Raw genomic sequence first — 138,353 nt, 5'->3', positions numbered from 1 at the left:
CAGTTTAAGAACTCTTTGGGCATAATTCCAGATTGCTCTCTAAAATGGTTGGATCAGTTCACAATTCCAACAACAGTGAATTAGTGTCTCAGTTTTTTTACCTCCCTTTCAGCATTTGTCACTTTCTCCTTCAGTCATTTTAGTCAGTCTGATAGGTATAAAATGACATTTCAAGGTTGTTTTAATTTGTGTTTCTCCAAGCACATTTTTCCCTATGATGACAAATTATTTTGATTTCTTCATTGGAAAACTGCCTGCTCATGTCCTTTGACCATTTATCAGTTGAGAAATGACTTGTCTTCTTAGAGATTTGACAAAGCTCTTTATGTATTTGAGACATGAGATCTTTATCTGAGAAACTGTCTGCTAGGTCCCTTTCCTTTACATTTTCTTTCATGAATTCCTTTGATAGTCTTGACCTTTTGCTGCTCCAGATGAATGTTGATATATTTTTTTCCCTAGCTCTCTAAAGTACCTCTTTGATAGTTTAATTGGTATGGCACTCAATAAGCAAATTAACTGAGGTAGTACTGTCATTTTTCTTGAATTGGCTTGTCCTTCCATGAGCACTTTTCTCATCTTGGCTACATTTTTTTATTTGTAGAAAACGCTTTAAATTTAACATAATTGAAATCATCTTTTTTTACACCTCACACTGTTCTCTCTCTAATTTATTCATAAATTGTTCATTTTTCCATAAGTCTAATAGCTAATATATTCCATGTTCTTCAAATTTTCTTGTATCATCTCTCTTTATATCTAAATCATGTATCCATTTTGACCTTACCTTGGCAAATGCTGTAAAATACTGGTTTATGCTGCTGTGAGTTTTCCCAGCAATTTTTACCAAATAATGAATTCTCATCCCCCAAAATTAAGTCTTTACACTTGTCAAACACAAGATTACCATAATCATTTGCTGCTGCAAATTGTATGGCTACCCTGTTCCACTAAACTACTTTTCTGTTCCTTAGCCAGTACCACATAGTTTTAATAACTACTGTCTTGTGATATAGTCTAAGGTCTGGTACTGCTAAACCTCCTTCTTTTACATTTTTTCCATTAATTTCTTTGGTATTCTTGACATTTTGTTCTTCCAAATGAATTTTTGTATTTTTTTCTAACTCAGCAAAATAATTTTTTGGTAATTTAATTGAGATATCATTGAATATATAAATTAGGTAAAACTGTTATTTTAAAATTATATTGACCCTGCCTACCCATGAATAATGAATAATTAATATGTATCCAAATGTTTAAATCTGATTTTATTTGTATAAAAAGGTTTTTTTTATAATTTTATTGATATTGGCAGGATGGGGTGGGGTAGGAGAGAGGGCAGATTTTTGCTGCTTGAAAAAAATAGGATTTAATTTTAAAACACAGACAGGAAGCATTCCTGAATAGGAGGAAGCAGTGGATCTCAGAGGAAGCATTCATGTTTCCTGCAAAGAAGGATTTAGTAATACCGTAGATGCTATTGCAAGAGAAGTCATACAGTAAAGGTCAAAGGAGGAAGTGAGGAGGTATTCTGCCAAAGGAACCTAAAAAGTGTGGTCGACGATGACAAAGTCCTGGGCATGAAGCTGAAGACTTGAGGAGCACAACTTGAGTTTTACATACTGTTGTCCACTGAAGGCAAATGATGAAGAAGAGAAAAATGGATTTGAGAAGTGAACTTTTGCCTAAGAAGTTGGTGTTTGAGAGCAGGTTTACCCCACATGTAGCAAACCACTCCTTCAAGAGGTCTGGTCCTGCCCAAGCATAACTCCCATTTGCCTTAAGAGAGCTCAGTTGATATCTCACAGAATGAATAGATAGATATGAATTCCTTAGTGATTACTCTTTGATCCTGGCCAACAAGTAAATTCTGAATCTGTATCTGTCTGTCTATCTGTATCTCTATCTGTCTCTATCTCTCTATCTAATTTTCTCCTCTTTAGGGTTTTCCTGTATGTGTAAACTTTTAGTTGCCAAGAGGTACAGCTGCCTTGCTCTGGGTTTCCATATGGGATTAGAGTCAGCTCTTCTTCCCTCCCTATACTCCAACTACATAGAAGTGAGGATGTGGCTTTCACCTCTCTAAAGAGATCAAAACCTCTTCCAGAAATCCAATGCCAGCATTAATCACATCAATACAAATTCACAGCCAACCAAGTCTCATTTTATCCAGAAGGATAAAGGAACAGTTATGGAAGCCCTGTGAGCATAGAGAGGACAGTTGGGGTGCCAAGAAGATGGGGGCTGGTCCTGCCAGCTACAAAGGCAAGATCAGCTTCCTCTTACTGGAAGGAGGAGACACAGACCTTGGATGAGTTGGACAGGTAATAAGAGGCTTCAGTAGAGATGGATTTGGGTGTTGTATTTTCTCAAAAATTTTTCTGTATCTATTGGAGCCTATCCAATTGTATTATCATCTAGTCCATGTCAAGGCAGCAAGGTGGCACAGTGGATAGAGCACAGGGCCTGGAGTCAGGGAGACTCATCTTCCTGAGTTCACATCTGGCCTCAGACACTCAGCAGCTGTGTGAGCTTGGGCAAGTCCCTTAACCCTGTTTGTCTCAGTTTCCTCATCTGTAAAATGAGCTGGAGAAGGAATGGCAAGCCACTCCAGCACCTTCACCAAGAAAATCCCAAATGGGGTCAGGAAAAGTCTGACAAGACTGAAATGATTGAACAACAACTAGTTCATATTTCCCGGTCACTCCACAAACCCAATTGTTCCTTCTTACCCCAAACAGCTCACAAGAGTCCCAGCACTCAGGGTGCCACAGGGGAGGAAGGAAAAATACCCCATGCCCATCTAACATCCTTTTCCAAAATTGTTTGCTTTTGGTTACTTCTTCCCCCTATCTGCCCTCTCTTCTATCACACCCCCTTTTTTATCCCCTTCCCCTTACTTTCCTGGGGAGTAAGATACCCAATTGAGTGTGTATGTTATTCCCTCCTCAAGTCAAATCAAATGAGAGCAAGATTCACTCATTCCCCCTCACCTGTCCCCTCTTCCCTTCCAAAAAATTGTTTTTTCTTGCCACTTTTAGGTGAGATAATTTACCCCATTCTATCTCTCCCTTTCTTCCTCTTTCAATGTATTCCTCTCTCATCCCTTAATTTAATTTTATTTTTTTAGATACCATCCCTTCATATTCAACTCACCCTGTGCCCTCTGTCTATATGTGTGTATATTCCTTTCAAGTACCCTAATACTGAGAAAGGTATTATGAATTACACACATCATCTTTCTATGTAGGAATGTAAACAAAAGAGTTCAACTTTAGTAAGTCCCTTATGAATTTTCTTTCTCATTTACCTTTTTGTGCTTCTCTTGATTCTTGTATTTGAAAGTCAAATTTTCTATTCAGCTCTAGTCTTTTCATTTGAGAAACTTTTATTGAAAATCCATATTTTTCCTTGGAGCATTATACCCAGTTTTGCTGGGTAGGTGATTCTTGGTTTTAATCCTAGCTCCTTTGACCTCCAGAATATCATATTCCAAGCCTTTTGATTCCTTAATGTAGAAGCTGCTAGATCTTGTATTATGCTGATTGTGTTTCCACAATATTCAAATTGTTTCTTTCTTACTGTTTGCAGTATTTTCTCCTTGGCCTGGAAACTCTGGAATTTGGTGACAATATTCCTAGGAGTTTTCTTTTGGGGATCTTTATCAAGAGGCAATGGGTGGATTCTTTCAATTTTTATTTTACCCTCTGGTTCTAGAATATCAGGGCAGTTTTCCTCGATAATTTCTTGAAAGATGATGTCTAGGCTCTTTTTTTGATCATGGCTTTCAGGTAGTCCAATAATTTTTAAATTATCTCTCCTGCATCTGTTCTCCAGGTCAGTGGTTTTTCCAATGAGATATTTCACATTGTCTTCCATTTTTTCATTCCTCTGGTTCTGTTTTATAAGATCTTGATTTCTCATAAATTCACTAGCTTCCACTTGCTCCAATCTAATTTTTAAGGTGGCATTTTCTTCAGTGATCTTTTGGACCTTCTTTTCCATTTGGATAATTCTGCCTTTCAAGGCATTCTTCTCCTCATTGGCTTTTTGGAGCTCTTTTGACATTTGGGTTACTCTATTCTTTAAGGTGTAATTTTCTTCAGTATTTTTGGGGTCTCCTTTAGCAAGTCATTGACTTGTTTTTCATGGTTTTCTTGCATCACTCTCATTACTCATCCCAATTTTTCCTCTACTTCTCTTACTTGCTTTTCCAAATCCTTTTTGAGCTCTTCCATGGCCTGAGCCCAATTCATATTTTTCTTGAATGCTTTTGATGTAAGCTCTTTGACTTTGTTGACTTCTTCTGGCTGTATGTTTTGATCTTCTTTGTCACCAAAAAAGGAATCTAGAGTTTGAGTTTGAGTCTGAGTATGAGTCTGAGTTCATTTTTACTGCCTGTTAATGTTCCCAGCCAGCTACTTGACCCTTGACCTTTTTGTTAGGGTATGACTGCTTGTAGAGTAGAGAGTACTTTGTCCCAACCTTTAGGGTCCAAGCACTGCTGTTTTCAGAGCTACTTCTACTCCATTGTCATCACAGGCTCTGTCACGGCAGCACTCCTTCTCACCCAAGAACTGCCAGTAAGGACCGCAATCCAGATCCAAGCGGGGCACAGCAAGAGAAAGTGTTCCTTGCACTCCGGCTCTGATCTGCTGCTAGATTCCTCCCACCATGTGAGCCAGGGCCTTGGGAAGCAGCTGACATTGGAGCTCTGGAAGCAGCCTCAGGAGCTGCCTGCTGCTGCCACTGCCACCACTGCACCATCTCCGCCACCTGGAGGGATGGGGCCAGATGGCTCTCACCTCCACCCCACAGTTTCTCACTAACCTGATCTTTGGCTTTTGTGGGTTGAGGAGTCTGGTAACTTCCACAGCTCAATGATTCATGGCCCTAAGGCCTGCTCGGGCCGGCTGACTCCTGGTCTGGTCTGTCTTGGCGTGGCCCACCACTGGGCTGCACTCAACTCCCAGCACTGTGGGAAAGACCCTTCCCAGCAACCGTCCAGGCTCTCCTGGGCTGGAGACCTGTTTCCCTCTGCTATTTCATGCATTCTGCAGCTCTAGAATTTGTTTAGAATCATTTTTTACAGGTGTTAGGAAGGATTTGGGGGAGTGCTTAAGTAAGTCCCTGCTTTCCAGCAGTCATCTAACATCATAACCCAGCCCTGTACTTTGGCATAGTGCAAACAAAACAATCCAACTCTCCTAGTTTTGCTTTCTCAGAAGTCTCCAAAAACAGGTCTAGAAAGTCAATTTCAAAGAAGACACCAAATTGGTGAGTTCAGGAATATCCTCTGCTTCAACCTCCCATCTCCCTAACATCACTCGTGATGTAGATGCTTGTAACAACAACATTACTTGCAGCTACTGTGGCTGTGTAAGGCTAATAACACCAGCACACGGGGGGCTGCTAGCACAGGTTCTTTGATCTGCTTTTCTAAGTAAAGCAACTTCAAGGGGTTTACAATCTCACTTTAATTAAACATACATATATCATTCACTTAGTTCAGGGGAGAAGTCAGCACCCTTAACTTCAGAGCAAATGCAAACAGATATTACAAACAGAAAAAATAACACAAATCAACAGACAGGCTTCTGTGTGATCATAGCAATACATACATAGTCACCAGAGAGAGAAGCACCAACATCTGGGTTTTGAAAGGGGTGGGAGGCTCCTTAACAGCTACTCAGAGTCTTATCTGGCTATATCCACATGAATGCTCTTCCAATGAGTGAGCTCCCAGCAAAATGCTAACCTCTAAGTATATATACACTTCTTCAGGGTCAGAGGGCATCACAACCATGTGACCCAAACTCCTGTGATTTTGGCTTTCTTTCAACTGAAGCAGGTCATCAAAGACTCTTGATTCAATCAAAGACTCAATCTAAGGCATTTGATTACCTTAGTGCTGAGAAGAACTAGAACTCTAAAAGAAAAACGAGCAAAACAAGAAGTCCCACTTTGCTTGCCATTATAGTGCTGCACTGAGAAAATAAAGAAGGGATTATTAAATACTTAGTTGGCAAATGTCTGGAAAGGCACGCAATGATTAGCAAGAGCCAGCTGGGCTTCCTCAAGAGCAAGTATGTTGGCTAGCCTGATTTCAGTATTTAACATGGTTATTGAACTGGTGGGTGAGAAGTATGCTGTACATACAATTTACCTGGATTTTAGCAAAGCTTTTTATGAAGTATCTCATATTATTCTTGTAGAAAAGATGGAAAAATAGACTATATCAAAATACAATTGGATGGACTCCAGTAATGCAGAAAAAGCTTTTGACAAAACACACACACACACATACATTCTTGTTAAAAAAAAAAAAACAACATGCACACTAGAAGGCATAGGAATAAATAAATTTTTTTCTTAAAATGAAAAGTAGTATATATCTAAAACCAAGAGTAAGCATTAAATATAATGTGGATAAACTAGAAGCTTTTCCATAAGATCAGAAGTAAAGAAAGGATACCCATTATCACCATTCATTACTGCACCAGAATTGCTGGCTATAGCAATAAGACAAGAAGAAGAAATTGAAGAAATGAGCATAAAGAAGAAGGAAAAAACTATCACTTTTTTTGTAGATGATATGATAGTTTACTTAAAGGACCCTCAAGAGGAAAATAAAAACCCAGTCTAAATAATTAACAGTTTCAGCAAAGTTACAGGATATAAAATAAACTGACACAGATCATCAGCATTTGTATATAATATCAAGAAAACCCAGCAGGAAAAGATAGAAAGAAAAATTCTATGGAAAATAATTGCCAACAACATAAAATGTTTGGGAGTCTGCCTGTCAAGACACATAAAGGAACTATATGAACAAAATTACAAAACACTCTTCACATAAATGCAGAACTCAATTACTGGAGTACTATTCATTGCTCATGGGTAGGACAAGCCAATTCAAGAAAAATGACAATACTACCTCAGTTAATTTGCTTGTTGAGTGCCACACCAATTAAACTATCAAAGAGCTACTTTAGAGAGCTAGGAAAAAAATATATCAACGTTCATCTGGAGCAACAAAAGGTCAAGAATATCAAAGGAATTAATGAAAGAAAATGTAAAGGAAAGGGACCTAGCAGCACCAGATTGCAAACTATACAACAGTAATATCATCAAAACGATTTGGTGCTAATTGAGAAAGGAATACCTAGTCAATGGAACAGATTGGGTACACGATATACAGAAACCAATGAACACAAGTAACCTAGTGTACTGGAATAAGAACTCACTATTTAACAAAAACTGCTGGAAAAATTGGGAATTAGTGTGGTAGAGGGTAAGCCTAGAGCAACAACTCGCAGCATATTTGAAGATGAACTCAAAAATGGGTACATGATTTATACATAAAGAGTGATATCATAAGCAAATTTGAGGACTGTGGAAGAAACTACCTGTCAGATCAATGGATGGGGAAAGAGTTCTTAAAAAAAAAAATGAGGTAGAGGGATTCAGGGATGTAAAATGAACAATTTTGATTACATAAAACTAAATAGATTTTGCAAAAACAAAATTAATGCAGTCAAAATTAGAAGAAAAGCAGGCAACTGGGGGAAAAGTCTTTGCAGCACCTTTCTCTGATAAAGGTCTCATTGCCCAATTATATAGAGAACTGGGCCAAATTTGTAAAAAATGAGAATCGTTCCCTAATTGATAAATGGCCATAGGATATGAACAAGCAATTTTCAGAGAATGAAATCCAAACCATCAATGGTCATGTGAAAAAAAATTCTCTAAATGACTAATAGTTCTAGAAAAGGAAATTAAAAGAACTCTGAGGCACCACCCCACGCTCATCAGATTGCTTTAGATGACAGAAAAAATTACAAATGCTGGAGAGGCTGTGGGAAAATCAGTATGCAAATGCACTATTGGAGGTGTGAACAAGTCCAGCCATTCTGGAGAGCAATTTGGAACTATGCCCCCAAATCTATAAAGCTATATCTTTTGACAAAGAAATACTGCTCCTAGGTCAAAGAAATCAAAGATAAAGGACAAGAACTTATACGTATGAAAATATTTATAGCAACTCTTTTTGTGATGGCAAAGGATTGAAAAACTGAGGGATATCTCTCCATTTTTGCTGTTCAGTTGTGTCCAAGTCTTCATGACCCCATTTGGGCTTTTCTTGGCAAAGATACTGGAGAGGTTTGCCAGATTTCAACTCAGGAAGATGTCTTCCTGACTCCAGGTCCAAGGCTCTATGGGCTATGGTGCTACCTAGTGGTCCCAATTGGGATTCCCCAATCCCTCAATGGGGGAATCACTAAACAAGTAGTGGTATATGAATGTCATGGGTACTATTGTGCTGTAAGAAAGGATGATGGGGATGGTTTCCGAATGACCGGGGAAGACTTTTATGAACTGATGCAAAGTGAAGTGAGCAGAACCAGAGAAATCCACACAGAGACAGCAATGTTATAAAGAAAATCGTCCGTGCAAGACTTAGCTACTCTGATCAGTACAGTGATCTACCACAATTCCAAAGGACTCATGATGAACCGTGCTCTCCACCTCCAGACAGAGAACTGATGGACCCAGAGAACAGATGGAAACATAATTTTCTTTCTTTTTCTTGGTTTTTTTTGGAACATGGCTAATGCAGAAATATATATAAAATATATACATATGATGTATGTGTGTGTGTATATATAATGTATGTATGTATAGATATTATATGTACATATTTGATGGGTGTTGTATTCCTTGCCTTCTTTATAGGTGGCAGAGGAGGCAGAGGGAGGGATATAATTTGGAAGTAAAATGAAATTAAATAGAATTTTTAAAAGTTTATAAAAATGTCAGTTTTCAATGGAAGGGCCATCATGAGGAAGAAGGATTAGTCTTCCTCAATGACCCCAGAGGGCAGAATCAGGAGTCATGGGGGAATGTCAGATAGAGGTAAATGGAGGCTCCACATAAGACAAAACTTCCTAATGTTGTGAACTGTCCCCAAATGGGATGGGCCACCTGGAGAGGTGGCAGGTGCTTCTCCTTGAGAGAACTCAGGCAAAGGCCCCATGACCACTTGTCAGGTACATTTGAGTATGGATTCCATTCTTTATATGAATTGGACTAGGGCCCCTCCCCCCCCATCCTTTTCAGTTCAAAAAATTCTGTGACTTTGGTGAAACTGGTGAAAGGGGCTCCATGGTGCTTCAAATGTATTGTGGTATCTTTTACTGACTCTTAGGGGTCTCAGGGACCTGTGCAGTCATGAAGTCTAATCTCTGCCCAAAGTATAAATTCACTCTAAAACAGAGGTGTCAAACATGTGGGCCACAACCCCCATTCTTCAGTGCCCTCAACCAGACTAAAGTGTAACTGGGAAGTATTTAACAGAATACATGAAAATGCAACAGAACATAGTTAATGTTAATATGTGGTTTTCTGAGTTAATATGCAGAAACAGGGATGCTTATGCCAGGTTATGGGCCCACTGTTTCTTTCAGAGTTTGACACCACTGCTCCAAAAGACCCCTGAGAAGAGATCCCCCACTCTCCCAGCCATGGAAGATTCCTCACCCCCATCACCTGACAGTGTTCCCTATTAGGACTGTGTCTTCTTATAACTTCCACCCTTTGGCCTTAGTTCAGGCCTCTCGGGCCAAGCAGAACACGTCCGGCCTCTTCCACCATAGGACAAACCTTCAAATATTTTAGGACAACAATTATTTGTTCCCAAGCCCCAAAGTCTCACGTCCTCCTAAGTTAGATGGTGCCAGGTCTCTCTGCCAGTCTGGTGAGGGTTAAGACTTTCGCCATCCTCACTCACCTTCCTCTGGACCAGATGCCAGCTCAGCAGCAGCCCTCCTAAAGCCAACATCATTCCCAGCCAGACAGGACGCTCCAGTTCTTTTGTGACCAGGGCTGAGGGATTCCAGCAATGTGTCTTCTATCCACACAGCCTGGCATTGTGGCCTTGTCGACACTGAGCTCACTGCCCACCACCATCCCCATCTTTCCCCTCCACATTCTCTTAACATCTCACATTCCTTCAATTGGCTCCTAAGCCCCTATTATGTCTAAAGCACAGTCCTACCCACCCCACCCCCTGATTGATGAAGATGAAGCCTAAGTGATGCCTTCAAAGCCTAAGGCAGCTGGAGCTCCTCATCTGCAGGAGGCCTTTCCTGGTCCTTGGAGCTGCAGGTGACTGCCCTTCATCCCCCTCCATGGATCTTCTACATACCTACAGTGTCTGTCGCTTCCCTCCTCCCCCATAAGAATGGGCAGAGATTGTTTGTTTTGGTTTCCTTTTGCTTCCGTATCCCCTCAGCACAGTGAGTGCCTGGTACATGGTCTTGTTTGTTGTTGAGTCATTCTTCAATCATGTTCGACTCTTCATGACCCCATTTGGGATTTTCTTGGCAAAGGATGGCATTTCCTTCTCCAAAAGAAGGCACAGAGTGAGAATTTGAGAAATGCTTATTGTTTGTTTGGTTGATCCATTTCAATGCCTGAAAGGTCTCTGCTTTTCAGTTCCCGTGCCTTGCCCAAATCTCAGACTTTGTAAGAGCACAATCTAGCTCATCTCTACCCCGGACAAAGATTGCCAAGTTTCCCTGAAAATTCCATGTCCCTGGCCATCACGAAATTGCCCTTCATCACAATCCCATGCTTCCTTCCTCTTTCCCCAATGGTAGATTCCTCCTTTCCACTCTAAATTATCAAAATCTTCCCCTTACTCAGTGGCTTCTCTGCCATCTCATATCAATCTGAAATCATCCCCTGCTTCATTCTCTGCTGTCTCTCTACCCACCTACTCCTAGGCCCCACATGAAAGACTAAAATTCTATTCAGCACTACTAAATTTCTTTGTAATTTCAATTTATCAAGATCTTTTCTTCTCACATTATCTTAATTTTCAAATATGCCCTTCTCCCTTTCCCTACCGAGCAAAGTAACTCTGGTAAAAACACAGAAGGAAAGAAAGAAAGAAAGAAAGAAAGAAAGAAAGAAAGAAAGAAAGAAAGAAAGAAAGAAAGAAAGAAAGAAAGAAAGAAAGAAAGAAAAAGGGAGGGAGGGAGCAAGAGAAGCAGGGAGGGAGGAAGGAAGGAAGGAAAGAAGGAAAGAAAGGAAGGAAGAAAAAAAAGAAAATGCTCTGACAGGACTAAACTAATGTAACCAAATCTGGCAACGTATACAAAGTGCTACACCCATAGTCCCACACCTACACAAACACACACACACACACACACACACACACACACACACACACACACACACAGAGTATAGTTTTCGGGAGCTGAAATTCATGATAGGATTTACCAATGAGGAGTAAAGCCCTGAGTGACCAGTCATGCCCAGGGCAGCCCAGAAGTAGCAGGGCTGCAGAGTCCTCTATCCATCAGCCATGCGGCATTTGGAAATTAATTTGGTGGAACTAATATTCAATCCAAACTTATTCTACTCAAAGACCAAGGTGGCATAGGAGAGAATGTGCCCCTCAGGAACTGGGAGGAATGTTTGTACTTTTGTTCTTGCTCTATTTTAAGGTAAATTTCCCTATGTAAAAACAAACCAAAAACTCCTACAACAAAAACCAAGGGACCAGAGCTAAGGGAGCTGAGTGAAAACAGGACTCCAAGTGGGCGGGGCTGGGGGAATAAATTCCCAACCACATGGCCCCTGAAGAGGGCAATTTGGGACACTGCTACTCAAGAATTGTAGACCCAGCTTCCTAGAGAGAACACTGAGTGGTAGAACCAAGCCTCCTGGAGAGAAAAGGAGCAAGTGCCTAACTCCAAAGCTGTCAGAACAGGGAGAGTTCCTGAACCCACTTGCTACAGAGAAGTACACCCATACAGATGTGGGAAAGAACAAAAAATAGAATTATGGTGGATGAGCAAGTTGAATTGTGCAGGTCCATGGACATTAGCCTTATTACAAACTCTAAGCACAAGAGGCTTTTTGGGAGGAGCAGGGAAGGTCCAGAAAAGGGTGAGACTGACAGTGTCCAAGGCTGCAGAGAGGCTGAGAAGAATGAGGATTGGGAAGTCATTGATCTGACCATCAAGAGCTCCCTGGTCACTTTCAGCCAAGTGATGACGTCAGTCACCTCGTCAGGTTTCTCCTCCTGACCCCACTAACCCCCCTGGCCTCATCGTGTCCCCCGGAAAGGTGGCCTCCTGGACTCCATCTAATCTCAGTGATGGGCACTCTCACTGGTCTTGCTGTCCAGGCTCATTCTAGCTGTTGCTGAAGCATGAGCCGCCACTAGAGGTCAGGCCAAGACAGAGTCTGCTCCTTCTTGCCTGGTCCACCCAAACTCACCTGCCTGAGGCTATAGAAACTGAAAGCTGGTTTCTTCTACTCCCAGGACATTTACTCTTCCAGAAAAGCATGGGCTTTGGAGTCAATGGATTCAGATTCAAATCCTAAATACCAATTACCGTATTTTTGATCTCTTCCTCTATCAGTCTCAGTTCTCAGTTGGACTAGACTTTCCAGTCGTCTTTAATGGATGAAGAAACTGAGGTCCAGACCACCTTGTCTGACTAATGGAGCACCAGGAATAGCAGAGCCATGTCCACAGAGGCCCCAGACTTTCTGCTTGCCATTCCCAGGGGTCTTTTCTTCTTCGTCAGGGCAGGGTAATAGATTCTGCAGAGGCAGGGATCCCATTAGCTCTGTGACCTGACTCCATCCCCAGTACTGGACAAGGGAGAGAGTGGCAGCCCCAAACACTAAGCCTCACTTCTTTCCTGAACTGGGCCAAGATAATAGGATGCAGCCCAGCCACAGGGCAGGGAAATTCTCCTAAGTAATCAGTTGGGATCCTTCTGTGTGTACTCATAAAGAGAGAACAGCCTCCTCCCAACCCATTTGGCGATAATATCAGACAGAAGGGGCAAGTGACAGAGACAAAGAGATGCTTGGGTGGGTGTTACCCCTTCCAGGCTTACCGTGGTTATGTTTGCTTTGGAAAGGACACCTGGCACCTTACGGTCTGCAAGCAGGTCCTGGAGGGGTTGAGTCCCTCCAGGTTTCAGACCCTTGACAAAGCTGCGGAGGTGATCCCCCAAGTCTGGAGCACCCCTCCCTTTCGCCAAATATCCGCTTCATCATCTGTTCCCTACCCACTTATACGCTACACAATTTCATCAGGTGGGTTCAGGTTTGGGGGAGAGTCAATGGATCAGGGGCCCTCCAATCAATATGCGCACTTGAAGACAAAACTAAGCAAGAAAGCCTGAAGACAGCTGGAGCTTGAATGAGGGGGCTGTGTGAAGGACTGAAACAGCTTCCCCAAATGCCCCTTGCTGGTTCTTTGTAGAGGGGGAACAACGGGCGCAGGAAAGTGCAGTCATCAGAACTTTTGGGTCCTCACATTCAATTCAACAGCCATGAAGGGACTACTAAGCACCAGGATACAGTGACACCAAAGAGGAGAAAGTCCCAAGGAAATCCAGTGAAGAGTAAGTGGGACGTGATGAGGAGGGAGTGCATTCCAGGCATAGGGGTGGAAGCCCACGGGGCAGGAGGGAGAATGTTGTATCCAGGCAATGCCAGAGAATTTGTCTAAAATGGAAATGGCCAGGCTGTGAAACCTCAGGACAAAGGTTGCTGCCAGATTGAGGAGGCCCTTAAAGACCACACTGAGGAATGATAGAAGGGATTCCACGAAGATTGTCTAAAACGTTCATCTTTAAATTCTGCAAAACTAGAACTTGGTGCAAACTCCAGAAGTGGCATTTCCCCTCACACAGCAGAACACCAAATGAAGATTGCATATGAAAGATCCCATCTCCACTTGTACAGAAAGAATATAATTAATTATTCACATCCCTTTCAAAACTATCCTGCTTGTCTGTGCTTCCTTCTTGGTTCACTTCTCCCCTCTATTGGGTATTTTTCCATATTTCAACACTGGCCTTCTTTTTTCATGCTTCATTATTGCTACTCTGACTCCCCCACAACCACCTCCTCACTTCAATGAGAAAAAAAAAATGGGAAAAAATATTGTAAGAAAAAAAATACAAACCAGGAGTGTGCTGAAGGCTCTTCGGTTGTCTCATTATCTGGGTGAGCAATGACACCTCAGAAAGTAGTAAATGCTTCAGATTAGGACCTGATTTATCGTTTCGTCGATTGTCTAGACTTAAGGAAGTGTTAATGTTGTGTTCTAAACTTCTAAAAAAAGTTTACATATATTTATTTATTTAAATAAATTCTTCCCCCTTTCCCTCTTTTTTACACTAATATATTTTTCCTTTTTCCTTCTTTTTTCTGCTTAAAACTCCCAGAACAGAACCCAAGCTCACCCAGGACCTGTTTTTTCCAGCAGTACACCTTGAAGAAATTAGGGTTCTGATGGGATAACTGCTTCTTCTCTCTCAACTAGAACATCAGCATTATGTCATCCTATAGCTGCTCTCAAGTATGCAAATACATTTCCCTTTCTAGGTTTCTCTGGACTCTTTTTCCTCCTTAATGCCTAATGTCCGCTTTTCCATTAAGGAGCCTTTTTTATTCTTTGCAATCCTGACCATAGCTCCTTGGGCACAGCCTCCCCATAGGTGGTTGCAATGTTAGGTTTGATTGGTTTTTTCTCTTTTGTCCAGGCTGCTCTGAATTCTGGCTGTGATACTTCTGGGACGTTTTGGAGTTTCTTTCAGGAGGTAATCTGTGGATTCTGCATTTATTTGGGCCTCTGGTTCTAACTTAGCTGGGTAGTACTCATTTAAAGTTTCTAGAGATAGTGTTCAGGCCTTTTTTAAAATCTCATTCTTCAAGGAGTCCAACGATTCTTGACTTCTCTGTCCTTGGCCTGTTTTCCAGGTCAGTTGTTTTTGCTATGAGATATCTCACATTTCCGCCATGTTTTTTGAAATCTTTTGATTTTGTTCTACTTTTTCTTGCTTTTGAAAGGGGTCCTTAGTTTCTGTTCAGTCTCCTCTGGTTTCTTGTTTCTGTCCTCTTCTAAGCGACATCCCCCCAGGTCTTTCTTCAAGAGCTTGGTTTAATTCCAAAGGACTCATGATGAAAAATACTACCCACCTCCAGAGAGAGAACAGATGAGCCTGATGAGTGAAAACTGAAATATCATTTCGGCTGATGTGGAAATAGGTTTTGCGTCATCTCACAAGGATTATTCATATCGTATTGCTGGCCTTCTCTATGAGGAGGGCAGGGGATGGAGAGAGAGAAGTTGGAACTCAAATTTTTTTTAAATGTCAAAAATAACTTTTTAAAGACCTTGTTTTTCACCTCCTCCTTCATTTTGTCCAGGTCTTTGTGGAAAGGACATTTTTGTCCCATAAGTCTCTACTTGTAGTTCTGGAGCTGCATTTACAATCACTCTTGATACTCTGTGGTGTTTTCTTCTGTCGAGATTCTATTAGGAGACGCTCTGTTTTCCAGAGCTAAGGTCCAGCAAGCAAGCTGTGCTCTGAGCTTGGCTTAACAACAATCCTTTGCGCTCACCCTCTGGATGATCTCAGCCACAGCAGAATCCCAGAATTGCTTTGCCCAGCACCAGGTGTTCTCTGAGCTCAGACAAGCACCTGCTGTATCCACGTTCTGGTCATGAAGCTCTGCTATGAATCAGACTTGTCACATAGTTGCTGGTGCCCCTTACTGTCGGGGTTACAGCTCACTCTGTAGCCATTTGTACAGGTATTGAGATCTCTCCATCCCCCACCTTGGGACCCTGGCACCCGCGTCATTGCTTTCCAAGCCGTTTCCCTCACTTTGAAATTAACCTTCTGTTTGATTCCCGACTCGTCTCTATCTAACCCATCTCTAGCCCGCCTCTCACCTACTCTAGCCGGAGCTGGTCTCTCCCCCGCCTCTAGTCCCCTCTAGCCAGTCTCCAGCCTGCCTCTAACCCATCTCTAGTCCGTCTGTAACCCGCCTTCAGCCCGTCTCTATCCCCGCTACATCTCCCCTCTATCCCCCCTCTAGCACGCCTCTAGCCCTCCTCTAACTCGCCCCTAGCCCACCTCCAATCCATCTATAGCCCACCTCTAGCCCTCCTTTAACTCTCCTCTCACCCGCCTCTTGCCCGTCTCTCGCCTGCTTTTCCTGCTCCAGCCACTCATGGCTTAGCGAGCGGTTCCATCACTTAGACTCTTCAATATGTTCAGCTTTACTTCTTGACTTGAGGTCTTGTGGAAAGGCCAGGCTGGGCTCCTGCTGCATATCTGAGGGGGCTGGGGTGCTCAGCCTCTCTTGGGCTCACCCTGGGCTCACTTGGGCTCACCTGGGGTCTTGCACTGACCCCCACTCTCACCTCCCAGGCTTGGGCCCTTCCTGTATCTTTGAGGATCAGAGCCCCACATATTAAGGGAATTGTGTGGCATTTCAAGGCAGTGTTAGGGACCTCCCTGAGACTCCGCAGAAGAGCCCCCTGCTCTGGCTGCATCCGGACACCAAACCTTAATAGGTTATGGCAGACCCATCTCAGGTCCTAGTGCCTTTGCCTTCCCCACTACCTGAGGGCTTCTAGCTGCCTTTTTCTGCAATTCTGAGGGCATCCCCAGTTTTTTCCCTCACTGGTTTAACCTTCACGGTTTGGCTGAGTCAGGAGGTGGGATGTGGGCAATTTGCCTCTGCTCAGGCAGGAAATCTCAGAAAGATTTTTGAGGGGGCCCTTGGCAAAGTCAGAGCTCAGCCTGAGGAACTCTAACAGGGCAACTGTTTGGAGACAGATTCGGGGCTGTTAGGCAGCTCCTGTGGCAGCCCAAGGGGCAGAGAGTGCTAAGCAGGGTTAGAGCTGCGTGAGCAGAGAGGAGGGTGAGAGTATGTCCAGGAAGTAAAGAAGGGGAGGGCATCTTGGCAGGGGGTAAGGGAGAGAGGAGTCCAGCATGATGATGATGCTGGGATTATAAATCTGCCTGAACTGGGAGGATGGGGAAAGGAAGTCGGAGTCAGGAAGTTGGGGCAAGGGTGGGAAAGAAGGTTTCTTATGGGACATCCAGGAGACGCCAGGGGAGGGGAGAGATGGCCCATCTTTCTCCTCCCATCACTTTCAGGACAATTCTGCTCTGCCTCCCCCTCTCTTAGCCATACCTTTCCCCTCCCACCCTGGGGAATGCTGCCTGCAGAGGATTGAAGGCATGAGGAGGATAAGGGAAAATCCCTGCCCCTGTTCCTACATGTTGGCATTAGAAGCAAAGCCCCACTTACCCCACCCTGGTTACAGCTCTGACCAAGAGGCAACAAACTCAGAAAGGCCAAGGGTATATCTAACAGGAGGCACTGGAGGGACATGTTGTAGCCCCGGCTCACCCCATTCCCCCATTTTTCCATGGGTAGCAGATGGTTGGGGGTTCACTCTCAGGACAGACAGGCCCTGCAGTTCCTGCCCCTTCCCATGCCCCTCCCAATTAATCAAGGATACCAGCAGGTGTTTCTTTGAAAACCTTTATTTCAAGACAAGGATCAGGCCTGAGCCCTCACTGTTTACCATTGCAGTTGATGGGGAGATTCTTGTGTCTGGCTGAGGCCAAAAAGTCCCTGATCTTGGGCCAGGAGGAAAGTACAGTTACATAGGCAGACAGTAAGGGGAAGTTGTCCATGCACTGCGGAACCAATGTCTGGTGAACCAACAGCAGGTCCAGCAGGTTGTAATTCACGAAAGAGATCTGCAGGGCACAGGGGACCAGAGACCAGGTCAACCAAGGGGAGTTGGGAGGGAGGGCAGCCCTGGGCTGGGAGCAGGGGCCTGAGACCCAGGCTCTCCTAGGTCTGACAGTCTGTTCCCTAAAGTCCTTCCCGGAGCCCCACCTAGTCCCCCAGAGCCCCACCTGGTCCCCCCAGAGCCCCACCTGGCCCCAGAGCCCCATCTGGTTCCCAGAGCTTCACCTTGGCCCCCACGATAAAGGCCTTGTTTTGCTGGTTCTAATTCAGCAGGGTCTCAAAATGCTGCAGCTGGGTGGGCAGATTTTTCACATACTTGTCCTTGCCCTCTTCCTGCAAAGCCATCACCTATCCCCCAACACAGCTCAGTTTGGAAACAAGGGAGAAGGGGAAGAAGTGAGAGCCCCAGGACATACCCTGATTTTTGTCTCCCCAGATTCCTTTGATGCCTCCCTCCCCTGGGAGGCCCTTCCTCACACCTGGGTGGCTAGGGCCTTCCCTGCCCCTGCAGACCAGCACCTCTTAAACAGGCCATTGGAAGGAGTGATGGAGAACACCTGAGTCTAACTGCTGCCTCACAACCTCTCCCAGCCTCAGTTTCCCCTCTGTAGAATGGGACCACATGGGCACCTACCTCCCAGGGTGTTTGTGAGGATCAACTCCTGTAGGGGGCAGTAAATGCCAGAAAGGACAACCCAATGGAAAGGGCAGGAGAAGGCTCTCCCCACCCACTGAGGGGTTGCAGTGGCCTGAGTCTCCAACAAGGGTCACATGTCCAGCATGGACTTGAACCCAGGTATTGGAGCCTGGGGTCAGCTCTCTGCCCAACCAGCTCCCAGCCCTCCTGTCACTCACAAACTCGTGGTAGATGAAGTCAAGGTACTTGCCTGAGGTCCTCCACCCCATCATTGGCCATATCCAAGAGAGCCTGTTCTCGATCATCCTTCCCATAGAGGTCTGAGAAGGGGGGGAGGTGAAAGAGAGGGGAGGGAAAGGGGCCAGTCACCTTCCCTCCCAGGGCCCCTCCCAAGGCTCTTGTCAGCTCCCCTCCCCCAGGTCTAGCTCCAAAGTCACCAACTCACGGAAGCCTTCCCTGAACAACCTGGCCCAGCAGAGCTGCCTTCTGCACTGGGAACTCTTCCTTATGGGGACACGGGAATGTGCTTCCTAGTCCTCGCTATTAAACATTTCTGCTGCCAGAGTGTAGCCAATCATCGGCTTTTTGTAGCCAGGGAGCCGTGCCTAGGACCCAGGAATAGGGCAAAGGGGGCAGACACCTCAGCTCAGGAGCCACTGCGGGGCTCTGGAAGGCCCAAGGGCATGAGCTAGGGAATTGACTCTGAAGAGGTTGGGAGTCTTTAATGCTTATGATCAGTTTAGTTCTGTTTCTTCTGTTCTCTCTCCTTTGCTTCCTAGATCCCATCACCCGAACCAGAGGAGGGACTAAGCCATTAATGATCTTGAAAAGAGGATGCCAACAAATTACCAATCGACATTTATTAAATACCCTCTATGTGCCGCACGGGCCTCTAGGGAGCGCCACAGGGCAGAGAGCGCCGGGCCTGGAGTCAGGAAGACTGATCTTGGGTTGAAATTTGACCTCAGACACTTCCTAGCTGTGTGACCCTAGGCGAGTCCCTTAACCCTGTTTGCCTCAGTTTCCCTGTTTGTCAAATGAGCTGGAGGAGGAGATGGCAAAGCACTGCCAAGTGTCTCTGCCAAGAAAACTCCCTATGGGGTCACAAAGGGTCAGACACGACTAAAATAACTCAACAAAACCAAAAATGTGCCAGGCACTGTGGGACCTCCTTTGCAGTGGCCTGAGAGGGGAAAAGAACTGAACAGGATTCACTAGGAACAGAGGAGAGGAGAAGCAGGACCGAAAGAGAGATAGAGAGAGAGACAGAGAGAGAGAGAGAGACAGAGAGACAGAGAAAGAGAGACAGAGACAGAGAGAGAGACAGAGAAAGAGAGACAGAGCGAACAGGACAGAGAGACAGACAGAGACAGACACAGAGAGAGAGACAGAGACATAGAGACAGACAGAAAAAGACAGAGGCAACGAGGCAAAGCAAAAGAGAGACAGAGACGGAGAGGGAGAGAGAGAGAGAGAGAGAGCACTGACTTTCTGGCCCGAGGCAGGGGAACAGAGAGAAGCAGGATGTGGCCTCCCTGTAAAGGAAAGGTGGGAACTGCCATTCTTCTTGCTCCAGGAAAGAAAACCTCAGAGAAAGAGAGAGACAGAAACAGAGGGAGAGAGAGAGAAGAGAGGGAGAGGGAGAGAAAAGGGAGACAGAGAAAGACAGAGAGACAGACAGACAGACAGACAGGCAGGCAGACAGGCAGGCAGGCAGAGACAGAGAGCATGGCCATCCAGGCCATCCTCAGTCTTCCAGGCTGGCATGAACTCTATACCTCAGTCTCCTGAATAGCCAGAGGAAAAAGAGGGAAAGGTCAGAGCAAGCCGTCCCTGAAGGACTGGTTCTTGAAGCCCCACCTGCCATCCACAGTCAGATAATGGGCCACGATCCAGGCCTTGCTGCTTCCCTGGGAGTGACTCTGAGAGGGAGGGCTTTGGAGTCAGAAGACATTGGTTCACATCCTGGCTCAGCCACTTACTGGCTGTGTGGCCTTAGGTGAGTCACTATTCTTCTACGGGCCTCACTTTCCTCATCACTAAAACAAGCCATTTGCCCTGAATGACCTGAAGATCCCCTCCAGCTTTAAATCTACGCACCTGTGAGCTTCTGGCTCCAAAGACCAGTGGAAATGGTGTCCCTTGTCCCAGGAAACATTCAGTTCTGAACCGAGGGGTCCTTCCTGCCCTATTGATAAAGAGAGAGCTACCTTCTCAGCCAAGTCCCCATGACTCTTTGGGGACGATAGGTTTGATCCAAGGGGGTCCTTCCCTATTAAGAAACAGAGAATCACTCCTTCAAGCCAAGATCCATTGGGGGCCAAAGCTTTTGGAGACCTGTTCCATGAGACGGCAAGCTGGCATCCATTGTGAATTGTGATTTGGCCAAAGGTGGCTAAGGTGAGGAGGCCTCTTGGCCCTCTCCCCGAAGTCATCATGCCCACCACATCAGGACCAAGGGGGCAAGTTCCTAACTGGACCACGGGCAGACTGTCCATTGTTGCCAGGGTCATCATCCTCATGGTCATGTCCATGGTCATGGTTGTCATCATCATCACCGGCCCCAAAGCACCTTTCCAGGCTCTCCCTCCTGCCTCTGTGATTGAGTCATGTGGCCATCTCTCTTTTCCTCATCTCCCCTCTCTGGGCCTTGGCATGGGCCATCCCAGCAGCCTTGGATGCTCCGTTCCACTCATGGAATCCCTTTATTCCTTTAAGCTTCAGCTCAAGCATCACCTTCCACTGATGACTCCCACTGCTGGTGCTGTCCACCTCCCAACCTGCCTCACATTCAATTTTCTTGTGTTTATTTGCATTGGCCTTTTCTCTTTACATTTGTGTTATTCTGTGCATTTTTATATGTTTTTGCTGCCTGTCCCATTGGAATCTGAGCCCACTGAGAGTCGGGATTGTTTCTTTCTTCAGGCTCATATCTCCAGTGCCCTGCACAGTGATAGGCACGTAGCAAGTGCCTACTAAATGCTTGTCGATGGATGGATGGATTGAAAATGAAAAGATTTTCACACCCTTGACATCCTGCGAGGGAGAAGGAGGTTTTCTCAAAGTGAAGTCTGAACACTCATTACCCAAGTTCTGTGCTTCTCATCCTCTGGGAACTGAGCATCCTTCACGTGATGCCCCAATTATACACTGCAATGCAATGGTACCTATACTGTCCTCCATGCCTACAATGCCCTCCCTCCTCATCTCCACCTCCCAGCTTCTTTCATGTCCTAACTAAAATCCTACCTTCTACAGGGAGCCTCCTCCAACCCATCTTCATACTGGTGCCCTCCCTCTGTGGGCTACTTCCTATTTTTCTGGCCTATAGCTGTCTTCTTCATTAGATTGTGGGCTCCTTGAGGGCAGGCACTGCCTTTCGCTCTTCTGTGTATCTCCAGTGGTTGTATCTGGAACACAGTAGGTGCTTAATAAATACTTATTGACCTACTGATACCAAACCTGTAATGTTGCTCCAATTAATCAACCCAACATTCTTTGACATTGCAGTGTCTCCAGTGATGTAGATTGCAACCAATCCACACCCTCTCTTCCCTTGTGACTATGGTCCATGACCTCTCACCAATGCTCCAGGGGTTTGAACTTCGAAGTTTCTATACAGCTCTGAACTTGTCATCAGAAAATACCTGTTGACTGACTGACTGTGAATGTTACATCCCAAAGAATTGAACATAAGCTCTTCGAAGTCAGGGATTGTCTAATACATGTCTTCAGCCCATTACAGTGACTGAACAAAGCAGAAACTCGGTGGTTGAACTTGGATTTTAAAACCACAGGCATTGATACTGAGGTCCCAGAGGCAAAGGTGCCACCCTTGGTGCATCAGTTAATACCCACGACAAACACCAGTTGGGCGGTACCTGCTGGCCACCCCAGCCAGCAATGCCAACTCAGCACATTCCCAGATCATAGAGCCAATCCAATTAGGTTTATATCAATGTGTCAGCAGGTCAAGGACTTGAGATTTCTTCCATTTGTCTCAGCAGCCACTTATAAGTCCTCTATCAAGCAGTACCAGACACACGCTTCATAAATGCCTCATTGTCTATTGAAATCTTTGGGTCTCACTTCGGTTTATTTATTATTTACCAAATCTTTTAAGAATGCCACTGCTGTGTAATACTAGGGGTCACTGCGGAATCTAAGAGTCTGGGCTCTCTTCCTCAGGAAGAACCAGGAGCAAAATTTACCCTCAAGGACCTCCATTTATAACTTTAGGGACACTATGCTCCCTTAGGTGCTCACTCTTCCAAGGGAAAACCTAAGTGAGCCCCAAGTATGAGTTTTGGATTTCTTCCTCTGAAAATGGCTTGTTTATATCCTTTTACCATTTATCAACTGGGGAGTGGCTCTTAGTCTTACACATTTGATTCAATTCCTGACATATCTTGGATATGAGACCTTTATCAGAAAAACTTGATGTAAAGATTTTTTTTCCAATTACCTATTTCCCTTCAAATTTTATTATTAGATTCTTTATGGAAATATTTTCAAATTTCATGTAATCAGAATTGTCCATTTTATCTCATGTGATCCTCCCTTATGTATTCAGGAATTCTTCCCCTGTCCGTAAATCAAAAAGTGCCTTCCTTGCCCCTCTAATTTAATATTATTCATGTATAATTGCTGGCCTTTTCTATGGGTGGTGAGGGGCAGGACGGAGGGAGAGAATTTGGAACTCAAAATTAAAAAAAATCAAAACCAATGAATGAATGTACAAGTAAAGATAACGTAGTATGACTTTTAATGTTCAGGCCATATGTCTATTTGGAGCCTATTTTAGCATGTGATGTAAGCTTCTGGTTTTAACCTAATTGCTGCCACACTACTATTTAGATTTCCCAGCAGTTTTGCTCAAATGATGAATTCTTGGGATCTTCAGGTTTATTGATCACCACTCTTTGTTTCCATATGTGGTGTGAACTCATTCTGTTCTGCTGATGGACCTCTCTCTCTCTCTCTCTCTCTCTCTCTCTCTCTCTCTTTCTTTCTCTTTCTCTCTCTCTTTTAACCAGTACCAAGTGATTTTTAATGATTACTGCTTTGTAATATAGTTTGAGATCTGGGGATGATAGATTCTCTTTCTTCCCACTTTTTTCATCATTAATCTGGAGAGCTTTGACTTCCTGTTACTCCATATCATTTTTGTCATTATTTTTCCAGGTCTACAAAGTGTTCCTTTAGTACTTTGATTAGTACAGCCCTAAATAACCAAATTAATTCATCTAGACTTATTGTTTGTGTTATATTGGCTTAATCCACCCATTAGCAACTAATGTTTCTTCAATTACTTATGCTTGTCTTTACTTCTGCCAAGAGTGTTTGGTAGTTAGACACATAGGGTTCCTGGGTACGCCTTGATAGATACATTCCCAAATATTTTATAGCTTCTGTGGTTATCTTGAATGGGATTTTCCTTGCTAGCTCTACAGGCTGAATTTTGCGACTTTATATGCAGTAATCCTGATGATTTGCATGGATTTATTTTATATCCTGCAACTTTGCTGAAGTTACTACTTCAATTAATTTTTAGTTAACTCTGTATGGTTCTCTAAGCATGCTGTCATATCATCTGCAAAAAGTCATAATTTTATTTCCTCTTTGCCTATGATAATTCCCTTAATTTCTAGTTCTTGTCTTATTGGCAGGAAGGTGGAACAGTGGGTAGAGTTCTGGACTTGGACTCAGGGAAACATGAGCTCAAATCTTGTCTCAGACACTTCTTAGCTGCATCAACCTAAGCAAATCACTAAATCTCTCTCAGCCTCAGTTTCCTCATCTGTAAAAGGGAGAAGGGAGCAAACATTTTGTAAGTGTCTACTATATTCCAGGCCCTATGGAAAATGCAATCACAAATATTATTTCATTTGTTTCTTATAACAACTCTGTGAGGTAGGCACTGTTATTGTCCCCATTTTGTGTTTGAAAAAAATGAGGCAAACATAGGTTAAGTGACCTATGGATGACATTGCTAATGAGTGTCTGAGGCTGGATTTGAACCCAGTTCTTCCTGACGCCAGGCCCAATGCTCTACCTGCTGGGCCACCTAGTTGCTTTATAGGAAAGTAACAATACCTACCCCTCACATTGTTGCCAATATCAGATGAAACTAACATGTATAAAGTGCTTTGCAAACCTTTAAGCACTGTGTAAATTGTAACTATTACTATTGTTACTATAGTTCGTATTTCTGCACTATATTAAATAGTAGGTGATAATGGACATCCTTGTTTTACCCCTGATCCTACTGGAAAGGTCTCTAACTTTACTTCATTACATACAATATTTACTCTGGGTTTTAGATAGAGGTTATTGACTGTATTAATGAAATTTATTCCTGTGATTTCTACAGTTTGAATTTATTGGCATAAATATATAGTTTTATTACTTATTAATATGATTTGTTATATTTACAGTCTTCCTTATGTTGAACCAACCCTACATTCCTGGTATAAGTCCAACAGGGTCAGAGTGTATAATGTTCATCACTGATTCCAGCTTCCTGTTTCTTGGCAATGCAATTGCCTTTGGATGGGTTGGGATTCAAGGCCAACCTGAAGGGCTACACTAGGCCTCTGTGGGGAACTCAGTTGTTATAGTTCTCTGGGAAGCTGTGGCCACACCTAGTCAGTCTTTTCAATCTGTGTGCACTCCTTGTTCACACAGATTTGCTGGACACACATAGTGAACTGGGGCCACGGTGATCTGTCACTGAGCAAAGTCAATGCTAAGCCAGTGCCCTGGTGGGGGAGGACTCTTGCTTACGGGGAATTTCCTGAGCTGGGCCAAATGGAATGCTTCAATGCTATGAGCAGGGCAGTGAAGCATATATGTGACAAACTCTAGCTAAATTGCAAACTCGTGGTTTTACCGACATAAGATCCACAGAGGCCTCAGCAGGAACACAGAGATGGCTGTGATAGGTAAAAAGAAAGAAAGGAAGAGGCAGGAGATCAGAGAGAGGACAGGAATGGCCTCAGATGGGGGACAAACCTCCAACTTCAGGGTTTTCCTGAAGCTGGTCCTGACAACAATATTGAGGGATTCAGGGCCACCTGTGAGAGTGACCTTGAGAAGGCTCAAAGACAGCTCTGCCATCAAGAGCCGCAGCCTGAGAGGGAACAGATATCCTAGCAGACTCCAAATAAGCAGGGACTAGATCTGGCCATAGACACAGAACATAGAATGTGGAATGTCAGAGTTGGGAGAGACCTTACAACATGGAACATAGACTTTCACAAGTGGGAGAGGCTTTAGGGCTTAGAACATCAGAGCTTGGAGAGAAGTTAGAGAATACCTTTTGTAGGCTGCCATTGTACAAAGGAGGAAATTCAACCCATTGAGCATTTATTAACCACCTACTGTGTGCTGGACACTAGGGATATAAAGGCAGCCATGAGAGAAGAATCCCTGCCCTTCAGATGATGAGCTTCTCCTGGAGCTTCAGTACCTTAGGGCAAGCAAAGGAGAGGCTCTATATAGAAAGGTGTGTGGAGGGGAGAGGCAGGCATAGTGGGGAGCCCTGCCTCAGGCAGGGCCAGGGACGAGTTTGGTGGGGAGCTCCTGCATGTCCACAGCCTTAAGGCCTTGTCTTTATGCCCAGGGCCTGGCATGGAGTCCAGCCATTTGAGTAAGTGCCTAGAGGCCTCAGGAGAGACCCAGGAAGTACAGCCACAGACTATACCCTTGTGAGAGTCCCTTCCCTCACCCTCCCAGACCTCCCAGCTTTCCTTACTCCACTTTGATGATACCTGACCCTGCTCTACAATCGTCAGAGACTCCCCATCTCTGAGGCCCCAGGTTGCCAGTCTGGCATTCAAAGCTGTCATCCATCAGCCATCTTTTTGCCCCCATTCCCTGTCCATCAATCACGTTTCTGCCTCATGAGCCCATTCCTGCCCACTTTGTCCTCTGCTGCCTTCTCTCCACACACCGACTGAAATGACTCTTAATAACATGCTGCACTGCTTTGTCAGTGAAGTCAAACAGCATTTATTAATCCCCTACTATGTGTCAGCCTTGTGCTGAGTCCCTGGGGATGACAAAGAAAAGACAAAGACAGGAAGGGGAGAGCCCAACTCTGCACAGCCAAGGATGGCCGGGGCGCTTTGGAAATAGTCTCAGAAGGAAGCTGTGGCATCAAGGGGGGCTGGGAAAGGCCTCCTCAGAAAGTGGGGCATTAGCTGGGACAGAAGCTAGGAAAACTGGGAGGAGATGAGGGGGAGAGAATTCTAGGCAGGGGAAGCCAGTGTCCACATCACAGGAAGGATGAGGGGCGGGGCTCTCAAAGGAAACTGGAAGGCCAGAGGAGGAGCAGGGAGGAGGGAGTTGGGGGGAGGGTGGGAAAGAAAACAATCAGTACAATTTTGTCCAGTAAGTAGCTGGGGGAGATGGGGGGTTGGAGAGGCTGGAGCGAAGAGATTTGAGAGGCATTTATGGAGATGATAGAGAGAAAAGAACATTGGCAACTAACCGAAAATGGGCAGGGAAGATAAGGCATTTTTAGTTTAGAGCTGGGGAAGATGTTACAGGGAAATGTTGGGGGCAAGGGGGACCAGAGACAGGGGTAGAGCCAAAACAAGAAGTGGAAGGACCTGTGACCAACTCAGCTGGAGGAGGGGAAGGAGCCAACCTGGGTCTATGCCAGGAGAGGGGACGGATGGCCCATCTTTGTCCTCCCATCACTTTCAGAAGAATTCTGACCAGGAGGGAACAAGGTGAGGAAGGCCAAGGGTATATTTCAGAGGAGGCACTGGTGGGGGGGGGAGGTGACCATAGTCCCCCTTACCACATTCCCCCCCATTTTCCCCTCGGTGGTGGATGGTTTGGGGTTCAATCTCAGGACACACAGACCTGTCCAGAGCCCTGCCCCTCCCAGTTTAATGAGGAGACCAGGCGGTGTTTGTTCAAAAGCTTTTATTGCCAGAGAAGGGTCAGGCCTGAGCCTTCAATGTTTACCATTGGCATTGATGGGGAGACCAGTGTGCTGGAGTGAATCCAGGAAGACTTTGAGCTTAGGCCGGGAGGAGAGCCGAGAAACATAGGCAGACAGTACAGGGAAGGCATCCAGGCACTGGGGAGCCAATGTCTGGTAAAGCAACAGCAGGTCCAGCAGATTGTAATCCACAAAAGAGATCTGCAGGGCACAGGGCACCAGAGACCAGGTCACCCAAGGGTAATTGGGAGGGAGGACAGCCCTGGGCTGGAAGCAGGGGCCCAGGTTCCAGGGTCTCCCAGGTCTGACATCTGGTCCCCCAGAGCCCCACCTGCTCCCCCAGAGCTCCCCCTGGCCTCCAGAGCCTCAACTTGTCCACCACGATAAAGGCCTTGCCTCCCTGGTTCTGCTTCAGCAGGGTCTCAAAAGGCTTCAGCTGGGTGGGCAGGTCCTTCACATACTTGGTCTTGCTCTCCTCCTGCAAAGCCAAGGGCCCCCCAGCCCCAGCTTAGTTAGGAGACAATGGAGAAGGAGAAATGGGAGCCCTAGGACATACCCTCACAGGGTGGTTGTAAGGATCAACTCTTGTAGGGGGCAATAAATACCAGGAAGGATAACCAAATGGAATGGGCAGGAGAAGGCTCTCCCCACCCACTGAGGGGCTTGCAGTGGCCTGAGGCTCCAGCAAAGGTCACATGGCTAGCATAAACTTGAACCCAGGTATTAGAGCCTGGGGTCAGCTCTCAGCCCTCCTGTCACTCACATAATTGTAGTAGATGAGGTCAAGGTACTTGAGCCTGAGGTCCTCCACCCCATCATTGGCCATATCCAAGAGAGCCTGTTCTCAATCATCCTTCCCATACAACCCTGAGAAGGAGGGGAGGTGAGAGAGAGGGGAGCGAAAAGGGCCAGTCACCTTCCCTCCCTGGGCCCCTCCCAAGGCTCTTCTCAGCTCCCTTCCCCCAGGTGTAGCTCCAAAGTCACCAATTCAGGGAAGCCTTCCCTGGGCAACCTGGCCCAGCAGGGCTGCCTTCTGTACTGGGAACTCTTCCTTCAGCCAAATTGCCCCCCCCCTTATTTCCCCTCCCCCAGTCCATCTCCCACCTCCTGCCTTTGCTCAGGCTGTGACTCTTCCATTGGGCTGCTCAGGTTCTGGAACACAGGTGGGTGTTCCAAGGGGCAGAACTAAGGAGGCTTGGTCAGGGCCCTGCTGCAGAAGGCCTGCCTTGGAGCTCCCCACTGATTACAAAATGACAGTGGATTTATTTGGTATTTTATTCTATCCCACCCTCTTCCCTCCCCACATGAGCTCCCTCAGGGCAGGGACAGATTCATTTTTTTTTTTAACTCTGCTGTCTCCTATACAGTGCTTGACACACAGTAGGCACTCAATAAATGCTGGCTTAATTGAAAGTGATTTTGCTCTGGGAAGGGACCCTGTCTCCTCACTCTATTCCAGCCTTGTCTGAACCAGTGCTGGGCCCACAGAAGGTGCCCAGCAACTGCTGGATGGATGGGTGGAAGGAGGGATGGAGGAAAGGAGGAATGTGGATAGACAGATGGATGGAGAGAAGGAGGGAGGGAAGGATGAACCAGGCCTGGGCCCACAGAAGGTGCCCAGTAACTGCTGGACAGAGGGAGGGAGGGAGGAAGCATATGGATAGGTGGCTCCCACGTGACCCCTCTACCCCACCCCCACCACCGGAGTCAGTGGCCATACCATACTTCCGCCCCAGGTATCTCAGGATGGCATTGCTCTGGTACAGGGTCAAGTCTCCGTCTGTGAATTTGGGGAGCTGGCCGTACAGCTATGGGGCAGAGGGCAGGGGAAGGGGCTGAACATGACGTCCCTCCCAGATATCCATCTCCCCCCCCCCACCTCCAGCTGACCGTTCCCTCTCCCTCCCCGGGCCCTCCTCCTCTCTGGCTACTCACACAGCTGGCCTTGAGTTCCCCCTTCCTCCATATGTCGTTGGTCACTACATCCTCCTTCCAGTCCTGGCCCTGGTCAGCCAGGAGCATCCGCATGGCCTCGCCTCGCCCTGGAGGGAGGGCAGGGGACAAAGGAGCTCAGCCCGGGCGGGGCAGCCCAAGGACAGCACCCCCAGGACAGCCGGACCCCTTCCGGAGTCCCCCCTGGACAAACCCCTCCCCCCTCGGGGCCCCAGTTTCCTCCTCCGTAGGATCCGGGGGCCGAGGGCTAGGATCTGTGGAGGGGGCTTCCACGGTCCTCTCCCACGTCCTGCGGGGAGGTGGGCTCCTCTCGAGGGTCCCCCGGCCTTGCCGCCCCCCCGTGCTGGGACCACGAGTTACCTCTGACAGGGAAGTAGGTGATGGTGTAAGGAGGCACTAGGAGAGATGGACAGAGAGGTCAGGGGGGCCAGCGCTCCCTGCAGCCCCTTCGGCCCCAGACCCTCCCGATGGCCCTCCCGGGGGAGGCCCAGGCCTTACTTTCTAGAGATAGCGGCACCCAGGAAGGAACTGAGCAGGAAGCTGGATCCCAGGGGCAGCCCTGAGCTTAATAAGCCCGGACCCCGCCCGGCCGCGCCCCCTGCCCCCCCGCCCGGACCCCAGAATGTGCTGAGTCACTGCGACGGGACACCGGGGTGCAGGGGCAGGGGTGGGGGGTGCAGCGGGGAGGAGCTGCAGAGGGGCTCGGGGAGAATGGGTTGGGGGGCTGGGAGAGGGGCTGCAGCAGCGGGGGAGGGGAGAGGAAGGTTGAGAACCGCATAGGAACCCGGCACGGACTGATGTATTTGCACTAATTAACCCTGGCATTAAGGGGGAGGGGGAAAAGCTTCCTGTAGAAGGTGGGACTTGGGGACGGAGGGGATTCCGGGCTTGGGGCACAGCCAGGGCAAATGTCCAGAGAGGGGAGGTGGGGGTCTCGTATGGCCCGTGTCCCAGGACCACGGAGGGGAAGAAGGTGTAGGAAGACTGGAAGATAGGAGGAGGCAGATCATGAAGGATCCCGGGGAGGGAGCCAAGGATTTACGAGTCAGAGGACCCGCCTTGGAATGCCAGGTCTGCGGTGTATTTCACCCTGGGTGATCTTGTTCCAGGCCTCAGTTTCCACACCTGTAAAAGGAGGGACTTAGATGACGTCTGAGGTCCCTTGCACCTCTGGTTTTATGAGCCGATGAAGTGGCATTCCCAGCAAATGCTCCTCCGACTTCTATTTGGAGACCACCAGCGATGGGGAGCTCATTACCCCAGCCATCTGGAGCATCAGCGGAGGCTTCTGCCCTGGCCCCAAGGGGACAATACTTTCAAACCGCAAAAAGAAAGCAATTTGCAACCTCATTTGTTTACTAATGGAGACCATTGCTTCTACAGAAGCAAGGGAAATGACAGGATCCCACCTGGCTGCACAAAACTAGGGTGGAACAGCTGGGCTTCTGCTCAGGAGCACCAAGATGTAAGGGGTACTGGCAGCATTTGATATGCAGAGACTATTGAGCTGAGCACCTAGCTAGCAGAGCTGCACCCCGAGGTGATCTCTTCTGTGGCCCACCCCACCTTGCTATCCCCCCAGCTTCAGCACCCCCAACAGCGACCTCCCACCCCGAATCAAAGTGTCCTGGCTGAAAAATGGATAGCTACATCTCTGCCACATAGGCATGCGCGTGTGTTACTGGTCAGGCTGTGGAGAAGTATGTGGTGTATGAAAACCGTATTGGTGGAAAGTCACTTGGTCCAACCCGCTTGGGAAAACTACTTAGAATTAGGAGGGGGAAAATCGGTCAGTCCTCGACAGCCTTTAACCCATTCATCCAAATGCCGGACATGCATCCCAAGGCTGTGGGCAGTGGAACAGGACGTGTCAGTTCTCCACCAGGGATTCCTGCAGGTTGCTTTTAACAGAGCGTTATAGCTGGAGGGAAACTTAGAACCTAGATCCCTATCTCCTCTCTATCTCCCACCTTCAGAAAACTGAAACGTGGTGTGTGTGTGTGTGTGTGTGACCTCCAGTTTCTCTACTTCTCCCCATTCTTTCCTTCTTTAGTCTCTGAAGAAGAGATGACCTTTTTCCACACAGAGATCTATGCCCTGGGTCTCAGCACTCCCACCCCCATTTTCCCATTTCCTTCTCTTCTTGGCTACATTTGTTTTATTTGTAGAGAACGTTTTAAGTTTTATGTAATTAAAAGCATCCTTTTTACGTCTTACACTGTTCTTTCTCATTTATTCATAAATTGTTCACCTATCCATAAGTCTAATAGCTAATATATTCCATGTTCTTCAAATTTTCTTGTATCATCTCTCTTTATATCTACATCATGTATCCATTTTGACCTTACCTTGGTAAATGCTGCAAGATACTGGTTTGTGCTGTTAAACCTGAAAATTTGGTTGAAGGAAACAACAGAGCTAGGTGATAGAAAAATCCATGTTGTTTATTATTTTCCCTTAAAGCATAGCGGAGCTAGCTTACTTGTACGTACAAGGAGTCAGAGCTTAAACTCCGGCTGCCTGAACAAAGCAATGAGAAAACTTATATACGTTATTTTAGCGGAGCTAGCAAGCCTGTATTACCTCATTTTTTATGACCCTCATGTATGTTTAACCATGATACAAGAAGAGGATTTTCCTTAATGGAATAGAGTTGTAAAGGATGTTGACAAAAGTCAGTTGAAACTACAGCCCAGCGTCTCTGCTTCTCATTACATTCCATAACATAGTATATACCTGTAGAATATTAAGCAAGGTAATCTCTCTTGGGGTTAGGGTAACGTCCTTAATGATCTGGCTTTGTTGACAGAGGTAAGGGTATTGCCTGAGCAAACTTTTAGAGAGAATGAAGAAGCCTAGGTCCTGGATCTTCATCCAGTTACTCATTAATTCAGGCTCTGGGTCTGGTTGAAATTAGAAATGATATAAAATAGTATAATATTTTCCACAGTGCCCAATCTCTGTCAGGCTGCTTTCCAGTTTTCTCAACAATTTTTACGAAATAATGAATTCTCATCCCCCAAAATTAAGTCTTTACACTTGTCAAACACAAGATTACCATAATCATTTGCTGCTGCAAATTGTATGTCTACCCTGTTCTACTAATCCACTTTTCTGTTTCTTAGCCAGTACCAGGTAGTTTTGATAATTACTGTCTTGTGATATAGTCTAAGGTCTGGTACTGCTAAACCTCCTTCTTTTACATTTTTTCCATTAATTGCTTTGATATTCTTGACATTTTGTTCTTCCAAATGAATTTTGTTATTATTTTTTCAAACTCAGCAAAATAATTTTTTGGTAATTTAATTGAGATATCATTGAATATGTAAATTAGGTAAAACTGTTATTTCAAAATTATATTGACCCTGCCTACCCATGAATAATGAATAATTAATATGTATCCAATTGTTTAAATCTGATTTTATTTGTATAAAAAAGTTTTTTTATAATTTTATTGATATTGGCAGGATGGGGTGGGGTAGGAGAGAGGGCAGATTTTTGCTGCTTGAAAAAAATAGAATTTAATTTTAAAACACAGACAGGAAGCATTCCTGAATAGGAGGAAGCAGTGGATCTCAGAGGAAGCATTCATGTCTCCTGCAAAGAAGGATTTAGTAATACCGTAGATGCTATTGTAAGAGAAGTCATACAGCAAAGGTCAAAGGAGGAAGTGAGGAGGTATTCTGCCAAAGGAACCTAAGAAGTGTGGTCGACGATGACAAAGTCCTGGGCATGAAGCTGAAGACTTGAGGAGCACAACTTGAGTTTTACATACTGTTGTCCACTGAAGGCAAATGATGAAGAAGAGAAAAATGGATTTGAGAAGTGAACTTTTGCCTAAGGAGGTGGTATCTGAGAGCAGGCTTTGGACTTCTGGACCACACCTCTAAATGTCAGGGTGACAGGTTCCTGACCAGAGATGGAGTCCACCTAACAAAGGCTGGCAAGAATAGATTTGCTGGGTGGTGCCCAAATCTAGTCACCTCCCCCTCCCCCAATCTAATCCTCCATTAGAATGCCTTCCTTTGTGTCCCCAGCATATAGCACAATGCCTGGCACAGAATAAGCACTTCATCAAAATGGTTGTTTTTGTTGAAAAAGACTTTCAACTCAAAAGGAAAGGGGAGGGAAAAGACTGTCTAGGTCTGTCCACCAAGGTAGATACCATACAGAGTAGCTCTACTGAAGGAAACAATAGCAAATTAAGATATCACAAAAGACAAAACCCCCAAAAGAAGCCAAGACTAAAACCTCTGGCCTCAAATGTCTTTACATAAATGCCCACAATTTAGGCAACAAACAAGAGAAACTGGAGGTTTTAATTCAAGGAGGCAAATTAACCTCATATGTATCACTGATTTATGAGAAAATTCAAGATTGGAATATGGCTCTGGATGCCTATGCCTCATTGAAAGGAAAGAGGGTGTGTGAAAAAGGGGGAGTGAGGGGAAGAACTGTGTGTGGGTTGGATAATTGTGAAGACTTCACAGGGTATGTCTAATGGAGAGGTTTTGGGATTTGGCCTTGTAATTTTGGGAAGGCATGCCCTTCCCCCTTTCTCTCTCAGATATTAGAAGATAATGAACTTCCTGTGAGCTATTTGTTCTCTGCTCCAGGAAGGGTCTCTCCTTCCCCCATCCCATTTCTCCTCCTAGACTTTCAGACTCCACCTTGGCAGTTGAGTTCTGATAGGGAAAAACCTAAACGAACCAGATCAATCTTGGTCCTCTGTGTAGTTTTCGTGCCTAGACTGTAAACCCACCCACCCCAGCCAATGGTGAGAAGGGATAGAGGTGGGTGGGAATCTTCTTCATTAAGACTATAAATTAAGGAAGGTTCTCTTTTACCTTGCCTCCTCCCTTATGGAGGTGTGCCCAACTCTTGCAAAGTTTGTATAATAAATTTACTTTGTTTCTCTTAAAGATGTCTCTCCTATTATTTAAAAATTCTGTCCCATACAACTGTATATTCCTCATTGGAGAAAATGCAGGAAGCAGAGGAAGGTAAGCAGGGCATAAAGCATTTGGGTAAAGGTCAATGAAGGAAGAAACAGAAGGGATTTTTTCTTTGGAGTATACTGCAGACCACTTGGTCAGAAAGAAGAAATACATGATGTGTCGAGGAAACAGATTACAAGCCTGATACAGAGGCATAATATAGTATTTGCCTCAATGGTGATTTCATCATTCAAAAGGTGAAGGAAGAAAACAGAGTCTGCAAACATAGGCTAATGAACTTGACCTTGATTCCTGGGGTAGCATTTTCCCAGGGATAGCAGACAGCACCTTTGCAAGTCTTCACAGGTAAGAGATTGTGCTGGTCTTAGGGGTTCCTCATCCTCAGGGTTTTCCTTTTCTTTCTCCAAATTTTAGGGGGGTGTACCCTACATGTAGAAAACCACTCCTTCAAGAAGTCTGGTCCTACCCAAGCATAACTCCCATTAGCCTTAAGAAAACTCAGCTGATATCTCAGGAAATGGATGGATAGACATGAATTCCTTAGTGATTAATCTTTGAGCCTGGTCAACAAGTGAATTCAGAATCTATACCTGTCTGTCTGTCTATCTATACCTCTATCTGTGTCTATCTCTCTATCTATCTAATTCTCTCCTCTTTGGGGTTTTGTGTATTTGTAAACTTTTAGTTGCCAAGGGTTACAGCTGCCTTGCTCTGGGGTTTTCCATATGGGACTAGAGTCAGCTCTTCTTCCCTCCTTATGCCCCAACTACAAGGAAGGGGGGATGTGGCTTTCACCTCCCTGTGGAGATGGAAACCTCTTGCAGAATCTCTACCCAATGGCAGCATTAACCACATCAATACAAATTCACAGTCATCTGGAGCAACAAAAGGTCAAGCATATCAAAGGAATTAATGGGAAAAATGCAAAGGAATGGGACCTGACAGTACCAGATCTCAAACTATACACCAGAAATGTAATCATCAAAATGATTGGGTGGCAGTTAAGAAATAGAATGGCTGGTCGATGGCACGTATTGGGTACACAATATGGAGAAGTCAGTGAGCACAGTAACCCAGTGTTTGGTAAACCCAAAGATCCCAGCTATCAGGATAAAAAATCACTATCTAACAAAACCTGCCAGAAAAATTGGGAAGTAGTCTCATAGAAAGGAAGCCTACATCAACAACTCACACTATACATGAAATGGGTACATGATTTATACATAGAGTGATATCATAAGCAAATTGAGGATCATGGAAGAAATTACCTGTCAGATCTACACATGGGGGAAGAGTTCAAGAAAAAATGTGAGATAACGAGGTTTAGAGAAGTAATATGGATCGTTGAGATTAAATTAAAATTATAAAAGATTTTGAAAAAACAAAATCAATGCAGTCAAAATTAGAAGAAAAGCAGGAAACTGGGAGGAGAAATCTTCACAGCACGTTTCTCTGATAAAGGTCTCATTTCTCAGATATATGGAGAACTGGGCCAAATTTAGGAAAATAAGAGCCATTCCCTAATTGACAAACGGTCAAGGGATATGAACAAGCAATTTTCAGAGAAAGAAATCCAAGCCATCAATGGTCATATGAAAAAATTTCCCTAAATCACTAATAATTCTAGATATGCAAATTAAAACAACTCTGAGGTACCAACTGACACTCAGCAAATTGCTTTAGATGGCAGAAAAAATTACAAATCCTGGAGAGGGTGTGTACACACACTCAGTACACAAATGCACCATTGGAGATGTGAACAAGTCCAGCCATTCTGGAGAGCAATTTGGAACTATGCCCAGGAAGCTATACAGCCATATCCTTTGACCCAGAAACACTGCTCCTAGGTCAAAGAAATCAAAGATAAAAGACAAGAAAAATATTTATAGCAGCTCTTTTTGCGATGGCAAAGAGTAGGAAAATGAAGGGATAGCTCTGAATTTTTGCTGTTCAGTTGTGTCCAAGTCTTCATGACCCCATTTGGGCTTTTCTTGGCAAAGATACTGGAGAGGTTTGCCAGATTTCAACTCAGGAAGATGTCTTCCTGACTCCAGGTCCAAGGCTCTATGGACTATGGCGCCACCTAGCGGTCCCAATTGGGATTTCCCCAATCCCTCAATTGGGGAATCACTAATGTGATGGATACTATTGTGCTGTAAGAAAGGATGATGGGAATGGTTTCTGAATGACTGGGGAAGACTTGTATGAACTGATGCGAAGTGAAGTGAGCAGAACCAGAGAAATCCACACAGAGACAGCAATGTTATAAAGAAAATCGTCCGTGCAAGACTTAGCTACTCTGATCAGTACAGTGATCTACCACAATTCCAAAGGACTCATGATGAACCGTGCTCTCCACCTCCAGACAGAGAACTGATGGACCCAGAGAACAGATGGAAACATAATTTTCTTTCTTTTTCTTGGTTTTTTTTGGAACATGGCTAATGCAGAAATATATATAAAATATATATATATGATGTATGTGTGTGTGTATATATAATGTATGTATGTATAGATATTATATGTACATATTTGATGGGTGTTGTATTCCTTGCCTTCTTTATAGGTGGCAGAGGAGGCAGAGGGAGGGATATAATTTGGAAGTAAAATGAAATTAAATAGAATTTTTAAAAGTTTATAAAAATGTCAGTTTTCAATGGAAGGGCCATCATGAGGAAGAAGGATTAGTCTTCCTCAATGACCCCAGAGGGCAGAATCAGGAGTCATGGGGGAATGTCAGATAGAGGTAAATGGAGGCTCCACATAAGACAAAGCTTCCTAATGTTGTGAGCTGTCCCCAAATGGGATGGGCCACCTGGAGAGGTGGCAGGTGCTTCTCCTTGAGAGGACTCAGGCAGAGGCCCCATGACCACTTGTCAGGTACATTTGAGTATGGATTCTTTTCTTTATATGAATTGGACTAGGGCCCCTCCCTCATCCTTTTGAACTCAAAAAATTCTGTGTCTTTGGCGAAACCGGTGGAAGAGGGTACATGGTGCTTCAAATGTATTATAGTGTCTTTTACTGACTCTTAGGGGTCTAAAGGACCTTTGAGGTCATGAAGTCTAATCTCTGCACAAAGCATAAATTCACTCTAAAACAAAGGTGTCAAACATGTGGCCCACAAGCCCAGTTCCTCATTGTCCCCAACCAGATTAAAATGTAATTGGGAAATATTTAACAGAATAAATAAAAATGCAACAGAACATAGTTACTGTTAATACGTGGTTTTTTGAGTCAATGTGCAGCAGTTTGACACCACTGCTCCAAAAGACCCCTGAGAAGAGATCCCCCACTCTCCCAGCCACGGAAGATTCCTCACCCCCATCACCGGACAGTGTTCACTATTAGGACTGTGTCTTCTTATAACTTCCACCCTTTGGCCTTAGTTCAGGCCTCTCGGGCCAAGCAGAACACGTCCGGCCTCTTCCACCATAGGACAAACCTTCAAATATTTTAGGACAACAATTATTTGTTCCCAAGCCCCAAAGTCGCACGTCCTCCTAAGTTAGATGGTGCCAGGTCTCTCTGCCAGTCTGGTGAGGGTTAAGACTTTCGCCATCCTCACTCACCTTCCTCTGGACCAGATGCCAGCTCAGCAGCAGCCCTCCTAAAGCCAACATCATTCCCGGCCAGACAGGACGCTCCAGTTCTTTTGTGACCAGGGCTGAGGGATTCCAGCAATGTGTCTTCTATCCACACAGCCTGGCATTGTGGCCTTGTCGACACTGAGCTCACTGCCCACCACCATGCCCATCCACATTCTCTTAACATCTCACATTCCTTCAATTGGCTCCTAAGCCCCTATTATGTCTAAAGCACAGTCCTACCCACCCCACCCCCTGATTGATGAAGATGAAGCCTAAGTGATGCCTTCAAAGCCTAAGGCAGCTGGAGCTCCTCATCTGCAGGAGGCCTTTCCTGGTCCTTGGAGCTGCAGGTGACTGCCCTTCATCCCCCTCCATGGATCTTCTACATACCTACAGTGTCTGTCACTTCTGTCCTCCCCCATAAGACTGGGCAGAGATTGTTTTGGTTTCCCTTTGCTTCCGTATCCCCTCAGCACAGTGAGTGCCTGGTACATGGTCTTGTTTGTTGTTGAGTCATTCTTCAATCATGTTCGACTCTTCATGACCCCATTTGGGATTTTTGTGGCAAAGATACTGCAGTGATTTGCATTTCCTTCTCCAAGATAAGGCACAGAGTGAGAATTTGAGAAATGCTTATTGCTTCATTGGTTGATCCATTTCAATGCCTGAAAGGTCTCTGCTTCTCAGTTCCCATGCCTTGACCCAAATCTCAGACTTTGTAAGAGCACAGTCTAGCTCATCTCTACCCCGGACAAAGATTGCCAAGTTTTCCTGAAAATTCCATGTCCCTGGCCATCACAAAATTGCCCTTCATCACAATCCCATGCTTCCTTCCTCTTTCCCCAATGGTAGATTCCTCCTTTCCACACTAAATTATCAAAATCTTCCCCTTACTCAGTGGCTTCTCTGCAGTCTCATATCAATCTGAAGTTATTACCTGCTTCATTCTCTGTCTCTCTACCCACCTATTCCTATGTCCTATATGAGCAACAAAAATTTTACTGAACACCATTAATTCTTTTAAAATTCATTTTATCAAGATCTTTTCTTCTGATATTATCTTAATTTCTAAATATGTTCTTTTCCTTTTCCTTACCCAGCAAGGTATCTCTAGCAACAATAGAAAGAAGGAAAGAGAGAGAGAGAGAGAGAGGAGGGAGAAAGGAAGGAAGGAAGGAAGGAAGGAAGGAAGGAAGGAAGGAAGGAAGGAAGGAAGGAAAGAAGGAAGAAAGGAAGGAAGGAAGGAAGGAAGGAAGGAAGGAAGGAAGGAAGGAAGGAAGGAAGGAAGGAAGGAAAGAAGGAAGGAAAGAAGGAAGGAAGGAGGGAAGAAAGAAAAAAAAAGAAAAATGGGCAAGACTAAACTAATATAGCCAAATCTGGCAATGTATATAAAGTCCCACTCCACATAGTTTTGGGGAGCTGAAATTCATGCTGGGGTTTACCAATGAGGAGTAAAGTCTAGAGTGACCAGCCCAGTCCAGAAGTAGCAGGGATGCAGAGTCCCTCTATCCATCATCCATGCTGCATTTGGAAGTGAACTTGGTGGAGCTAATGTTATGTACAAACCATTCAATCTGAACCCATTGTACTCAAAGACCGAGAAGAGAGTGTGCCCCTCAAGTATTGTGAGGAAATGTTTGTACTTCTGTTCTTGCTGTATCTTCAAAATAAATTCCCCTATGTAGAAACAAACAAAAAACTCCTACAACAAAGCCAAAGGACCCAGAGCTAAGGGAGCTGAGAGCAAATAGGGTCCCCAAGTGGTGGAGGGAATAATGTCCCAACCACAAAGTCCTTGAAGGGAACAGTTTGGGATACTGCTACTCAAGAATTGTAGACATAACTTCCTAGAGAGAGCACTGAGTTCTAGAACTAAGACTCTTGGAAAGAAAGGAGCAAAGTTGGGACCCCAAAATTGGTGGGACTGGGAGGGTTACTGGACCAGATTGCTAGAGAGAAGAGGTACACCCATATGGACAGGAGAAGGAACAAAAAATACAACTATGACAGATGAACTAGTTGAATTGTGCAAGTCCAGGGAAGAGTGGTTTTCATAAAAACTCTAAGCGCGAGAGGACCTTTGGGAGGAGCTTCACACATTTGGAGAGTTAAGGGTTCCCTATGTTGCTATGGTCTTTATGATATGATGTTTTTTAAATTTTGCATTAACATGCATTAGTGAGATGGGTCTTTAGATTTCTTTCTCTGCTTTATCTCTCTCTGTTTTAAATATTAGGACCACATGTGTCTCATAGAAGGAGTATGGTATAGTGCTTTCTTTCTCAATTGTTGAGAATTATTTTGTAGCATAGGTATTGATGATTTGATAAAATTCACCTGCAGGTCTGTATGGACCAGGGATGTCTTTCTTAGGTATCTGGAAATTGCCTTTTTCTTTGGTAGTTGGAAATTGCCAGCTGCAAGTGTAAGGTTACCTTTTGGTGGAGCCCCAAACCCTCAGAGGACTGTATAGGTCCTAGGTAAGGTGAGTGAATTATTAGAGGACAAGGGAATTTATTCCTTAGCAAGCCCAACTTTGTTTCTCTTTCAGAAAGAGCCCAGACCACAGGACAGTGCTCTAACTCTGAAGGACTACAAGTGCTGTAAGCCTGAAGATCCCTGTGGGGCTGTTGAGACTCACTGGAGGGAGGAGGGGTAACTTTCATTTTTCAGAGCTCCTCTGAGTCTTTGCAGGGTTTGTACATTCTTTCCATCGGATGGAATGAAGATTGCCTCATACCTGACATTGTTAGCCTGTGACTGCTTAAGAACTGGGATCCTTTCATCCATATCATTAAAGACCAAAAGGGAGGGAGAAATGAGTCAAATTCGAAGGCTCCTGGAGGAGGCTCTGAGTGAGAACTCAAGGCAAAGGGAGTGATTTTTTCTTTTGGAAAGCTGATAAGATAGAACCTAGTCCATGTATAGCCTGAGCCTCTGGGACACTGGTTACATGGGTTTGGGCTACGAGGCCAATCTGTTTCTTGAATGGTCATGAATCTTCTCCGGGAGATATTGTAATGTCCTGGGGCTCAATGCAATGGACTTTTCACTAGGCTCTGTTATTCTGGTAACAGAACCCCAGTTAAGGGGGCAGCTAGGTGGCACAGTGAGTACAGCACCGGCCCTGGAGTCAGGAGGACCTGAGTTCAAATCTGACCTCAGACACTTGACACATCTACTAGCTGTGTGACCTTGGGCAAGTTACTTTAACCCCAATTGCCTGCCTTCCCCTCTCCAAAAAAAAATTATTGGATATTCAGAACCTCAGTTAAAAGGGCTTTGTACAAGCTTCTTGGACCAATTGCAGGGGTGGGGAGCTGGTCCTGAGCTTTGACTTTGTCAAAGTATGGAAATTCCCTTCCCTGGTAAAGATTGGCAATCCATCTGCAACTTAGCACTTGCTGTATTCTAAAGTAGCCTGATGCCCTCAGAGGATAAGTGACTTTCCCATAGTTATGTAGGAGCAAAAAACTGGAAACAAGGCAGACGGTCATCTGCTAGGAGGACATCTGGGTAAACTGAGGCATATGCATGGAATGGGCTAGCTCAGTAAGACAAGAATTCAGAGAAACATGGGAAGATTGTCACAAAGGAAGGAAACAAGTATTTATTAAGCACCTACTGTGTGCCAGGCATGGTGTTAAATGCTTTGTAAAGATTTTCTCATTTGATTCTCACAAGAACTCTGGAAAATAGGTGTTATTATCATTTCTGTCTTAAATTTGAGGACATTAGGCAAATAAAAGTTAACTGACTTCCCTGAGGTCACATGGCTAGGATCTACAGTCACATTCAAACCCAGGTCTCTCAGCTTCTAGTCCTGGCACTTTGCCCACTGTGCCCCCAGCTGCCCAGCTGATACAGGACGATAAAATGAAGGCAAAAGCAGCAAAATGATACATACAACAGCTACAATGCAAAAAAAAAAAAAAAAAAAAAACAACTGAAAGGACCCCAGCTTCTGAGTAATTGAGAAACTGGTCATGGCCTGGGAGAATACGGGGAGCCGTGCCACCCTCTGCCAAGTAGAGAGGTGGGGGGCCGTGAGGGCAGAATGGTGTATGTAATCACTCTATTGGGGGGATTTTTGTTAACTTCTTCTTTTGTATAAGGGAAGGACGATATTTCCAGAAGTGACCATGGGACAAAGACCAAAGGTATTAATAAGACCTTAAAAAGTTCTCTTTGGACTGCACAGCAACAAAATTAAGGAAGCGAAAGAGTGACTGGGGATGTAAGCCTCATGGAAGGAGGCAGGAACCCTCCCTCCTCCCCCAGGTTATATATGCTATATGTCTTTGGAGATTTTGCCTCTCTTGATTTTCCTTGTTCTTAGGGATTTGTGAAAGATATTTTCTCATGTGGTTACCACCATCTGCAAGCTTAAGAGAAACAGATGTCCTGGCTGACCTAGACTGGGTAAACTGAAATAGTCTGGGATGGGTTGGACTGAGAGAGGCTGAACTGAACCGGGGAGTGCTAGGCTGGCCTGGGCTGGGCTAAGCTGGGCTGGGCTGGGCTGGGCTGAAATGGGCTGGGCTGGAATGGGCTGGGCTGGGCTGAAATGGGCTGGGCTGGAATGGGCTGGGCTGGGCTGGGCTGAGCTGGGCTGAAATGGGCTGGTCTGGGCTGAAATGGGCTGGGCTGAGCTGGGCTGGGCTGGGCTGAAATGGGCTGGGCTGGGCTGAAATGGGCTGGACTGAGCTGGGCTGGGCTGGGCTGAAATGGGCTGGGCTGAGCTGGGCTGGGCTCGTCTGAAATGGGCTGGGCTGGAATGGGCTGGGCTGGATTGGTCTGGGCTGGGCTGAATTGACCTGAACTAGGCAAGGCTGGACCAAACTGGACTGAATTGGGCTGGCCTAGGCTGGACTAAACTGGGCTGGGCAGGATTGGACTGGGCTGAACTAGGTTGGCCTGGGCTGGGCTGGACTGGGCTGAGCTGGACTGGTCTGGGCTGGGCTGAACTGGGCTGGGCTGGGCTGAACTGGGCTGGGCTGGGCTGAACTGGCCTGAACTGGGTAAGGCTGGGCTGGGCTGGGCTAGGCTGGACTGGCCAGGGCTGATTTGGGTTTCACTGACTAGGCCATGGGAGCACAAGGGATCTAGGAGGGAGGCTGGTAAGAAGGGGGGTGGTCTGAGAATAATGGTTTCATGACCAAACTCGGGCCCAGGGGAGTTGGCTATGTCCAGGTCAGGACTATTTCCAGAAGGTACTCCTGGAAATACCTGTGGTTAAATGAGATAATATTTGTAACGCTCTTAGCGCAGGATGGGCACATAGTAGCTGCTTAATAAATGCACAGTTCCTTCCCTCTGCACTCACTGTCAAATCCTATGGAAGAAGGTAAAACAGTGCCCTGGAGAACTAGAGGAGACACAGTCACCTCCTCTGGGGTTGGGAGGAACTCCAGCACCCTCCAGCCCAATCCACACCTGAAGAAGAGCTCCCAAGAAGGACCCATCCAGCTTTCCCTTGAAGACCTAAGTGATGGGGAGCTTACTCCTCGCTGAGGCAGCCCATGCCACTGGTGCCCAGCTCTCTTCATTAGGGAATTGTTTCTGACATGACACTGTGTCAGCCTCTGGCATCTAGCACCCACTGATCCTTGGTTTGCTCCCAAGTCATGAAAAATTAAGTCTAGACCTTCCTCCATGGGACAGACCTTCAAAAACTTGAATATAGTGACCTTATCTTCCTTTCCCCCCACCTCCTCCAGCCTCCTCTGCCATTCAATAATCCATAAACATTTATTAAGCACCATTGTGTGCCAGGCACTGTGCTAACAGCTAGGGATACAAGAGCCAAGAGAATGTCCCTGCTCTCAAGAAGCTCCCAATCCAATCTAGCCTCTCACTAAAGCCCTGTTCAGCCCCGTGCCAAGCATTGCAAGTGCCTCCGAAAGGCCTTCTGCCACCCCAGGAGGCCTTCCCCCTCTGGACACTCTCCAGCTCCTTAACATCCTCCCTAAACTGGGGTGCCGAGAGCAGCCTTCAAACGCCATGCCAGCCTGCGTCCAGAAGGGATCGGATGCATTCTGTGCCGCTCCAGAGGGAAGGAGGGCAGGAAGGCCAGAGAGATGAACTCTGGCTCTGTGCACCAGTCACTGAGGCAGCCAGGTGGAGCCATGGGCCTGGAGTCAAGAAGACCTGGGTTGAAATCCTGCCTCAGACGCCAGTGTGTGACCCCAGGCAAGTCTGTCTCAGTCTGGCCATCTCTAAAGTGGGGATCATAAGAGTGCCTGCCTCCCAGATTGTGAGAAATGAGATAATTTTGTAAAGCGCTATATAAATGCAAGCATCATTATCATAATGAATCAATCAATGGGCACGTACCAATTCCCATGGGCCTATACGTATTCATTTATTAATTCCTATATTTATTGTTCCTATGTGCCAACCCTTGTGCCAGGCTCCAGTGACACCAAGAAGGGCAAAAACAGTCTCTGCCCTCAAGAGGCTGAGGCTCAAATGGAAGACTTGTCTGTTGAGGTCGGGGTCAGATACTGTGTGGGAGACTTGGGGGGGGGGGCCGTCCTGACCTCCAGCTCATGAGCTGTGGGACTTCGGCTGGCTGCAGCCTCGGAGGACTGCTCCTTATTCTACACATGGGGAAACTGAGGCCTGCTCAAAGTCACACAGCTGACAAGTATCAGAGGCAGTTTTCAAACCCAGGTCCCCAGTCCCTTCCTCTAGGCCTCTTTACTCCCTGTAAACTGGGTGGGTTGGGCTAGGACCACAGGACTCTAGTGACCCAACTCTTTGTTGTACAGATGAGAAACTGAGTCACAGACAGTTGAAGAGACTTGCATCATGGTCACAGAGGCAGGTGGATTTGAAGTGGCCTGGGAACTGCCTATTCTGAGACCTGGGGAGGGGAGGAGGCTGCCTTGCTGGTGCCACCGGCTGCCCTCTCCACATCCCCTGACGACCGGCTCGTCGGACGTGGGCACAGCCGGGCTCACAACGTCTGCATGCACGCAGACTCCAGCTTTGCCCGTCTCCCTCCTTCCTGGGGGCAGCTGAGGGAGACAGACGGGAGGGAGGAGGAATCTTGTCTTGGGGAAGCTGAGAACGAGCAGACAGTCCCTGAGGCCAAGATCAGCCACAAACACAGCTCAACAAAGCCTTCCTGAGCCTCAGTCTCCTTCCTCGGTAAAACAGGGGCTCAGACCAGGGACCCTCAACCTGTGGCCTGAAGACCCCAGGGCTCCATGGGGCAATTTATCCAAAGTCCTGCAGCTTGAAGCATCTGAGGCCTCGAGGAGCCCGCAGCTTCCTGACTGAGCCCTTACCTCCTCCGCCAACATGTCCACTGGGGGCCTGCTAAAGAGTACCCTTTCCTCTGTCTGTGCCTCTTCTCCGACGTCTTCAGATGCTGGAGAATTCATACAATCCAAATTCCTTCCAAAGTGCTGCTGAATCCACTGTGGCTTTCCAACTGGCTGCAGTTTCTCAATCAATGGACACCAATGATACAACCGTCAGTGGCGGGATCCAAGAAATACCTTGATTTCATTCTATCATGCATTTCTTCAGGAAGCATGTCTGCTCCGAGCCTGGCTGGCACTGGGCAAGGCCCCAAGAGACAGAAGGGAAACACTGCCTATCCTCAGGGTGATTCCATTCTGCTGAGGGAGATAACACACAGAGATGGGGGCAGACACGCATGCCTGTACACGTACAGAATGCAAGCTGGGTTTGGGGGGCAGGAGAGGGCATCAGAAAGGCTTCGTGGAAGAAAGGAAATTGGATATGATAGGATGGGGTCAGGTGTCCGGGCTTGGCCACTTTCTCCCCGTATGACCTTCTGAAAGTCACCCACTCTCTCGTCCTCAGTCCCTCCATCTGTAGAATGTCATCCCTGCAGGGCTCAGAGGGAGCACTCAGATCCCCTCTGGGGCTAGAAGGTGCTTTGAAGATGCCCATTCCTCCCCAGCAAGTTTTATTAAAGGGTAAGACAGAGGCCTGGGGGTGGAGTGGGGGTGGGGGAGCCAATGATGGCTCTGAAAGGTTGCAGGTCTCCTTCCCTCCTCCATCCCAAAGGTCTTGGTACAGGCCTGGATGTCTGGGGCTTGGTTCCAAGCACCTGGCCCGGTTAAGTGTGCCAAGGCTCAGCCTGTGATCCCTGACATGGGGCCAGGCATGTTCATGGAATTCTATCCCGATCCCTGGGTCCTGTGACATGGCCCTGATGGTGGTGGGGATTTGCTGACCTGGTTACCATGAATTCTGCTTGAGAAGAGAAATCCTGCAGGCCAGATGTGTGTGGGCTCATCTGGCCCTGCTGCTTAGGGGCTGATAGCTACAGAGGGAAGCAGGGGGTGAAGACGAAGGAGAAGGGAAAAGGGCCCCAGGGGGAGGGGGGGGTCCCTGGCCAGGCCCAGTCTGGAGGGGGCAGCTTCCCATTCCCTGGACCCTGCTCTTTCCTCTCCAGGCTACCATCCATTTTCTATTTGCTTCTCTGAGTGCAAGTTGCTTCTGCCAATAGCAGGGACAGCTTCACTTTTGTGGAGGTATTCTCAGCACCCAGCACGAGGCGTGGCACACAGTAGGCACATGCACACACTGTTAAACTCCCTCATGTGGAGGGTGTGTTCACTGGTTTTCCTGAACCACTTTTTTCTGTTTTTAATTTTTTGTTATAAAGAGTGATTGGGGGTGGGGCAGGGGAGGGAAGAAGAGAGGGGAGAGGAGGTTGGGGAAGGGAGAGGAGAGGGGAGAGGGGAGTGGGGAGGGGAGGGAACAACAAGTTCACCGGCTAACAGGGAGACCACAGGTAGAGCACACAAGCCACCTCCAGATGGGATGAATGGGACATATGGGACAGAGGGAGGGTCTTGGAATGAAGGGGGGATGGAGAAGCCTTCCCGGATGGGGGCAGGGGGTTGTTGGCACTTAAAGGAAGCCAGGGAGGTCAGGAGGTGGGATTGAGGGGGACAGAGCCAAGAGACAGACACTGGAGAGGCTGGAAGAGGGCCCGTCATTAGGAAGGATTTTGAAGGCCAAACAGACGGCTCTGTATTTGATCCTGGAGGCCACGGGGAGCCCTGGGGGTTAGTGAGTAGGGGGTGACATGGCTGAATGGAGGATAGGCGGGAGAAGAGAGACCTGAGGCAGGCAGAGTCCTGGCCACCCCTGCCGTAGTCCAGGGTGAGGGGATGAGGGTCTGCCCCAGGGTGGGGGCGGGGGCACAGGAGAGGAGGGCCAGTGCTAAGAGGGAGGGGACTTTGAAGATGGTCTAGTCCAGCCCTTTCAGGGTCAGGGAGCTGGCTTTGTTACTGGCCTGGGCCTGGAGCCCAAACCTCCTGCCTGTCTGCCTGCCCACGGCCCGGCCCATTCTTCTGTCCAGATCCAACTAGCTCACTCTTCACACTTTCCCCAGGACTGACTGCCCAACCCCATGAGATGGCTGGAGCAAGAATGATCATTCCCATTTTACAGATAGAGAAACCAAGGCTCAGAGAAACCTACACTGATGCCCCTGCAAAGGTAAGAGCTCCAAAATTAAATTATACCTAGAGCCCCCATTGTATGCCTCACAACAACCCCGGGAGGTGGGTGCGGTTATCATCCCCATTTTACAGATGCAGAAACTGAGGCAAAGAGATTAAATGGCTTGCCCAAGGTCACACAGCTAGTAAGTATTGTGGAAAATATTATACTATTTTATATCATTTCTAAATCTCAACCAGACCCAGAGCCTGAATTAATGAGTAACTGGATGAAGATCCAGGACCTGGGCTTCTTCGTTCTCTCTAAAAGTTTGCTCAGGAAATACCCTTACCTCTGTCAACAGGCCGGATCATTAAGGACGTTACCCTAACCCCAAGAGAGATTACCTTGCTTAATATTCTACAGGTATATACTATGTATATAGTATAGTATAGAAGGTAATGAGACGCAGAGACGCTGGGCTGTAGTTTCATCAGACTTTTGTCAACATCCTTTACAACTCTATTCCATTAAGGAAAATCCTCTTCTTGTATCATGGTTAAACATACATGGGGGTCATAGAAAATGAGGTAATACAGGCTTGCTAGCTCTGCTAAAATAACGTATATAAGTTTTCTCATTGCTTTGTTCAGGCAGCCAGAGTTTATACTCTGACTCCTTGTACATACAAGTAAGCTAGCTTCACTATGCTCTAAGGGAAAATAATAAACAACATGGATTTTTCTATCACCTTGCTCTGTTGTTTCCTTCAACCAAATTTTCAGGTTTAACAGTATCTATGGCTGGATTTGAACACAAGTCTTCCTGGCTCCAGGCTCAGGGCTCCATCCACTGCACCATCTCGCTGCCAAGAAAGGGCTGATGAGTCCCAAGGGGAAGGGGAGGTAGAGGCCACTGAGGGTCCCAGACAATCTCAGAGGGGGAAAGGTGCCTGCTTAAGGTAGGAAGTAATTCTTTCTCCAAGGCTGCCTGGCAGTGGGAACTTCATCCAGCTTCAGCTTGAGATGTCACGTGACCCCAGGAATGGGAAACCAGTCAGATTCCCCCACCTCCACCCCAAGCAGGAGCCCTTCCCTCCTTTTTTGTTTCTTTGAGGGTTTGGTTTTTTTTTGTTTGTTTGTTTGTTTTTGCTGCTGGGAAGGCAGCACAATTGGGGTTAAATGACTTGCCCAAGGTCAAACAGCTAGTAAATGTGTCAAGTGTCTGAGGCCAAATTTCAACTCAGGTACTCCTGACTCCAGGGCCAGTGCTCTACTCACTTCGCCACCTGGCTGCGCCCCCTTCCCTCCTTTTAAAACATTAGAGGCAAAATAAATAATTCATTTATTTAAAAAAAAAAACATCAGAGCTGCTGGTTGCTCTCCCTGGAGCCCTCCCGGGCTATGGTCTCTGGATTCCCAGACCATGGGGATTGTTCTTATCACAGGTTCATAAATTTAGGGCTGGAGACCAGATATCAGAGATCTTGGATTCAACTCGATTTTACAATGAGCAAACTATGGGCCTGAGAGAAGAGACTGGCCCATTAGTAAGTGCCTGAGCAGGATTCAAATTTGGGGCTTCCTAACTGAGGGTCTGCTTCCCTCTCCACTGTACAACTGCCTCTTTCTGCATGGCCTGAAGGCCACCGTGCTTGGCTCTCCCAGCGACATCCCCGCCTGTATCCTTTCCCTGTCTCTTCTGCCATCATCTCGGTTGGTGTGGAGGTGTCTGTCTTAACACTGTGTGATGGTAGAGGGAGCAGTGGGGACAACAGTCTGCCCCCTTGCCTCGGATGGGGCTTTACCCTAAACTCAAAGGGCCTATGGGCCTCTGCAAGAACTAGGTCAGGCTAACACTTTGGTTTGTTATTTAACTTTTGTTTCAATTAATAAGTTTCAGTGATTTTTCTCTCTCTCCCATCCTCCCATTGGGAAAAAAAACAGAAAAGGAAAACCAAATCCTTGTAACAAAAGGCTTAATTAAGTAAAACAAATTCCAGTGTTGACCATACCCACCCATGTGCTCTCCTCCTGCTCCCTGAGCCTGTGAACTGTTAAACCTGAAAATCTGGTTGAAGGAAACAACAGAGCTAGGTGATAGAAAAATCCATGTTGTTTATTATTTTCCCTTAAAGCATAGCGGAGCTAGCTTACTTGTACGTACAAGGAGTCAGGGTATAAACTCCGGCTGCCTGAACAAAGCAATGAGAAAACTTATATACGTTATTTTAGCAGAGCTAGCAAGCCTGTATGACCTCATTTTTATGACCCCCATGTATGTTTAACCATGATACAAGAAGAGGATTTTCCTTAATGGAATAGATTGTAAATACAACAAATTAGATAGTTGACAAAGTGTCAATTGGAATTACAACCCCAGGATCTCTGTGTTTAATTGGCCATTAACATTCCACAACATAGTATATGCCCATAAAATATTAAGATAAAGAAAAGTCACATAATTCAAGATAGTGTCTGGGGTCAAGGTTTTCACCCTTAATGGCCACGGACAGAGCAAGGAATGCTCCATCTGGATTTTGTTGATATAAGATAGAGATATCTCTGAGCTTACTCAGAGAAGAAAGAGACTGTTAGGATCAGGCTTTTCTTCTGGTTAAGTAGTTCAGGCCCTGAGTCTTATTGAAATTACAAAAATGATATAAAATAGTATAATATTTTCCACAGTGCTGTGTCAGGAAGTAGGCAGCACATTTCAGCAGCAGCAGCCCCTAGAAGCAGAGCTAGCCACCTCACCTCAGCCGCTGTCCCCTCAACAGACTTCACTTGGAGTTCCAGTCCTGCCAAGGCAGCCCAACCCTCCTCTGGCCAGCTGGGATCCATGAGAAGATTGTCTTTGCTTGCAACTCAAAGGAAAAACACAGACAACATAAATACAATGGGATCTGAGGAGCAGGCTCTTTGTTCTGGGCCAAGTCAAACAAGTCTGCTCCCCTTCCCCATGACAGACCTTCTGGTACTTGAAGAAAGCAGCCTCTTCCCACTTGGAGGCTTCTGTTCTCCAGACCAGAGATCCCCAGTTCCTTTCATTGATCTTCCTAAGGCAAGGCCTCCCTCCAGTCCTTCCACCATCCTGGTCACCTTCCTCTGGGCACAACTGAATTAGTCAATGTCTCTCCTGGACTTTGGTAGGCCCAGAACTGAGCATGGTGGTCCTGAGGGATCCCAGGTCTCTGTTACATTCCAGCAATGCTGTGTGAACGAGTAAGTGAATAAATGAAGGAGTGAATAAATGAATGAACGGAATATCTTGGCTGTGTGGAAAAGCTTTCATTAATCACATACCTTGGAGGGGAACATAGCTATTGAGATTGAGTGAGGGGAGTTTCAGATGCAGTCTTTGGGCCATTTTCTCATCCCAACATTGGGCAAGAGAGGCCTCCTTCCACTACCCCAACAACGTGGCTGAAGAAACTGTCTTGGTGGAAGGGTGTGCCTGTCTGCAGGCCCCAGACCTGAGGTGGGGAGGAGGCCCAGGAGGGGCAGGAAGGACCTAGCTCAGGTGGCAGAGAGACAGCAGGGGGATCTGGTTCCCAATGACAAAGGGCCAGTGAGGTGGGGTGGGTGAATAAAACATGAGCCGGCCTGGTGCTGGGCTGGGCCTGAGGCAAATTGACCTCATTCTGCCCAGCAGTGAGGAGCCAGAGCCTAGGCTGGTGAGAGGGGCTGGGCTTGGAGGGCTGAGGACCTTGGCCTTAGGAGGGGCAAGCAAGGGGAACATTGGGAAGGATTCCAGGAGATTGGGAAGGGAAGGGCCTGGATATGCATTGTGCAAACCAAAGAGAGTCTGTGAGCATGGCGTTAGGGGTGCTGCCTGAAGGAGGAGGCAGAAGGCAGCGAGCAGGGGCAGTCAGAGGTAGTCAGGCCTCAGTTAAGGTGAGAGGCTGGTTGGGATTATGGCGTGTACCCAACGCAGGATTGAGCTCTGACCATTCGGTCCTTCCAGGCTGTAGGGAGGCCCACCCACATGTGTCCAGGGCTAGGAATCTGCAACCTAGCCAGTGAAGCAGGCTGAGGTCAAAGAATTAGCCAGATTTCAAGTCCAGTTAAATCTTCCTGAGGGACCCCCAGGAAGGGGGCTCTGGAGAGTTTCTGAGGGGGCTTGGAGCAGGTGGGATAGATAATTAGAAATTAGAGGGGTTTCCCATGCCAAGCTCCAGCAGGCACATCCTAGAATCCAAGGCAGCAAGAAAGAGAGCCAAGAATGAGGTGGGGGGTGGGGGGTGGCAGGGAGTGGAAGGAGAGGGTCAGGGAGACAGTAGACCTGTCTGAGGCCCTAGGGGTGGGGCAGGCTTAGGCTCAGGCCAGGCAGCTGAGGGGGAGCTGAGGAGGAAGGGCTGGGGGCTACTGAAAGAATGGGAGTCCATTGAGTTCCATGCACCTTCCTTTTCATGGGGGCTCCCCAGGGCACCAAAGGCCAAGGGAAGCATCGACCTTCAAAGCCAGGCCCAGCCCAGAGAGCTCATGGCCCAGCCTCAGGACCACCACTCAAGGGCTCCTGAGGAAGACCCTGGACCCAGCTGGACACTGGCTAGCCTGGGACACCAGGAACCAGGGGCGAAGGGAAAACTGAGTGCTAGCCCCTCCCCTGCCCCTGCAGATCACGGGCTCCAGGAATCAGAAGATCTTGCTGCCCAGATCGAGGCTGCATATGGGCCGGTAAGGGCCTCAGGACCACAGAGAAGGCTTCGGGCTCACATCTGTAGAACCCCACTGTGAGCGGCCCTCCCAAATGGAGGCTAGACATGGCTGAGGGCTGTTGGAGGGCCCTCCCAGGGATGGAGATTGCCTAGGTTTCAGGAAGCTGTACTGGCGAGGAGGGCATGAGACAGTGTTGGAGTGGGGGAAGGGAGAGTTAGAGACTCTGCCAGCTCCACGGCAAGGACTATTGCCAAGGAAGAGATGAGAGGAACAGCGGTCCCCTGTATTTCATTGTTGGTGGTTCCCAGCCCCCAGATAGTCCCTCTCACTGCCCAGCCCCCGGGGACTGCTACCCAGGAGGCAGCCCCCAGCTCTGGGGAAGACTTAAATCTGGATAGATTGTGGAGAGATTAAGGATGGAGCAGAGTGGATAAGGGGGGAGGGGATTCTGGAGGAAGAAAGCCCCAGTGGGGTGGGGGCACCTAGCAAGCAGAGGCTTCCAGGGGAACAGGGACCCCAGCCTACTCCCCCAGGGCAGGTCTGTCCCCCTCCACTTGAAGACAGAGATAATCCCAGGATTAGGGCCCCAGCCCTGTGCCCAGGGCCTGGTGCCACCCACCTGCCCCCAATCTTCCCAAACAAAACCCTGGGAAATCTCCTAAAGCCCTCACAACCAGGGAGCTGGGGACACCAGAGGGACACGCTGAGTTCACTGGATCCAGCTAGTGGGGGGGCCAAACTGGCTTGGCCTCCTCTCAGGACCCCCGGGTCTGGCATGGTTCAGGAAGTCATGGGAAATTGTGCCAAACGGCCCAGGCGCAGGGCACTCAAGGTATGGGAGGGAAGACTGGGGAGAGGGGATGTGGAGGGAGGACCAGGCCAAGGGGATGAGGATGAGACAGGCATCAGGCAGGGGAGGGTCAGAAGAGGCTAAGGGAGGGGCACAGGGCAGGAGGGAGCTATTGGGGCTGAGGCAGGGGTGGGAGAAGAGGAAAGCTTTGGGAATAGAGTGGGGAATAGATTGGGATGGTGGGGCGGTGTGCCCTCATGATAGAAGCCCATTGGTCACAATCAGAGTCCCTGCCTAGATTTCCTCCCCAGTAAATAAAGGTCTTTCTGGGTGTGATGTACTTAGGTCCTTTCTGGTGGTGGAATTCTGTTCTGTGTTCTAGAGCCTCCCAACTCTGATACTCTGTTCTCAGATCTCTGATATGTTCTGTGTTCTAAGGGCCCTCCCAGCTCAGACATTCTATGTTCTAAGATCCCTGACACGTTCCATGTTCTAAGGTCCCTCCTAGCTCCAATATTCTATGTTCTATGGAGTTGCCTGAATTCCCAAGCAACTGAGACTGGGTACAGCTGTAAATAAATTTCCCCACTCTAGCTCTGAGCACTGTGGTGATACCCTCCACTGAAGCTCCATTCCAGCCTCAGTCCCTGCTTTTCCTCGGTCTGGAGGGAATGCCCCTTGCCTTTGATCTCCAGGTCCCCCCACCCTGGTCCCCAATGCCAACATGTCTGTTGGATGTCCAGTATTCTTGTGGCCTCACCCTGGTTGGCAAATGATTGACATAGGAAAGAGTTGGCCTTTCTTCCCCTGCCAGGTGACATAGGTAACATTTTAACATACGTTAGAGCTGGGCAAGAGTGATTAATGCCCAGGCCCAGGGCCAGGCCAGGAAGGGCTCCATTTCTGGACACAGAGGGCTGGCCCAGTGGTCTTCAGATTAGCCCTTGTAGGAGCTACCTATTCCAGATAAGTGGGGGGGGGGGCAAATCAGCCTTGATGGTGCACCCCTCCAGACCCTCTCATTCCCTGCTTTGCCATAGGACCACTGGCCACAGCTGGGGTCCCCTGGGGGTTCCTGGTGCAGCAGAGTCTCAGAGGAGCAGGGAGTGGCTTCTGAGTCACAGTCCCAAGCCTACTCAGTACTTAACCGCCTGGTGGGCCCAGCCTGTATCTTCCTCCGGCCCAGCATCGCAGCCACCCAGATCGTATGTACTTACTGCTGCTCCTGGCCCACCACATGCCCACCTATTTTGTCCTGCGGTCTGTCCCCTGCTCTCCCTACACATCTGGATCTCCCCAGGGCACTGCCTCCTGCCTGACCTTTATTCTCTCTGACCATTGTCACCAGCTGAGGACTCTGTCCTAGGCTCAGGCCTCTGATAGAACAAGGGGAGGACTGGGGTACCCAGATGGAAAAGGGGAGCTCCCAGGAGGGAATATGATCCAGAGGAATATACCCAGGAGGGACAGAAGTGGAGGCAGGGTGAGTGATGAGATGCCCAGGGGGCCAGAGAGCTAGAAGTTTGGGCTCAGCACCCCAAGGGGCAGCATGAAGCTCAAAGAAGACCAAAGAGAATCCCAGGAGGGATCAGGGAGAAGGAAAGACCATGAGGCACGAAGGGTTTGAAACAAAGAGAGAACAAAGGATAGGAAGGGTCCACTTTAGGGGAATAGGGAAGAGGAAGGGGGAAGGGCAGTTGCCCAGGGGAAGCACTCATCCATCACCTGGCTCTCTCTCTCTCTGCCTCTTAGGACAGGGAGCTTCGCCCAGAAGAGATAGAAGGTAACACGGACCCAGCCTCTTTCCACAGTCCTCTTCACGATCTCCATCCCTCCCACCTCAGGCTTCCTATTCCTTTAACCCCTCCCTGCCCCCATTTCAGCTCCAGTTCTTACATCCAGGATTCTTGTAAGTTGGGGCTCAGAGCTAAAGGAGAGGGGGAAGTAGTGGGGTGGGTACCAGAGGGAGCAGAGACCTGAAGGGCATCAGGGCTGAGCAGGAAGAGGAATTGGAGAAAGTCTGAAGGCGGGTGAAGAAGGCCCGATACAGGGAGCGAGCAGAGGCAGGCGGGGTGGGGGGGGCATCAGATGGAGATTGGAGGAGATCTGGAGAGGGATGGGGGTGGAGGACACTCACACGGTCCCTCTCCTAGAGCTACAGACCGCTTTCCAGGAGTTTGACCGAGACCGGGATGGCTATATCGGCTACCGTGAGCTGGGGGCCTGCATGCGCACTCTGGGCTACATGCCCACGGAGATGGAACTCATTGAGATCTCCCAGCAGATCAGTACGTCCCTGACCCCGACTCGAGGGACCCTGAGGCCACCCCTTCTCCGTTTCCCCCTCCAGGAACTCCCAAGGCTCTCCCTGAAGGCTGGAGCCCATCTGATGCCCAGCCCTGGGAGTCAGAGCTGGGCAAGCCCTTTGGACCAAGGCTGCATGCCTCCTCTTTTTAAGGCTCTTGGCATCTTTCAATTCTCCTTCAAACCCTCCATGGTGGGGAGGGTACCAATGCAAGGAGGAACATGGTTAAGGGAGCATCCAGAGAGCCTGCGTATGTCAAAGACAGCCACTAGGTAGCGTCATGGCCAGAGCACTGGATGTGTGGTCAGGGAGACCTGAATGAATACCGGACCTTAGGCCCTTCCTAGCGCTTGACCCCTGGGCAAGACACTTAACTGCTGTCTGTAAAATAAGGAGGCACAATCACCTGCCTCTCGGGACTGCTGTGAGGGTGAAATGAGATGTTTGTGAAGCACTTTGCAAACTTGGTCATCATCATTTTTATCATTAAATGCCCAAGCCAGCCCTCTGTGCATTACAGCATACACACAGATTAGAAACCACAGATGTTTTTATAGTCATCCAATAAGCATTCATTGAGTGCTTACTATATACGTGCCAGGTGGCATGAGTAATGAACAGCTGGCTGGGGGGTCAGGTACAAGTCCTGACACACTTTGGCTGTGTGGCCCTGGGCCCTTCACAGAACCTCTCACTGTCTCAGACAACTCTGAGTAGCAAAGAAAGATTCCCGTCTGCATTGGTACAGGGAGTTAGTTATGGGCCAGCCTCCTGTGCCAGGTGCTAGGGTGGGAAGAAAATATAGACAAAGTAAATTTAAAGTAATGGGGGGGGCACTAGCAGCTAGGAAGGATTCCCCCCTGCCCCAGTGCTGAGCCTCAAAAGGACGTGGAGGGGAGGAGGAAGAATGTGCCAGGCCTGGGGGGCAGCCCTTACAAATGATTTCCTCTAGAGGATTTTTTTGGAGGGGAGGAGGTGGGCACAGGACAAATGGATCCCTGGGTAGTTCAGAGCTGGGATAAAGGAGTTATATCTAAGTTATAGCTGGGAGCTGGGGATCCCAGCTCTGCCTACCTTGGATGCCAGGTGGTGGGAAGGTGGACTTTGAAGACTTCGTAGAACTGATGGGCCCCAAAATGCTGGCAGAGACTGCGGACATGATTGGGGTCAGGGAGCTGAGAGACGCCTTTCGGGAGGTGAGGCCAAACAGCTGTGGGGGAGGGGCAGAGATAAAGAGGAGGGAGCTCCAGGGCCATGGGGTTGAGCCGGGCATGGCCGAGGGTAGAGGCGTCTCTGGAGGGGATAGTTCCATGCCTGAGGATGTTCCTCCTGGGGTTTTCCCAGTTTGACACTAATGGAGATGGCCAGATCAGTCTCGCAGAGCTACGGGCAGCCCTAAAGGCCCTGTTGGGAGAGAGACTCAGCCAGCGGGAGGTGGATGAAATCCTGCATGACATTGATCTCAATGGAGATGGACTCGTTGACTTTGAAGGTACCACCTGGGCCAGTATAACCCTCTTAGACTTTCCAGGAATCCCCTGGAAAAGCAAATCCTCCCTTCATCCTGAAAATGGCTGGCAGGACCCTCAGAGGTTACCTAAGCCAAGCTCTTACTATGGGGAGGGGGAAACCAAGGCCCAGAGAGAAGCAGGAAGCACTTGACCACCATCACTAAAGTCAATGCCGAAGTCAGCTCCAGGCCCCAAATATCTGCTTTCTACTTCCCTCCCTCCCAACCCCAGAGGCTGGATGGGTTCCAGCTTGGTCTGGCAGTTAGTTCCAGATAAGTCCTTGGCTCCCAGTTTGGTGTGAGACCCTCCCAGGTCAGAACCAAACATTTAGATTAGCCCAACCTCCCCAAATGGGAATCTGGGAGCTGAGGGCCCTGCCTCTACAGAGTTTGTGCGGATGATGTCCCGCTGACTTGACTGGCCAGCCTGCCTGCTAAGAGACTCAAGCCCTGGGACACCAGCTCAGCCACAACCTTAGGGATCATCCAGTCTCCCTCCTGGGGTGCCCATCCAGAAGCCTCCTCTCCCCTACCATTACCTCCCCCTTCCCCTTTATTTAAACTGTGTGTCTGATTTCTCCCTCTCTATCCTCTGGTCCCTCCCCACAAGCCTTCTCCCAAAGTCCCTCTGCCCTCTGGTGGGCCTGTGTGTGTCCCTCCCCAGTCCTGTCCTCATCCTTAATGATAATAAAGTTTCCGGACGTCTGACCATGAGGGCCTGTTGCCCCTTCTTTGGAGACTGAATGCTTGAGCCTCAATATGGGAAAGATCTGAGTGAGGTCTAGGACCAAGAACAGTGACCTTTAATGAATGTTCCTTGCATTGATTCTATCCCTTGTTGGACTACCCAGAACCTAGTACCCACTGGAGGAGATGTTCTAGGTGGAGAAGGAGCCTCAGTCCTGCCTTTGGGATTGAGCTCGGGGGGACACTGCTTTGGCCCTGGACTTCTCAAGTTCAGAAACAAAATAGGGGTGCCGTTACATCTGCCCCTTGTCTATAAGACGGGTTGTGGTGCCTTTTCTTAATTTAACATTTATGAAGCACCTACTGTGTGCAAAGCTGTCCTGTGCTGGCCCCTTCAGGGATGAAAAGTTCCATAATCTAAGGCTCCTGCCCTCGTAGGAATTACAATCTACTTGAGGGGAATAGGACAGAAATACAGGTGCTTCAGTGTAGTGAAAGGTAATAGCCATAATGGTTATTGGTTCCAAGGAGTGAACAAGAAACATTTAATGGAGTTTTTTTCCAGAGCAGGACCTTAAAGGACAGGCAAGATTTTGATAACTGGGGGAAGGACATTTCAGGTAGAACACAAGAATGAAACCAGGGAGCGAGCTTGAAAGATGCCAAGCCTTCAGTTTGCCTGGAGGGGAGGCATGTAAGAAAGTTTGCCTGTTCAGACAGGTTCTAAAAAGGCCTTGAATGCCGGGATTGAGTTTGGACCATATGTGGAAGGTCATGTATGTACAGGTTTGGAGAAGACAGTAGGCAGAAAGAACATTTAGGAGTCTAAAGCAATCATCTAAGAAAGAAGATGGGGAAGGCCTGAACTAAAGTGGTGGTCCTGGGAGTGAAAAGAGCAAGATGGATGAAAATGACTTCCTCAACATAGCAGCTCTGGCCATAACTCGAAGACACCCTTCCCTTACTGCCTCTCTTAGAATGGGGCCTCATCTTCTTCCTCCCTACCAAACATGGAAGGTGCCAGTGCTGGCCAGGGTGGACTCCAGCGCACTCACTCTAGAAAATCCCGATTAATCCTTAATCCTCCTTAATTAGGAGATTGCTCCCAACAATCTGCAGCCTTGAGGCAGCATACAAGGGCTGTGGGTCTTTGGGCTGTGTTCCTCCAGGACCTCCCAATTATTTCTCCCTTCAGGAGTGAGCACAGCCAGGAAGGGCCTTCTGACCGACCTGGGGATACTGGGGAGATGGACAAAGTCAGCTCTGAATTCTCTGTTCCCAAAGAGGACAGGTGAAGTGAGTTTGCAGTAGAAAGGACCCAGGCAGGCATCTTCTTTCTTGGTTCTCTGGGCCCAAGGGTCATTATATTCCTTTCTACAATCCCACCCTGAAGTGCTTATAAGGACACACATACTCTCTCCAAGGTCTCCCTGTCCAGGAAGAAGCTAAGCAAAATCCAGAGACCTGGAGAAAGTGGGAAGAGCCACAGGCACTCATAGGACTTCAGAGCTGGAAGGGACCCTGGAGTTCATCTAGGGCAGCCTCTTCTTTTTCCCAGGTGTGGAACTCAAGCCCCAAAGAGGGGGAAATGATCGGCCCAAGGTCACAAAGCTAAATCAGGGAGAAGCGAGACAGGAAGCTGGGGATCCTGACTCCCAGGCCCTTGCTGCTTTCACTAAGCCAAGCTGCAGAAATTGGAAGTAATGAGGAACATGACCCTGAAGGAAACTTAGAAACAGGAAGAAATTCAGAGGAAGTGAAGCAGCTTCAGAGAAAGCCGCAGGAGGTCACAGGCAGGCTCCCTGCAGCTGGCACCAGAAAGCCCCCATCAGGGGCTCCACTCCAAGCCAATCCAACAAATTTTCGTGAAATGTTTCCCTTGCATCAGGAAAGGCTCCACTCGATGGCTGGGGGAGCCCTGCCCTCCACCGGCCCCCCTACTTCCTCCATCAGTGGGAAGCTGATCCTCGGCTGGCCCCCACTGCTCAGGCAGAAAAAAACAAACCAGATGCCAGTGTTAAAGTTATTAATCCTCCCCAAGCTCACACTGTGGAGGAAGTGGGGCACTTGGGGGGTGGGAGGATGACCAGTGTGCAGCGAGTCAAGGAAGCTTCTCCCTTTGGGACCATGGGTCATTTCCTACCCCACAGCTGCTCCACACTTTCCGAGAGCCCTCCTGAGACCAGCCTGGAAGAAGGCAGTCTCCTCGGTGACAGTTCCCACCGTGGGACACACTTCGCCTAACCAGCACTACCATCACCTCTGGAAAGAGCCCAGAAATAGATTGTCCTTTTGTTCAATCAATCAAGCGCTCAGTCAAAGCCTGCTATGTGCTAATAAGTCCTGGGGATACAAATAAAGGCAAGAACAGCCCGCTCTCAGAGCTCACATCAAATGAGCCCAAGTATTCGAGCAATGACACACAAACTAGGCGCAGAATAACGGAACTGGGAGGGAAAGGGGATGGGGGGATGCCAGATTTGAGCTGCTTTAGAGCAATCAGGGAAGCTGGACAGCAGGGGCTGCAGGTGGGGAACAGCCAGGAAACAGCAGCTCCCAGGAAGCCTGTGGAGGGGCAGCATAAGGTTAGGCAGAGCATGGTGAAGTGTAAAAAGACTGGAAAGGCAGGAAGAGGCTTAAATGTCAAATAGAGCATTTTCTATTTCATCCTAGAATAGGAAGCCCCTAGGGTGTATTGGGCAGCTTGGTGCTGCCATAGTGCACAGAGCCCTGGGCCTGAAGGCAGGAAGACTCATCTTCCCGACTTCAAACACAGCCTCAGACACTTCCTAGCTGTGCATGACCCTGGGCAAGTCACTTGGCACTGTTTGCCTCAGTTTCCTGATCTATAAAATGAGCTGGAGAAGGAAATGGCAAACCCCTCCAGGATCTCTACCAAGAAAACCCCAAATGGGGTCACAACGAGCCAGACAGGACTAAAAATGACACAACAATAACCCGGTTTGTTGGGAAGGATGACACTTTGGGAAAGTCACTTCGGCAGTTGGGGGTCAGAGGCTGCAGCAGTAAGAGACTTGAAGCAGACCCACAGGACTGCACCAGTCCAGGCAAGAGGTGATAGAGGAGCTGGAGCAGCGTGGTGTGAGTGGGAAGAGGACACACAGAGAAGACATTGTGAAGGCAGAACTGAGCACAGGTTCTATATGGGAGTGAGGCTAGGAGCCTAGGTGAATGGATGACAGGTGGGGAGAGGGGAAGACGTTGAGCTGGACATGTCTGCAGGAGATCTGGTTCAAGTGGTCCAAAAGGCAGCTGGTGCTGGGACCTGGAGCTCAGAAGAGAATGGGGCTGGATGTAGAGATCAGAAAATCATCTGTCTAGAGAGGATGGCCAGACCCTTGAGAGCTGATAAGATCCCCAAGTGAGATAGTGCAGAGAGAGCAGGGCTCAGCACCCAGACTGCTGGGACACCCATAGTCAATGACTTGGAAGAAGACATGGCAAGGAGACAGGGAGGAGAAGCCAGAGACTGTCCAGAAGATTGGTGCCTCATAAAGGCTTGATAACTGATTGGGGGGGCGGGGCGGGTTCTGCTATGGTGGAAATGGAGAGTTTCCTGTGTTAAACCTGAAAATTTGGTTGAAGGAAACAACAGAGCTAGGTGATAGAAAAATCCATGTTGTTTATTATTTTCCCTTAAAGCATAGCGAAGCTAGCTTACTTGTACGTACAAGGAGTCAGAGCAGAAGCTCTGGCTGCCTGAACAAAGCAATGAGAAAACTTATATACGTTATTTTAGCAGACCTAGCACGCCTGTATTACCTCATTTTCTATGACCCCCATGTATGTTTAACCATGATACAAGAAGAGGATTTTCCTTAATGGAATAGAGTTGTAAAGGATGTTGACAAAAGTCAGTTGAAACTACAGCCCAGCGTCTCTGCGTCTCATTACATTCCATAACATAGTATATACCCGTAGAATATTAAGCAAGGTAATCTCTCTTGGGGTTAGGGTAACGTCCTTAATGATCCGGCCTTGTTGACAGAGGTAAGGGTATTGCCTGAGCAAACTTTTAGAGAGAACGAAGAAGCCCAGGTCCTGGATCTTCATCCAGTTACTCATTAATTCAGGCTCTGGGTCTAGTTGAAATTAGAAATGATATAAAATAGTATAATATTTTCCACACCTGGGAAGAGGCAGGAATGGCAGAGGGGACTGTGCGGGGGGAGGTAAGGAGAGGAGTGCACCAATTAGCATAAGCAGTGGTAAGGAAGAAGGTCACCAATGGGAGAAAAGATGCACCAGTCTCCTGGGGAAGAAAAAGTGTGGGAGAGGAAGGGGGAGAGGGGTCTGCTGGTGGGGGGAGGGTCTCTAAGCAGGAGGGGGACAGTCTGCTGAAGTGGATGAAGATGGAGGTCAAGGAAGGGGTGCTTCTAAGGGGGAAAAGGAGGAAGGTCTCCTGGGAGAGATAAAGAAGAATTCTCCCAGGGAGGGGGGATAAGGATCACGAGCTGATGGGAAGATAAAGAGAAGGGTCTATTGGGGGATAAGGAAGACAGTCTTCTGGAGGAGGGTGAGGAGGGGGTCATCTCTCGGGGGGACCAAGTGGGATGGCCACCTGGGAGGGAAAAGGGGGGCCTCTTGGGAAGGGACAAAAATCAGAGCTCTCCAGGAAGGGGGGGGGTCTCCAGGTGGGAACAAGGAAAGGGGCCCCTAGGGGGACAAAAGGGGTCTTCTGAGGACAAGAGCAGAGGGGGTTGCTGGGGAGGAGGGAGGGTCCAAGGACATGGGGGTTTCCTAAGGCGGAGAATCTCCAGGGGGGACTTCAAGAAGCAGACAAGGAAGGGCATTTCCTAGGGGAAGGAACGAGGAAACGGGGTCTCCAGGGCAAGAGAAGGCGGTTGGGCGGGGCGGTTGCCACGGAGACGGGGCGGAGCCTCGAGGGCGTGCGGGCCAGGAGGGGCGGGGCCACGCGCGGTGACGGTTCTGCGTCGGGGCGGGGCGCGACCTGACGTCACAGCCTCGCGCCCAGTGGTGTCCGAAGAGGGAGAGCGGCGGCGCGCGTCTCCGGCGACTCCGGCGGCGGCCCCAAAGCGCGAGGCGGCTCGGCCCCGGAGGCGGCGCGGGCAGCGGCGCGAGCTCGCCGAAGGAGGCACGAGCGGTCCAGCATAACCGGTCGGAAGGAGGGCGCGTGCGGCCGAGCCTCGCCGAGGGGACCCTTCAGCCCGAGCCGAGGCGGCCCGACACCGGAGACTCCTTTCCCGGTGCCAGCCGGCCCCGCCCTCCTGCCTCCCGGGCCAATCGGGCTGGGAGCGCGCTAGCCTGCCTCCCCGAACCCTCCAATCACAGGCCTCATCCTCCGCCCGCCAATCCGGGCCAGACAGGTGCGAAGCCCGACGGGACGGGGGCCAATCCGCAGCAGGTCCGGGCCGGGACTCTCGGCCAATGAGAAGGCGGCCTGGGAGCGCCGAGTGACGTGCGCCCCCGCCAATCGCAAGTGCGAGCCACGGGCTCTTCCTGGCGGTGCGCCTATCAGAGCGCGCGCTCCTCGGCGACTCGGCCAATCCGGAGGAGAGTCGACTGGTCCCTGCCCTCCCGAAGAGTTGGGAATGTCCTACAAACCCATCGCTCCAGCGCCGACCAGCACTAGCGGCTCCAGCGCGCAGGGGCCCGGCACTCCCATCCCTTCAGGTGAGCGAGAGGCTACGGCCCGGCCCGGGGGGGGCCGGGGTCTTGCAGCGCGCCGGGAAGAAGGGGCAGTGGACAGATGTAGAAACTGAGGCACGAGAGGGGCGCGGGGACGGACGGCCCCGGAGCGTTGGCGCGCTGCCCTCTAGGTTCTGAGTCCTCCGAGCTCTGACATGCTGGGCTCTAGGTTCTGCGCCCTCTTCCCTCCTCCAGGTTCTGCCGTGCTGGGTTCTAGGTTCGACCCCCTTTCCCCCAGCTCTGATGTTCTAGGTTCAGAGCCTTCTCTTCCCTCAGCTCTGGTGCACCATGTTCTAGGTTCAGAGCTCTCCCCAGCTCTGACTGATGGGTTCCAGGTTCTGAGCCCTTCCCCCACCCCAAGCTCTGCCTGTCCCCGTGCCTCCTTGTAGGTTTCAAGGTCTGATTTGTATGCTCTTAAGTTCTCATAGCCCCAAATTCTGACCTGCCTTGTTCCAGGTCCTGAGCTCCTTCCAAATACTGGCACACCATGTTCTAGGTCTCAAGCCCACTCACCCCATCTGACTTGCACATTCTAAATTCCAAAACCTCGAAACTCTGTGAGTTGCCACATTCTAGGTTCTGAGCCCCCAGACTCTGAGCTGCCACATTCTAATTTGTGTGAGCCTACCCAGCTCTGGCATTCCATGTTCTAGGTCCCAACCATGATTTACACATTCTAAGTTCTCATACTCCCAAACTCTGATTTGCCATGTTCTAGGTTCTGAGCCCCTCAGCCTTGTCATGCCATGTTTTGGTTCCAAGCCCATTCCCCTCTCTGCAGCTCTGGAGCACGTCCTTGTAGGTTCTAAGGCTCCAAGGTCTGACTTTCACACTCTAAAGTTTTAATACCCCCAAATTCTGATGTGCCATTTTCTAGGTTCTGAACCCCCTAACCCTGACATCACATTCTAGGGTTCTGGGGTCTCCCTCAGCTCTTACATGCCACATTCTAAGTGCCCAGCCCATCCTCTCCTCCTTCTGGCATGCTTCTTTGTAGGTTCTAAGGCCCTCAAGATTTGACTTAGATATTCTAAAGTTCTAATACCCCCAGACTCTGCCATATTCTCAGGTCTGAGCCCACCATTTCCACATGCTTCTTTGTAGTTTCTAAGCCTCTTGCCCCATCTGGCCTGCATGTTCTAAGTTCTAGTACCTCTCCATTGCCATGTTTTTGGTTCTGAGTCCCCTTCCAGCCCTAACATTCGGTGTTCTGTTGTCCCGTGGAGCTCTGACGTTATGTATTCTCTGACCAGAGCCACGAAACATCTTGGACAATGACCCACTGGTTCTAATCATCCCACATTCTTTGAGCTGCAACCCAAGAGGTTGAGATGAGACAGTTCAGGGGAACAGCAGCAGGAAGGAAGGGGCAGTTGGTGCAGAGTAACAGGTACCCTGACAAAGAGGTGATTTGGCGTCATAGCTCTGGAGAGCAGCTGGGTGGTGTAGTGGTTAGAGCACCCTCCCTGGAGTTTAAATCCAGCCTCAGACACTCACTAGCTATGTGACCCTGAGCAAGTCACGTCTCTGTTTGCCTCAGTTTCCTCATTTGTAAAATGAGCTGGAGAAGGAAATGGCAAACCCCTCCAGGATCTCTGCCAAGAAAACCTCCAGTGGGGTCACGTGTCCAATACCCCCATCCTTTCTTTGTGAGGCGCTGAATGCCATACATGTTGTCCTGCATAATTGTGGTGCCAGTTGGTTTATTTTTTTATCTTCATTACAAGGGAAGGCCCATAGCCGGGAGGAGATGAGGCTTAAGCCTTAACGTGAAAGCAAAAGGCTTCTGTATGATTTTGGGCTGGTTGTCTATCATTCCGTCAGTGAGCACTGTGCTAAGGACCAGGGATACAGAGGCCCAGGCCTGGAGCGGTGTCATGCAAACCAGATCCACCTGGGGCAGAGGGACGGGGCGGCCCTTGTGGAGGCCAGGCTAGACAGCCCAGAGTTCAGAGTCCAGAGGGACCCTGAGGAAAGAAGCAGCTAGAGAAGCCACCCAGTAACTACTCCTTCTTCCCCATCCTTTGCAGCCACGAGTGTCCCCTCCCCTTCGGGCTCAGTCCCTGGAGCCGCTGCCCCCTTCCGCCCCCTCTTCAATGACTTCGGGCCTCCTTCCATGGGCTATGTGCAGGTGAGTGGCTGAGAGATGGGGCAGGGGGCTGGGGGCTGGGGGCAGGCCAAGGTTCCCACCACCTCGTCTTCCTCCAGGCTATGAAGCCTCCTGGCTCCCAGGGCTCCCAGAGCACCTATACAGACCTGCTCTCTGTCATTGAAGAGATGGGCAAGGAGATCCGGCCCACCTACGCTGGCAGCAAGAGCGCCATGGAGCGACTGAAGCGAGGTGCGTGGCATCCCACACCTGTTGGGACACAAGGAATAGGACCACCAGGCTGAGAAGTCGAGGAATGGGCCAGTGGGCCAGGCTGACCCAGGCTGACCGCCACTAAATCTTCCCCTTTCCTTTTCTAGGCATCATCCATGCCCGGGCGCTGGTCAGAGAATGCCTGGCAGAGACAGAGCGCAACGCCCGCACGTAACAGGGTGCTGCCCCCTCTGCCCTATGGACCTTCCCACCTCTTTGCATCGCCTTTTGGAGCAGAGCCCCTCCCCCCATGCCCTTCTTCTCTTCCTGACCTCCCATCCTGTGACCACAGTGGGTAGGATGGGAGAACCTGGAGCTAGTGCCAGGCAAAAGCAACAGACCTGATGTGTCCAGGCCTCCCTCAGTCACCCCATAGCCATTGGGTGTTGGAGAGTCCTTGGCCCGGCCATCCTTCCCACCCCCAGCACAGTACTGATCTTCAGCCCCCACCTCCCTCCGTCCCACGCTGGAACTCCTCCCTTCTCTGGCTGGGACCTCCCTGGCACCTGCCACCTCCCAGCCCTGCTTCTGGGCTGCTCAAGGTGGTGCTTTTTCTCAGCGTCTTTTACTAAAATGCTCTTTTTCTATAAATAAAAGGAGATTTGGAGTTGTTCTCTGCGGACATCGCTGGCTGGCTGTGGGCCTGCAGGGCCAGAGGGGAGCCGGCTAAGGCCCGGGTGGGCAGGGGCCCCAGGGGGAAGTCACTGTGAAGTTATTCAGCTCATCCACGTCACGGGTGATGTCCCGTGATCTGCCATCCTTCACGGACACTCCAGGATGGAAGAGGCATTAAGGATGAGCCTATGAAAATTCCATTTTGGGGCCAGAGGACTTGGGTTTGAATCCCAGCTCTCTTGCTAATGACTCGATGACCATGGGAAAGTCAGCTCCATTCTCAGAGACTGTCTCCTTTTGGGCAAGATGGTACCATTGAATTCCAAATCTCTATGTGCTCCTATGGTCCCTGAGCCCATAAGAGGTCATTGAGTGGCAAGTGCCTGCCTTAGGCCCCTTCCCATGGCCCCTTAGGGCTGCATGGCCTAGAGACTGGCAGAGTCCCGGCCGGGCCTCTTTATGTAGAATATCAGCCATTGGGTTCCTGGCCTGCCCCAGGGCAAGGTCCCAGGGTGGAACTGGGTAGGGTCCTCTGCACAGCCAAGCCAAAAGTCCCTGCCCAGCTTGGGGGCCCCTTTGGAAGGCAGAAGTACTGAGGAGGGTCAGGGGCCTCCAGAATGTTTCTGATAAGGTGGTGTTACATTCCATAGACCCCCACTCCTGCCCCATATCCTGTCTGCAGGATGGGCCTGAGAGCTTGGCAATGCTGTCAAAAAAGATACAACCCAGGCCATTGGCCCCTCCCCAGGGAACTTGGCTCCTGTTAGGTCTGTGTCTCTGGGTGATTGACAGCTGGGCTGTCTAGCCACTCTGGTCTGGAGCCTGAGACCGTAGGGCAGGTTTGGGCACTTCCCCCTCTGTGCTTGGAGGAGGCGGCGTCACAGCCCTGGCAGAGAAATGGGACTCTTGGCCCAGTCACTGGGGCATCTGTTAGACCCAGGGAGAGGCATGGGTGTGAAGAGAGAGATAAGGGGAGGGGAGGGGAAGGCCATGTAGACCTAGATGGGGAATGGGAATGAGCTAAGGCTGTGGAGTGCTGAGGTGCCCATTCAGCTGCCAGGAAAGGGGCGGAGGATGGGGGTATGTGTCATTGTTCACGTCCTCAGAGATGGGCCATTAAAAGGGAATACCAGAGCAGGAAGGGACCTCAGGTCATTCCGGCCAACAAGGCCCCTGTTATAGGAAAAACTGGTAAAGGTGGGGTTACTCTGTGTCATGGGAGGGGGGGGTGGCTAACAGAAATGTGAAGGGGCCATGACACAGGAAAACAGGAAAGGATCCCCAGTCTTGTCCCATTGAGCTCCGGGAACCAGGCAGCCCAGATCACTGGGCCCTACTTCCCCTTCTGGGAGGTTTACAAACCTGGGCTCCTACTTCCTTCCGGAAAGAGGGTGGCCGGTTAGGCATGGGCCCTCCCACTGCCAGGCCTGACCTTGAGGGCAGGCCCCCATAGCCTGGATCCCTGTGGCTGAGTGGGGAGAGGGTAGTTCCACGAGGGGACCAGAAGGAGGGTGAATCTTGGAGATCCTGGGGGGGCCTGAGCAGCTATGTGCTTCTGGGATGGAGCCCTGCTGGTCCCAAGGAAATTCATGGGGGACTAGGAGGTAGGATTCAAGAGGGGGCCTGAATCTGGACTGCTATGCTGGGGGGTGGGGTGAGGTTGGGGAAAGGGGTTCTCTGCCTGCCTCACCCAGTAACAGCACGGAGTGAAGGTTTGGGGCAGAAGGGGCCACCTGGAGACCTGAGAAGGGTGGAGAGAGGGAGAGAAGGGGGATGAAGGGAAGTGGGCATTGCTGGTAGGGCATAAAAGGAGGCAGGGCATTGCAGGGGAACGGTGGCAGAGTTGGGGATTCCCTTCTCCACTTACCCCTCCGAGGTCCTTCCAGGAACAAGATCTGCATGGGGGGAGAGGGGGCAGAATGGAGGTTTGGGGAGAAGGGTGAGATGTGGAGCAGGTGGAGGGAAGGTTGGTGACAGGAGAGGATTTAGGGGAAAGGGGAAGAGGAAGATGTGATGGGGAAGGGGAGGGGATAAGGAGAATGGAGGAGGGATGTTGGGGACAAAGTAAGTGGAGAGAGGAGTGGTAGAGAAAGGGGAAAGGAAGCAGAGGGATATAAAAACAGGTTGGATGAATGGAGAGAGGGAGCAGGATGTTGGGGACTATGAAGAAGTGTGGAGAGGAGGGGAGGAATTCGAGACCGATGGGGATGACGAGGAAGGGGATGTGGGGGAGGTTGGGGTTGGAGATGGGGGAGGGGGATATTTGGGGAGAACGAAGGGAGTACGGAAATCAGGACCTAGGAGAGAGGAAAGGGGGGGTGAGGCGTGATGGGGGGAAGTGGAGGCAATGGGGGAGGGGAGGGTGGAAAAAGGATGTTGGGGATGGGGTGGGGGTTTTGGAGGGGAAGTGTCTGACGGGGAGGGGGCCACGCTGTAGAAGCCCGAGAGGCTGGGGGGAGGGGGACCGGCATAAGCCGCTGGCTTGCTGGGCTGGCTCGTCTCCCCCAGGGGTGGACGCGTCAGCACTCCGTTGCCGCGGCAACGGGGGGAGGTGGGGGGGTGGCCACGGCGGTGGCGTTTGAAAGGAGGTCAGAGGGAGCTTGGTTTGAGATCCAGCCGGGGAGCGAGTGAGGCGGGAGGTAGTGGCATCTCCTGCCTCCTGTCTCCTGCTGCAGGCCGGCCACCGCCGCTACTCTCTCCTCGCTTCTCCTTCTCTGTCCCAGCCCTCCTCCCTCCTCCTTCCCTCCTCCCTTCTCCTCCCGCCTCCCCGCTCCTCCCTCCTCCCACCTCTCCTCCTCCCTTCTCCCTCTTCTCTCGTCTCCCCTATCCTGTGCTTGCTGCTCCTAGGTTCCCCTGGCTCCCCTCTCCTCCTCCATGCGGGGGGCGGGCGCGGGGCCGGGGCCGGGCCGAGCGATGGGGTTGGGGGGCTGCGGGGAAGCACAGGGCGGCCGGGGCCAGGGCCGAGCTCCTCCCCGAGCCGGGGGACCGGACACCCTGAGCTCGCCCCAGCCCTGACGGGCGCGCCCCGATCCCGAGCCAGGAGGGGAGGCGAGGCGAGGCAGGCGGGCACCGTCTCTGCTGGCCGGGCAGCGGGCAGGCGGGCACCATGCTGATCAAGGAATACCACATCCTCCTGCCCATGAGCCTGGAAGAGTACCAGGTGGCCCAGCTGTACATGATCCAGGTGGGGGGCCCGGCCAGAAGCTGGCCTGGGGAGGCAGGGGCTGGGTGGGAGGGGGCGGCCAAGGGAGAAGGGAGAAGGGGGGAAGGGGAGGGTGTGCAGGCGCTGACGGGGGAGGGGCTGGGGCGGTGGAGTGGAAGAGCAGAAGCTGCGGATGGCAATCATGGGCAAGAGGAGGAAAGGGGAGGGAGGGAGGTGATGGGGAAGGGGACACCCTAGAGAGAGGAGGAGAGGCGGGAGGGGGGAGCGGAGAGCCGGGGAAAAGTGACAGGGGATTGCAGAGCAGCTCGGAGATGGATGGGGGAAGGAGGCATTGAGAGGGGGAGGCAGTGCCAGAGATGGAGGGAGGGAGAGGATGGGGGAGGGGGCCGAGGCTCTGTTGGGTTTGGAGGCAGGGATGGCTGGGAGTGGGGGGAAGAGTTCCAAGGCCAGGGAAGGGGGGGTGCTGAGGGAGAGCAGTGCCCAGGTCACTGGCCCCTGACCTGACCTCCCCGGCCTTTGCAGAAGAAGAGCCGAGAAGAGTCCAGCGGCGAGGGCAGCGGGGTGGAAATCTTGGCCAACAGGCCCTATGAGGATGGCCCAGGGGGCAGCGGGCAGTACACCCACAAGGTCTACCACGTGGGCTCCCATATCCCTGGGTGGTTCCGGGCCCTGCTACCCAAGGCAGCGCTGCAGGTAGAAGAGGAGTCCTGGAATGCTTACCCTTACACCAGGACTCGGTGAGGCAGACTCTGGGACGCAGGGGAGCCGGGCCTAGGCCAGTCGGGGATGCTGGATGGGAGCTGGAGGAGGCTGCCCTAGGGGACACGGGGGACACTGGGCTGCAGGCCATGGATGCCGACAGCCCTGATTCTAAGCCTGGCCCCTGGCCCTCCCACAGCTACACCTGCCCCTTTGTCGAGAAATTCTCCATTGAAATAGAAACCTACTACCGGCCTGATGGGGGTCAGCAGCCCAATGTCTTCAACCTGAGTGGGGCAGAGAGGAGGCAGCGCATCCTGGGTATGAGCTGGGGGAGGGCCTGAGGGGGAGAGCCAGCTGTGTGACCTTGGGCCAGTCCTTCACTTTCTCGGTCTTTGGCCTGGCCCAGTGGAGGCAGAAGGCCTTGGGGTGGAGTCTCACCTCAACCCATCCTGGCTCAGCCACTTCACTCTCAGGGACCTGGGCCTCTCTGTATGCCCAAGAGCACTCACCAATAGCAGTCAGGGAGGGAGTTTTCATACCAGGAATCCCCCATACAGACCAAAGCCCCCAAACCCAAATAAGAATAAGGAACCTCATCCTGCAGTCCTTACGGGTCTGGGAGAATGAATGGGAGCAAGACATTGTGAGAAGGGGAAGCCGGTTCCTGGGGCAGGCGGTATGATGCAGGGTTTCTAATCCTCTGCTCTGCTGTTTATCAACCCTTAACCTCCCTAGACTTCTGTTTCCTCATCTGTAAAGTGGGGGTTGGGTTACATGGCTCTTAAGCCCCTCTGGGATCCTGGCTGGGTGTCCCAGGAGGGCTCCGCCTTGCCTTGCCCCCAGACACCATTGACATTGTCCGAGATGCCGTGGCCCCCGGTGAGTACAAGGCCGAGGAGGACCCGAGGTTGTACCGCTCTGCCAAGACGGGCCGGGGGCCCCTTGGGGACGACTGGGCTCGGCTGGCTGCTCAGTCGGGCCCCCTGATGTGTGCCTACAAGCTCTGCAAGGTGGAATTCCGATACTGGGGCATGCAGGCCAAGATCGAACAGTTCATCCACGATGTCGGTGAGGGAGGACAGGAAAGAGAAAGGATCCCAGCCCTTGCTAGCGGGCTCTGCCCTGGGGGGCCTCTGCTCCTGCCTGGTCTCCCAAGCCCCATAGGCCCTGTACGCCTCCCCACCTGCTCCCACACAGGGGATCTCCCCAGCCTGTCCCAGACCCCCTGGGCCCTGTCTGCCTCCACACTCAGTTCCCACACAGGGGGTCTCCCTGGCCCATCCCAGGCCCCCTGGGCCCTGTCCACCTCTCCACCTGCTCCCACCCATTGAGCCCTTTTGGCGGGGTGGTTCCCTGCCCTGCCCCAGCTCAGGCCCTGGCTCTTCCCTCCCAGGTCTACGGAGGGTGATGCTTCGAGCCCACCGCCAGGCCTGGTGCTGGCAGGATGAATGGACCGAGCTCAGCATGGCGGACATCCGGGCTCTGGAGGAGGAAACGGCTCGCATGCTGGCCAGAAAGATGGCCAAATGCACCACCCCCGAGGGGGAAGGGACTGAGCCCACTTCAAAGCCAGGGACTGAGGGCCAAGCTGAGACAAGCCAAGCAGGAAGTCCTGAGGGGCCCGAGGGCCCTGCAGTGGTTGACGCTTCTCCAGACACTGACAGCTTCTCCAAACAATGGTCTTCATCCCCTCGGTCCTCCTACTCCTCCCAGCATGGAGGTGAGGTGGGGGAGGGGAAGACCAACTGAGCTGAGGGGAGGAGAGGGGAGGGGAGGGGAGCGGACGGGAAAAGGGCTCAGGCAGAGGAACCTCAGTGATGCCAAGAGTCAGACCAGCAGGTGAGGGGATGGCTTGGAAAAAGTTGACCAAAGTGCCTAGGCCCTCCTCCTTTTGGTCTGTCTCCTCATTTGTAAAATATCTCCAGATAGTTCTATGGTGTCTTCCAGTTTTAATCATAGGATTCTTTGATAGGATCTGGCTAGGGCAGGGGTTGAGAGCTCAGGCCCTCCAGTGAGTGACAAAAGGGGCCCTTCCAGGGGGGGTGTCCCCACAGAGCTTGTCTGAGTGGCGGATGCAGAATATTGCCCGGGACTCAGAGAACAGCTCGGAAGATGAGTTCTTTGATGCACATGGTATGTTTCTTCCTCCTCCCTTCCTTCCTCACTCCCCCCTCCCTTCCTTCCTTCCTTCCTTATTCCTTCCTTCTTGCCCCTCTTCTTTCCTTCCTTTCTCCGTCCCTCCCTCCCTTCCTTCCTCCCTCCCTCCCTCTCTTCCTCCCTTCCTCCATCCTCCCTTCCCTCCTTCCTTCCTTCTTGCCCCTCTTCTTTCCTTCCTTTTTTCCTCCCTTCCTTCCTCACTATTCTCACTCATTCTCTCTCTCTCCCCCTACTCTCCCTTCCTTTGAGCATTTATGAGGAGCCCCTACCATGTGCCAAGCACGAGGCTAGGAGCCAGGAGACAAAAGCACAGACAGCCCCTGCCCTGAGCAGCTGACATTCTCCAGGGTGGACATAAATCAGTGAGCAGAAGGTCTGGGGAATATCTCCACACAGACCACCAGTAAAGGTCACACAATGACATCAGATGGAGGGGAGGAGCCCTAGCAGCCCAAGGCATGAGGCAGGAGTTTCAGGGGCAGACAGACCCACTCAAAGCCATGAGTTTAGGGACTGTGCGAAGGACTCTGTGCCTGACTCTGGGGCACATACATACTAAAAGGTGAGATCAGACCTCAGTGCCTCCTTCCTGCAGCTTCCAGTTAGAAGTAAAGAACACACAAACACAGATGACTCCCCTGCTTAGTCCTCAGAGGTCCAATGGGGCAGCATGGAGGGCTCCCTGGAGGTGGTGGCATTGGCCCTGGGAGGGGGGGAGGGGGATTGGAGGCAGACTTCTGGCAGAAACCTCTCCTTGCCCCTTTGCTCCCCATCTCCCTGTCCTCCAACCCGCCCTTCTTCACTCTGCTCCCTACCCCCCTCACTCTGCTCCTGGCTCCCCCTCCTCACTCTGCTCCCTGCCCCCCCCCCCGTTCCCTGCCCCCCTCACTCTGCTCCTAGCTTCCCCTTCTCACTCTGCTCCCCGCCCCCCTCCCTGCACCCCCACTCTACTCCCCACCCCACCCTGTTTCCTGCCCCCCCACTCTGCTCCTAGCTTACCCTCCTCACCCTGCTCCCCACCCCGTTCCTGCCCCCCCCACTCTGCTCCTGGCTCCCCCTCCTCACTCTGCTCCCTGGGCCCCCCCTCACTCTGCTCCCGGCCCCTAGCGCCCCTCTCCTCTTCTGCAGAAGGCTTCTCAGACAGTGAGGATGTCTTCCCCAAGGAGATGACCAAGTGGAACTCCAACGACTTCATTGACACATTCGCTTCCCCAGCTGTGGCTTCAGGGGCTTCAGGTGAGCACCTGGAGGCTCCCCTCATTCTTGGCTGAGGTGTCTGGGCCGCTTCCAGGCACCAACACTGACCTCGAACCCATGCTCAGCTAAGCCTCGTTGCCCTGCCCAGCAGAAGGCGTTGGATTGGCTGGCAGTCTGAGGAGCGGGTGCTGGCCCTGGCCTGGCCGCCTGCCACCAGCTGGGTGACAAGTCACATCTCTCCTTCCCTCCCTGCCCCAGCCCCACATGGCCAGGCTCCCTCCTTTGGGAAGGAAGAGGTGGGTGTGCGGGGAGTGGGGCAGGGGGAGTAATGTCTGCCACCTGTGCCCTCACTGGCCTCCTCCTCCAGACCCTGCAGACCCTGGGGCTGAGGTCACTAAGGGTGAAGGAGATGGGACAGGAGCGTCCAAGGACCCTGAGGTGAGTCAGCCTCCCTCCCAGAGCCCTGTCATTGCCTCTCTGGGAAGAATAGGAACCATTTCAGCCCATTTCTGACCACAGACAAGTGTGTCATACAGAACCATAACAAGGGTGGTACAGTCAGGGCTTTACCCTGTGTCCTGGATTGGAGGGGACTGATAGCTCAGAAGAGAAACCACAGAGATTAGCAACTTGTTAAAGGCAGGCATGGGGACTGAGCCTAGGGAGGTCCTGAATGAAGGATCCTCCTGCCAGCGTGGGTTGGCACTGAGACCCCTGAATGCCAAGGGATCTCTTCCCTTCCCCCGCACGCCCTCGGCCCCAGGTACATTTTGTGGCCTTGTGCGGGGATGGTGATGCCTGCTGGCGCTTCCATCCCTCCTCCAGGGTCTGGGCGCTGGGGACCTGGGTCCTGAGGCCTGTGCCGTGCACGCCCTGTTCCTCATCCTGCACAGTGGAAGCATTCTGGACTCTGGCCCAGGAGATGTGGATTCCAAGCAGGCTGACGTGCAGACCCTGAGTGCGGCCTTCGATGCCATCACCCGGGTGCACTTTCCCGAGGCCCTGGGCCACGTGGCACTGCGCCTGGTGCCCTGCCCATCCATCTGCGCTGCAGCTTATGCCCTCGTCTCCAAGTACCCCCCTGGGTGGTCTGAGGGGAAGGCATGGGAGGGATGATGGGAGATGAGTTAGGGGGCAAAAAACCATCTTGTCTCCAGTGAAGAAGGTACCGGTTCGGGAGGCTTATTGCCTCCTGGATAGGGAAGGAGGATGGGGAAATGCCCTGGGTTCTGACTTCTTGCCACCAAGCCTGGCTGTCTTATCCCCACAGCCTAAGTCCCTACAGCCATGATGGAGATAGCCTTTCTCGCTCCCAGGACCACATCCCACTGGCCGCCCTGCCCCTGCTGGCCACCTCCTCCTCTCGCTACCAAGGGGCTGTGGCCACCGTCATCATCCGCACCAACCAGGCCTATGCTGCCTTCTTGCGCTCGCCCGAGGGTACCGGCTTCTGTGGGCAGGTCAGGGGGACCTTGGGAGGGACGACAGGGAGGCTTCCAGGGTTGGGAGGTGCCAGGAAAGCAGGAAGGATGTGGGGCTAGGAGACACAGTGGAGATGGGGGAGGGGAAGGGGATGAACCAGCAAGGCAACATTACTCTGTGGCGGCCTGGCTGGGTGACCTTGGGCAAGTCTAGTTCCGGGTCCCAGAGGGATGATTGGACCAGTTGGGGGGCACCAGGCTTAGCAGAATAGCTGAGCTGCAAGACAGTCTGCAATCCCTCACCCCATCCCAAATCCCAGCAGGCTGGAAGAAAGGATAGGGAGTTTAGGAGAGGTGAACATAATGTGCTTGGACTGGGATCAAAACCTGGACTTAATAAATCTAATGCAGGGAAGGCAAGGGGAGACAAGTGAGTCTGTAAGAGATGAGGGGATTTCCATGGCCTGGGCCCTCAGCTCAAGTCAGCAGGGAGGGGATGGAGAAAGCTAACACCGTCTTAGCCCAGATTTGAAAGGGCCTGGCCTTTGTTTGCCCTGTTCAGACCCATTGGGAGTCTTGGGGCCTCATTCTGGGAAGGCCGTGAATGAGCCCGGGCCTATGGAAAGGACAGCCTGTGGGGTCAAAGGCCCTGAGTGCAGGCCCTAGCAGGAGCTGCTGAAGAACTCTGGAGGGGGAGGGGAGGCAGGCAGATAGGATCACTATCTTCAGTCTTCAAGGATGGGAAGGACTGAACTGTGGAAGGGCCATTGGCCTTGGTCCATTTGGCCCCAGAGCCACGCAGGAGCCTTTGGGGGAAGGTGCAAAGAAGCCAGTTGAGGCTGGATGTCAAGATGAGCTTTGTGATACCCAGAGCTGTCCCACAGTGGAAGGGACCATCCCTAGAGCTGGTGGGCACCCCCCTCCTGGAGGGCCCCTTGTCGGGGACAGTAGAGAATGTGTCCTCTTGCACATGAGAAATACTTGGACACCACTGTCCTATCTCCCTGACTTGTTCATACCAAACAGCTGAAGAGCTCACTTAGAATGATTCCCAGAGGGCATAACTTCACAGCCTAAAGCCCCCTGGCTGTCCACACCCTGGCCAGTCCCTTGGCCTGGACATTCACCAGCCCAGAATGAAACTTAATACTCCAGCTGCAGCCCGACCAGGGTCCAGGCCCCAGGCCCCCAGCACAGACATCTCCTTATGCAGGAGCGCTCTGCTGTCCTCCAGGTGGCCTGTGATCCCCCCATCTCCTGGCTACCACATCCCATCTTCATTCTCCTTGGCCCCCTCCCATTAACACTCAGATGAGCCTCTTTGGAGACTGATTATTTTAGCCCCAAGAGCAGCCCCTTTGAGGAAGGTGCCTTCTGGGAGCATACAGCATCTCTGGGGAAGATCAGCAGCCGCCAAGCAAGAGGAGTGTTGGGGGCTGGGGCTGGGGTTGGGGCCGCGGTTGGGGTCCAGGCAGGGGCAGTGATTCCAGGACCATTGGCTCAGGCCCTGTCTGCCCCTCCCCAGGTAGTGCTGATTGGAGATGGCGTCGGAGGCATCCTGGGCTTCGATGCCCTGTGTTACAGTGCTAATGCCAGTGTGGGGAGCCTTGGCAGCAGCCGCCGGGGCAGCATGGTCAGTGCTTGGGGCCTGCCTCACCTATCTCCTTTCCTAATCCCTTCTCCTCTCCAGCCTTTCCCCTCCCTCTCTTCCCTCCTCCTGTTCTCCTTCCTCTCCTCCCTCCTTCCTCCCTCCCTCCTTTCTCTCTTTCCTCCTCCCTCCCTCTCTTCCCTCCTCCTCCCTCTGATGGCCTTCTCTGTCCCATCCTAAATGGGGTGATGCTCGTAGGGCACAGGAGCAAAAGGTGGGCACTCTGCCTCTGGTATGGCCCCTCTGCCACTCTACCCCATGGTCAGAAGGGTGACCCCCAACCAAGGGATGTGTTCTTCCTTCCAGAACACGGAGTTGCTGTCCCCGGAGCAGGGCCCAGGACGGGATCCTCTGGCTGATGGTGTGGAGGCTCTGGGCCGGGCCAGCCCAGAGCCTAGCTCTCTCTCTGCCCAGCGCCTGCCTAGCGACAGTGCAGCCCCAGAGCCTGACTCCTCTCACGGCAGGTTGGTGTCCCCAAGCTCCCCAGACCCATCAGTGCCTCCCCTGTCCCTTGGAGCCTGGGGATGTAGATAAAGGCCTGGATTTGGAGTTTGAGGCCTGGGTTAAAATCTTAGCTCTTCCCTTTTTTGGCTGGATCTTGGACAAGCTCTGTAAGGTCTCTGGGCCTCGGTTTCTTCATCTGTAAAATGAGGGGATTGGATTAGTCAGCCTTGGAGGCCTCTGAGGCTTAAAAGCCTCAGATGCTGTTTCATTAATTTATTGAAAAGCATTTATTAAGTGGCCAGGGATACAAAAAACAAACACTCCTTACTTAAAGACAAAGTGGTTGGAGGGAGGGGACGCCATTCAAGGAAGGAGCTAGGAAATCTAAAATGCTGAGGTGAGGAGGGAGGGCATGCCAGGCATCGGGACCAGCCTAGGCAAAGACATGGAGAGGAGAGAATGGCATATCTGAGACACAGCTAGCGGGCCACACTAGTGGAATGTGTAGAGGGGCGCTGTGTGGTCAGCCTGGATAGGTCATGTGCTCTCCTCACCCACCCACGTTGTTACCACCCTCCTTTCTCCCCCTACTTGCCTCCTTACTGGCCAGCCTGCAGGCTGGCACATCCCCAGCAGAGCCCCGGCGGGGGAGCACCGTCTCCTGCCCAGCCCCAGAGGCCACGGACGGCCCCACCCGCCTTGACTTCAAGGTGTCTGGCTTCTTCCTCTTTGGCTCGCCCCTGGGCCTGGTGCTAGCCCTCCGCAAGACCGTGATGCCCGCCCTGGAGGGTGAGGGGCCAAGCTGGGGCACTGGGGAGGAAGGTGGCTGAGTGGAGCTAGGGGTCAACTGTCTGCCCCAGAACACCAGTCCACCTCCTGAAGCCTGTGAAACCTCCCCCTAAGTCTTGTCCACACATCCACATGTGCTGGCCACGGAGGCCACCCCCTGAAGCATCAGTCACTTCAGCCTGCCTGGGACTGGGGTGCTCCCCACTCCCTCCCCACTGTGAAAAGGGACACATGATGTGGATTCCTGCTTGGCAACCCCGAGTACCTAAGGGCTCCTCCGCCCTTCTCTCCTTGCCCTAGTGGTCCAGATGCGCCCGGCCTGTGAGCAGATATACAACCTCTTTCATGCTGCTGACCCCTGTGCCTCCCGCCTGGAGCCCCTGCTGGCCCCCAAGTTCCAGGCCATTGCCCCCCTCACTGTGCCCCGCTATCAGAAATTCCCCCTGGGAGACGGCACCTCTTTGTTGCTAGGTAAGGTTCAGCCAGGTCACAGGGAGGGGAGGAGAGGGTCTGGGGAGACAAGATGACCGCCTGGTTGTGCTAGTGAAATTCCAGCTGCTTCTGGGGTTCTGGGGGGGGCCCATCTCACCCCTCACCTCTGTTCCTCATGAGCCCCAGTCAGGATCTACCCCTGTGCCGCTGGTGGGTTGGGATGGCCCTAGATGGACAGAGAAAGCAGTGGGGTGAATGGGTATGTGGGGTAGTGGGTGTGTGGGTTAGATGTGCATGGGACAGCATACATGTGCATTCTGCATGTCTTCGTTGCCTGTGCATCGGTATCGCGTGTTAACAAGGCTACGTGTACGTGTGTGTGGTCTTTCAGTCAACAAGCATTTATTAAGCACCTACTGTCTGCTAGGCACTGGGCTAAGCATTGGGGATACAAAGAAGGGCCAAGGATCTTGCGTCTGACATAGTTAGTCAGTTATCACAGGCAGGTGGGCGTAGGTGGCCTTCCTGCGGCACGAAGAGTTTGGGTTCAAATCTTGTTCTGCTCCTCACATCTGGGGGACCCTGGGCAAGGGCCTTTCTCTCCCTGCCTTTCAGGGCTTCCTCCAACCTACAGGACTGGCATATTTCTGTTGCCCCATTTCATAGAGGCAGACACTGAGACCCATCAAGCTCCCCTGACTCGGACAGCCAGGGAAGTGGAGGACTGAGGATTGCAGTTCAGGGCTTCTGACTCTTAAGTGCAGAATTCTTTCCCTTAGTCCATTTTACATGTTGGTAAACCGAGGCCCAGACGGGAAGTGACTTGCCCATGTTGGCTCAGGGCAGCACTGAGTCTCCCGATTCCCAGCCCCTGCCTCCCTTGAAGGCTGAGATCTTATTGTGGCTTAGAGGGTGGGGAAGAGTCCGGGGTTCAAGTCCAGACTCAGGGTGGCCTGTGCCTGCACAGACGGAATCATTCCTCGGGGCCACTGCTGAGAGGTAGACGCTGCCTCCAGCCCATGCCCCTCTGTGCCCTTGCCAGCCGACACCTTACAGACCCACTCAGGCCTCTTCTTGGAGGAGCTGGAGATGATGGTGCCATCCACCCCCACATCGGCCAGTGGCGGCTTCTGGCGGGGCAACGAAGTGGGGTCTGAGCCCCCAGCCCCTGCAGGCGCCCCCAACACAGCCAGTGAAGTGGTCAGAAGTGAGTGTGCCTGGGCAGGAAGCGGGCAGGGAGGGGGCAGCGTGTGCCCAGGGGCTGGGGCTTGGCCCAAGGCTGGAAGGAGCTTTGACTGGTCTTGTGGCCCACAGTCCTGGAGCGCTGGTGGGGGACCAAGCGGATCGACTATTCCCTGTACTGCCCTGAGGCTCTCACGGCCTTCCCTACAGTGACGCTGCCCCACCTCTTCCACGCCAGCTACTGGGAGTCCGCCGACGTGGTGGCCTTCATTTTGCGCCAGGTGGGAGGGGGAGGGGAGGGGAGCCAGGCGACTGACAACAGGGATGCGGAAAGAAGGGCCAGGCTCAGGGGCCACAGGAGAGGGGCTCTGGGGCAGCTGGGAAAACACAATGGGACATTAGCTGATGACTCTCCCTAGTCCAAACTGCCGCCCTTCAATCCACAGAATAAGCTTAGAGCAGGAGGGCCCTTAGAACCTAGAACGTGGAATGTCAGGGCTGGGAAGGTCCCAAGACAGACCGGCAGAGCGACTTTGGACCTTGGACAGCAGCTGGTCCGGCAGATGGGGAGGCCCAAAGGCAGATTCCTTGCTCAACATCACCCTCTGTAGGGCAGGCTCCAGTTCTGGCCTGCGGGAGGGGGATGGGAGCTGAGCCCCCACCCCCACCCCCAGGTCATTGAAAAGGAGAGGCCCCAGCTGGCTGAATGCGAGGAGCCGTCCATCTACAGCCCAGCCTTTCCTCGGGAAAAGTGGCAGAGGAGGAGGACCCAGGTCAAGATTCGGGTACGGTGCCCCTCCCCTCCCCTCTTCCCCTTCCTCCTGGTTCAGTCTTCACCACAGGCGCTCCCTCCTCTGCCTGCAGAACGTGACCTCCAACCACCGGGCGAGCGACGTCATTGTATGCGAGGGCCGGCCACAGGTGCTGAGCGGGCGCTTCATGTACGGGCCCCTGGACGTGGTGACATTGACCGGAGAGAAGGTCAGTGCCCTGCGGAATGGGCCCCACACGTCCAGCTCCCAGAGTTCCAGTCACCCTCTGAGATTCACCCCCCTCGTCCCTCTGTCCGTCCTCCCTTTATGAGCTAGGGACCCCGACAGGTCACTGCCCCTTCCACCTCAGGCTCAGAGTGTCCAAAGGCCCCTGGCTCCACCGGTTCCCTCCGTTCCAGGTGGATGTCTACATCATGACCCAGCCTCTCTCTGGCAAGTGGATTCACTTTGGCACTGAGGTGACCAACAGCTCTGGCCGGCTCACCTTCCCTGTGCCTCCAGAGCGCTCCCTGGGCATCGGGGTCTACCCTGTCCGAATGGTGGTCAGGTAAGGGGCCAGAACGGGCCTGGGGAAGGTCAGGGGCCAGAGCAGCACGGTCCCCACGGGCCTCCCATCCAGGGCCGTCTGTCCACACCTGCGCAGGGGGGATCACACTCATGCCGAATGCTGCCTGACCGTAGTGGCCCGTGGCACCGAGGCCGTGGTGTTCAGCATTGATGGATCCTTCACCGCCAGCGTCTCCATCATGGGCAGTGACCCCAAAGTGAGGGCTGGAGCCGTGGATGTCGTCAGGTTCGAGTGTCCTTCCCTGCCTGGCTCTCCTTCCTATCCCACCTCCAAGCCCCGATCCTTGGGATTCAGGGACCTGGGTTCAAATCCTGCCTCAGACATTTACTCTCAGGGTGACTCCAGGCAAGTCACCCCCTTTCTGGGCCTCTGCTTTGCCATCTGTAAAAGGGGGAGATCACGGCCCCGCCTCACAGGGTCATCGTGAAGGTCACATGGAGCCGTTATGATCACTGCTCCCGCAGACACTGGCAAGACTCCGGCTACCTGATCGTGTATGTGACAGGCCGGCCCGACATGCAGAAGCACCGCGTGGTCGCCTGGCTCTCCCAGCACAACTTCCCCCACGGGGTCGTCTCCTTCTGTGACGGCCTCACCCACGACCCCCTTCGGCAGAAGGCCGTGTTCCTACAGAGCCTGGTGCAGGAGGTGAGGCCCTGGGTTCTAATCCTGCCCAGAATGCTCACCAGCGGGGGGCCGGGAAGGTGGGCAAACCTGTTCCCCACTTTAGGGCCGAATGGGTCAAGGGGAAGCTAGGGGCAGACAGTGTCGGTCAGTTACACAGGCCTGTGTCCCCCCTCGGACCACAGGTGGAGCTGAACATCGTGGCCGGCTACGGCTCCCCCAAGGATGTGGCGGTGTACGGGGCCCTGGGGCTCCCTCCCAGCCAGACCTACATCGTAGGCCGAGCAGTTCGAAAGCTTCAGGCCCAATGCCAGGTGAGCTGCTGGCCGCGGGGGGGACAGCGCCCACTGGGCAGAGGGCAGCGGACCTGAGCCCTCCCTTGGAGGCAGTTATCAGGCCCGGGACACGGGCCCAGAGGCAGAAAGGCCCGAGTTCAAATCCAACCTCAGAGGCCACACGGCCCTGAGCAAGTCACCTGTCTGCCCGTTTCAACTATAAAATGAGGCTAGTGGCACCTGCTTCCCAGGTTGTTGTGAGGATCAAGGTTGAAAGCCCGAAGGCGCTCAGGCCAGTGCCAGGAACCTGGAAGGCTGGATCCAATCGATGTACCCCTCCGTCCCTCTGTCCCTCCGCCCAGGCCCTGATCGCGGGCGGCTTGCAGCGCTCCCCGCTGCTCGCCTCTTCCTAAGGCTCCTTGTCTCTCCGCAGTTCCTGTCTGAAGGCTACGTAGCCCACCTGGCCCAGCTGGAAGCAGGCGCCCACCCTCACGCCCCCCAGGCCCCACCAAGGACAGGGCTGGCCAAGAGCAGTTACGTGGCAGCTCCCGTGGACTTTCTCCGCAAACAGAGCCAACTGCTCCGCTCCCGGGGGCCCAGTCAGGCCGATCGGGAGGGGCCGGGGACACCACCCACCGCCCTGGCCCGGGCCAAGGCCCGGAGCGTCAGCCTGAAACTGGACAGTGAGGAGTGATTGGCCCGCGGCCCCACCAGGGGCCGCCGCTAAGAGAATGGAGTATTTATTGACAATCCCCCCAACCCAACCCCGGAGGGGAGGGGGGGCTGGCTCCCGTGCCCACCCCCTGATGTCCCCCCTCCCCGCTTGTGCCCTGTGTGTCCCCCCCATTCCCTGTCAGTGTGTTACAAATCCCTTTAATGTGAGGGGACAAGCCCTGGGGAGAGGGCAGAGGGGGCAGGGGCAGAGGCCCTTGAAGCTTCCATGACGTGTGAAACTGTGAACATTAAACTCCAACCCCCAGCGTGGCATCTGTGCTCTGTGGTGCCTGCACTCGGGGCTCCCCAACCCCAGGGCTTCTCCCTGGCTTCTCTCATTGCTCCCTGTCCCTCCGGCCCTGGGTCCATGGGAAGAGAGCCTAGGGGTCTCCTTCAGAAGACGAAAGTGAAGCCGCGGGAAAGGAAAGGACTTGGCCAAGGCCACACAGCTAGTGAGCGGCTGAGCAGGGATTCGAACCCAGGTCCTTTCACCCCACCCCCTTCTCCACCGTCCTGCTCAGCTCCCTGCCGGCCAGGCCCTTTGGGAAGCATTCCAGGGGGTGGTAGGACTTATGAGACCATGGGCTGGAAACTGGGGCCCCTGAGGGAAAGGGTCTAGCCTAAGCCCCCCAGGGAGTGGCAGGGGCTACGCCCTGGTCTCTCTCCCTTGCCCCCAGAGAGAACGAGGACCCCACGGGACACGGCCCCCCGGCCCTCAGGAATCCTGGGCCAGAAAAGGCCAATGACTGGCCCAAGGTGACTGGTCAGCAGCGGGGCTGCAGAACCCCAGAGAGGAGCAAGGACTCAGGCGGGCGGATAAATACAACATTTATAGAGGGGCGGGCACGCGGGCGGTCACGGAGAGAAGATGCCCTGAAAACGGGCCTTGTCCTCCAGGTCCTTCTGGCGCAGCCGGTGCTGGAGCTCTCGCAGCTCGCGGCTCACCACGGGGCCCAGCGCCGGCTGCAGCTGCAGCACCTTGGCAAAGTCGGCCTGGGCCTCCCGGGCGTTCCACACCGCCGCGTGGGCCTTGCCCCGCTTGAAGTAGGCCTTCACGTTGTCTGTGGGAGAGGCGGGGCGGAGGGGGTGAGGCCCAGGGGCTCCCCGGGACCCCTCTTCGCCGCCCTCACCCACCCGAGCGCCCCCCACCCCCCGGACGAGGGGCCGTCCTAAGGCCGCACAGATCCTGGGGAGCAGAGCTGGGATTCGGGCCCAACCCAGGGTCCACCTTGCACTGCCTGCCAGAGGAGAGAGAAGGCAGGGAGCGTGCCACGCGGGCGGCGGGAGGGAGCGGGCGGAGCTGGGGAGAGCTGCCAGGGCCGGCAGAGGCGGGGAGGGGCCCGAGGTTCAGAGGAGGGAGAGGAGGGGCCCGAGGGCCAGGGGAAGGGGAGGAGGGGCCCGAGGGCCAGAGGAGGGGAGGGGCCCCGAGGGCCGGGGAGGGGCCACGGGGGCCAGAGGAGGGGAGGGGCCACGAGGTTCAGAGGAGGGAGAGGAGGGGCCCGAGGGCCAGAGGAAGGGGAGGAGGGGCCCCGAGGGCCGGGGAGGGGCCACGGGGGCCAGAGGAGGGGAGGGGCCACGAGGTTCAGAGGAGGGAGAGGAGGGGCCCGAGGGCCAGGGGAAGGGGAGGAGGGGCCCGAGGGTCAGAGGAGGGGAGGGGCCCCGAGGGCCGGGGAGGGGCCACGAGGTTCAGAGGAGGGGGAGGAGGGGCCCGAGGGCCAGGGGAAGGGGAGGAGGGGCCCCGAGGGTCAGAGGAGGGGAGGGGCCCCGAGGGCCGGGGAGGGGCCACGGGGGCCAGAGGAGGGGAGGGGCCACGAGGTTCAGAGGAGGGAGAGGAGGGGCCCGAGGGCCAGAGGAAGGGGAGGAGGGGCCCCGAGGGCCGGGGAGGGGCCACGGGGGCCAGAGGAGGGGAGGGGCCACGAGGTTCAGAGGAGGGGAGGGGCCACGAGGTTCAGAGGAGGGAGAGGAGGGGCCCGAGGGCCAGGGGAAGGGGAGGAGGGGCCCGAGGGTCAGAGGAGGGGAGGGGCCCCGAGGGCCGGGGAGGGGCCACGGGGGCCAGAGGAGGGGAGGGGCCACGAGGTTCAGAGGAGGGAGAGGAGGGGCCCGAGGGCCAGGGGAAGGGGAGGAGGGGCCCGAGGGACAGAGGATGGGAGGGGCCCCGAGGGCCGGGGAGGGGCCACGGGGGCCAGAGGAGGGGAGGGGCCACGAGGTTCAGAGGAGGGGGAGGAGGGTCCCGAGGTTCAGAGGAGGGAGAGGAGGGGCCCGAAGGCCAGAGGAAGGGGAGGAGGGGCCCCGAGGGCCGGGGAGGGGCCACGGGGGCCAGAGGAGGGGAGGGGCCACGAGGTTCAGAGGAGGGGAGGGGCCACGAGGTTCAGAGGAGGGAGAGGAGGGGCCCGAGGGCCAGGGGAAGGGGAGGAGGGGCCCGAGGGTCAGAGGAGGGGAGGGGCCCCGAGGGCCGGGGAGGGGCCACGAGGTTCAGAGGAGGGGGAGGAGGGGCCCGAGGGCCAGGGGAAGGGGAGGAGGGGCCCGAGGGTCAGAGGAGGGGAGGGGCCCCGAGAGCCGGGGAGGGGCCACGGGGGCCAGAAGAGGGGAGGGGCCACGAGGTTCAGAGGAGGGGGAAGAGGGGCCACGGGGGCCAGAGGAGGGGGAGGAGGGGCCCGAGGGCCAGGGAGGGGGAAGGGCCCCGTGGGCCGGGGAGGGGCCACGAGGTTCAGAGGAGGGGGAGGAGGGGCCCGAGGGCCAGGGGAGGGGGAGGAGGGCCCCGAGGAGGGGGAGGGGCCACGGGGGGGCAGAGGAGGGGCGGGGCCTGGGTGCGCAGGACCTCACTGCGCAGACGCAGCAGCCGGCCCGGAGCCACTCACCCTCGTACTTGTTAAGGATGCTGGAGCAGTGATCCAGCACCTCGTAGTACTCCTGGGCCACCAGCTTGCACTGGCAGTAGTTGAGCAGCAGCGGCGTGATCTGCAGGTCCAGCTGGATCCAATCCTCTGAGCCGGGCTGTTCCTGGGCGCAGGGGAGAGAAGGGCGAGGGTGAGGGGTGGGGGTGGGGCCCAAGGCGGAGCAGGGGCTCGGGCTCAGGCTCCCCGTCCTGCCCCCACCTTCATCTGCAGGTTCTTGAGGCAGGCTATGGCGTCATAGTACTTGACGGAGGCCTCCTTGACTCGCCCCTCCCGGTACAGGCGGTTGCCTTCCTCATGGATGAGGGGCACGGCCTTCATCTTCTCCTCGTCACTCATGGCCCACGGGTCCTGCTGGTAGGTACCAGGAGCCTCGACCTGTGGGCACAGGGGGCGTGATCACACCTTGGGAGGGCGTCAAAGCCGCTTCAGCCGCTGGGATGACAAGAACCCCCAAGGGGGTAAAGGTATCCCCATAGATAAGGCCCCTCTGTCTCCGTCCTCTTCTGGGTTCCTAGAATTACTAAAGGTCAGGGCTGGGGGTGGGGCGGACTGAGAAGAGAGAATATCAGAGCAGGGAGAGGGCCTTAGAGCATAGAACATGGAATGGTGGAGCTGGGGGAACCTTTAGAACGCAGAACATGAAGTATCAGCGCTGAGAGGGCCTTAGAACATGGAGTATTAGAGCTGGGAGCAGGATTTGCCAATCATCTTGTACACACGCACACACCATTTTATAGAAGATGTCACCTTAAGGCAGAATTTGAACCCAGAGCTCTTCCCACTTCACCCTCTGGTCCTCCTTGCACAGGTCTGACCAGGTCACTCCACTGCTCAATAACCCTGAGGGGATCCCTAGTACCCCCAGGATCAAGGCGCAGCTGCTTTGTTTGGCAGGTAGCTGACCTTCACTGCCTGCCTCCAATTGCCTTTCCAGCCCAGTAGACCCTGCTCTCCTTCACAGTCCCCAAGGTCTGGCCAAACGGACCTTCAAGCACCCTGGAAGCGCCACTCCTTGCACGGAACAAGGTGTCTTCCACCTCCATGCCTCTGCACAGGCCTTGGGGAGTGTCCCTGTTCCCTTCTCCCTCCCTGCCAAGCTTGGCCCACAGGCCACCTCCTACATGAGGCCTTCGCTGCTCACTCCCTCCTCCCCAGCTGTCTGTGCTTACTCTGTACAGGCTTGTCTCCCCAGATGGAATGTAACCCCCTCCCCAGGGTCGGTTCCCCAGTCTGCCCAAACCCTAGCCCAGTGCTGGACACAGGAAGCTCATTAGCTGCTCGGTTAAACAGGGAAAGAGGCTCAGTTTCCTGGCCTATAAATGAAGCTAAGGTTACAAGGCCTTCCATTCCCCACTTTTCAAGGACCCAAAGAGATAAAGCCCAACAAGCAATGTCCCTGTCGGCTGCTCTTCTCCCACTGCCTCCCAAGAGTCTGGGACTTCATCAGTGGGATGCTCCTTCCCCCAAGCAGACTGCTATTCTAAGATGGTCTTTGGGAATTGCTGGGGCTCAGGGGCCCCTTGGCTCTTAGAAAGGCCAGTCCCCAAGCCCCGGACACAGCACCTGGCCCATCAGGCAGGTCCAGCCTGTGAAGGCTGGCACGGAAGCTAGCCAGGTCTGTGCTGCAGCAAAGCACCAGAGGAGGATCCCATGCAGGAGCGCTTTGACTGACAACCCATGTGGATCAGTTACTGGAGCTTCTTGAGCATTCAGAGGCCTGAACCAAGGTCACTCAGCCGATGCGGGGCAGCCCCGAGCCTCCTCCCCACTGCCCCTGGCTGGCTTCCCCTTGACCTTCACCTTGATCATTTCTATGTGGAAGATGAGGGGCTGGGGATGCTGCTGCAGTTCGTCCAGGTCAGCGTGGCCCAGGGAGCTGTGCTCTTGCATCTGGGCAATGCCACAGCAATGCCGCTGTCCCTCCAGGGGGTCCTTGCCTGCGGCAATGTTACGAAGACTTTTCGAGACCAGCGGGTACAGGACCACATGCTGCAGGATGTCAGAGAGAATAAGGTTTTAGAGCTGGGAGGCAGCTTAGCACATGGAACACAGAACATCCAGGATGGGAGGGGCCTTAGAACAGGGGATGTCAGGGCTGGGAAGGGGCTTAGAAATGGGGATGCTGGGGGTCAGAATCAAGATGGCAGCTGGAAAGCAGGGACTTGCTTAAGCTCCCCACCCAGGTCCCTCCAAACACTTATAAAATGCCTCTGAACAAATTCTCAAGCTGCAGAGCCCATGAAATAGCAGAGGGAAGCAGGGCTCCAGCTCAGGACAGCCTGGATGTCACTGGGAAGGGTCTATTGCACAGAGCTGAGAGTGGAACAGGGCAGAGCCCAGCGTGGACCGGGCCAGGACCAACCAGGTGGGGAGCCAGGCAGAACAGACCCTAGCACCCTGAATCAGTGAGCTGTGGCAGTCACCAGACTTCTCAACCCAAAAAATGCCAAAGACAACAGAGAAAGTTAGTGGGAAAAGCTGCTGGGACAGAGTGAAAGGAGTTTGAGGTGGGCCACCACCCCAGGGCAGCAGAGGTGGTGAAGCTCTGAGGCTGCTTCCAGAGCTACGGCTACAGTTGCCTCCAGCCCCAGGCCCACCTGGTGGGAGGAATTAAGCTGCAGATTAGAGCAGGAATGCAAAGCCTGCTTTGCCCTGCCTGGATCTGGGCCACAATCCTGGTTGGTGGTTCTTGGGGAAGAAAGAGTGCTGGTGTGGCAGAGCTTACTATGTAGAAATAGCTCTGAAAACAGCAGTGCTTGGACCCTCAAGCTTGTGAGACAAAGTACCCTCTACTCTACAAGCAGTCGTACCCTGACACAAAGCTCAAGGGTCAAGTAGTTGGCGAAAATGGTCTCAGATTGAGACTCAGACTTTGGAATCTTTTTTTGGTGACAAAGAAGACCAAAACATACGCCAGAAGAAGCCGACAAAGTCAAAAAGTCAAAAGCCTCCAAGAAAAACATGAACTGGTCTCAGGCCATGGAAGAGCTCAAAAAGGATTTGGAAAAGCAAGAGAAGTAGAGGAAAAACTGGGAAGAGAAATGAGAGTGAGGTGAGAAAACCATGAAAAACAAGTCAATGACTTCCTAAAAGAGACCCCAAAAAATACTGAAGAAAATAACACCTTAAAAAATAGACTAACTCAAATGGCAAAAGAACTCCAAAAAGCCAATGAAGAGAAGAATCCCTTGAAAGGCTGAATTAGCCAAATGGAAAAGGAGGTCCAAAAGACCACTGAAGAAAATACCACCTTAAATATTAGATGGGAGCAAGTGGAAGCTAGTGAATTTATGAGAAATCAAGATATTATAAAACAGAGCCAAAGGAATGAAAAAATGGAAGACTGTGAAATATCTCATTGGCAAAGCCACTGACCTGGAAAATAGATCCAGGAGCGATCATTTAAAAATTACTGGACTACCTGAAAGCCATGATCAAAAAAAGAGCCTAGATATCATCTTTCAAGAAATTATCAAGGAGAACTGCCCTGATATTCTGGAGCTAGAGGGTAATATAGAAATTCAAAGAATCCACCAGTCGCCTCTTGAAAAAGATCCCCAAAAGAAAACTCATAGGACTATTGTTGCCAAATTCCAGAGCTCCCAGATCAAGGAGAAAATACTGCAAGCAGCCAGGAAGAAACAAGTTGAGTATTGTGGAAACACAATCAGGATAACACAAGATCTAGCAGCTTCTACATTAAGGGATCGGAATATGATATTCTGGAGGTCAATAGAGCTAAGATTAAAACCAAGAAGCATCTACCCAGCTAAACTGAGTATAATGCTCCAAGGCAAAATGTGGATTTTTCAATAAAATAGAGGACTTCCAAGCTTTCTCAGTGAAAAGACCAGAGCTGAATAGAAAATCTGACTTTCAAACAGAAGACTCAAGAGAAGCATGAAAAGGTAATCAAGAAAAAGAAATTGCAAAGGACTTACTAAAGTTGAACTGTTTTGTTTACATTCCTACATGGAAAGATGATGTGTGTAATTCATGAGACCTCAGTATTAGGGTAGCTGAAGGGAATATACATATATAGAGAGAGAGACAGAGGGCACAGGGTGAGTTGAATATGAAGGGATGATATCTAAAAAATAAAATTAAGGGGTGAGAGAAGAATATATTGAGAGAGGGAGAAAGGGAGACATCGAATGGGGTAAATTATCTCACATAAAAGTGGCAAGAAAAAACAGTTCTGTTGGGAAGAGGGGGCAGGTGAGGGGGAATGAGTGAATCATACTCTCATTGGATCCAACAAGGAGGGAATAACATACACATTCAATTGGGTATCTTACCCCACAGGAAAGAAAGGAAGGGGATAAAAAAGGGGGGATGATAGAAGGGAGGGCAGATAGGGGGAGGAGGTAATCAAAAGCAAATACTTTTGAAAAGGGACAGGGTCAAGGGAGAAAACTGAATAAAGGAGGACAGGATAGGATGGAGGGAAATATAGTCAGTCTTTCACAACACAAGTATTGTGGAAGGGTTTTGCATAATGATACATCTGTGGCCTATGTTGAATTGCTTGCCTTCTTAGGGAGGGTGGGTGGAGAGGGAAGAGGGGAGAGAATTTGGAACTCAAAGTTTTAAAAGTAGATACTCAAAGAAAAGTTGTTTTTGCATGCAACTGAGAAATAAGATACACAGGCAATGGGGCATAGAAATCTATACTGCCCTACAAGAAAGTAAGGGAAAAGGGGATGGGGGGAAGGTGGGGTGATAGAAGGGAGGGCTGACTGGGGAACGGGACAATCAGAATATATGCCATCTTGGAGTGGAGAGGAGGGTAGAAATGGGGAGAAAATTTGTAATTCAAAATCTGGTGGAAATCAATGCTGAAAACTAAAAATATTAAATAAATAATAAAATATATAAAAAATAAAATAACTTTTTACAACCTCAAAAAAAAAAAATGAAAAGAGGATGTCAGGGCCAGGAGGCGCCTGAGAAAGCCTCCTTTTAAAGAGGAAGAAACAGGACCAGAATGGTGGAGTCATGTGCTAGGGTCACAACAGTGCACTGGCACCCAGCAGGCCTGGTACATCCTAGGCCGGGACTCTGTGAGTTGTGTGCCTGGGGCCTTTTCCTGGCTGGTCCCAGGCCTCTCCCAGCTTGTCTCACTGCTTCTAGCAGGGCCCAGCACCTGTGTACCTGGGCATGGCCCCCATTCTCACCATGCCCAAGCTGGATGTCCCTTGCCCATCAGAGCCAAAGATCTAACTTTGTCCCAAGGCTGCCTCAAGCCCTACACGCTCCAGTGGAGGATCCTGGCTAACTCCCAGCCACAGGGATCTCTTCACCCTCCCCAGACTGTCCCCTCCCAGAGGGCAGCAGAGTTTAGCACAGCCAACAGGTGCTCAATGCATCTCGGCCTCCCCCCACTTCTGACCCACACAGTTCTACCCTGAATTATACTACATTTCAAAGGATCCTGGGCTGAAGGGCTGGGGAGGGCCTCTATCTGTGAAAGCTGGAAAGAAAACGTGAGAACCTCAGCTGTCAGAGCATGATTTCATGATTCCCCCCCCCAACAAGGTCAGCTGGGGTACAGTGGGGGGCGGGTCCTCAGCCTCCCAAACAGAAGATCCTCCATCCCTCCAGCTGCTGGAGGATGCCTGGCTAGGGATGGAGCCTCCCTAAGGTGACTATGGAGGGTGCTTGCCAGAAAGAATGTGTTTTCTCCTGAAAAGGGGAAGGAAGGGAGGGGGGAGGGGCAGCCAAATTCGATAATGATCAGCACATCCAGAGGCCTCATGTGGACTTGGAACTATCCTCTGCCCTGACCAGACCAGGTAAGGGAATGGGGGACTGAGCTCTGAGCTCCACGAAGGGGTCCAGAGAAAGGCCAGTTAAGGGACCTGAAGAAGACACCCCTGTCCTTGGGGAGGGATCCCCCTTGTTCTGCTTGGCCCCCGAGGGTACACCTGGGGATGGGGGGGCTTGCAAAATGACAAATTCAGGCTCCATATTAGGAAAGAACTTCCCAATGATGACACAGGTCCCCACATGGGATGGTCAGGGGAGGCTTCAGGAAAAGGCTGGAGGCCCACTGGTAATGGACTCCCCAGAGGGGATTTTTGTCCAGGCCCACGCTTGGCTATCCTGCTGACCTCTCTGAGATTCTGTGACAAGCTCCTAGTGGCAGGGGCCATACTTCAGCACCCATACTTCATCTGGCTACGGGGGCAGGGGGTCCCACGGACCACCCCCACCAAAAGCCGATGGTGAGGTTAAGGTCCATTCTACTGCGTGCCTGGCGGGAGCTGGGCACAACCCCTGTCCCTGAGCTCGGTCTGACCAGGTGCTGGGGGACATGGCCCCAGTCTGCGGGGTGGGGGGGGGGGGCCCTCACCTTGACGTCACAGAGGAACTCGGCCACCTCTCCAGGACGCATGGTGCGCACGATCGTCTCCCACACTGGCAGCTTGAACTGCTTGCCCAGGATGAGCTCCATGGGCTTCCCCCGCTGGCGGCTGTCATCGATGACTGCCCCCTCCTCGTCGCTGCGCAGGGTCCGGAAATGGAAGGTGGCCTGGGGGGCCAGCCCGTCAGGACGACCCCAAGGGCCAGGGAGTCCCCATAGTGGGGGAGGGGGCACAAAGCTCTGTCTGCAGACCGTCCAGCAAGCGTGGACAGCTCCCCCAGCCCAGCCCTGCCCTCTGACCACAAGAAGCCCCCTCCCCACGCAAGCCTTGGCCCCGGCCCGTGGTCCTCCCTTCCGGGACCAGGGAAGGGACAGGGCAGAGCTGGAGGGGCGGTGATGGTGACGATGTGAAATTAGCAATACCAATGTCAGGATGGCACCATTTCCAAAGCGCTTTACACGTGCCACCGAGTGAGATCCTCATCCCCACCCCCGCACCGCCTGGGCAGACGGTGCTGCTATCGTTCCCATGTTACAGACCAGGAAACTGAGACTCAGCTGGCCCCAGCGTCCCCCCTCCCCCTCCGCACCCTGGGGACAGAGCCTAGAGTACTGTTATCCCTCCCAGATCTAGAACCAGAGCAGGAGGGACTTGTCCAGGGAAACTGAGCAAGTCCGAGGGTCAGAGCCGAGCCTCGAACCCGGTCCCCTCCTGCGCCTCCTGTGGGGCGGGGGCCTCCTGCCCGGCCGCAAGGCGGCGCTGTGGGGGCAATGGACTGGCAACGCCCAGGACCACAGGGGCAGCGCTTAAGGACCGGAGGGGGCGGAGCCGGCACGCCCGGACCCGCCCTCAAATCAAACGCTAGCCAATCAGGACGAGAAAGCCCGTGAGTGCTGGGGTCGCGGGCCAACGGGGGGCCCCGAGGCTGCGCAGCCGCCCGCTCCGGGGCCTCCCCCCCCGCCCCGCTCGCGTAGCGGGCCTGCCGGGCGGTGGCCAGCGGAGCCGTACCTTGGTCCCGTCCCGGCAGTCGGGCAGCTCCCCGGTGCCCTCCTGTACAACCCGCTTCTCGATGCCCTCCGCCCGCAGCTTCTTAACCAAGTCCGCCATCCTGCTTCCCCGATGCCCTCCTCTCGGAAGCTTCCGGACAATCTCGGCAACTTACGGAAACGCTTCGTTTTGACAGCTTCCGGAACCGCAGTTTTGGCAACTTCCGGAGGCGGCTGCGGCGCCATCTTTACTGAGGGTAGAAGCCAGCGAGGCTAGCACATGCGCAGATGGAGCCCTCCTACTACCTGCTAGTTGTCTCGTTCACGGGGTGTTTAAAAAGGGAAACCGAGTAACTGAATCTCAAAGTCTCAAATCTCGCCCGACTCGTGCTGGAACCACAAACTCCCAACCCCCGCTGCAACACATCGGACCAGTGGGCATCTAGCCTGTTGCTCGAAGACATCTGGTGATGAGGCGCTCACTGCCTGTCTGGTGATGGGGAACTCACTACCTGTCTTACGGAAGGCTCAGATTGTTAGGAGTGATTCTTTCCCTCCAGCCGAAGTCTTCCTCTCTGCAATTCGCCCCACAATTCTTCTGATTCTGGTACCAAGCAGAAGAGTAAGGCAGTGTGCTGCTGTGTCTGGAGTCAGAGGACCCAAGTTCAAATCCCACCTCTGCCCCTGCCGACCCATGTGAACTTGGGCAAGTCAGTTAGCCTATTGTGCCTCAGTTTCCTCATCTGAAAATGGGGGCGGGGGCGTGACTCGCTGGACCCTTTCCTCCCGACAAGCCGAGGGCTTTGGAGTCAGAGGAGCCTCCCCTCCTTACTAACTGTGGCATCCAAGCACAGGGTTTGGGGCCTGGAAATGACCCTTTGGATTATCTCCCCTGTGATTTGGGGGCATCTCTGCCCCATCTTCCCTCTGTTTTAACCTTTGACCTCACCGTGTCACCCTAACCTCCATCGGCACAGCCATCATTTGTGACACATTCCTGCTGATTTTCAGTTCGCTAATCTCACAGATCGCATTTATGAAAAGAAATAACAACCTCGAATTAAGAAGACTAACTTTCATGTGCTGTTTCCAATGTACTTCTATCATCTAAACTCTAAGTTCTTGAGCGAAAGGAATGAGCATTTATGTAGCACCTACTGTGTGCCACACACACCTACTATGTGCCTACATTGTGCTAAGCACGTTACAAATGTTATTTAATTCTCACAATAATCTTGGAGGATCTCCAACCTACAGTGGAGGAAACTAAGGCAAACAGGTGAAGTGACTTGCCCAGAGGTTGCTCGATTTGAAGTTGGGTCTTTCTCACTCCAGCCCAGCGCTCTGTCCACTGTGCCACGTATTAAAGCTTGAAGCTGCACAAGGACCGTAGAGCTACCCTGTATGAGAGGATTTTTCTTGCTCCATCCCCCCTTCCCTTTCAATTAAAAGTTTTTACTCAAGTGAAGATTAGCTTAGCATAATGGTTAGGGCACTGGACTTGGGCCAGGAAGACTTGAGTTCAAATCTTGCCTCATCACTTTCTAGCTGTATGACTCTAGGTAAATGACTTCTTTATGTGGCTCAGCCTTCTTATCCAAAAGGAGGCTGGATTTGATGGTCTCTAAGACTGCTGGGTGGCTCAGTGGATAGAGCAATGGCCCCCAGACTCGGAAAGACCCGAGTTCAAATCTGGCTTCAGACACTTACTAACTGTGTGACCCTAGGCAAGTCACTTAACCTCTGTTTGCCTTGAGAGGAAAACAGCAAACCACTCCAGGATCTTTGCAAGAAAACCCCCCAGACAGTACTGGCTGCTATGGTTGGCGGTGTCTTGAAAAGTCACACGTGACTCAACTGCAACAAGGTCCCATCCATCTCTAAACCTGTGATCCAATGGATCTGTCACCCCATTAATTGTTGGAGGGTTGGCCTGCCCAGGATCTCTCCCCATTCCAGTCCATCCCCCGTTCAGCCATCAGAGTGATTTGATAAAGTGCAGACCCAACCCTGTCACTCACACCCCCATTCAATAGACTCCAGTGGATCTTTTTTGTCTCCAGGATCAAATATAAAATGCTTTGTTTGGCATTCAGAGCCCTTCATAACCTGTCCTGCTTTACCTTTCCAGTCATCTTATACCTTATTCCCTAACCCAGTGACACCAGCCTCTGGCCTGTTCCACAAACAAGACCCTCCATCTCTCAGCTCTGGCATTTCCTCCAACTCAACTGTCTCTCATGCCTGGCATGTTCTTCTTCCTCATCTCTCACTACTGGCTTCCTTTAAGTGCCAGCTAAAATCCCACCTTCTACTGGAAGCCTTCCCTAACCCCTCTTTTTTTTTAATTTTTTTTTTATTTTTAGTTTACAACACACGGTTCTACATAATTTTGAGATCCAGATTTTCTCCCCTCCCTCCCCCCTCCCTCCCCAAGATGGCATGGAATCTCATATAACTACCATGTATAACTTCGCATTGAATTAATTTATACACTAGTCAAGTTGTGGAGAAGAATTATGACCAATGGAATGAATCATGAGAAAGAAGAGAGAGAACCAAAAAAAAAAAAAAACCCAAAAACAAAAACAAAAGAGAAGAAAAAAGGCGAGCATGAAGTGCGCCTCAATCTGCATTCAAACTTCAGAGTTCTTTCTCTGGATGAAGATAGCATTCTCCATCGTGAGTCCCCTGGAGTTGTCCTTGCACCTTACGTTGCTGAGAAGAGCGAAGTCTGTCAGGGTTGGTCCTCACGGAATCCATATATCTGTGGTTGTGTACAATGTTCTGGCTCTGCTCCGCTCACTCAGCATTATGTCGTGTAGGTTTTTCCAGGTTGTTACGAAGTCCGTATCATCCCCATTTCTTATGGCACAATAGTATTCCATTACCTTCATATACCACAGCTTGTTCAGCCATTCCCCAATTGATGGGCATCCCCTCAATTTCCAATTCTTGGCTACCACAAAAAGAGCTGCTATAAATATCCTTGTACATATGGGTCGTTTTCCCGCTTGTGTGATTTCTTTGGGACACAACCCTAGAAGTGGTATTGCTGGGTCAAAGGGTATGAACATTTCTATAGCCCTTTGGGCATAGTTCCAAATTGCTCTCCAAAATGGCTGGATCAGCTCACAACTCCACCAGCAACGTAACAATGTTCCAATTTCCCCACATCCTTTCCAGCATTAATCATTTTCCTGTTTTGTTATTTTAGCTCCCTAAATCCTCTTAATCCCAGCGTCTTCCCTCTGTTAATTACTTCCTGTTTCCCCTCTCTAGAGCTTGATTTGTATACATTTGTCTGCATCTTGTCTCTCGTGTCAGGTTGTGAGCTCCTTGGGAGCAGGGACTGTCTTCTCCCTTTCTTTGGATCCCCAGTGCCTAGCACAATGCCAGGTACACAGCAGGCACTTTAAAAATGTTTTTTGATTGATGGATGAAGGTTGCTGCCCATCCTGGATGACTGCTATCCATGTCCTCCCTTTCTCTTGCCATGTGACGATCCCCTCTCCTCTTCCTGTTGTCCAGTTCCTTGGTGTCATCCTTTACTCCTGTTCTTTTTCCAAATTTCTTGAGGGTTCTTCTCATATCCACCATGTCCCTTTCCATGGCCCTCGGTGCCATCTTTAGTTCTTCAGAGTCAGTAGAGTCTCACTGCCACACAGCAACATTTGGTAAAACATTTGTACTGAAAAGACAAACCTTTGCTTTACAGCCACGTTGGAATGAGTGAAGGTTCTTTGCAGTTTCCCAAAGGCAACCCTAGCCTACCTTCATTCTCCTTTTCAGCTCTGGGCCCAGCTCAATGTCTAGCTGTACTGTCTGTCCCAGATGCAAATACTGCTGGACAAACTCTAGTACAACCCTTTGATGCATGTTGAAATCTGTGCAATAGACATTTTCATCCACTTGGTCTTCCCTGTGTTGATGGTCAGGCCAAATGCCTTTGAGTGATTGCAGATCTCTTCGCAGAGGCTCTGCTATGCCTCTGTAGCATGAGAAGCTGTTTGATAGCATCTTACAACAGAACTGTCAAAATAGAAATCAATCCTCTCACACCACTCCCTCTGATTTATCAATTAAGTTTGTGTCATAGTCTTCAATATTGTTGTAGCTCAGGGAATGGTGGGGCTGAAGGAGAAGAGGAGGGAACAGCTGGTCAGTGGAGCAGTCAGAACACAGAATTCATCGATTAAGTTAGCCACAGCCAGAAACATTTACAATCGTAACATCAATGATCACAGATCACCATAAGAGACACGATAACAATGAAAAAGGTTGGGATATTGTGAGAATGACTAGAATGTAACGCCAAGACATGATGTGAGTGCACACACTCCTGGCAATGTGCCGATAGACTCGATGCAGGCTTGCCACAAACCTCCAAAGTGTAAAAAATGTGCTATTTGTGAAACGCAATAAATCAAGGGATGCCCATGGTTGTACAACGTGCTTACCACAATGGCTGGCTGCAATAGGTATTTAAGAAAGGCTTCCTCCCTTCTTCCCTCTACCAATCAGCCAGCATTGGCCTTTCCTCATTCCGATCCTTTGGACATCTCTGTAGCAGCCACCAATTGATCCGCTCCTCTGGGATATTCTCTGCTTTCTCGGTTTTCTGGATGCTGTTCTCTCCTGGTCTTCCTTCTACTTCTTTGCGCCTTTGTCTCAGTTTCCTTTGCTGATCCTCCATGGCTGTCTAGCCAAGTTGCCCTCGGTGCCCCTAGGCCTTTTCCTGAACTGCAATCCTGATTCACCAGCTGCCTTCTCAGCATCTCAAGCTGAATGTCCTGGGCATCTCAAATAATTATCTGTGCAAAGTTGTTTGCATGACCCACACAGCTGAGTTCGTAGTATAGGGGTCACCTCTCCCCTCCCCCAGGAGTGGGGAACCTGCAGTCTTGGGGCCACATGCAGCCTTCTAGGTCCTCGGGTGCAGCCTCTTGACTGAGTCCAAGTTCTACTGAACAAATCCTTTCATTAAGGGGATTTGTTCTGTGAAGTTTGGGTTCAGTCAAAGGGCCTCAAGGCCACAGGTTCCCACCCCTGCCCTACCCTGTCTTCTGTCCCTAATCCCCTGGGCCTTCTCCCTTTCTTGGATGAGAGGGACCAAGGGGAAACATCATGACTTTTGCTTTTCATAACTTGTGTTTTTATATAGTTACATTCATGACAATAAACTGTCGGCCAGGGAAAAATGTACAGTTATAATCCTTGGCATCTCTGTGAGGTGACAGCTAACATTTGGGCAGCTAGATAGCTCAGTGGATAGAGTACTGGGCCCAGAGTCAGGAGGACCTGAGTTCAAATGCAGCCTCAGACACTGGCTCACTGTGTGACCCTGGCCAAGTCACTTCACCCTGTCTGTCCCACTTTCTTCATCTGTAAAATAAGCTGGAGAAGGAAATGGCAAATCACTCCACTACCTTTGCCAAGAAAACCCAAATGGGTCACAAAGAGTCGGGCACGACCGAAGACGACTGAACCACAAAACGTGAGGGGTTTTTAGACCTAATACTACTGCACATTTAATAGCCTACGGTATAGTGTAAACACGACTTTAAATGCACTGGAAAACCTGCATTTAGTCTCTACAATAACACTTAGAAGTAGGGGCTGTCATCATCCCCACTTTACAGTTGAAGAAACTGAGGCAGATAGAGGTCCAGTGACTTGCAGTCTGATGCATTGAAATCCGGGCTTCCTGACTCCAGGCCCAGCACTCTGTGCACTGTGGAGCCCTCTAGCGGCCTCAGGGGAGCATGCTGGCCAGAACTCTAGAGCGGGCATTAGGAAGACAGCTGCCCACAGGATTACCCTTAGATTACCCCATCTGGGGACTCGGCCTTGCCAGCGCCAGTGCAAGCTGTGGGGGTGGGGCATGACACGAGCCAATCAGGGATCCCAAAGAGTTCTTGGCAGGAAGCAGGACTGGAGCCGAACCTTGGAGGACAGAGATTCTAAGAGGCAGAGATGGGGGTGGGGAGAGCATCCAGGCCCAAAGGGGCAGAGAGGAAAGGGAAGAGCAGGAAAGTGTGGCTGGAACGTAGAGTGTGTGAAGGAAGAGACTGGGAGCACAGCTGGGGAGGGAGGATGAAGGGGGCTGGGTGCCCAGGGAGGGGTTGGTTGGTTGTTTTCCTCAAAGGCAGTAGGGAGTCCCTGGGCATTCTTGAGCTGAGGAGTTCCAGCTTCAGATTTGTGCTTTAGGAAGGTAATTTTGGCAGCTCTGGGAAGGAGAAATTGGAGAGGAGAGAGACCTGGGGCTAGGAAGCCCATTGGGAAGCTGCTCACACTGCAAGGGAGGCATGATGCAGTCAGCCACTGTGGGGGCGGAGGGAGTGGAGAGAAGGCGCAGAAGGTGGGGGGATGAATCTATAAGATTTGGCCACTGATTGGATTTATGGAGGAAGGGAAACTGAGGAGCTGGTGACGACTCTGAAGTTGGCTCAGTTGGGTGACTAGAAGGATGAAAGAGAGGACAGAGAGAGAGACAGACAGAGGCAGAGAGAGAAGAGACAGAAAGACTGAGGAAAGACAGAGAGATAGAAAGACTGAGAGGAGAGAGAGAGAGAGTATGTGTGTATGTGTCCAGGGTGGAGATTAGGGTTGGATGTGGGGATGTGGATTTGGAAGTCCTTGGTGTAGAGATGTTTTTGACCAATGAGAGCTGACACCCAGGACAGCACCTTGGAGAATACCCGCAGTTAAGAGGGTGGGATTGGAATGATGAGCCAGCAAAGGAGAGGAACAGTCAGATGGTTGGGGGGGGGGGGAGCAGACAGAGCAGTGTCCCCAGAGCCCAGAAAGGAAAGAGTCCACCAGGGAAAGGTGGTCAGTCCAGAATGCTGAAGAGAAGTCAAGAAAGATGAGGCAGTGAAGGGGGTTTTTTTAGCACTTTTTCCTAGTCTCATTTTGGGGTAAAGGTGACTCTGGGTTTTGAGGAACTTTGCAAGTTCTGGGAAGTTCTAACAAGCTGGAATGCGTGGCCAGCTGCCACCTTGCCCCTGGTCCCACGGCCTCCAGTCAGTCTCTTCCCACTCCAATCTAGCTTCTATTCAGCTGCCAAGATGATTTTCCCAAAGTGCATGTCTGCCCATGTCTCTCTCCCTCTCTCCTGTCTGTCTCTGTCCTGCCCTCTGTCTCTGTCTCCTCTTTCCTTTCTGTTTTTCTCTTCATCTCTCTATTGCTCTGTCTCTCTCTCACACACACTCACACACACACACACACCTCAGTAAACTCCAATGGCTCCCTATTACTTCCTGCTGTGGCAGAGTGCCCAAAGAGCACTTTCGGAACCAGGATGACCTGGGTTCAAGTCCCATCTTTGGCCGAGTGACCCTAGGCAAATCACTTAACTTCTCGATTCCCTAAGCAACTCTCTGAGACTTGTTCATCCTTCACTCTCAAAGAGGAACCATGACATCAGGAGGGTGACGTCTTGCAAGTGAATTGGATTTAAGTGAATCCTGCTGCAGGTCAGGATGACTAGCAATGACCCCAGAGGCAGTGGGAGACCTTGGATTGGTCCTTCTAAGCTAAGGTCTCTCCCGGGTCTCAGCTTGTCTGGGGCAACACTTTCAGGAGTCAAAGGCAAAAGATGGTTTACTTCACCTTCACAAAAAAATCAGTCAGGGAGGAGAAGCCCCTCAGAGTTTCTGGCTGGAACAGAAACAACTGAGCCATTGAAACCAAAACAGTGAGCAAGCGAGGCCCAGGCTGGGGCCTGTTATGGGCCAATCAGTGACAGCCAGAGGGCTTTGGGTTTAAAGGTATAGCCAAGTTCCTCCATTTGAATCCCAATAGGCTTTAAGCAAAGCCTGATTTTCCAGAAATATTTCAAGAAATCATAAATAAAAACTATATGAGACAAAAGAATTAATTGTCCCAGTTTTTTTAAATAATAGAATAAATAATTAGGGAAGAAAAAAATCTAGCCCCCAAGCCCCAAGATACCTTGTGAAGCATAAGTGATCAAAATTTATATTCCTTTGGACAGAGGGCCCCCATGTAAGGGTGTGACTCCCCACATGACAGAAGAAGGAGAGGAGGGAGGAGAAGGAGAAAAAAAATAGCAGCATTGACCAACTGGAACTAGCCTGTTGGGTCCCCCAGGGGGCTACTACTCACGCATTGTTGTTCATCCTTCATCCTTGAAGAAAACCAATGATGTCAGGAGGGTAATATCATGACTTACAAGTAAATTGGATTTAAGTGAGGGAGGGCTGCACAAAGTCACCAGCCTCACTCTCTCCTCCAGAGTCACTGGAGTCGAGTTCAGTGGCAAAATATAGATCAGGACAATTGTGGGTGGCCCAGGATAAAGTGGGAGGCCTTGGCTTTTTAAAGCTAAGGTCTTTGCCAGGTCTCAGTTTGTTTGAGGCAATACCCATTCAGTGATTAAAAGCTCTCTGAGACCATAGACTACAAAGAAGGTGTTGATCTGCATTGGTAGAGGGCTTTCCTCACCTGGGAGTTCTCAGTCCCTGTTACCAGTCCAATCTTTGGATTGATTTGTCTTTGTAAATGTTGTTTCTCTCCATTAGAATGTAAGGGGTAGGGGGTCATCAGAGGAGTCTCTTATCTCTCTGACAAGATGACAAACAAAAGTTTGGAAGCATCTGAGGGACACCTCCCTAGGGATCACAGACTGTATCAAGGGTCAGACACATCCTGTATCTAGAGCTAGAAGGAAGCCTGGAGTTACGGTGTCTAATCTCCTCATTTTCCAGATGCAGAATCTGAGGCCCACAGTTGGGAAGTGACTTGACCAAGGTCACTCAGGAAGTGACAGAGGCAAGGTTTACACTCACATCCTCATACCCCAAAGCCAGCCCATTTTCACTTTGCCATGGAGCAATGGCACAAGGAACCCCCAGATGGTTGGCTGGCAGACACTCTGGGGGATGGGCCCTCAGTAGAGAACTTGGCTCTCTTACTGAGTTGACACCCAACTCGCAAGAATTGTCTTCAGGATTCTCCCCTCACCTTTTCCCTTGGACTCTCTCCAAGGGCTTAGCAATTAGGGGCTCAGTATTTCACTCTTCCTCCCACCAATGTAGTTAACACCAATTGGCTGAGTGGATAGAGAACCAGATCTGGAGTCAGGAAGACCTGAGTTCAAATCTGAACATAGGTACCTAGTAGCTGTGTGACCCTGGGCGATTCCTTCAATCTCTATTTGCCTCAGTTTCTTCACCTGTAAAATGAGGGTGATAGCACTTAGATAACAAATTCTAAATCCCTTAGCATAGGGGGCATCTCTGGAACTCACCTTCCTCCTGAGATTGACCCTGAGGAGACAGGATTTCCCTCGAAGGAAAGGATAGCCCTCCTAGTCCTCTGGGCAGGATCCTACTCAAAGAACAAAGCCCGTGGTAAACCAACACGCGGCCAACACGGTGTGACCGGAAAGCGTTGTTTGAGCTTTACTCCCCAAACTGTGGTTCACTTTTGGGGAGAAGGGGAGCCAAAACTCCTGAGGGAGGCAGGATCCAGATTGGAATGTTGTTGGGAAATGTTTAACAAAATAAATAAAAATACAACACAGAGTAGGATCATTTGTGGTTTCCTAAGTCGATATGCAGCCCACAGGGTTCCTTTTCTATTTGAGTTTCACTTGATTGTTATAAACCACTGGGAGGAAGGGGGGGATTGTGCAAAATTCTGTGGGAAAGAGCCACTGACCTGAATGTCAAGGAGCAATCCAACACTCGGTTCCCTTCCAGAGGAGCTCCGGAACTATTTGAGTGCTTCATCAGTCTCCTTACAGGCTCCTATGGGTGTCAGAAGGAAAGGCTGTCCTGTATTCCTTGTGCATTTGTTACCTTGAATGCCTGTAATAGGGCACTTGCATTTGGGCAAACTTAGACACGAACTATACCATGAATATACTGGCTTTTCCTGGACCAACTACAGATGGCGACAAGGAAACAAAAGAAAGATTGAAACTTATCTCCTTGGGGTCATGGCCCAAGACCCCCGTTCCGTGTGTCAGCTGGGCTTTCTGGTAACCCTGGGCCGTGGGTTACAGCCTCATCGCTTTTGTCTTTGTAGCTTGAGAAGTTAGCCCAGTGCCTGGCACATTTAATAATATATATAATACACATATGTAAATATATAATGCGTATATAATAAAATTATGATAATAACGATAACTAACATGTCCATGTGCCAGGCGCTATAATTATTATATTATTTGGGCCTCACAACAACCCTGGGAGGTGGCTATTATTATTTTGATTTTACAGATAAGGAAACTGAGGCAGAGGTCACACAGCTAGGTGGCTAAGCAGATCAAGGGCAAGGCCTCGAGTCTTTAGACCCCTCTTCCCGAGTCCGAACCCAACCTTAGGTACTTCCTACTGTGTGGGACGAGTGAAGACCTCTCATAAAAGGGAACAAATTAAATAAATAGAAATAAGTAGGATAGTGAGTCCCATCTCTCTACTTAGATATTTTCCCCTCCACAAGCTTAGCTAGTGACCGTAGGCCCCTGAGGTTAAGAATAGGTCCTGTGTATTTACCTAATGGCGAGAGGCCTGAAAGAAAGAAGGGTTGAGGTGAATAAGTCAGCAACCATAAAATTCTCTGAGGATAAGGATAAGACACAGGATACTCACCCCCTGTACATTGACCCCAAGATAAGAGAACCTCTGTTTGGGGAAGAATGGATGGAAAGCCGAAAAGCCAGGTGCAATATAGATGTGCAAGATTAGGTAACCAACAACTAATTCCTGCCTGTCACCGATAACCGAACTGTTTGTTTAATCATCATTGTCATTTAAGACAGATTTACTACCTTGAGATTGATAGTAGAATGAAACAAGGATGGTGGGAAGTTTATGACTGTGGCCTGCTTGTAAAAATAACCATACTGTTTGTTCCTTGCCATTGTCCCTGGGTAGATTTATCGCGTCTAGATTGTACCCTCAAAGCTTACGTCTGCAAGCTGAGAGGAAGGAGGTTGGGAGGGGGAATTGCGGTTAGGGACCTATATAAACACCCCAATTTTCTGTGTCCAGTGCGCTCTGACACTGAGAGGACCCCCAGTCCTCTCAATGTCCGGGTTGCCCTTTCCTGCAGGATCGTAATAAATTTTCCTTTCTACTTTCACCTTGAGATGCCTCTGTTGTTAATTTTTGGATTCATAAAATCCATCCCACACACTACTGTGTGACCCAGGGCGAGTCACTTAACGCTGCTTGCCTCGGTTTCCTCATCTGTAAAATACAACGGAGAAGACAATGGCAAACTGCTCCAGTATCCCCCCCCACCCCCGCCAAGGGGGCCACAAACAGTTGGTGTGACACGTTGCTAGTAAGGTCTGAGCAAGAACTCAAGTCTTCTGACTCCAGGCCCAGAGCACTACCCACTGCACCACCCATCTGCTCCTGCTTAGTAGATAATTAACAAATGGCTGTTGACTGATGGGCTGCACCTCGCTTTCTTCTATATGTTGTGCTTAAATCTGAGGGCCTGAGCTTCCTTGGCTGCCACTTAACACTGCTAAACCAGACTGAGTTTGCGGCCACTGGAACGGTCAGATCTTCTTCAGAGGAATTGCTTAAACTAATCCCAACTCCCACATCTAGGGCTCACTAGGGAAGTGGAGTTTCCTCCTTCCTCCTCTCTGCTCCTCCCTCCTCCTCCCAACTCACCCCCACCCCCAACTGGTGCCCCTCCCTCCTCCTCCCCTCCGGGGCTAGGTGAAGCTATCCGGCCATAGGCGGTTGACTGCTCCTGCCTCGCCTCCCGTGGGGGAGGTGGGGGCACTAGCTCCTCCTTCACGCCTTCCCCAGCAGCGCCCCCCTCCCCTTCCCCCACCTCACTCCGGGGCTGGAGTGAGTGCCAGAGTCCCGGGAGGCGGAGGCGAGATTCGAGGTAGATCCTGGTGCCAACTGGCCAGTCCAGCGCCTTGAGCAGCGCAGCACGGACCATGGGCCTCTGAGAGCCGGCCTGGCGGGCCAGCTGCGGGCAGCTGGGCACAGCTGCAGGGCAGCTCCATGCAGGGGTCCGAGCCATGAGCAGCGGCCGCTCCGAGTTCAGCATCGATGATGCCTTTGAGCTGTCCCTGGAGGAGGGGGGGCCGGGGCCTGGGGGCACCCCCCCGCGCTTTGGGGCGCTGCACTTTGAGCGCAAAGGCCGAGGAGACGCGGAAGAAGAGAGCGAGAAGCAGTCTCGTCTCAAGTACCAGGTGAGAGAACACCGTCTCCCTTCCCTCTCCATCCACGCGCCAGCCCCTGCCCAGCCCCCCAGGTTCTCAGTGCCTCAGTGGCCTTACCTAGAAAATGGGGAAATCGCACTGGACCCTCGCCAAGGCCCCTTCCAGCTTTGCATCCCAGGATCTTACTGGGCCCCTATCTGGCCCGAAGCCTTAAGACTTCAGACTGGAAGAAACTCTAGAAATCAAGCCCCCCGCCCCGCCCCGCCCCGCCCTCCCACCTTACAGATAGGGGAGAGACGAGAGCCTACACTAGGCCCTCGCGCCCTGGGGAGCCGGAGCTTCTCAGCCAGGGCGCCTTTCCTTCCACAAGCACACACCGCGCCCCCAGACCCAAGTCCTCCCCCCGGGGCCCCTGCAGGCACCCTCCCCTCGCTGGGCAGGCACCTCCCAGCCTCGGCTTTCTGAGCCACCCACCTCGGAACTGGTTTCGGTTTCTGTGAATCATCAAACTTGTTAGGCTGGTGAGCAGCTGTCAGAGGACAATCAGGGCTGCCTCAAGGCTGGTAGAGGGGAGGGGGGCTGGAGGAGGAAGTGGGAGAGTCTCAGGGAATCCCCCCCCCCATGCCCCAACAATCAGCTGTTTTATTTTGGAGCAGAACTTGGAGAATGACGAGGACGGTGCCCGGATCCCCTCAGATCCTGATGGAGCAATGAAGCTCAGGTGAGACCAGCCCCCCAGCCCCTCCCTCCCTCCCTGAGCTCCTGGCCTGCCCAGGGAACCCCGTGCTCAGTGTAGCCTCTCCCAGCAGGGACCCTGGCCGATCCTCCACCAGAAGCTCTCAGTGGTCCTTCAGTACCATCAGCAACAGTACCCAGCGCTCCTATCGGGCTTGCTGCAGGTGAGGGGCAGGGCCCCCCCCCCTCCACGGAGGCGGGTCTCCATCCCTGCCCAGCTGGCCAGGGACAAGCCCCCAACCTGCCTCATCCTCCCCTCCCTCCCAGATGCCCTCTCCAGCCCCGGCCCCATCCTTATCTAACACTCCCTCCCATCAGGGCACTGGGCTTGGAATCCAGAAACTGGTCTTAACTCTGACCAGGACTTGCTCCGTGATTGTAACCTGTCTGGGTCTCAGTTTCCCCCTCCATAAAATGGGGATAAGATGATTGATAGCTCTTCAAAATGTTATACAGATGTGATCTGTGATCTTTACTGCCATCAATATCATTATTTTTGATTTCTTGTCTGGCCTCAGCTGGACGCAGCACCCTCTGATCCAGAAGAATCGCCGGGTGGTTCTGGCCTCCTTCTTGCTGTTGTTGCTGGGCCTCAGTAAGTGTCTGGCTTCCTGGCCTGCCCCCTCCCATCTGAGGTTCCTGTCCCTAGGGGCCAGATGGGGTCACAAGCCCTGTCTGCCTTCCCGTTATGAGTTGGGGGAGTGAGGGGTGGAGCTGGGGTCTGGGAGGGAGGGAGGGAGGAAATTATACTTCAGGAAAGAAGTTGGACAGGGCCACCTCTAGGCTTCCTTCCAAATCCGAGGTCTAATTCTAGTCTTTAAAGTCCATCAGTTGACTTCATGTCCAAGAAAGTGCAGGGACAGTTTAGGGATCTGAGGAGTGCCTGGCCTCTGGAGAAAATCAGGGGAGAGGCTGGAAGAAGCCCTGAGTGTAGAGGAGATACCTGTGTCCTCCTGGAGCTCCCACACCCACCCAAATCTCTAATTGCTGACATTAATGGCAAAACTGCGTGAGCCAGGGCAATTGCTTTCCCTCTCTGGGCTTGTTTCTTCGTCTTCTAAAATGGTACCATATACCAAGCACTAAGCTAGATGTTGGGCCTCCAAAGGCAGCAATGAAACCCTGCTCAGTCCCCAAGAAGCTGGCATCCTACCAGGGGAAAGAACCACACAGATGAGTAAATACAAAAGGAACATGGAGCACCTTTGGTGCATTTGGCGGAGGCGGGGGCCAGAAAGTAGTGGGTTTGGAGGCAGAAAAGATTCTCTACTTAATATCTGGGTGACCTCATCTTTAAAATGAGGGGAGTGGACTGGCTGGTCCCTAAGGTTGCACTAAATGTGGGAAGAATCCTGGGGAAGAATCAGGAGGGGCCTTCAAAAGGTCTTGAAGGAAGGGGGGAGGGGTTCCCAGAGGGATTTCGAAGTTAAAGCCAGTGATCATTAGATACTCTCTGACCTAATACTCCCATTCCCCCCTACCTGCCTTCTGACCTTCCGAGTGAAGTACTCATCCTCATCGGGGTAGGACTCGAGGTGAACCCTTCTCCAGGTGAGAGCATTCACTTAGCCCTAGTCTCCCTCTCAGGAATTTAGGAGGTGCATGAGGGATGGGGTGGAGAAAAGAGGGGGCCATTCCTGGACCTTGGGGGTAGGATCAGCCCAGCCTCCAGCCCACCACCTGCACATCCAGCCTCCCTGTCTTTGCTTCGTTCGAGCCTTGGCCCAGGCACCATCCCCAGGGCCTGGGATCGAGTCCAGCCTGTCCACCTCTCCCCCTGCAGGTGTCTCCAGTGCCATCTTCTTTGTCCCTGGCTTCCTGTTGCTCATCCCTGGAGGTGCACCCCAGGCCTGGTGGGGGAGGGGGAAGGGAGGCCCCCCCACTTCCCGGGGCATGGGGCGGGGGGCAGATGCTGAAGGACGAGGTGATGACAGGCCCCTTCCCTTTCAGTATACCACGTCATCTTCATTTACTTTGCCGTCAAGGGCCACCGAGGCTTCCAGTTTTTCTACTTGCCTTACTTTGAGAAATGAACCCTGAGCCTGCATCTGGGATGGAGCTCCCCCTCTGCCCCACTGCTGCCTCAGCAGCCCGGAAATGGACACAGCTGGCCGGATACTTGGAGGCCGGACAGCTCCAGGCTGGGCGGGAGGAAGAGGATGGGGAAGGGGGCCTGGCTGGGAGCGGTAATGACAAAGATGGCTCCTCCAGAGAGCATCCCCTTCCCCCTCCTAGGGTTTAGCGCTGAAAGGGACCCCCAAAGCCAGCCAGGCCAGTGCCCCACTCTCCCTAAGTGGGGAGCAATCGTGCCTTGCCCAGAGACAGCCGCTAGCCAGCAGCAGAGTCCGGATTTCCCAGAGACAGCCGACTAGCCAACAGCGGAATCTGGATTCGAACCTAGGCCCTCTGCCTCATGACCACTACAAGGTGCCTCTGACCCTGCCAGATGGGAGAGCTGGAGCCAACGGGGAGACGTTGCTCCTTGCCTGGCCCTCTGTGGCCTGGCCTGCCCCAGGACCCCTGAAGGTCAGAACTGGAGGTTTTCTCAGGAAGTTTACTGCCCCCACTTCTGCCCCATCCCTCCTCTATCTGTGCCCTCCTCCCTCCCGGGGCCTCCCTGCCTCAGGGGCCAGGCTTTCCTCAGCCCCACCTCTGCCCAATGCTGCCTCTAATCCTGGTGCCTTTAACTTATTAGGAGGCCCCTGAGACCATCCTCACGTTTAGGGTCTTCTGTCCCAATAAAATGTCATTTAATTCTGGCTGGGAGAGTGGGTTCCTTCCTCTTTACCTCCGTCACTCCCCCTGCTTCTGTCCCTGCCTTGCATCCCCCAATTTAACCCTTTGTAGTAGGTCACATAAATAGCATTTTTATGGTTGTTCAGATGAGAAAAGTGACCGAGAAGAGTTCAGGCACTTGCCCAAGATGCCAAAGCTTCTACTGTCTGGAGGAGGCCTGCAGACTTGGCTCCCTTACCACCCACAGGGCTGGCCTTCCTCTTTTTAGACTTTCTATTGGCTTTCTTTTATTTTTGTATCGACTTCATTTCCAAATAAGTCCCACCTCCCTTGCCTAGGGAGCTGTCTCTTATCACAAAGAATGAAAAAGAGAGGGAGGGGTGGAGGAAGCAGCTTTATAAAATTCACTGACATATCAACCAAGTCTGATAGCATATACAGTATTCCACACCTGTAGTCCCCCACCCCTGTAAAGAGCCCTCTTTAAAAAAAGAAAGAAAGGGAAAAAGGAGGGTTTGGTTTTTTTTTTTTACATTCTATTGCTGACACTTCATTGACGCCCTCTCTCCCCAAATAGATCTCTCACTTGTAACAAAGTATAACAAGAAAACAACATAGTAGCCGATGTATGCCTCATTCCCCTCTTGGAGTCTACCACCTCTGCCAAAAGGCCTGGAGACCTGCTTTACATCAGATGGGTCAAGGCCATGACCACAGTTCTTGAACTCTGCCTCCCTTTACAGAACTGGGGTCCCTCGGTTCTATGTTCTTGGCTCCGTGTCACCTGATGCAAATCTTTGGATTGTTCTTCCTCCTTCCTTGCAGAATATCCCATCCCATTCCATTCCATGCCCTGGTTTGGTCCCTTGGCCCTCCCAGCTCTCCCCTTCCCACCCCCCCCACCCCCCCGCTTCCTTAGATGCTAGATTAGCAAGTCAAGGAGGAATGTCCTAGACAGGCTCTGGAAAGGCCATTTGCCTCTTTCCTTCCTGCTAATATCCCAAGTCACAGAATCACAAAGTTGGAAGTGACTTGGGAGGCAGCTGGCGTGACTCATGACCCAAAGGAACAGCTGGAAGTGGTCCCCAAATTCTGCTTGAAGACCCCCAAGGAGAGGAACCCCTCCCCCTTCAAAGCAAGGCCAAGACCTCTTTGGGAAGTTCTTCCCGATATCCTGACCTAATGGCCTTCGGCAGCTTCTCCCCATTCACTGCTCCCTGTCCTGTCCTTTGGGGGCCCAGCAGCACAAGCCTGATCTCTCCTCCACATAGCCCTTCAAACACTAGAAGCCAGCTCATAGCCCCCCTGAATCTTCTCTGCTCCAAGCTAAGCACTGCTGGTTCCTTCCAGTAGGGTGATTGTCCACACTCTCTTCTGGCCCTTTTCTTCTTGACCTGTGGTACCCAGAACTGGACACAGCATGCCTCGAGCTCCCCCAGAGTGTGGCCATATGGGGTAGAGGGAGTCTCTTAGTCTCCCCACCTTTGCCTGTGAAGGTCAGAGCCTTGTCAGGTGCACCCTGAGCTTCTGACTCTGGTCCCCAGGGTCTGGATTCCTCACGCTGCAGGACTGAGATCAGTGGGAGAGAGCTTGGCACCCATCCCTCTGGGTAACCCCTTTTCCTACTAAGAACAGCGCCCTTCGACATTTGCACAGGACTTTATGTATGTAGTTATTTCAATCGATTCTCATAGCAGCCCTGTTACTACGTCCCTATTTCATAGGTGAAGAAACTGAGGCTCAGAGGGTTCAAATGACTTGTCCAAGGTCACACAGCTCATCACTTGTCAGAGGCAGGATCTGTAGGGTGACTGGATGGCCCAGTAGGTAGGGGGTTCCTAATTTGTATCAGGAAGATGAGGTCAAATCCCACCTCCTACACTGACTAGATATGCAGATACTAGGTAAGCAATTAAAGTAACCTCTCCTGCTCTCAGTTTCATCATCTGTCTAATGCGGCAGTAACGTGGCCAACACACTTGGCAGACCTTAAAGCGCTGCATGAGGACGAGTTCTTAGGAACCCGGGTCTGCCCAAGCCCGCTGCAATGTCAGGGCGGGAGGTGACTGCCAGCCCTGGCCGGCCAAGCCCTGTCCAGTGTTTTAGTGCCTGGAGCAGAGGAGATGCCGCTGAGGGCCCCTCCTCTCAAGTCCTGGGGTCCTGCACCTTGCGGGCAGCACGAGTGGGAGCCGGATTTGGAAGCCAAGGAGAAAGTAAAAGCTGGTTCAGTGAAAAAGAAGGTTGCAAAGCTGGTGGAGGCCCATGCTTGCTCCCCCGCCAGCCCGGGCAGAACAGCCCTCAGGGGGTCACACTTCCCACTTTCCCTGAAGGTGGCCTACATCTGTACCAGAAGCTACCTCTCAGACCATTGGCCTTAGGACCCCACCTCTCGGCACTCTCCTTCCCTCCCCACCTGGGGCACTTTATCAGCGCTGGCTCTTTCCCCAAGGAATCTGGGCTCCCTAGAGAGAGAACCTTTTCAGGGTAGCAGCCCTTGCTTCTTCCTCTTGGCCCCAGGGTGGTAGCTGGGCTGATGCTTCAGATGCCCTGGGGCCAAGGGCACCCAGAGAGATTGACGTGGAGCTGGGAATTGGAGGCCAGTGTCCCGGTTCACAGCCTGGTACTGGCTCCCCCAGGGGCCACCAGAGCCATCCCAGAATGTGGGCCATGCTAAGAAACTGGCACCTGCCCAGTCTCTCTGGCTCCTGCTGATCCAGAGGCCTCTTTCTCTGCCTCTTCTTGGGACAGATGGAGGACAAAAGGCAGGGCAAGCAGATGAATGGTGCTGTGGGCCTGAGCCAAGCAGGAGGAGTGAAGTCAGAGCAGTCTGGGCAGGAGGGGCACCAAGGGAGATGAACCAATGAGAAGGAAGTCCCAGGGCCTGGGGCAGCCAGTTAAGGCATCTGGTCAATTCCTAGGGGCTCTGACAACACCCCTCCTGTCCCCGTCCCTGCCCTTCCTATGGCTATGTCCCTAGCTGGCCCCACTTTGCCTTCTCTCTGCATTCACGCAGACAATTCAGCAAGTACCAGCTAGTGCCAGTGTACCCAGCCCATGGTGGGCTGAGGTCAGGGAGGCAGGATAAGGGGTCAAAACCCACCCTTGCTCCTTGTGGAGAACAGACACACAGCTAGAGGCTCTGGGACAGTGAGTGGCCTACTGTGAGGTTGGACCCTGAGACACAAAAGGAGCTGTGTGGGCCAGGGTGCGTTAAGGAGGGCTTCCTGGAGGAGGCAAGGCTTACACTGGGCAGGAAGGATGTGCAGTGAATAATCTTGGACTTGCAGTCAGGGGACTGGATTCAAATCCCAGCTCTGTCATTAACTGTGTGGCTGTGAGCAGCTCATCTTCCTCCAGCTAGAAGGCCTCAGAGGCTGGAAACAGAGGCCCAGGAGACAAAGCATTTTGCCCAAGGTCACACAGTGGTCAGTGTCAGAAGTAGGATTTGAACTCAGGTCCTCTTTCTAGATGTCAGGAGGGGCTGAAGAGATGAGGCCAGGGGCCAGTGTGCATGGAGCTAAGTGCTCCCCCCTTCCTTCCCCTGGGACTCAGTTTTCCCATCTGTAGACCTGAGGAGAGGGCTGAACCAGGTGGCCTCTCTAAGGCCTCATGCAGCTCTGTGTCTCTGGAGGAGAGTGGACAGGGATGGCCCAGTGGCATGAGTGCTTGGCCCGGCCCGGGGGAGCTGCCTGTGCAAAGAGAATGCCAGCAAATGAAGGGGAAAACATCAGGGCACACAGGGACGTCAGAAGCAGGCCACCCACACAGACAACATCACCAGCGGAAAGAACGCAGAGCCATCTGTCCTCTGGGGCACTGGCAGGGCCCAGGGTCCAGGGACCTTCAGCCTAGCGGGCGGACAGCATCATCACGAACTCTGGGGAGAAGGCAGACGTGACAGCAGCTTGGCCAGGGGCCATTGGGGTGGAGCAGAGCATTATGGGGGCATGGGGGGGGGGGGGCCAGTGCTCTGTTCTCACCGTCAAAGTCCACGTGCCCATCTCTGTTGAGATCGACCTCTCGAAGGATCTCTTCCAGCTCAGCCCCCACCAGAGGCTCCCCTAGCAGTGAAGGGGCAGCAGCCCGCAGTTCAGCCACAGTGATCCGGCCATCCCTGTCTGCATCGAACTAAGGGAAAACCCAGCGAAGGGGCTCAGCCCCCACCCTCGGCCAGCTCATCCTCAGACCCTGGCCCTGCCCATGCAGGGCTCTGCCAGGAGCTCCAGCCACTATAGAATCCTCTGCCCATCCTTCCCAGGCAGGACTGGGCCTTTCTCCTTCCCTTCCCTAGCCCCGTGGTCTCCAGCCACCACACACACATGTGCACAGAACACTACATACACACCACCCTCCTCCATACACACATACACACCACACATACACATACACACACATACTACATGCACACCACCCTCCTCCATATACACACACCACACACATATATACATACATACACACACATACTACATACACACCACCCTCCTCCATACACACATACACACATACTACATACACACCACCCTCCTCCATACACACACACCACACACACACATACACATACACACACATACTACATACACACCACCCTCCTCCATACACACACACCACACACGCACATACATATACACACATACTACAAACACACCACCCTCCTCCATACACACACACACCACACACACACATACATACACACACATACTACAAACACACCACCCTCCTCCATACACACACACACCACGCACACATATACATACACCCACATATACATTCACACCACCCTCCTCCATATACACATACCACATACACATATACATACACACACCACCCTCCTCCATATACACACACACATACACACATCACACTACACACACACCACTTTCCTCCACATACACACACACATACAGACATACTACACTACACACACACCTCCATATACACACACCCCACACACATACCACACACATGTACACACACACACACACACACTCCTCCCTACCTCTCGGAAAGCGATGCGAAGTTCCCGGATGCCCAACATGTGTGCCGTCTCCTCTCGGAGCTTTGGCCCTATCAGCTCCACAAATTCTTCAAAGTCCACACAGCCGCCCACTGCAGGACCCAGGGAGGAGTTTTAGGGTGGCAGCCTGGGATGCTCTGTGCTCAGGCATGTCTCTAACAGGTGTCCTGGGGGGCACTCACCCTAGATGAGGGGCTTTAGGATTTAGGCTCACTCCCTTGGAGCAGGGTTGTAAAGAAATTATTTGTTAACCTTGGATGGCTTTGCTGCCCCACCCCCCACTCCCCCTCCACCCACCTTACTGGAAGGCCCTGGATCAGACATCCAGGAAATCGAGCCCACCATTGGCCCCAGGCTCCATTCTCCCAGGGGCTCAGAAGGTTCACTCCATCACTCCACAGCATGAAAGCTCAATCAGGAAAACCTCTACTAACTCGAAGACCCAGAGGATCTTCCCTCTCCCAGGAGGCCAAATTATCTGATTGACCAAAACCATCCACTGCCTCTTCTACTACCAATTCTTACAGTGTGGATGGAGATCTCATGGGGTCCAAGGAATGCTCCCTACCTACAGGTGCCACCCAAAGCTCTCTGCCCTGGGCTCTCTGCCCTTCCCCTTCCACATTCTCTCACTGGGCACTCTCAGCAACCATGGGGTCAATTATCATCCCTAGGCAGAAGCCAGGGTCTGACCACGTCACCCTCCCAATCAAGAAGTCCCAACCAGATCAAACCTAAATCCTTTGTTTGGCTTTTAAAGCCCTTCTCAAGCTGGCCCCTCGAAACCTTTTCAGTCTCCTGACACTCTAGTTGCATCCAAATACTCAGTGATATGACTATATCGGCTGCCTTGCTGTTCTCCACACATGACATTCAATCTCCTGTCTCTGTGACTTTGTCTGGGCTGTGCCCCGTATACGTGATGCTGCACTCCCTCTCCTCTCCTGCTTAGTTTTCCTAGCTTCCTCTGAGATTCTCCCCAAACACGACCTTCTCTAAGAGACTCTTCCTGGTCCTCCCTGCTTAGTGCCTTCTCCTCCCAGATGACCTTCAATATGCTCTGCATCTATTATGTGTAAGGCAGCAGAGAACAATGGAGGCAAGAGATTAGAACTCTCATCCTGGCCCTGCTGTCTTCTGTCTCTGTGACCTCAGGCAAACCTCTTTCCTCCTCTGGGTCTCAGTTTCCTCATATGTAAAATGAGGGAGTTGGACTAGATGATCTCTGACATCCCTTTTGGCCCCAGTCTTATGATGGTATTGAAAACCAAAACCAAAACCTTTCCAAGGATGGACCAGGGTCATCTGCATCCAGCCCTGCTGATCTCCTGCATCTCCACCCACAGCCCTGCCCTAGATAGCTCCAGCCTGGCGAGATCCCCTAGGTCAGCCATCTCCTCAAAGAATGGCTGAATCAGACAGGGCGCCCTCTAGAGGCCGCTTGCCCTTCTTGCCTCCATGGGTGTCTGCAATCTGGTCAGCTGCCATCAGTTGACCCCGCCGGGAGGCTTGGCCTTCAGGCTCATAAGCCAGGAAGCAGCACTTGTCTGCTTGGGTCTTCTTATAAAAATGAACTAAAATGATGAAGATCCACGTCACAAGACTAGTCTTATCTGAACCAAGGAGTGGCCTCGAGCATCCTGGAGAGAGTTTTGTCCATTAGTATTCAAACATATAGCAGGCAACTTTGGGTTGGCCAAAGGTTTACTACAGATCTCTATTTGTGTGGAAAGGACTTCCTTCAAACCCCACGGGAGCACCTCATTCCAAGCCTGGGCTGCCCATCTCCTACAATGGGAGCATCTCTAAGAACGTCAGGGATGAGAGAGCTCTTAGAACATGAAAAATCAGAGCTGGGAGGCACCTTAGAACATAGAACATAAAACAAGGAAAATCAGAGCTGACAGGGCCTTTAGAACATGGAATATCAGAGCTGGGAAGGCCTTTAGATCATAGGGCAATGTCAAAGTTGGGAGGGACTTCAGGTCATGGAATATCAGAATTGAAGGGAATCTTAGTACGTAAAACATAGAATTTCACCTTGGGAGGAATCTTGGAAAAGAGGACATGGAATGCCATATCTTAGAGATCATCTCCATCTCTCCTGGTAGCCTTTCAGTTCCTACTTTCCAGAGTGAAAAATTTTCCCACCCGCACCCCCCTCGATGGGACCTTGATGGTAACTTCTAACCCTCCCCCTACAGGCTCTGCCTGACTCCATCCCACTCCATGGGTCTCCAGCTCTCCTTTGGGTGCCTGCTGCTGGCACCACCCCACCGCACCTTCTGTACCCACAGCACCCAGCTTGTGCTATCCCCACTTCCCAGGCCTTGGCCCTATAAGCATGCACACACACACATGCACCCACACCTACACACACACACACACACACACACACAGACTTAAGTGCACACCACCCTCCCCCTACCCCACCCCCAGGGATTCTTGGACACTGACTTCTCATCTTGACATGCTGCGAGATCTCAATGAGCTCCATCTCTGTGGGCATGTACCCCAGCGTCCGCATGCAGGGCCCCAGCTCACGGTAGCCGAGATAGCCGTCTTGGTCAGTGTCAAACTCATTGAAGGCCTCGAGCAGCTCTGTCCAGGCCGAATGGTGTGGTGGAGGAAGATGGGAAGGCCAGAGCTCAGCACCCCTACCTCACAGGCTGCTGCTTCCTCATCTTCCCCGTCACCCATCTCCACCAGCTCCCAGGGCTCCCCAGCTCCCTGCTCATCTCTCTGCTCCCTCTTGGCACCAACGGGCCCTTCTCCCCTCTCTCTGCCTCAGGCCTCAGTTTCCACAGTGGCTTACCATCCAGCTCCTCAGGGCCCAGTTCCCGATCCTGCAAGAAGAAAGATCAAATAAAGTCCTCGTTTCTAAAATGTATAGAGAACTGAGTCAAATTTACAAGAATACAAGTCATTCCCCAATTGATAAATGGTCAAAGGATATGAACAGGCAGTTTTCAGAGGAAGAAAGCTATCTATAGCCATATGAAAAAATGCTCTAAATCACTATTGATTAGAGATATGTAAATTAAAACAACTCTGAGGTACCACATCACACCTATCAAAGTGGCTAATATGACAGAAAAGGAAAATGATAAATATTGGAGAAGATGTGGGAAAATTGGAACACTAATGCATTATTGGTGGAGTTGTGAACTGATCCAATCATTCTGGAGAGCAATTTGGAACTATGCCCAAAGGGCTATAAAAATGTGCATATCCTTTGACCCAGCAGTCACTTTGAGGTTCGTGTCCCAAAGAGATCATAAAAATGGGAAAGGGACCCATACGTATAAAAATATTTATAGCAGCTCTTTTTGTGGTAGCCAAGAATTGGAAATTGAGGGGATGCCCATCAATTGGGGAATGGTTGAACAAGTTGTGGTATATGAATGTAATGGAATACTATTGTTCCACAAGAAATAAGGAGCAGGTGGACTTCAGAAAAACCTAGAAAGACTTAGATGAACTGATACTGAGTGAAGTGAGCAGAACCAGGAGAACACTGTATACAGTAACAGCCACAGTGTGCAATGACCGATTTTGATAGACTTAGCCCTTCTCAGCGATGCAAGGACCTAAAACAATTCCAAAGGACTCATGACAGAAAATGCCATCCACATCCAGAGAAAGAACTCTGGAGTTGGAATGCAGAGCGAAGCAGACTGTTTTCTTTTTTGTTTTGTTTTTTCTTTCTCATGGTTGCCCCCATTCATTCTAATTCTTCTATACAACATGACTAATGTGAATATACGGTTTAATAGGAATGTATACGTAGAGACTGTGTTGGATTGTATGCAGTCTTGGGGAGGAGGGAGAGGAGGGAGGGGGAAAAATTGAAAACTTATGGAAGTGAATATTGAAAACTAAAAATGAATAATTTAGCTTAAAAAAATAAAGAAGAGAGCTCAGAGAAAACCTGGGCTGCCCAAAGGCTCCAGTCCCTCCATCCAAGCCCTCTCCCTAGCTCCTGGCTAGGGGTGCTTGTCTCTCTGGTCTGGGAAGGTACCACCTGCCCCTGTGAGATGGAAAGAGCCCTGGGCTGGGAGGCAGATCTGAGTTCCTAGGCTGCCACTCACTCATATGGAACCGCTCCTGCTCCGGGCCTCAGTTTCCTCATCTGTGAAATGAGGAGGTTGAACTAAGGTCTCTCCCAGTTCTAATAATCCATTTTAAACACATCCACACATTTGTTGGTGTTTTACAAAGAAACACCTCATCGGTTAGCTCCTAGGAGATTTTGGCAGCCCCAGAAGGAGGCAGCTGGCAGGGAAAGAACTGTCACATGACAGAGATAGCCAAGCCCAGGACAAGAGTCCACTCTGCCTGCAGCTCCTGGGCCATGCATGAGCCACATATAGAGGACAGAAACAGTCTTATCTAAGCACCCTATTTCCCTCGGTGCCCAGCACCAAGCCCTGATCAGAACAGGTACAAGATACATATCCATAAGATCAATTGCCCAGCTCTTCCTCCCCACTTCCCCAGCCCTGGGCCCCCATCCACTCTCAGGGACCTGACATGGAGAGGTTATTCCAATGCGTGTATTGTGGAGGGGAGGAATTGGGGTCCCTGCCCCACATCCCCTCCTGTACCAAGCTAGGGGCTCCCCAGGAGTGGAGCCCAGGGAGTGGGGTCCTTGCTGTTCATCATTGGCCCCAGACTGTCCCCTGGGAGACTGGACTCCTATCCCTGGAATCCCAGCACCCAGGGCCTCACCTTGCCAAAGACACTGTTCAGCAGGGGCCAGTAAGCCTTGTGGGCAGGGTCGTGTTGAGAATCGCCCCGGTGCCGATGGGACAGCCTTCGGTGGCCAGGAGCCAGGCCAGGCTGGGAGCCTTCCCCAGGCCCAGCCTCTCCTTTAGCTTCATGGCCCCTGCCAGAGGGCTTCTCCTCTCCAGCCTTCTCCCCAGAATCACTGCCTCTGCCTTTCTGGGATTCCCTGCGCCCTTCCTCTTTCTTGCTTCTCCGAATGCTCTGGTCTTTCAGGAGCCCTCCTTCAGACTTGGCCCTGATAGTCTCCCCTGAGGGAGGCTTCTCAGGACCCCAACCCTGGTTATTGCCTTCCTTCTTGTATTTGCTCCCATACTTAGCAGCCATGCAGGGCACAGCCAAGAAGGAATAGTGTAATTAAGTTCACATTTGGTCCTCAAGGATCCAGAAAATCAGCTTAGTTCCATGCCCTTCCCCCCTCCCCACCCCGAACAGCAGGGCTAGGGTCAGGTCACAGACTGGGGATTAAGGTAAGTAAGAAGGACTTGGTCCAGGCTGATTATCCAATGGGGCCTCAACCTCCCTGCCCCCATTCAGGGGCCACTGAGGTCCCCAGTCCAGGGTCCCTGGACCCCTCTGTGCCCAAAGGAGATCATCGTAGAAACAGGACAGTGTATGCACACAGGTGGGCAGCTCAAGGTGTTGGGCCCAGATCCACCACCACAGCCACCGCCCGCTCCTCCACTCCTGATGGCTGTCTAGTGGCTCACTGGGGCACAGCACTTTCTCAGCCTCCAGAGTAACCATTTGTTGGAAATCTCAAACTTCCCAGTTTGAAGCCAGCCAGGTCCAAGGATTTAGGTAAAGTTGGAGTTAACTTTGGAAGCCATTGAGCATTTTACAGAGGAAGAAACGAGCCCCAAGAGGGGGCCCCAAAAGGTCACACAGGCAGCAGAGACTTGAACCCAGGTCCTCTGATGCCATATCTAGCCATTTCCTGTCTCTGAGGGTCAGAGTCCAAATTGTAAAAGGGGGCGAAACAGTCAATCAGTCGCATAGAAATGGGAGGTATTATTATAATATTAACCTATCATTTGACTGGTAGGTGTACTCCATCATGCCACACAACACCGAGGAATGCTTCGAGAAACACCTCGGCTCAGATCTGAGACTACTGTATGTCATGAATTGCAGCGTTTTTACTGTACACACAAAGTTTTCTGCTCTGACAGAAACATAATAGTTTAATTACAGAAAATAAAGACATAATGTTTTCCTACAGTCATTCCTCAGCATGTAAATATATCAATTGAGTCTATCTTTGGATTGGATTGTGTTAGAATGTTTGATTTTAACAATTGCTGTTGCCTCTTTCTTTGTTTAATTGCAGCAAGTAAAGACAAAAGCCCTTTAATAATATCTCTCCACCATCGCCTGTTGTGTGTGTACATAAGTGTGAACATCGATTTTTTAAAATTTAGCACAAACAAATGTAATTTCATACACTAAAGCTAGTATTTATTTGAGAACTTATTGGCAATTTTTTTTTATATTTTAGGACAAAAACATTTTTTTCAGTCATGGATAAGTGGCCAAATTTAGACGGAAAACAACGTGGCAGAGTTTTTGCTACCAGATTGTAGAACACCTAAATTGACAAGAAAAAGAAAATATCTCAAACTACGTGGCTTTCAAGAGGGTGAAATTTAAAGAGATTATTGAAATTGGAAGATGAAGTTGTTACACTTTTGACTGAGCAGAAATCCGATTTTGCTAATTTTTTCACAATGACTTATGGCTTTCAGAACTCTGTTATTCGTTGCATATTTTTGAAAACTCGATGATTTAAACATGTCTTTTCAAGAAAAAAAATGTAACAGGTTTAAGTTAAAAGATAAAATTGAAAGTTTTACTTTAAAAGTTACCATATAGAAGAATAGGGTGGAAATGGTTCTTTAGAAATGTTTATGGCTACAGATGATTTTATAATTGAAAATAATTGAAACTGAAAACTTGAAATAACCTTCCCAAAGATTTAATTGTAAGAGTTATAATAGATCATCTGAAGTACCTGGAGACAGTTTCAGAAATACTTCCCTTCCAGTTTTGATTCTAAAAAACTAAGTTGGTTCCAAAATCATCGTCGGTTGAAATCCAAAATGCCAGTCGTCTGCCATTAGAAGTTCAAGAAGAATTTGCCATGTTATCAAGTAATACAGGTTCAAAACTTGAGTTTCTTTTAAAAAAATCATTAAATGAATTTTGGCTTGGGATTAGGACGGAACTTCCAACAATTTCTGAAATGGCCGTAAACATAGTTCTGTCATTTTGTACTGTGTATTTATGCCAAGTGGCATTCTCAGCACTGATGATTATAAAATCGAAATATTGATCAACTCTGAAAAATGTTGAAGATGCCCTGTGTCCTGCAGCATCAAATATTCCCACAAGATTTAATTCTTTCTGTAAAAATAAACAAGCAAGTCCATCTCATTAGTATGCAGATTTGCTTTTGTCTTTAATAAATGGCAATATTTTATGTATACCAAAGAATTGTTGTAAATTAAATTTCCTTATGATTTATTATCAGCAAATGTTTGATTTTTATACCCATTTTATACATCTATATACCTGGGGTTGCATAAAAATTTCTTGGGCAAAAAAGGATCGAAAGTGGAAAAAGTTTAAGAAGCACGGTCTAGGTAAACTACAAACCCCAAACCTGTCAGTGAGTCAAGCATGGCAGAATGAGTGGAAGCTTAGAGCTTGGTCAAGACGGCAAGGTCATCCTCTGCATCCCGGGCCATTGCCATCATCCTGACTTTTGTCCTGCCGCTGGACTTCGATGACTCAGAAAGAAAGTGAGGCTGCCAACTTCGCGCAGCTGTGCCTCACAAATCCAATTCACCTGGAAGTCAAGACATTGCCCCATGATGACACTGGTCCTCTAAAAACGAAGGATGAACAACGACAGAGTCAATAAGGGGCCACTGAGGAGCCATGAACAAGGAATATGACAAGAGGAATGTGCCTTTGTCAGCCAGTCATCTATCAATTATTAAGTGCCTACTGTGTGCCAGGCACTCTGCTAAGAGCAGAGGATCCAAAGGAAAAGGAGAGAGAGAAAGGAGAGAGAGAAAGAGAGAGAGAGAGAGAGAGAGCACCAACCCCTGCCCTGGAGGAGCTGCCAGTCAAATGGGACAGACAACATGCAAACCCCTACACACAAACAGGCTAGAGACGGGGTACATTGAAGAAGGGTAACAGGAGAGCACTAGGACTGGGGAGGACTGAGAAAGGAGTCTTGTGGAAGGAGGGACCTTCCCTGGGACTTGTGTTCCATGCACTGGGGCAGCCAGTGGCATCTCTTGCAGTTGGGAAGTTGGGCATGCTTGGGGGGGGGGTGTAGTTGTGGGGTAAAGGAATAGGTTGCCACATGTGTGGTTTTTTAGGTTTTCTGACACTGTTCTCTCTAGGCTCTCCTCCTGCATCCCAGGTGGCTCCTTCTTAGCTTCCTTTACTGGAGCTTCATTCACGGTGTGCCCACTAACGGTGATGGAGGGTCTCCCAAGACTCCATCCTGGGTCCTCCTCTTTTCTCCCTCCTCCCTTAAGGATCTCATGGGCTCCCATAGTGTCCATTAGCATTTCTGCTAACTTATCTCAAATCCGCTTGTCCAGCCTAACCTCTAAACCTCATATCTCCAGCTGCCTTTCCAACATCATGAACTGGGTGTCCCATAGACAACTTAAACTCAACATGTCCAAAACTGAACTCATATCCCCACCCCCAAACTCTCCTCTCCTCCTGACTTCCCTAGAACTACTGAGGGTGGTCACCATACCAGCCTCCCAGTCACCCGCTCCTGACTTGGGCAACAAGCTCGACTCTTCACTCTCATCCCCCACATCCAATCAGTAGCCATGTCCTATCATTTCTCAGATCCCCTTTCTTTCTGATGCTGCTGCCACTCTGGTGTAGTCAGTGAGCCATTAAACCTTTACAAAGTGCCTACTATGCGCCAAGCACTGCACTAAGTGCTGAGGGTAAAAAAGAGGCAACGAACAGTGCCTACCCTCAGGGATCTCACACCCGAATGGGAGAGACAGTGAGCAAACAAATATGTTCATGTACAAACACACTCCACACAGGATAAACAGGAAATAAGGGAGGGAAGGCACTAGAATTAAGAGGCATTGGGAAGGGCTTCCTTTCGAAGATGAGATTTTAGTTGGGACTAGAAGGAAGCCAGGCAAGCCACGAGGTAGAGATGAGCAGGGAGAGGCTTCCTGGCGTGAGGGACAGTCTGAGAAAATGCCCGGAGCTGAGAGATGGAGAGGAACAGCGTCACTGGCTTCAAAGACTGCTCAGAGCAGGGACCTCAGCACCTCACGCCTTGAGTCCTGCATCGACTGCCCACTCCAGGCCATCGTCCACTCAGCTGCTAAGTGATCTCCCCAAAACTTGGCTCTGACCAACCCACTCCCCTAGTCGCTGACCTCCAGGGACTCCTGATCACCTCTGTGGTCAAATATAAAATCCTCTGTTTAGTGTTCAAAGCCCTTCGGAACCTGGCCCCTTCCTCCCTTTCCCTCCACACATTCTGCCCTGGACCTCCTGGCTCTTCCTCACAAACCGCATCCCATCTCTGAATGCCCAGGGTTTCCCTGACTAAACCCAAGCCCTGGCACTTGCTTCCCCTTCATCTCCCCTTTCCAGGTTCCCTGGCTTCCTTCAAGTCCCAGCTAAAGCTGCCCGGTCTGCAAGAAATGTTTCCCAGTCCTTCTGAACCCCGCCCCCCACTTTATCCTGGGAGAGATCAGGAGGTCAGCATCATTGGGACAAATGTACATGGTTGTTTGCATGTTGCTCCCCATTAGACTGTGAGCTCCTTGAGGAGAGGGACTGTCTTTTGCCTTTTTTTGTATGCCTGGCACTTAGCACAGTGCCTAGTACATAGTGGGTGCTTAATTTTTGTTGCTGTGTTTGTCCTTCATTCTTGAAGAGGAACATAACATCAGGAAAATGATGACATGACTCACAGTTGACTTTGATTTAAGTGAAGGAGGGCTGTGCCTGGTCACCAGCCTCACTTTCTTCTCTAGAGACATTTGGGTCCAGTAGCCTGATATTCAATTGGATGACTGGAGACAGCCCAGGATACAATGGGAGACCCTCGTCCTGCTAGGCTAAGGCCTTTTCATGTACTCACTTTGAGTGAGGTTAACGCTCATTCAGTGAATAGGCCTCTTTAAGAAGTGAGTCAAGGGATGGCCCCTTTAATTAGAAAAAAAGAAGAAGAAATCAAGCTGTGAGGGGAAGACCTTCAGGGTTGCTGTTACAAAGAGAAACAATTACCACTGACATTTACTCTAAGGCAGGAGGGCTCAAAATAGAGCCATTAAGTGGAGCTTACTGTGGTCCAATCTATGAGCTTCAGAGTGAAGGAAGAAAAAGAAAGAAAGAAAGAGAGACAGAGAGAGAGAAAGAAAGAGAGAAAGAAAGAAAGAGGGAAAGAAAAAAGAAAGAAAGGAAAAAAGAAAAAAGAAAGAAAGAAGGAAGGAAGGAAAGAAAGGAAGGAAGAAAGAAAGGAAGAAAGGAATGAAGGAAGAAAGGAAGGAAGGAAGGAAGAAAGGAAGAAAGGAAGAAAGGAAGGAAGAAAGGAAGAAAGAAAGGAAGAAAGGAATGAAGGAAGAAAGGAATGAAGGAAGAAAGGAAGGAAGGAAGGAAAGAAAGGAAGAAAGAAAGAGAAAGAAAGGAAGGAGGAAGGAAGGAAGGAAGACAAAGAGAAAAAGAAAGACAAAGAGAGAAAGACAGAAAGTGAGAAAAAAGGGAAAGGGAAGGGAATCTAGTCAGTAAACCATGCTAGTAGATTGACCACTGCTTTTAATGGCCCCAGGCAACTCTCTGAAACAACAAATCTTTTAAACACCTATATTCTTAATCTTTATCAAAGTATTTGCCTTCTACAGGAGGGGTGTGAGGAGGGAGGGTGGGAGAGAATAGGGAATTCTAAATTGTAAAAAAAAAAAAAAAAGGTTAAAAATTGTTTTTACATGTAACTGGAAGAAAATAAAATATATTTTTAAAAAGACATCTTTTTGTGGAGCTATTAGACTAAGAAGCAGGGAACACCATCCACTGTCTCTGGAGGCTGAGACATTGGAGACAATTAAATTTATGGGATTCAAATTGTGGGTCACCCCAAGGGCATTCAAGGAGCGTGTGGTGAGTCTCAGTAGGAAGCAGCATATCATGGACCTACAGTCATGGAGGTAAAGTTGCCTAAAGGAGAGATGTAGGTAGGACCAGAGCTAGGGAGTGACCAAGGACCAGGCTCAGTATGCCCTTGGTGTCTAATCAATGTCAACACCTGTCCACCAGACAAGCCGGAGGGTGTGGCCAACAGTCCTGCGGCATAGAAGGATGTTTGGGGGAGATCCGAAGTCAGTGAGGTCACAGCTTCATCCAAGACACCAAGTGTGATGGCAGGAAAAAAACTTCCTACCACTGAGAGTTATCCCAAAGTGGAATGGACTGCCTCTGGAGGTTGCGAGTTCCCTGCCTTGGAGGCTGGAGGAGAGTTTCAGAGACTTCCTGCTCAGATATGAGTTGGCCTCAATACCCTCTGGGGTCCCTTCCGGGTCTGAGCATCAGTGATGCTGGAGATTAATCCAATGCTAATATGATAGCCCCTTTGGGATACTCCCACTACATTGTGAGCCTCCTGAGGGTTGGGACTGTCTTTTGGTATTTCCAAAGCTTAGCACAGTGCCTGGCACTTAGTAGGTGCTTAATAAATGCTTACTAAGAGACAATGGAATGACTGCTTCCAACTTGCCCTTGGTGTCTCGGGCTGAATCCCCAGGCGCTGGCTTCTGCTTTCCCCAGGCTCCAGGGCCCTAATGGGTGGGCAAGATTTGGAGATTACAAGAGGAACAAAAGGCTTGAGATCATTTAGAATAGAGTCAGGCTCTGTGCGTTGAACAACCAGGCAGATTGTCAAGAGCCTTGAATGCCAATCTAAGGGATGCTTGGGGCAGAGATGCCTAAGGGGTCTGAGGTCCTTCAGGCCTATTATAAGCTACACGATGAATGAGGGAGGTCACTCAGTTCTGCCTGGCCCCGCCTTCCACCTCTGAATTCATCCCAGTGATGCTGACCTCCTGGTCTCTCTCTATGGGAGAGAAGAGAATGATGTTCTCCTAGGGTGGGGAGGATGGGTCAGAGGCAGAGCGACCACAGGCCCAGGGGCCTGGGCGGGGGGAGGGGTGGTAGCAGCCTGACTCCAGAACACTGCCCAGCAGGGACTGGGGTTAGAGTTTCTCCAGGAGAAGAGCTCTATGAATGTTTAATGGGCCTGCTTGGCTTGGGTTACCTCTCCCACCACAGAAGTGCATGGGGCGACCGTCCACTACACCCAGAGCCCAACCCTAGACAGACAGACTGGCAGACGGGCAGTCACACCCCTTAGGCCTTTGCTGCCTGGCCAGGGGAACCGGGAGCAGACGAAGAGAAGCCCGGCTGTGTGTTGGGGCAGCAATCTGCCCTGTCCTCATCTCTGCCCCCGTGGCCACTCTCCACTGTCTGGTAAGCCTATCCAGCCTCTGAACCCCCAGCCACGGCCTCCTCCAGGCCCTGGGTCACCTGAGGGAGAGAAGGGGGCCTCCTCTCTGGGGAGGGGTCTCCCGTGGCGGACCCTACAACTTTTTAACAGAGAGCTCCCAGTAGGTGAGTGTCCCCACCCCACTCCCTCCCAGACAGCAGCCCAGAGACCACAAGGAGGCTGGAGGCATAAACAAGGGATGATGGGATCTAGTGTCAGAGGGGACCATAGAGGCTGTTGGGGCTCATTGTCTTATTCTACAGAGGAGGAAACTGAGGTCCAGAAAGGGGAAGGGGTTTGCCCAAGGTCTCCCAGCTGAGTCAGGAGGAGAGCCGCAGCTCCAAACTAGGGGCTACTTACCATGTTGCCTCTTGGGCCTAGAGGAAACTCATTGTCCCAAGGAGAACCAATCTGGGCTCCTGGAAAAGAGAATTCTAGTGTCTGCAAGAGGCCTTAGAAGTCATGAAGCCCATTTCACAGAGAGGGTAAGCTGATGTTTAGGAAGGAAAGAGAGAGGGAAAGAAGAAAAGGAGGGAAGAAGGAAGGAAGGAAGAAAGGAAGGAAGGAGAGAGAGAGGAAAGAAGGAGGGAGGGAGAAAGGAAGGGAGAAAAGGAAGGAAGGAAGGAAGGAAGGAAGGAAGGAAGGAAGGAAGGAAGGAAGGAAGGAAGGAAGGAAGGAAGGAAGGAAGGAAGAAAAGCAAGGAAGAAAGAAGGAAGGAAGAAAAGAAAGGAAGGAGGAAGTGTGAGAAACGTGGTTTTGGGGATCACTAGACTTCCTAGGCAGGGCCAAAGTCCTGAAGAAGAACCCTGTGATAATCCCTAGGGAAGGCTGTACAGACCACAGGACTCCCAGAGGAAGACCAAGTGGTAGGCATCCCTTAATCTGTGGGGATCACAGGGCCTCCTAGGGGTCAGACCCTAAGGAAGACCCAAGTGATGGCCCCTTAGGATAGCAGTAAGATCACAAGACTCCTGAGACAGGGCCGGAAGTCCCATGTGATGTCCCCTTAAGAAGGCCATGCAGACCACAGGGTTCCCCAAGGGAATCCAGAGTGGTAGCCCTCTTAACACCACAGTGGGGATCACAGGACACCCCAAGACAAGATCCAGGAGTAAGCCTGGCGAGCTTCCGCTGCCTGTTGCTTCCCTTCACTTGACCTTAGGAAAACCCATGTGATTTGCCCATTCACACCCAAAGAATTCAGGACCAGAGTGGGCAGAGGAAGGCATTTTATTACGCTGCCCAGGAGAGCGTAATATATAGTGCTCTCGGGAACACTCACACTGATACAGCTGCAGGAGCAGGGGTAACCATTCCCTCCACTCCTGCTAGAGTCATGGTTAGTTTACAATCTTTGTTTTTTTACATAGTTTTCCTAGGTTATACAGTTTATATAAATAGGATAATAAGGATACAGAAGCAAAAGTGAAGTTAATTAGATTTTCCTTGTCTTAGTTTAGGATTAAACTATATTATTTTACTTCCCCTACTTTCCCTCTTTAACATATGCAAATGATGCAAATCAGTAGGCCTGGATTCTTGACCCAGACCAGACCCTAGATAAGCTTGAACTGGTTCAAGTGGGTTTGGCCTCTCTAATTCCCCAGACTGCCTTCTCAAAAAGTATGCACATGCATACAAGCCTCTGACCTCTCACCTGACCGACCTTGAGGCCTGGTCTCTGCTAAAGCTGGGGTGGAGAGGGGGGGAAGCACACCTTTAGTTCTGTGGAAACAAAACTCCTTCTCCCATTTCTTACAGAAGGAAGGAGGGAAGGAAGGAAGGAAGGAAGGAAGGAAGGAAGGAAAGAAGGGAGGAAGGAAGGTGGGAAGGGAGGGAAGGGAGGAAGGAGGGAAGGGAGGGAAGGGAGGAAGGAAGGCCTCAAGGATGAGGCCTGTTGGCTCTGCAGCTGCCTTTCCTGGCTCCTCCAGAACCTCCTGGGCAGGGATACCTTCCCGCATCCTCATCCTTCTTGGGACACTATCACCTGTGCAGGCACTGACCTACTCCCTAGCTCCACCCAGTCTCCTCTCTCACCTGAAGCTGGGTCTGTGAGGGAGCCCAGGAGAAGGCCCAGCTATCTAATCCATAGTGCTGTGCCTGGGAGTCACCAAGACCTGAGTTCAAATCTCGCCTCAGATACTTGCTAGCTGGGCCAGTCCCTCCACCTCCTGGGCCTCAGTTACCTCATTTATAAATGAGAGAGTTGGATTGGCTGGACTTTAAGATCCTCTAATGCTGAACCTCAGATGCCCCTAACCTAGGCACCATGCTAGACACCAGAAATACAGAGACAAAAATCAACCACCTCCTGCCTTCAGGGAGTCTCCATTCTATCTGGGAAACATATACACATAAAAGGAAGTGCGAGGCTATGTGGGGGGGCTCAGGGCAGCTGGCCAGATCGGGAAAGGCCCCATGGTGGATGTACAATCATCCTCATCTTATACATGAGGAAACTGATCCCCAGAGAGGGTGGTGTACCCAAGGTTACAAAGATACCTGAGGCAGGATTTGAATCCAGATCTTCGGGCTCCAAGCCCAGCACTCTTCACCTCATGGCACAGCCCCTCCAAAGGCTGGGAAGGATCCAGAAGCCAGAAAGGACAGGGTCTTCCTAGGACAGTAGAATGAAACACCTTTAACAGTTGGGTCAGGTGTCTGGAAGAAACTGGGCAGGATTGCCAGGGATTCAGACCACTTTCTGCCTGCCCAGGCTCTGGGGCTGAGGTCCTGCCCTGGGGCACAGGCACTGAGCTCCTCCCTCCCTGCCCAGAGCTAGTGCCAAGGTCTCACCTTGTACACAGCTGTGCCGCGCCCCACGCCCCATCCAAAGCCCCTGGTTCTCCCTTCTCTCCTCTCCCTCTGTCCTGCAGGTCCATCAGCCTGGCCCCCCAGCAATGGAAGAAGGCAGTGCCAGGCTGGCTCCACCCTGGAGGACAAGATCCGAGTTGGATGATGACTATTATCCCCAAGGAGGTTGGGACACAGCCTTCCTGGTCACACTTCTGCTGGTGGGGCTGCCAGCCAACGGGGTCATGGCGTGGCTTGCTGGCTCCCAGGCCCGGCACAGGGCTGGCAAACGTCTGGCCCTCTTCCTGCTCAGCCTGGCCATCTCAGACTTCCTCTTCTTAGTGGCCACTGCCTTCCAGATCATGGAGATTCGACTTCAGGGACACTGGCCCCTTGGAACAGCTGCCTGCCGCTTCTATTACTTCCTCTGGGGGATCTCGTACTCCTCAGGCCTCTTCCTGCTGGCCGTCCTCAGCCTCGACCGCTGCCTGATGGCCTTGTTCCCTCGGTGGTATCCTTGCCATCGGCCATCCCGCCTACCACTCTGGCTGTGTTCAGGGGCCTGGGTGCTGGCCACCCTGTTCAGTGTGCCCTGGCTCATCTTTCCTGAAGCCAACGTGTGGTGGTATGACCTCATCATCTGCCTTGACTTCTGGGACACTGAGGAGCTACCCTTGAGGGTCCTGGAGATCCTCGGTGGGCTGCTGCCCTTCCTCCTCCTCCTGGGCTCTCATGTGCTCACCCAGATCCAAGCTTGCCGACTCCGTCGGCAGCAGCCACAGGATGGTGGAGCCACACCCCACCTGGCCGGCTTCTCCCGAGTGGCTTCCACCATCCTGTCTGCCTACATTGTCCTCCGACTGCCCTACCAGCTGGCCCAGCTGCTCTATCTGGCCTACCTGTGGGACTTCTACCCTGGCTACTTCCTCTGGGAGGCGCTGGTCTACTCGGATTACCTGCTCGTGCTCAACAGCTGCCTGAGCCCCTTCCTCTGTGTCTTGGCCAGCGCCAACATAGGCGCCCTCCTCCATTCCATGCTCTCCTCCTTTGCAGCTGCTCTGGCTGAGGAGCAATTCAGGGGAGCCATGCCTGCAGCCTCACCACCGGCTCAACCAGAGCCTGCAGTCCCGCTCCAGCCCCAGATGAACCCCACGGCCCAGGTCCAGGTGAACCCTACCGCTCAACCCCAGCCAAACCTGACGGATCAACCTCAGGCCAACCCTACAGCTTGGTCCTCTGACTCAGTCCTCAGTCCCCCTACCTCAACCTCTGACCCCTGTGAAGGACCCACAGGACAGCCCACACCAGTTCCCCCAGAAGAGCCAGCCATGTCCCCTGCCCCTCAGGAAGACAGCCCTGGGGATGCTACTCCAGAGACATCCCCCACCCATGGCACCTCTTAAGAGAAGGAGCACAGGCTGGGATGAGGGAGGCAGACAAGGGTGCCCCACCACAGGGAGCCTGGAGAACCAACCACTCCTAACCAGTGGGCTGAGAGCCAGAACAGAGAAAGGAGTCAAGGGAAAATCCCTTTTATTCACCTGAGCTGGAGAAGGTGACCCCTCATGCCAGAGGGAATGAAAGCCAAAAATCTCAACAATGGAACCAGCTCCTCTTCTTTCCGTCTACCCATCTAATAGCTCCCCACTGGCCCACTGACCTGAGGACTCAGAGTTAGCTGTGAAGGATGGGCCACTGGCTCCCTCCAACCCTTGTAGCAGGACCCTAAGCTGGTCCTCCCCTGCCCACTCTGGCCCCCACCTGGGGAAGTAGCAGCTTCCTCAAATCATGCATTCCTATCCACCTCCCTCTCCTCCCTCAAAATGCCAAGAAGAGAGTGGAAATTCTAGAATTGTGGAGGGCCCCTAACCTCTTCAGCCTCTCCTCAAAGTGGCCTCCACTGGCAGACTTTCATGACTCCCTCTGAGGGAAGGGAGAAGCCCAGTCTATGGTCCCTTGTAGGTGGCAATGAGCCTGATCTGAATCCCGCCAAAGATAAACCAGGAGGTGGCAGGAGGACTCAACTTCCCTGGGCAATTCTCCAGAGGGTTCTTTTCCATTTCACTAAATCTTCCCTGCTGGTCGTGTGGTTTGACTTACCAGACACTGATTTGTGCCCAACTTCTCAGGAAACCCCCTACTGGGCAAAGTAACCCTGTGGATACCTCAGGTCACAGGGTGCCCATCTCTGCTGGACTGCCCGCCTTCACCTCCAGCCTTTCATCCTTTGCCTCCTGAATCTCAGTGATGGAAGGCCCCTTCCCGGGGGCATCTAGTCCAACCAAGGCTTAACCAGGAGCGTCTCTGTGACATCCCTGCCAGCCTCTGCTCACAGACCTCCAAGGAGCGGGAACTCCCCCCTTCCAAGACTTCTCTGCCCACTCTCTTCTTTACGGAAGCTGACTTCCTCTCTTCTGTCTTCTGCTCATTCATCGCTTTGGGTCTTGCTCTCAAGGACCAAGGTAACCAGAAGAAGGCTCATCTTTCTTCCACATGAAAGTGAGCACGCTGCAAGTCTTATGTTCCACATTGCCATCAAGCAAGCCTCATATGGAATGACCTCAAGGTCTGTCAATACAATTGGACAAATATTTACTAAGTGCTAACTGCATACAAGCCTTTTAACCAACCTGGATGCTCACTTGGCCAGCAACGGCTTTGCTAAAATATGCTACCCAAAGTGGAATATAGCTCTGCAAATGTGGGCAGCATAGGGCAGATGGAAGGCAGGGTAAAATGCCATTCGTTCTCTTGGCTGCCGTGTCATGCTGTGGACTCACCTTGATCTTGTGGTCCACTCAAACCTCCAGATCTTTTTTCAGACAAACTGTTTTCTAAACACACTTTTCTCATCTTGCTCTTGCGAATCTTATATCTGGAACCCAAGTGTAAGACTTTACATCCGAATTCCATCTTATTTAGTTCAGCCAAACATTCTAACCAGTTGAAATTGTTTGGGACCCTTGTGGGGTCTTTTTGGATCCAGTATGTTTGCTCTCCTTCCTTGCAAATTTGACAAGAGTGCCTTCTCTGCCAGGCAGCATAGTGTAGCAGACAGAACGATTTCAGAGTCAGGATGAACCTGGGTTCAAGTCTTGCCTCTGATACAAACTGGCTGTGTGACCCTGGGTAACTCATTTAACCTCTCAGTGCTCTGGTTCAGGGCCTCTGCCTCTCTTAGCACTTTAACTAAGTTGTCGGGGTATTGCCGGTCTGCTTTTGGTCACTGATGGAGGGAGTTTCCTCACCAGGAGTTCCTATATCCATGAGTCCGGACCAAAAGAAAAATGTCATCTATCTATATTCTATTTCATCTGAGTAATTGATAAAAGGGAGTGGACAGTCCAGGGACAGGTGGAGATCTCCTTTCAAGTTGACAGGGACCACAGACTATTCAGCCAGTATTGAAACCACAGGAGCGCATTTTTGTCTAACCCATGTCTTCCCATGCCATACAGGCTGCCCGAGTCCTCTTCTTAATACACATCTCTGCCCACGTTACCCACCCCACCCCCACTCAAAGATCTTTGGTGACTCCCAGATAAAGTTCAATCTCCTTAGGCAAGGCTCCCCACCCTTATGTCCCATGGTCTCTCAACATGAACCCTATGTACCAGTCTAGCTAGATGACTATTCTTTTCTACGTTTTCTTGATGTCTATTCAAAAGTATATTAATCTGCTTTGGGAGGTGATGAGTTCTATGTAACTACAGGTCTTCAGATAGATCTCTTCCCCTACCAGGAGAAAGGGGGACAAGTTGATAGAAACATCCAGAATGCCTGAGTCCCTGACTGATACCAGAAGAATTCTGCCAGCCCCTGTGGACAGCTTTATCTGTGTGGCTTCTCATAACTGATGGATTCAAGGGCCCCTGGGGTCCCTTTATTTGGAGTTTCTTTCTTGCATTAGAATGGTGGATCTGTAAGATGTTCTACCTCCCTGCATCTACCTCAGCATAAAACCATATAGACCCTAACTTCTGGAGCCACGCTGAATCAGTTGGTGGTTATATATGTATCTGATATACATATATATACACATATATATATATAAAATATGTATGAGAATATGTGTTATATATTTGTATATATACATATGTATATTTGTGTATATGTGTGTCAACACACACATATACATACACATATATGGATATATTCCTTAGAACCCCAACAAAGATAGGATCCAAAGACAGCAGTGGGACAGAAGCACATCTCCCTGTATTTTTGGGGTTCTTACACTGGTAACAAACCCAGTAGTTAGATTAGACTTGAGCATGGCCACATTTTATTCCTGGTGATCCAAAATGGGACTAGAGCACAGAGGCTGGATGGGGGTCGCCTGTTGGGGAGGTTGCTAAGGATCAGTTGAACTCTAGGTCCTCTGAGGACCCTTCCAGGGCTGAAGCTTGATCCTTCTACGTTGTTTACCCTGCGCCCCACTCACCTACAGAGAGTCCTACATGGCATTTGAGGTGTGGCTTTCCCCCTTCCCATGACCCAGCCAGCCATCTGTCTTTGGAAATCCCGGAGATCTGCATTCCTCTCCTATGCCAGGTGATGCTCCCTTGGCATTATACCTGCTTATTTCTCCTATTGACCTGGGTGCTCCCTGAGGGCAAGGGTTGAATTTTAGGTATTCCTGTTTCCTCTCCCCCTGCCCAGCATCTGTCTAGCCCTACCCAGAGGAGACAAGAGATAAATGGTCACTACCTGACTGACATCACCAGCCCAATGGAACACACCAAGCTGCAGGCTGGGTTCTGCTATGAGTGAGGTGGGCACTGGGCTGGGTGCTTCTCGGAAAGACAGAACAGAAGACCCCAGATAGAAGACCCCCAGGTAGCAAGACTACCCGCAGCCCAAACCATGCAGTGGGTCAAGACTACATGTGGCTCCCACCTCTACTGGATCCTGCCCCCCTCCTCCAGGTACCCCATCCCCACTGCTGCCCCAACATGTCCCAGCTCCCTTGGTATCTCCCTGGCCTCCAAAATGATCTTCTACACCCCCAAAGCCCACAACCCCCAGTCCTTCAGGGTGTGGTTCTCTGGGGCTTATAAAACTGATTTACACACTCAGTGGTGAGTGACTAATACCAGCACAATGTAGTTGTCCCACTAAGGGTACTTGCATTTTAAAAGCAGATATCCCAGGAGGCAGCAAGGAATGACTCATTAATGGCAGAATTTCAGGCCCCTTATAAAGGACTTGGGGTGCTTCAGTTGGGGACCCATCTTGTTCTGGCCCCCAAGTCTTCCCTTTTACTATCCCCAAGGCCAAGTGGAGCCACCCCGAATAATGTTCCAGTTCTTTGGGTTGGCATTCAAAGTCCTCCCACACATCTGACCAGGGGCCCCCTCCCTCCACCAGCTCTCTGCCCATTCCCATGACTGAATTTTTGCCATGCCTGGCTCTCTTCCAACTTCCCCAACCCAATGTTCCCATCGTTGGGGGCCCGGCTCCCACTGGAAGCATCATCATCACTGATAAGTACCAGCCCAGGGAGGAGACTATTACAATAGTCTTTGTACCCAATTTCCAGAGGCACCCAAGGCCACATAGCTGGTGAATGTCAGAGTTCATAGTTGACTGGAACTGTCTGGATTCTAGGCCTAGGATTCCTGGCTCAGATAAAACTGGGAAGGGCAACATGGTATCCAATGATGCTCCGACCCAGACCTTGAGTGTTAAACAACCTAGCCCTTCCCATAGCAACTTCTCAACTAGCCAGTGAACTCCTCCTCCTCCTCCTCCTCCTCCAGAGGTGGGGAGGGGCTTTACCTCTGAGGTCTGTTGTATTTTCCAATGTGCCTAGGCCAGTCTGGACACATTACTGGTGCTCAATAAATGCTTACACATGCTGGACAGAATGAAGATGCTTGGAAAACTTTCTTTTATTTGTTCTGGGATAAAAAGGATCATAAATCCTGGGCATTCTTCCGAGAGTCCTTGGAAGGCGCATAGGTGCTACCAGCCTGGATCCCAGAGGAGTCCCTCTGAAACACAGGGTTCTCAGGGAAGTGGACCCCCTCTAGTCCTTTCTCACCCCCTGGGCCCTGAGGCTGACACAGGACTGACTCCTTTGATGCCTACCCACCACAAATTACCATGAGGCAGCTGGCTCAGAACAAAATTGACTTTTACTTCATATCTGAGTATCACAGGACATGGAGTGTCCCAGCTGGGAGGGCCCTTGGAACGTGGAGTGTCTAAGCTGGGAGGGCTTTCAGAACATAGAACAGGGAATGTTCCAGCTCTGTGAGAACGCAGAACACAGTAGACAATGCTGGCTCCTACCACATGACCATCAGCTGAAGGCATAGAGGCTATTTAGTCCAGACAAGAACAGACTCAGGGTGAGCACGGACCATCCCATCCAGCTGCCCCAAGCATCTGTAGGGCTGGTCTAACAAAGAGGGCTTTGCTTTGTTCTGCTTGGCCCCAAAGGCCAGAACTAGGAACAGGGTAGGAAGAAGTTACAAAAAAGGGGCAGATTTGAACTTGATGTCAGGGAGAAACGTCTCACCTAGGAAAGCTGCTCCAAGTGGAATGGGCTTGGGCTCCCCACTGTGGGAGGTCTTCAGGGGAGGCCAAGTGGCTCATTCTAGGGGATTTCTGTACCAATAGGGATTGCATTCAGTACCCCTCGAAGAGCCTTTCCAGCTCTGAATTTCAGGGATTCTCTCGTTGAGTCTTTCTAGCTCTTGGAGTCATTGGAAATGAGGGGAAGTTCCAGGGAGGTGGCTGACCTGCCTTGGGCCCTTCCTTCTCCCAGCCCATTCTAAGCTCTAGAGCAGGCTGACATGCCCATGGAGGGATCTCCCTAATTCTAGTCTTCCTCTATCTTCAATCTATCTCTCTGCCCTCCATTTCCAACACAAATGCCAACTAATATTCCTTAAGCCATGCTTTTATCATGACTTTGGCCAAACCACTCTCCGTGACTGTTTCTTCATTCGTGAAATGAAGGCACTGAACTCCACAGCCTTCTAGCTCTAAATCTATGATCCCCAACATCATGCCATCCCCTTTCAAGGATCTTCATCTAACTCCTCAACGTGGGTCTCTCTTACTAGATTTCATCTTCCACTGTTCCCCAACTTTCAGACTCTGCTACAGCCAGGCTGGGCTCCTCAGGGAACCTCCCCTTCTGCCTCCCAAATCTCTGCTAGGTTTCATTCACATTGTTTCATGCATCAAGCTTTCATTCATATTGGTGTTTCCCCATCTTCCATGCCATACTCTCTCTTGTACTCACTGCTGTCCTTCAGAACCCACCTAGAATCCCATGTCTTCTGGGAAGCCTCAGCATTCTTCACTTTGTTTTGTTACTATTTTAATTTTTTAATTTTAATTTTCAGGTCCAAATTCTCTCTCTCCCTCCACCCCTTCTCTGACCTATTGAAAAGTCAAGAAATAGGGAGGGAGGGAAGAAAATCTGGAACTCAAAATTATGTAGAACTGAATGTTGTAAACTAAAAATAAAAAATAAAAATAAAAAAAACCTTAATTTTCAGGAAAAAAGTCAAGAAATACAATGCCCATTATACATATAAAGTCAATGCAAAACATATTTCCACATTAGCCATGTTGCAGGAGAAAAACAAGCAAGAAAAATTAAAGAAAGTGGGGAAAAATCTGCACTCAGGATTCATTAGTTCATTCTCTGGGGGGAATAACATTTTTCATCAAGAGTCCTTTGAAATTGACGTAACTCATTGTCTGGATCAGAATAGCTAAGTCTTTCACAGGTGATCATTGTTACTATGTTGCAATGAACTGGTTCTGCTCATTTCACTTTGCATCAGTTCATGTAAGTCTTCCCAGGTTTTTCTGAACCCATCCCCTCATCATTTCTTATAGCATAACAGTATTCCATCACAATCATATACCATAACTTGTTCAGCTATTCCCCAACTGATGAGCATTTCTTCAATTTCCAATTCTTTGTCACCCCAAAAAGAACTGCTTTAAATATTTTTGTACATGTGGGTCTTTTTCCTTTTTCTTTGATCTCTTTGAGATACAGACCTAGTAGTGCTATTGCTGGATCAAAAGATATGCATAGTTTTATAGCCCTTTGGTCTTAGTTCCAAATTACTCTCCACAATGGTTAGATCAGTACACAACTCCACCAATGGGAATTAGTGTCCCAATTTTCCCACATCCGCTCCAACAATTTCTGTCATATTAGTCAATCTGATAGGTATGAGGTGGTATTTGAGAGTTGTTTTAATTTACAATTCTCTAATGGATAGTGAGATAGAGCATTTTTTATATGACTATAGATAGCTTTGATTTCTTCTGAAAATTGCCTGTTGATATCCTTTGACCATTTATCAATAGGGAATGACTTGTATTCTTACAAATTTGACTCAGCTCTCTATATATTTGAGAGATGAAAGCCTCATCATTTTGGGGGGGGACAGGGCAATTGGGGTTAAGTGACTTGCCCAAGGTCACACAGCTAGTACATGTGTCAAATGTCTAAGGTCAGATTTGAACTCAGGTCCTCCTGACTCCAGGGCTAGTGCTCTACTCACTGCACCACCTAGCTGCCCCAAGCCTCATCATTCTTAATGATTATAACATAGATGACACAGCTGTCTAGCATATCAATACAATTAGCAATAAAACTCATCATGATATTTCATCAATATCTCAAGGCTCCATGATCCTACCACTGATGCAGATTACAACCCCTAAATGACGTGGAAGCTGGGTCTTTGAATGTTGATGGAGATAAACCTGTGGGACTTCAGCCAACACATTAACCATCACTGGACCCTCCTGGGGAGCCTTCCCAGTTCTCCAGAGCCTGTGCTGGTAACACCTTCCATAACCCAGGGCCAGGCTTTGGAGGGAGGGGAGCTTGAGTGAAAGCTCTCCAAAGGTATCAATGATCTCTTAATTGCCAAATCTTCCAAGCCCTTGATAATCTAGCTCCCTGCTCCTTTCCAGGTTTCTTACACATTTCAAGTCCCTCCCTATTATGCACTCTTTGATCCAGTGATGCTGGCCTGGCTGTTCTGCAAACCAGACACTCCATCTCCCAACTGCACTAGGAGCATTTTCTCCAGGGCGGAGGGGAGGGTTCAGAGGCTCCCATGCCTAGAATGTTCTCCTTCCTCATCTCCCCCTTCAGCTTCACTGGCTTCCTCCAAGTCACAGCTAAAATCTTACTTTCCCCAATCCCTCTTAATTCTCAGTTTTTCCCTCTGTTGATTATTTCCTGTTTGGTTTTCATATGGCATATTTGTACATACTTGTCTCTTTCATTAGATGGTGAGCTCCTGGAGGACAGGGACTGACTTTGTCCTCTCTTTGTATCACTAGTGCTTTGCACAATGCCTGGGACATATTTGTTGAATGACCAAATGAATGAATGAATAATGAAGGCTAACAAGCAGGCTAAATAGAACTTATTCTGGGTCCGTTTGTTGTAGCTGAGGGTTTAGCTTAAAAAGCCCAAGGTGTCCTGATGCATCCAGTACCACCTCCAGTCATTCCGATCTGTATCTGGCCACTGGACCCAGATGGCTCTGGAGGAGAGAATGAGGCTGGTGACTTTGCACAGATCTTCCTCACTTAAATCCATTTCACTTGCATGTCATGGCATCACCTCCTGATGTCATGGTCCTCCTCGAGAGCAAAGGAAACTACAGTCTGTGAGTAGAAAATAGGAGCTCCCCCACTGGGAACCCAACTGGAACTGGCCAATTGGGCAACACAGGGTCCATTTGACAGAGAGTGGGAAGGAATGCCGAGTACCCTGCCTAGACACCACAGCTGGGGTGCCTTAGCTCTCAAATTCCACCCCTCTTCTCTTCCTCAGCCCAACTGATGGAGCTCTGAATTTTCTTGGGGAGGGGAACATGAGAAGAGAAGTGGGGGTGAGGATTCTTCTAGACCCTCTCAGTGGGGCCAGCTTCCACTCTACCCACCCATCTGAGTTCACATACTTCCATTCTATTCCCTACTTACCTTTCCCAGGACAGAGTCAGCAGAAATGGGGGGGGGCGGGAATTTATGAATGTTATAAATAATAACTTTCTTTTTTAGACACTCTCCTCAGACATACTTTGGAAATGGGAAGACCTGGGTTCAAGTTTTGGTCGGGCCACTGGGCCCCTGGCGGTGGGGGTGGAGTGCTTTTGTTCGGGGCATCAGTTTCCATTCTGTGGACCTTTCCACCTCCCACACCCCTGCACTGGGAGTCCGAATCCTAGAGTAGCAGTCATGTCTCATCCTACCTCACTGTGTGAGCTTAGCCAAGTCTTCTCCCTTCCTGGGGCCTTGGTTTCCCCAGCTGTAAACTGGAGGAAGGGATGTGATTTGAAGGTAGTCTCTACGATTCGTCCCAGCTCTGTGAATCCGATCCACCTTAGATTATGCTCAAGATCCAGAGCTGGAAAGAACTTAAGGTGCCATCTAGTACAAACACTTTGTTTTACAAATGAGGAAACTAAGGATCAGAGCAGGACGCAGACTTGCTCGCGGTCCCAAAG

At 50.9% G+C, this 138,353-nt stretch overlaps 7 protein-coding genes, 1 long non-coding RNA gene and 2 pseudogenes across 15 annotated transcripts; 6 read left to right on the top strand and 4 right to left on the bottom strand.

Moving 5' to 3' along the window:
- Positions 1–17,417: 17,417 nt before the first annotated feature.
- LOC118855224 lies at positions 17,418–20,778 on the bottom strand (annotated as a pseudogene).
- A 6,380-nt stretch (positions 20,779–27,158) lies between these two features.
- LOC118853167 lies at positions 27,159–29,692 on the bottom strand (annotated as a pseudogene).
- Positions 29,693–45,637: 15,945 nt separating this feature from the next.
- On the top strand, positions 45,638–50,154 carry LOC118853168. Its single transcript, XR_005010667.1, has 3 exons — positions 45,638–45,650; positions 47,081–47,187; positions 49,910–50,154. It is a non-coding gene; the product is annotated as an uncharacterized LOC118853168 (long non-coding RNA).
- A 2,412-nt stretch (positions 50,155–52,566) lies between these two features.
- On the top strand, positions 52,567–56,809 carry CABP2 (calcium binding protein 2). Of its 2 annotated transcripts, XM_036764778.1 has the most exons (7): positions 52,567–52,623; positions 53,622–53,786; positions 54,334–54,364; positions 54,735–54,869; positions 55,973–56,082; positions 56,231–56,378; positions 56,784–56,809. In XM_036764778.1, exons 1-7 carry the CDS (start codon positions 52,567–52,569, stop codon positions 56,807–56,809), a joined length of 672 nt encoding a protein of 223 aa, XP_036620673.1. The 2 variants fall into 2 exon arrangements, with proteins under 2 accessions (XP_036620673.1, XP_036620674.1); XM_036764779.1 differs by lacking the exon at positions 53,622–53,786.
- Positions 56,810–62,077: 5,268 nt separating this feature from the next.
- Positions 62,078–65,728, top strand: CDK2AP2 (cyclin dependent kinase 2 associated protein 2). The gene is made up of 4 exons (XM_036763806.1): positions 62,078–62,738; positions 64,784–64,884; positions 64,962–65,094; positions 65,223–65,728. Exons 1-4 carry the CDS (start codon positions 62,657–62,659, stop codon positions 65,288–65,290), a joined length of 384 nt encoding a protein of 127 aa, XP_036619701.1. The 5' UTR covers positions 62,078–62,656; the 3' UTR covers positions 65,291–65,728.
- A 1,153-nt stretch (positions 65,729–66,881) lies between these two features.
- On the top strand, positions 66,882–82,089 carry PITPNM1 (phosphatidylinositol transfer protein membrane associated 1). 2 transcript variants are annotated; one of them, XM_036764839.1, is made up of 24 exons: positions 66,882–66,921; positions 68,771–68,914; positions 69,416–69,630; positions 69,792–69,913; positions 70,439–70,663; positions 70,989–71,315; positions 71,633–71,728; positions 72,881–72,988; positions 73,317–73,387; positions 73,775–74,022; positions 74,220–74,409; positions 75,896–76,003; positions 76,325–76,482; positions 77,073–77,251; positions 77,552–77,722; positions 78,726–78,890; positions 78,998–79,146; positions 79,540–79,650; positions 79,730–79,846; positions 80,037–80,185; positions 80,282–80,431; positions 80,671–80,854; positions 81,016–81,144; positions 81,539–82,089. In XM_036764839.1, the coding sequence occupies exons 2-24, from the start codon at positions 68,837–68,839 to the stop codon at positions 81,797–81,799; spliced, it is 3,711 nt and encodes a 1,236-aa protein (XP_036620734.1). In that variant the 5' UTR covers positions 66,882–66,921; positions 68,771–68,836; the 3' UTR covers positions 81,800–82,089. The 2 variants fall into 2 exon arrangements, with proteins under 2 accessions (XP_036620734.1, XP_036620733.1); XM_036764838.1 differs by lacking the exon at positions 66,882–66,921 and having other exon boundaries at positions 68,638–68,914.
- A 534-nt stretch (positions 82,090–82,623) lies between these two features.
- LOC118855480 (aryl hydrocarbon receptor interacting protein) lies at positions 82,624–92,482 on the bottom strand. Of its 2 annotated transcripts, none has more exons than XM_036765578.1 (6): positions 92,093–92,482; positions 91,072–91,251; positions 86,517–86,705; positions 84,915–85,091; positions 84,678–84,819; positions 82,624–82,880 (listed from the first exon to the last, which is right to left on the bottom strand). In XM_036765578.1, the coding sequence occupies exons 1-6, from the start codon at positions 92,189–92,191 to the stop codon at positions 82,675–82,677; spliced, it is 993 nt and encodes a 330-aa protein (XP_036621473.1). In that variant the 5' UTR covers positions 92,192–92,482; the 3' UTR covers positions 82,624–82,674. The 2 variants fall into 2 exon arrangements, with proteins under 2 accessions (XP_036621473.1, XP_036621474.1); XM_036765579.1 differs by having other exon boundaries at positions 84,686–84,819; positions 92,093–92,285.
- An 11,322-nt stretch (positions 92,483–103,804) lies between these two features.
- TMEM134 (transmembrane protein 134) lies at positions 103,805–107,737 on the top strand. Of its 5 annotated transcripts, none has more exons than XM_036765566.1 (7): positions 103,852–104,266; positions 104,893–104,957; positions 105,043–105,135; positions 105,490–105,566; positions 106,478–106,522; positions 106,755–106,808; positions 106,922–107,737. In XM_036765566.1, exons 1-7 carry the CDS (start codon positions 104,093–104,095, stop codon positions 107,002–107,004), a joined length of 591 nt encoding a protein of 196 aa, XP_036621461.1. In that variant the 5' UTR covers positions 103,852–104,092; the 3' UTR covers positions 107,005–107,737. The 5 variants fall into 5 exon arrangements, with proteins under 5 accessions (XP_036621464.1, XP_036621465.1, XP_036621463.1 ...); XM_036765567.1 differs by having other exon boundaries at positions 103,856–104,266; positions 105,046–105,135; XM_036765569.1 differs by lacking the exon at positions 106,755–106,808 and having other exon boundaries at positions 103,805–104,266; positions 105,046–105,135.
- Positions 107,738–111,555: 3,818 nt separating this feature from the next.
- On the bottom strand, positions 111,556–117,833 carry LOC118855223 (calcium-binding protein 4-like). The gene is made up of 6 exons (XM_036765307.1): positions 117,453–117,833; positions 115,537–115,567; positions 115,179–115,322; positions 112,704–112,813; positions 111,688–111,835; positions 111,556–111,584 (listed from the first exon to the last, which is right to left on the bottom strand). Exons 1-6 carry the CDS (start codon positions 117,831–117,833, stop codon positions 111,556–111,558), a joined length of 843 nt encoding a protein of 280 aa, XP_036621202.1.
- Positions 117,834–127,891: 10,058 nt separating this feature from the next.
- GPR152 (G protein-coupled receptor 152) lies at positions 127,892–129,248 on the top strand. Its single transcript, XM_036762573.1, has one exon. It carries the CDS (start codon positions 127,953–127,955, stop codon positions 129,246–129,248), a length of 1,296 nt encoding a protein of 431 aa, XP_036618468.1. The 5' UTR covers positions 127,892–127,952.
- Positions 129,249–138,353: the final 9,105 nt, after the last annotated feature.

The sequence above is a fragment of the Trichosurus vulpecula genome, chromosome 6 (genome assembly GCF_011100635.1).
Source record: "Trichosurus vulpecula isolate mTriVul1 chromosome 6, mTriVul1.pri, whole genome shotgun sequence".
Classification (NCBI taxonomy): domain Eukaryota; kingdom Metazoa; phylum Chordata; class Mammalia; order Diprotodontia; family Phalangeridae; genus Trichosurus; species Trichosurus vulpecula.
This window is presented reverse-complemented; position numbering and strand designations above follow the sequence as displayed.

Bases quoted from the DNA above. Each gene is read 5' to 3' on its own strand.
- CABP2 (XM_036764778.1), top strand. From the start codon at position 52,567: ATGGTTCAGGAAGTCATGGGAAATTGTGCCAAACGGCCCAGGCGCAGG. The intron at 54,365-54,734 runs GTAACACGGACC...TCCCTCTCCTAG, and splicing joins TCGCCCAGAAGAGATAGAAG to AGCTACAGACCGCTTTCCAG. The intron at 56,379-56,783 runs GTACCACCTGGG...CTGCCTCTACAG, and splicing joins TGGACTCGTTGACTTTGAAG to AGTTTGTGCGGATGATGTCC.
- CDK2AP2 (XM_036763806.1), top strand. From the start codon at position 62,657: ATGTCCTACAAACCCATCGCTCCAGCGCCGACCAGCACTAGCGGCTCC. The intron at 64,885-64,961 runs GTGAGTGGCTGA...GTCTTCCTCCAG, and splicing joins CTTCCATGGGCTATGTGCAG to GCTATGAAGCCTCCTGGCTC. The intron at 65,095-65,222 runs GTGCGTGGCATC...TTCCTTTTCTAG, and splicing joins CATGGAGCGACTGAAGCGAG to GCATCATCCATGCCCGGGCG.
- PITPNM1 (XM_036764839.1), top strand. From the start codon at position 68,837: ATGCTGATCAAGGAATACCACATCCTCCTGCCCATGAGCCTGGAAGAG. The intron at 77,723-78,725 runs GTAAGGTTCAGC...TGCCCTTGCCAG, and splicing joins CGGCACCTCTTTGTTGCTAG to CCGACACCTTACAGACCCAC. The intron at 78,891-78,997 runs GTGAGTGTGCCT...TGTGGCCCACAG, and splicing joins AGCCAGTGAAGTGGTCAGAA to TCCTGGAGCGCTGGTGGGGG.
- LOC118855480 (XM_036765579.1), bottom strand. From the start codon at position 92,191: ATGGCGGACTTGGTTAAGAAGCTGCGGGCGGAGGGCATCGAGAAGCGG. The intron at 91,252-92,092 runs GTACGGCTCCGC...CTGGCCCCCCAG, and splicing joins ACTGCCGGGACGGGACCAAG to GCCACCTTCCATTTCCGGAC. The intron at 82,881-84,685 runs GTACGAGGGTGA...CCTCTCCCACAG, and splicing joins TGCTCCAGCATCCTTAACAA to ACAACGTGAAGGCCTACTTC.
- TMEM134 (XM_036765566.1), top strand. From the start codon at position 104,093: ATGAGCAGCGGCCGCTCCGAGTTCAGCATCGATGATGCCTTTGAGCTG. The intron at 105,136-105,489 runs GTGAGGGGCAGG...GTCTGGCCTCAG, and splicing joins TCCTATCGGGCTTGCTGCAG to CTGGACGCAGCACCCTCTGA. The intron at 105,567-106,477 runs GTAAGTGTCTGG...TTCCGAGTGAAG, and splicing joins GCTGTTGTTGCTGGGCCTCA to TACTCATCCTCATCGGGGTA.
- LOC118855223 (XM_036765307.1), bottom strand. From the start codon at position 117,833: ATGGCTGCTAAGTATGGGAGCAAATACAAGAAGGAAGGCAATAACCAG. The intron at 115,323-115,536 runs GTAAGCCACTGT...CGGCCTGGACAG, and splicing joins GGGCCCTGAGGAGCTGGATG to AGCTGCTCGAGGCCTTCAAT. The intron at 111,585-111,687 runs GTGAGAACAGAG...CCTTCTCCCCAG, and splicing joins TGGGCACGTGGACTTTGACG to AGTTCGTGATGATGCTGTCC.
- GPR152 (XM_036762573.1), top strand. From the start codon at position 127,953: ATGGAAGAAGGCAGTGCCAGGCTGGCTCCACCCTGGAGGACAAGATCC.